Source organism: Aythya fuligula, chromosome 16 (assembly GCF_009819795.1).
Source record: "Aythya fuligula isolate bAytFul2 chromosome 16, bAytFul2.pri, whole genome shotgun sequence".
Classification (NCBI taxonomy): domain Eukaryota; kingdom Metazoa; phylum Chordata; class Aves; order Anseriformes; family Anatidae; genus Aythya; species Aythya fuligula.
Window position 1 is genome coordinate 5,366,248 of NC_045574.1, and position 144,179 is coordinate 5,510,426.

Genomic DNA, 144,179 nt, shown 5'->3' on the forward strand with positions numbered 1-144,179 from the left:
TATCAGTTAAGGCCACAAAACTGCTTTTCAAGTCTGAGAGTATTACTGTCATTGAATTCAAGGCTGTATGTTCACATCAAGTTCAGCTCTGAGAAACAGCTGGTTATAATGCTCTCTTAAAAGTGCAACAGTGATTTTTTTTTTTTTGCCTCCTTCCCCCTCCTCCCACTCTCAGCTCTTAATGACGATATTGTCTGCTGTAAATGGATAGGTTTGCGCAAATTAGAGAATCCTATGCCTAGTTTCAGCTGAGGGTAATATCTCCCACAGCAAAGGGTCTGCGTAGACTTTGATGCCTTTCACTCAAAAGACCGTCTATTAAATTGAATACTTGTGTACTCTCCCGCAACCTCGAGGGCTGTGTGCTTCAGTGGGAGCTGCTTTGCAGCCAGTAGCAACTAGTCGCAATTTGTTATTAAAACTGCAGCTCCCCACTGCTTGCTGCTGCTGACTACCATGAGGCTGGAGTCTGCTCAAGAAATGCAGAGAAAGCAGAAACTGAGAATATTCCCAAGCTCACCTTTTAATGAAGGCATATGGCATTCAGGATATTGTTATTCATGTAGTAATTGGCAACGGCATACACATATTTATGGTACCGCTCATCATGCTAGAAAATTTTGGCATTGTTCCATTTTTATGGGCCATAAACACTTACCTAAAGTAAAAGTATATAGCAAATATAAAGAAACATGAATAAGTCTTTATAATTACACACCTATATTTATGTACACACACATAGCCATCAGGCAAAAATATTTTTTTTTCATAGCTATTACTGAACGAGAGAGCAAACTGCATCTAAATTGTTCTAAATCCAGATTAGTAAATTTGATTTTTAACTGTCACAAGAAAAATCAAATGCATAGTCCTGAGACTTTTCCTAGGTATTTAGGGCTGCATATGAACCTGAAAGAAATAAGATGAACCAGAATGCTTGTAATCAGCTGCTGAACTCAATTCAAACATTTGTATTAAAACTGGGGGTTAACAAAATGTATCAACTTAGGAAGACAGAACATCATTTTATAGGCTTATTTCTGTGGTGATCATAGAAAGGCTTTTTTTCTTTCTTCTTTTTTTTTTTTTTTTTTGTCTGATGTCTTTCTTTTTCTTTTTCTTCTTCTTCTTCTTCTTTTCTTTTTCTTTTTCTTTTTCTTTTTCTTTTTCTTTTTCTTTTTCTTTTTCTTTTTCTTTTTCTTTTTCTTTTTCTTCTTTCTTTTATTGGCTAGAGAACCTGTAGTTTTCTCTGTTTAATGATCCTTCCAGAGAGATGTGAGTGTAAGGTTTATATCCTTACTGAGGAAAACTTCTGTTCTAATCTGTAATTGTAGAATTAAACTTCTGATTCTACAGCTATAGAGTTATCCATATAGATATTCTAATTCAAATTTTTTAATTAATAAAAATTACTTTTAATTCAGTTGATTTATTTAAGCTACAAATAAGAGCTCTTATACCAGAGTAAGAGTTTCATATGGAAAGATTAGAAACAACTGTGGTTTAAACCCTCAGATTTAAATTTCTACTACTGAGAAATTTAATCAGTTTGAGACTTGCTGAAAACAGAGGACTTGTGTAGAGAAGAATATAAAAATAAATGTTATGTGCCAACATTGAAGTCTGTCTATGAGGATTGAAAAATTAATATTTTGAAGAACAGGGACAAAAAAGTACATTTCTGTTTTTTCCAAATTCACCCAAACTCACCTAATTATTCACACAGATGTTTTGGATGCTTCTCATTTGTACGGAGGGGATATAAGTTGGATGCACAGTAGTTCTCACATTCTGTATATAGGAGTTAAAGACCTAAATACCAATTTCGATAATGATCTGCAGATGCAGACCTTGTAATTCTCATACTTAGTGTTTAAGATGAGTGTCACAGATTCTTCTCCCTCTTTCTCCAACAAGAGATTGAAGCACTTCTGTCCTGTCTTAGTATTTGAGTCATAATGCTTGCAAAGACCACCCCAGTGAGGCAGGATTTTGTACTTCTCTATTAAAACCTTTATGTTTCTACTTTGACAGCTGGTGTTGCAGGTAGGATACTCAGGCTCACAGCATCTGGGCTGAGAAATGTTTTCTCTCCTTGGAGTCCCAGGTACTTCAGAAAAATCCTTTGGAAACCATTTATCAGACTGAATGCTGAAATCTTCAGTAAAATTCACAGTGAACCGCCCTCTTTCCCTACCCACACAGTTGCCCCAACCTCACAGCAGAGCAGTTGTTTGCAAAATGGTTAATTGCCAGTGCTTTGCTGATGTTTGCTGTTCTGGGTAAGGGATAGTCAACTCCATTCGTACTGAGTTGGAAATTACCTTAAACCATTGTTCAAAACTGAAATGGGTTTTGTTCTGAAGTTTAAATTTATTTCAGGCAATTATTTCTTCTGGTAACTGACCCTTAGTATCTGTACTGGTGCTTCTTTGCTCACAGAAAGAGAAAATGGAGAGTTTTATCAATAATATACTAGCTGGCAGCTCAGAAGATCTGCTTCAGTCCCTGATTCTGACACAAATATCAGTGACAGTGCTGGGCAAGTTCTGTCATCTCCCCATGAGACTAGAGCGATGTTACTTCATTTCCTGATTTTGAAGATGGATTTGTTTAGATTTGAAGGTCTTTTCGAGAAGGAATGTGTTTGTAGGATTGGATAGAACCTGCCACGATGTAAACTCATTAGCATCAAGAAAGTCTAAGATGACATGATAATATTCATAAAGGTAAGTAATGGATGTAATGAAGAGATATCAAGCAAAAGGTTGCTCTTGCAACATTTCTGTCCTCAGACTGAAGCCAGAAACTTCAGAAATCTTGTGAAACCACTTGTTCTCCAGAGTTTACCACTTTAACTTTTTGGACCAGTGGTATTTCAATTGTTTGGATAAAGCTGGAGAAATATCATAACTCTTGGGTGCTGATTGGAAACCTCCAAACTTTCTGAGGTTTTTCTACCATCGACATAACCATGGTCTGTGGTTTTCAACAATAACATTTGTGCTGATTTTAGCAATTCAAATCCAGATGCAGCAACTGTGCTTGGCAAAACAGATGAGCCACAGACCACTTCTATCTATCTGAATGTGCAATCATTTTTTTGGTAACTATTTTTCTACCAGCGTGTACAACCAAATTCTCATATGCTTTCTCTGGCGTGCAGGAGCAAAGTCAGTACTGTGAATGTCTGTGTGGATATAAATAAGCTGGAAGTTTTGCTTTCAAGGACCTTACTTGCATATCTAGCTGGACTGACTTCATCATGTAGCTGAGGGTGCTTTTGCAGGTTTTATGGCATTAATTTTCTACTAGGAAAGATCTCACGTAAAAATTAAACCTGCCACAGAGAAAATGAATATCTTCCAAAACATGTGTAGGAAAGCAATTCATAAAGTAATGTTAAATGCAATGTTTTAAAGGTGTGCAAATATTTAGGCTCACCTAGATGTAACAGACTACTCCAGGGTGAGATACTTACTACACCAGCAGGGACTGTGTATAGACCACTGTCAGCCTCTACTGGCAGGTGCCAGAGTTGCCCAGTGAAGAGGAAAAGGCCTCATCCTCCTGTTTTCCAAGGGTGAGGAATGAGCAGCAGGCGTGTTTGGAAGGGCACAGCAGAAAGTACATCTCATCGGCACATCTGCGATTGCCTACAGTCTTTGGACATGAGATGATATTGAGGGCTGCAAGGGAAAGTATAATAATAATAGACTTAACTGAAGCTTTCATTCAACTTTATGAACAGGAGAGAGGCAATTTACACTGCTTACCCAGAAGCAATGCTCATGATGGAGAGTTGAAGGGGGATATTCAATTAGAAGTATCACTTCACAAGGGAAAATTCTACCCAGAGTGAGATATGAAATGTGAAATTTCAGTGGGAGCTGGATTTTCTTTGGGGGAATTCAATGGAGAGTTTGTTTTGGTAGCCAAGCTCCTAATGGAAAGATAACTTCATCCTTAAATCTCAAGTGATTTTTGCCAATTCATAACAATTTACACCTACAGGGCATCAGCAAATTAAGTCCAACTACATCACTGTCATGTGGCAAAGTATTGAGTACACTAGAGCATGGAAAACCAGCTTATGGAATGACATATGTTAAGAAAAAGAAATAAAATTCAGGAGTCCCAACTCCCTGTTGCCTGCTGTAATCACGGTACCTTATTTTTTAATACTCTTCCACTACTGGAAATAAATGAATTATTTAGGTTCTGCCTGACCATTTTTCTCTTTCCTTTTTTAGTATTTTATGCCTCGGCTTTAATTCATTCCCAGTATTTTTTCCATTTTAGTTTCTAGCAATAACATTATTAAATTTCATGTCTGCTTCCATTTTTATTTCCATCTTTCACCAAAAAGATATAAAGTGAAATGAATCCAAATGAGAGAGCTTTTCTCTTCAAACTGCTCTCGGTATCATCGTTTCCTTAATTAAGTAATTGAAGCTCTCCCAACACACACAACGTCATTCAATCTACTGCGGTCGCTCGTATATGCTGGCACTTAAGATTTGTTCATATAGGGGACTTTTTTTCCAGTCCATCGGTCTCTTCTGCATCTTTCTTCTAATAACCTCTTAGGCCTGGTCCTCCTGGTACCCCATGGCATACACGAAACACACTTTTAAAACAAGGAAACAAATAAATACAAGATTACTTTAGTATTATTTATAAAGCTGTCTGTCCTGGAACTCATATGGGACCAATCTTCATAGACCTGACTTCCTTCCTTGCATTTCTGGCTGAGCAGTTATATTCCTTGCTTTAGTTTTGTGTTTGTGCCCTTGGTTTCTTCCTTTGCTGGGAAGGATTTTACATTATTAATTGCCAATTTCCTCCTCTGACATCTTACATGTCCAAACCTCTTTTGTCACCTCTTTGCTGAGCAATAGCTTTCTTCCCTGGATTCTGGAATGACATATTTCTGTGCTGAAAATCTTGCCCAGAAGAGTTTCCAGACCAGAAATACATTTTCAAAGGATGAACGACACATAGCCAATGAGAATATTTGGCAAATTCCAGTCCCTCTGACAAAATCTCCAGGAAAACCTCATAACAGCTGTAGGTCCCACTACATTAGATTCCCAACACGTCCAATATTATGTAGCAATGCTTGTAGTTGCCGGGTTTCAGAACAATATTTTTTATATTGAAATTTTCTTGATGGAAGGTTGTTTTACTGTATTTTTCAGGAAAAGGATTCCCTCTGGAGTCTAGACAATATTTTGACTGGGGTTGGAGAGGAGGGAAAAGCAGCTAATGCTGTACATTCCTTTTCCTCCTCTATGGACATTGGATCAATCTCTTCCCTTCTCCCTCTACTCCCATCCTTGCAATGACAAATCTGGTGAGTTAATCTCAGTAAATGTCCTTTTCTCTGCAAATTTAGGATGTTAAAGAAGGAGATCATATTGCAACCATGTCTCAAGTTTGAGAAAAGATGTAAAGGAGTCCCGGAGAAGGAAGAGAATGGTACTCTACTTTGGATAAGGCATTGGTGGAACTAAGCAATAGATTCAACTGATTTGGGACTTGGACCACATACAGAATTAGAGTTAAGGGCAAATGCGGAAGAGTAGGAAATAAAATGAATGAACTGAAACTTGAACTTTGGGATGAAACAGCTGGTAAGAGTTGGATTTATAAAGAAGAGATGTTACTTGCAGAAACACTGAACAGGCTAGAGGCTTAAAACCTTATTCCACATCAAATAGAACAAATGGTCATTTTTCAGACCCCCTAAACTCAGGTCTCTAGTATGGGGATTATGAGGTGTAACATCCGCACTGATTTTTTTGTGAGCTTCCTTACGGTTTCACACTGAAGTCTCCACTGTCCTGAATAGATACAGCTCTAGCTCTATGTCTGAATTATTCCTTTCCCACAATTTAAATCAGATTACAGTTGTGACAATGTGATGGTAAGGAGAGGATCCAGATTCACATGGAAGAACTAATTCCAAATGTAATTAATGTGAGTGTTAGGGGGATGACATTAGCAGGAATTCACTCCAGTCTTCCCTCACCATGACTTTTGCAGCATGGACCTGTGCAATGTCTTTTGCAGGCTGAACATCTGTAAACCCAACCTGTGACAGTTCAGCTCATTGTGCATCTGGCGAATGAGTGACCTCCCAGCTTACAGCCACTAAAGCAGAGGAATTTCACCATCGATCTGGAGAAGCACTTGAGAGAATGGGAGTAACAGGGCAATAAAGATTGCAATATATCATCGGACTCAGCTGCTGGCCTGTATAGATCAGAACTGCATTAAGATCATTACAGCTTACCTGTACTGGTATAAAAAGAGCAAGCCAGCTCTGGGAAGGGGAAGAGATGCTGATAAAGAAACAAAACTGAACTAGCTAAAGAGAAAAGACAATTAAAAAAAAAAAAAAAAAAAAAAAACACGACACAATTCCTTTTTGCCAGCCTAGACAAATGCCTTGAATTTCCACTCTGCTGGAAGCTGCTGTCAGTGAAACACATACACTAGTTAAAGCAAATCATTACACCCCACCACCTCCTAAGAAACATCCATTTCCTGGAATGAATGAGTTACACAAAAAGAAAGTGAAAAAAAGCTAGAATATAGGGAAGAAACAAAAACAGGAATCCATTTCCGATGTAGATCCATACATCAGCAAGATGCTTCAGCTGGCCTCTTCTTGGAGCCCAAGGACAGTGTTGTCCTCACCAGTCTGAGAGCTGGGGAGGTGTTTTCCTGTCCTGTTTGTCCTTGTTTGGTGACAAGTGTACCAGGTTGGTGTGACCCCTCAGCAAGGTGTCCACCGCTCTGCTGCCCTTGCCACATGGGCCTGCCCAGCCGCATCTGAAGTGCTCTCCTGGATCACAGCCCAGTGATTGGGGATCTAGGGATGCAGCCCGTGATGTGCTAACAGAGAAAGGAAAACTGCTGCACTCTGAGCTGAGAAAAGCAAGCGGAGGAGTAAATCTCACCAGACTACACACTTACTACAGGGTAAATACAAACAGCACTACCAGCTGAGGATTGGCATGGCAGGTATTCAGCTTTTCAGGGCACACATTTGTCCCCTGGGCATTTCCTTCTTCCCATGGTACAGATCACCGGAATTGTCTGAAGCTTTTGCTATGTAGCAGATCCAATAGCCTGTAAAGGAACCAAACTTGGAGCAAGACTGCAAAAAACGAATTGCACACAGGGACTCCTTGCCACTGCAGACAAAGTGAAAAATTCCCTTTTCTGGCTCCTGTTCTTTCAACACCTGCAAGGAAATTTTCTATATTTGTCACCTTCTTATGGAAGAGATAGGTGGAATTTGACACTTTGTGGAGAGTCAAAGAAATTCTCCATTTGCAGAGGAGGAAAAAGAAGAGGGACTTTCATTCCTGTGTCCCCATGGTCAACCCAAACACTTCCATTTGCTATGGGTTTTTGCCAGCACCCATAGGCCTACACTGGATACTTTTAACAAACTGCCCACTTAAGAAGCTACTTACAGTGCATTGAGCTGGGTGTGCTAAGCTATTGAAATGCATTTTTATCAACAGGCGAGGGCTTCTAGTCAAGCTGGAGAAGCCTTAATCCTCCTAAATAGAGCGAAACCTCCCTGCAGATAAAAGACTTGTCTGGCTTGTTCCAGAGGGAGTTGGTGACATAGCTGCACCCTCGCCCCCTTCTCCCTTAGGAAAATATGGCCCTGCGGGAAGAGTGGAGAGGGAAGATCAAAGGGAGCTGCAGTTTAGCTGCCTGCTTCCAGCAACAGAAAGGCTAACCCGTCATTACAGGGAGCAGCCTATTAGAGGTGGATTGTGAATGGAAGGGATGCACGCTTAGGATCGCTGGCAGACAGAGGAATTGGTGCTATGCCACTGCGTAGGAGAGATTTGGGCTTGGGAGTGGACCTTGTTTCTTCCCACTCCTTTGGCAAGGTAAAGCCCAGGTGTGTCCCTGGGAATCCCTAGCATTTTAACTCATTTAGGAGCATTAATGAGTGGATGGTGGTTTTCACCTGCTCAACTCGTAGGTAATTCTGGACTGGATTTCCCACTGTACGGTGCCTCTACGAAACCTCTCACTCTCTCTTTTTCCCCATCTCCCTTTCCCAGAGAACAAAGAGCAAGCGTCCTCTTCGAAAGTAGCTGCCTTATTTTACCCTCTGGCTTTGTGATGTGGAGGGAGGAGGGCAAAAGGGCAAACTTCCTCGAAGGTTTTAAGCAAGGCTAGGAAAGTGAAATGATTCTCCAGAAAGTGACTGCAGCAGTGCTGCAGTGGGAGCAGGCTGGGTAAGTTCTGCACTTCTTTCAGCAAGTGGTGGGTGCCCTGGAACAGGGTCCAGCTAATTATCAACTCGTATTAGTTTTGGAGGCTGGGTAAATAGTCTCAGGGAGACATTGTAGGGTGTTCGTAAAAGTATGTTTTTCATCTGGCTTTTTGAAACAAGATAAATGGAAATTATCTGTTCAACAGCTCATCCACATGAACTTGCAGCTTTACCTTCACCGTGTCCACCTTACCTGTTCTCTCACTGCAGTCATCAGTTTGCACAGATTTGTGTCCTCAGCCTCAAGGATCAGGCACAAGGATCCAAAGACAGCCGCGGAGCAATCAAGGCCTAATTAATAAGTGATCCTGTAGCCTGCTGGGAGGGGGAAGTCTGGATGGATATGGACAGGTTGTAGGGTGGGGAGTTACATTCAGCATGGAGATGGATCTGTTCTGGCAGCTACATGGGGCAGACAAGTCCCTGCCACCCCCATAACAGGCTGGGGCATGCATTTCCCAAAGGGGAAGCCAGTTCTTTTGGGTGTGATGGAGCAGGACTTGGGACCATGGTTTCTCTGACTCCTTTGGCTAGCCCTGCATTCCCATTGTGTCCAACCTGGAGCCAGTCTTGCATATGAATATAAAGAATGGGACTAAGTAATGACCTTTTGGGACACCTTCTGGTATCTCTTGCCCTCCAAACCATAACCAGAAATACCCAGGTTCTTTTGTTGCAAAATTTCCTCATCTGCCCATTAACGTTTTGTGCATCCCATGGTTTGACTGTCTTTTGTCTGCCTTGCTACACAGGAAACTGTCTTATTTTTTACTTTTAGTCCCTTAGACTGGAAGCTCCAAACAGGGAATTTCCATCTAGCAGGTGAGTGGTTATTAATAATAAATAAAAACAGCCTCTTACATGGATGGAACACCTTGCATTGAAAGAAATAGATCCCAAGGTGTTATCCTGACATGTTTCTACTTTTAGGAATCATCTTTTTATGGTTTTACAGCACAGAGACATTTTGTCTTGTACTAAAGCAAAGTCACTTACCCATCACTGAAAGCAGCTGTCTCAGGGATTGAATGAAAGCTGTATTTGTTGGAATTAACAGTTAATAGTGATGATGACTTGTTTTGTATATTTTTTATGAATATCCTTTAATCTCATCTGATACTTAGAAACTCTGACTTTCTGTTTGTCATGATGAGCTCTGTGCCCTAAACTTGGTTTGAGCCCAGAGCCCACTTTTGTTGAAACACTCTGGCACAGACAACCTTTTAGCCTTCCCTGGTGAGAATAATATTTGCTTTCTGATAGGCTGAATTTACATACTTTTCCTTTTTATGTGTGCGTATGTATTATGACGAGAAGTTTTAAAACAAATGGCGTTATCCCCAGCTGCTAAGTTCTGACATGCACTTTAAATAAGTAAACCCAGGGATGTGGTGGGCTACGAAGGAGGAGAGAACAAAATTGGCTTATGCACTGCACTGATCACAGAATTATCATCTGCTATCACACAGTATACCATTAGACCCAGCTGCTGCCAACCTGACCGGTGCATTTCTTCAAGCTAAGCTAACAAAGCACTTATTTGTTATCCAGGGAACTACCTCTAATAGACTTCCAGTGAAATAATATTTGCTTTCCAACCCTACTTTGAATCCCACTCACTTTGTTAAAAAGATTGCCTCTGGCTGTCTCTGCTGGTCTAATCTAATAGTTTCTAGTTTGTACAAGCAAAGCGCTTTCAGCCAACTATATAAATAACTTAAAGAGAAGAAGACACTTTTACAGCGCTCTGTGCCGGGTGCTATAGAACATGACAGATTAGTAAATGACGCCTCAGTGGAGCTCATCTGGGAACCTCTGTCAGTTGAATATGAGCAATTACAATATTGTATTTGGGCTGAAAGGGTTGTCTGTCTTCTTACAAAAAGGCTAACAAGAAAAATAATTCCTGTCTTATTTCTCCTGTGCATGAAACTGATCTAAGTGGCTCTAGCCCCTTTTCTCTTCCCCTCCCATTTCTTTTGCAGCAGCAGGAGGGGAGAGGGGGGAAAAAAAGCAAGCAAGGAGAGAAAAGAGGGTTATTTTCTTTCTGTTTTCACTTTTGGTTTGAATTGAAAATGAAGAAAGAATAATATTAGGAAACGGGGCTCCCTGAGGTTTCAGAGGGGATGCTATATCAATATATCAAAGAGTGTTTTCTGCCACCCGCTTCTTCTCCTCCAGCAGTCCAGTGTGCTGCTAAAGGCATGAGTGCCCCACGCCTGTTGGAGCAGCTCGATTTATCTCAGCTCACCTGCTAAGATCACCAAGGGCCTAGAGGTTCAAAGAGTTATCCCAGGTTACCCATGCTATTCCCATATTCCCACTGTGTTTTTTTGTTTGTTTGTTTGTTTTGTTTTGTTTTATAGAAATGCTGATGCTGAATATCATGCAACAGAAAATATACCATGCAAGCTGAGATTTCCAAAGGAAAAATTTTCTCATCCCATTGAAACTGCTGGTAGGACCAGAGGCTTGATACCACTTTTGCTGCTCTAGCACCAGTCTGAAAAATCTGTCCTTGTGGTAGTTTGACATTGGATTTTACACAAGCCTACAGCAAAAGCCTTTTATTTATTTATTTATTTCTGAAGAACCATCCCAGTACCAGGAATTTCTTTTGTTTTCATCTTTTTCTCACCACAGCCAGTTATTGTGGCTCTTTCCAGGCCTGTGAGTAACTGCATGCAATTGCAAGCACATGAATGTACACCAGCAGAAAATTATGCTTCTATTAAGTATGGTCCTCCTGCTGCGGAGAGGAAAACCATGTCATTCCCCATCTGTCCTGCTATTAAACGGTGTGTGCTGTATTCTGTGGCACCCTAGGGCTGACCAGGGGCTCAGATGCCCAGGCCATACCTACACCCCTGTATAGGGGAGGCATGGAACAAGATGAATTCTGACCATGAACTTGTTCTCTGCTGTGCCACACACACCTTGGCATTTCTGGGGCTACCAATTAGTTTCTGTTTCAGAAGAAGGACACAGAGCTGTGATGGGAGGTGACCAACCAGCTGCCATTCACTGAAAGTGAGCCATGATCCCCGGGGGAAAATAGGGCCAAACCATCATATTTCAGTGAAGTAATGCCATCTAAAGACTGGACAAAAAGCTCCATCTGGAACAAAAGCATCACAAGTCTAAATACTGTCATGTGGATCTAAACTCTGCTTTAGGTTATGTTTGTGATGCTACAGCTTATGGCTCTGCATGCTTTGTGCTGGCAGCACTGGCCAGAATCTGGCCCATAGATTTACCCCACACCAGACAGCCACACTGCGCTAAGGCTCAAAATATATCTGGAAACAGACACATGAAACTGAGATTATTTCAAGTAAATCAGCCAGTTTTTATCCTGAAGCATATATGATGCCACAGGCCCTGTTCATGGCAGATGGAGGTGATGGCAAGCCCTGTGAGATGAGAGGTGTGGTGATCAGTTACAGATTGTCAGTTCCTGGCGCTTGGGAGGTGTTTAACAGGATTTTGATATCTGATTTCCTCCTCATTTTGTTTTGCCTGCTCTCAGGTGATTTAATCAGAGATTATCTCTTGCAGGGTAGAAAGTACCCGTGCAATAAAACAGCAGTGCTGAATGTAACGTTACTCCTTGAAAAATAAGGCCTGGGTAGAAAATTAAGAAGATGTCAGGAGGGATGGCTTGAATGAATAGGCAGCAGTTCTGAATCAAGGGGCCTGGGCTCCATTCACCGATTTGGCTACTAAGATAGTGCTTGATCTTAAAATGTGTTAAATCACCTCTCTTTGGTGTGCCTGAACTCTGGGGTCCATGAGGCAGAGCTCTCTGCTCTGCAGCTGTGTAGCATGCAAAATGCGGAAAACAGTTATGTTTTAAACTGCATTTGGCTTAGCATTTTGCACTTAGAAAAGGAGTTTGACCTCTTCCTTTTATATAAAGTTAGACAATGTCTTCCCCAGGTTTTCAGAACATAGTCACATTTTGAGTTCTAAAAAATAGCTTGGAAGTCTGATTTCAGTCTTGACTACTTTTATTTCAGCCTTGGGTACTATATTCTCAAGAATAGGTGAATGCAGTTTTTAAAACTCTGCAAAATAGATTTTAGAAAGGAAAGCTTGTTGGAAGTCTGCCTGCTTCTGTGGGGGGCAGAAAAAGGCAGAATTTGGCAGTCTCAGCAGAATTAGGACTGTGCTGAAGGAGTCAATCTGTTTCAGACTGGATGTTTTAAGCACTTGGCAGATGCTACAGTGGGACACTGGTGGCAGGACAGGGACTGCCAGCATTTAGCAATAACCACACAAACATCCAATGAGTTCATGAGCATGTTGCCAGCAAGGGCAGGGGCAGCACCTGAGTACCCTGGACACATTTCCCATGAAACCTTCTTAAAATGGGTGGCTAGATCCACAGACTGTTACAGACTGAGCAGGTCTGTCTATAGTACGTGTTATGCAAAGATTATCTTTTAGCTTTGTCCTGTCTTAGATATCCACAGAGATACACTGATGCCCATGTCCACTCATTTTGGTTAGCATCATGCACTTAAATACATTTATAGATCTGGCTTTCTGACCACTGTCTTCTGTGCAATGACATAGTATCTGATCCCCATCTTCTCTTATCCTATCCCACAAAAACTAAGGAGAAGCATTTCTCCACCACACCACCCCCCCCCCAAGTTGTCCCAGGCCCCAGCAGTGAGCAACACCCCACTGAGCCTGGGTCTGGTGAACTCCTGCTGCGGTCCCTGCCAGCTGCATGCTGCCCAAACCTCAGCCCATGCACTGGCCTTGGAGGGGCAGGCATGGGACAAGGCAGCCTGTAAGACCTGTATTTCTCAGACTCTGGGTGGGAGGAGAATCAACATCTATATATCTTTCACATCCTTAATTGTAAAGTTGTTAACCTTGCATTCAGTACTTGAATACTGCTGTGATGGGCACTGGAGATAAACCTCTGAGAGCCAGACACTGAAGTAATATTGTGAACATTTATTTATTTTTTAACCCAGAGAGCTATTATTGACAGGGTGTCAGCTGCTGATGAAGGGCTCTGAAATATTTTATGGGATGTGACAGCTAATAAAACAGGTTGTTGTTTTTAATTGTTTGGCAGGTAGCAGGGAATTGTAAACAGATGTGAATTGGGTGCAGAGGAGGCTGCAGGTTTCCTTGAATTTCTTGTTTCACTGCCACCAACACCAAACATGAAGAACATTAGTCCCCTGATTTGCACCCTGGGCCTTGCTGTTTTGGTCATGTTCAAAAACTGCACCATACATCCAAAAAGGCTCTGCAAAGTGCCTGGAACCCAATCAGCAAAGGCAGGGGAAGCTGATTTCAGTATAGGGGGCTGTTTACGAAAGAGGTCATATTTTTCCACATCAAGTTCTGCAAATAATCCTTTCACAGTTGGACTGCCAGTCACACAGATGCCTCTGTTCAGTGCCTCTGCTGCACTGAAGACTGCTGCAAAATGTCCTGAGACCTGTGTCCTTATGAGACTGCCCAAGCTAAAAAGCGTTTGCATTGCACGGTGGGTGTGCATGCAGACGGCATGGCAAGAAGGGAAATCTGGGTCTTTACATCCCGCTGTGCAAAGCTCTGCTTTCCAGAGCTGCTGCGGGTACAAAACTTATTCTCGGTTTCAGCCCAGTGCCTTGGCTCCTTCAGCCTGCTGCATAATGAGCTCTTAACACTTTCCATAGCGCAATGTACTTTTGGGAGGCTCCAAAGAGCTTATTACATCTCTGTTTAAGAGACCCAGAGGGACTGTGCAGGGCTTGCATTGTCTGAAATGAAAGATGTCTCATCAGGTTACACCTTTTAACTCCTATCTGTATAAGCATGCTGATAAGTGGTGCTTTTTCTTCCTCCATCCCCCCACTCCCTTTCTCTCTAATGTAATCTTTGCCAGATCTAGTCAAAGCAGAATAGCTGCAGGGGATTCATTAATCCTAGTCTGGAGCTAACCACCACCACCACCACCAAATCATAAAAATAAAAATTTTAAGCACCTCAGTTTATTATTCATATACTGTCTGTCCAGCGTTTTCTTCCTGCCACCCTGGTGCATCCCCTCACACCATACTGGGACCACTCCCATTGCTCCATCCTCTCCCTCACCTTCTGCTAAACAGTTATCAATTCCCGAGGGAGACCTGGGATAAAATGACACTCCTCCCCTGTGCCGAAAGCTGCCAGGGCTGTGTACACTGGCACAAGTACAACAGAAACTAAGCCTTGGCCTGAAGCAATGTAACACCCAGATAAACAAGTCTGCCAGAAAGAGGCCTGGCTGAGGTCCTGAGCTCGCAGCACTCGGGGAGAGGCCGATACAAACATCGTGGATCGCTGCAAGCCGGGGTGGATCTGGGAAAGCCAGTCTGCTCAGGGTGGGGGGGTTGCACCCCACCTGGCAGCGTTGCAGGCACCCCACAGCTGCCCCCCTCCATGCCCCCACCACCAACCCAAGAGGTGTTCCCAAGTAACGCAGAGCAAAGATGCCGGCAGCCTCTCTGTGGAGGCCAGGCAGGGGAATCCTGCTTGAAAGAACGGCAAAAAGTCCCTTGCTCCTCTGCAACCTGAGCGTTTCTGCTGCAAGGCCTCTCCTGCCCTCACAATCTGAGGAGCTGGCCTGCCTGTGGGTGACTTGGGCGCTCCCCCCAAGCCTCTGCCTCCTGCTTTCTCTACACAAAACACATTGTTTTTGAGGAGGATTGTAATTGCTAGACACTTGAGTGCCAACCCTTTTCCTGGTCCTATCCATGGGAGCAGGCAGGGCCAGGAGGTGACATCCTCCATCTTCTCCCCACCCTTCACCGAGGTGTTCCAGCTGCTCTCTCTGGGCCTTTCCCCAGCCTTTGGACTGACTCACAAGGGTCCTGTGCCCAAAGAGCAAAGAGCACAAGCCCCCCAGCAGTCACAGGCTGTTCCCAAGCCCCTCCACCCCCCAGCCCACCCAGGGAGCCTGCAGTCACCCTCCCAGGGCAGTTTTGCCAGGGAGGGCAGGCTGGGCTGGCCAGGGCCGTGGTCCCGTCTTCCACCTGCACCTTTTTGCTGCTTTTTTTGCAACTCAGAGTTGCTTGCATGCTACATAGAGCCCACATCTGGCTGCTGTTGTCCACTGTCAGGTGCACTTTACTAGGGCTTGGGTGGATTAGAGATGTAATGAGGTCTGGGTGCCCACTCATGCCCTTGGTGTGTAGCACAGAGCTGCAGACAGTTGGGCAGGGCTACGAGATTCAGCAAGGCCATCACCCACAGCTCTCAGTGCCAGTGGTGTGACATGGTGAAGATGACGCCCTGGAGGGTGGCTCTGTTAGCATCAAAGCAATCTTTGAGATCAGGGTTGTCCTCTTCTGCCATCAGAAGTGACCTGCCTTATGAAAAACTGTGAACAGCGATGGGTTTACAAGGCTTGATCTGCAGATGACCTGTGCTGATGAAGAATGCTCACAACAGCGGGTGTTTGCTACCTAGACTGGGCTGCCTTCCACAAAGAGAGAAAGTGCATCCAATTCAAAATAATCAGTGTAAAAAGGCACATGCAAACAAGCAGCAAAGACCAATTTTATTTGCGATGAAGAGACCAGCCATCTCAACAAGACTGAGAAGCATGGGCCATGTAGTGTCTTGTACACTGTCTATGCTAAAGGGAATAATTTTGCAAAAGTGTGCAGGGTCTCCATTGAAGAAAACAGCACTTTCATTGTGAAGATTATCAGCAATACATGGTAACTAGAAACCACACAGCTGGGTGTCCTACTAACTGTGTATACCTTCCAACTGTAAAGGACAACTAAGAATTAATCTTGGAAAGGCACTTTAAATCAGAAAAATGGTATGCACCAGCTTGGCTTCATTTTGGGAGATTTAGGGCTAATGTATGACTCAGGAAAAAAAAGTTTCCATGAAATTAGACTCTGATTTCATCAGATGAGGGACACAACAGCGGTAGCAGGTCTGCCACAAACTCTGGCTGGAGCGATCAAATGCTGCAGATATGAGACAGAGGAGAGCTGCTGTGAAACTGAGGGATAATTGATACCTAATAAGTTTAAATGCTATCAGTGGTATTGTTAAATATAGTTAAATGCAGTTTATCCACCTCTAATTCAGTATTGATCCACTTCTCCTGTACACTAAGGAGGCTGAGTGTACTTGATTTTAGTGCATCGCTTCAGCATTGTTAACTGCCCTGGAACCAGTGGCACCGTTTGGAAACTGTGGTTGATCTCAGTGATATCCACTCTGATCAGCTTAATGGAAGCCCTGTGATAACTGCAGTTTCATTAGTGAAGCTCCAGCTCCTTGAGCCATGCAGCCCTGGGAAGAAGTCTCTTTCTCCTCCTTTCTTTGAACATTTGTAACCTCCAGCATGACAGAGAAAGAAAGTTCAAAAAATGAGCCCCAAAATCTCAAGACTTCTGATCAAAAAAAAAAAAAAAAAAAAAAAAAAAAAAAGCTTAAACAATTATTATTCAGTAAACCTACATGCTTCCAGTGAAACTTATTAACTTATTGCCTTTTTGCAGCCTGACTCACACACCATGACCGCCCGAGGCCAGAAGTACTGCTTCCTTCTCCCTCCCCTCTGCAGCTTTCGTGCAGGAGTGGAGGAGAAAGTGTTGAAGGTGCCATAGGTCGCTAGCCCTTGAGGACTGCCTGCAGCCTGGCACTGGTGATGGAGCAGTTTAAAGCTGGACCAGGTGTTTAGCCATTGCAAACAGTCTGAAATTTCCACTGCTGGGGCTTTATCTGCTATGGCAGCGGAGGAGAAGTGCTGCTCGCTTCACGTTGGCAATGGATCAAGCTGTCCCCGTTTTTCCCTTTTGTGCTTTGAAACATCGGTCCTGCTGAACCCGCTATGGCAGACCCTGCCAGGGGGACATGTGGGGCCACTTGCAGAGGACAGAACCATGGTCATCACTTTGCCATACATTCACGGCTTTGAAGCTTCCTTCATTTTGGAAGCTGTGCATCAAGCCAGAGCAGAGGCAGAGCAGCAAATGTGCAAGGGATCAATCCTGCAGCCTGCCAAGCACCCTCCTGTTCTTGCTGGCAGCCATTCTCAGCACCTTGCAGGATCAGGCCCTTTCTTATGAACTGTCAAGTCATTATCGTCTTTCCCTGTTTGGCATTTAACGTCTCTTGGCAAAAGATTAATGAATTGACTGGCTTTCAACAGGTTTTATGAAGCAAGACAAGAGCATGCCAGCACAGACAGAATATTAAATGCATTCAGCAGGGAAGCCTCTCCTGCTTGTTGTGTGTCTGTGCAGCGAGTGTGTGTGTAGGCACGAAGGGCTCTGAGGGAGCTGTTGGCTCAGAATGGCAAGCAAGGGGAAAAATTGCAATAAAAGCAACATGTGGCCTTTAGCTTACTGCCTTACCTCGAATGAACCTCCATTAAAGCTGCTCTCAGCCTGCTGATTTTACACTGCCCTCCCCCCCCTCACCTTAAAGATGGTCATCATCTATATTCACAGGATGGAAACGTATGATTTAGAGACCAGGGAATTTAAAGTATAGCACATACTTCTGGGGTTAGTTCACCCTGGTGGGAGCACCCTCACAGCCATGCCAGTGGCAATTGGGTGCATGGGCTCACTCACTCACCAGGGCTGTCTGCAAGGGCAAAGGGGCTGGGAACAAAGCAAGGTGCCCGTGTGCATTATAAAGGAGTAATTCTGCCACAGAGTTCTGGTGACATTAGAAACCACCGTAGCTGAGACCTCCCCAAACCAGATTTCATGCCGTGGTACACGTCTTTCGGTTGTTGTGTTTTTAAAATATATGGATTGAGTGTTGGTTTAGGTCTTTAAAACAAACGAACCATTTTATTCAAGTAATAGCTGCGTTAGCAGTGACTGAGACTATTACACTGCTTATTTGCACGCAAGGGTAAAGTAATGGAATTTCAAGCCTGATGAGATCAAGCCAAAATGCTCTGGAGTGTTAGAGAAATTTCAGTCCTGGACCTACTTTGAACTCCATGACTCACATCCCAGATCCAGGTCTTTAATCCTCTTTAGTCGTTGGAAATAACTGGGGGAACACTCTGATTTTGGAAAGCTTAAAGAGAGGAAGCTGTAGCCTGTTGTACTAGTGTTAGAAGATCCTGACACTGAAGTGCTGAGAGCTTCAGGGAACTTCAGGTTCCCATGGACAAGAATGGGAAATAAATTTGGTCAGCATCTCACAGGTTTAGACTTATTTAGACACAGTGATGTGATGGTTTACTAATTGTTGCCTCTCCCCAAATAATATTGCTTGGTTACATTTTGAATAAAAGTTAAGAGCCAGATCCTCAGCTGGAGTCAGTCAGACAAGATCCATGGGAAAATGAGGGTGAGACTTCATACCATGTCTCCAAGGCCACGTGTGTAAACCTCTCCACTCCTTGGTCTGTTCCTGTGTCTGCTCAAAGTAACCAAGAAATACAACTAGCAGTCAGGAGCAACTCTGGGAAATAGCTGGGGGACCACATGGATTAAATAAAGTGATAATCAGCACTCAAAGAGGGCTACCAAAGGGCACAGGAGCTGACTTGGCACAGCGATAACCTGTGTGAGCTAGCTGCTGCAATGCTGGGGTGCTGTGCTGTGGGTTTGTGGGGTGACACAGCCCTTCTCTTTGCACGCATCCTACTCTGGGGCTTATAGAGGCAAAGCTCTGCTTGCTTTCCCCCAGCTGCTGCACAAGGACAGCCTCAGCAGCTGGACGGGGGCACTGCAGACTTAAACAAGCTCCAGCCTCTCATCCAGCACAGGCAGACAAGAGAGATGAGGTAGAGATCCCATCCCATGTCCTTCTTTAACAGTCAGCATGGACGTGAATGACATGTGGCATGTTATGCAGGTTCTTGCTCACGTGTGCTGCCCAGAGGAGCAATCCCAAGCCACTGCTCCTGCCAACAACCCACAGCACAGGGAGGGTAGAGGAGGTCCTTTTGGGGTTTGAACACTGTTGAAAATTAGAGGCAACCTGTTTCTTTTGGTGTTAATAGTGAAGTGTGCCACTCTGAACTGGAGCTGGGCTTGGAGGGATTGCTCCCATCCAGCTGTGCTCCTGAGGCCAGCTATCCTGTGTTGAATATGGTTGTCTTAAATCCTCCAGCAAAAACATATTTAGCATGAGGGATCCTTCTTGACAGTCTCAGGATAGATGTAAGATGGAGCAGAGCCTGAAAGACACTTTTTTATTTACTTCACATGGGCTGTCCTGGAATGAGACTGCGTCATCAAGTGAGGGTCCCCTCCCTCCCTCACTCCCTCCCTCCCTCTTTGCAGACAGGTATGGGACTGCAGGCTGCCACACAGCTAGCCACATGCTCCATATACATACAAACCATTACGTTCCCTTGCCTAGGGTTCATCTGACAGTCATTTTGCAAGCGGTTTGCTTTGATACGACATCATGATCAGCATGTTCTAACTAGAACGGTGACATTGTTCCACACCTTGAACCACCCACATGTATATCACCACAGCCTCGCCAGATGCAATAGCCTTGTACAGGCAGGAGTTTCCCAGGAGAAAAAAAAAAAAAGAAAAAGATTGATCCTCCTTAAGGAGCTTGCAAATATCTCCTCTCTGAGATATTTGTTGGGGGGATTAAGGGACAAACCAACAGTTTCAACAGCCTTCAAAAATATTCCCTTCCTATGCCACCAGAAAGGCTGCACAAACGAGGTCCCAGCAGCAGTGCAGGTAAGCGCAGGGGCTATCACCCAGGTCTGGAAGGCTGTGCTCCCCAAGACCCCAGCTCCCTGCCTGGCAGAGTGTGCAGGAGGTGTCACCATGCGGCAGCCCAAATGGGTATTTAGTCAGCAAGCAGAAGAAGAGGGGAAGAGAGATAATTCCTTGGCTTACACATGCACATCTGCAGCATGTCAATGTTTCAAAAGCACAGTTTAAGGGCGCATGCGATCTCTGCAAAATGAATGGCTGTTCTCAGCCAGGGAGGCTAAGTGAACCTGCACAAGTGACAGATTTATATGCCACCACATTAACGGATAAACCAACAGTTTAAATGCAGCTTACGTACTTTGCGTGAAGCATTTCTAAAAGGCTGGTTCACACCCATCCATGCAGGGTTAAGTGACACAGTAAAGAGATGCCCGCACTGCATGAATGCACAGCCTCACACCAGCTTTGCTTTTTGCCATGCTGGACTGTGAGGCTCTTTCATTACCTGCAGCTTTGCATCCCCACTGAGTCCCCAGGTGACAGAATTGCCCAGGGCATGCCCCACACCCCTGTCTCCCATCAGACTTGGAAGCATTGATGCTTAGGGGATGCTCATGGCTATCACCAGAAATCACACCAGCGACCTGTTTTGTGTAAGAAAGAGTGGTGGTCCCCAGCCCCACTGCAGAAAAGAGGCAGGGATCCATCTCAGACAGGGAGGTTTCCTCCTCAGCCATGTCAGCTGAATGTAGCATCTTCAAGCAAAAGGCTTCTTGGCGTTCAGATATGCTGCTTAAAAAAGAGGACACTTGCAGTGGTAAAGTTTACACAGATCTGTATGAAGTGGACTCCCTCTATGCCCTCCTGAAACATAAAGGATCATTCTGAAAGGTGCTGTAAAACCTTTGTGTGAAGCAAGATCTGAAACAGTTTTTAGGTTTCTGAGAAACCAAACTAACTTCAGGGTGGGGAGAGAACTGTAGCCAAGGGACTTATTGGACTGATTTCAACAGTATTCCTTGAAAACACATGAAGAAGCAGGAGCGTGTAAGTGTGTGTACACATACATATACATCTCTTTCCATTCCTTCCAACAGCTTTTCCTGCTCATCCTCTCCCTTAATTGAGATTTTTAGCTCTGACAGTGGATCACAGCAGTAATTATTTTCTTGATCTCTTGCCACACACTCTCTTTCATCTAAACTATTTCACCCACTCACTTTTGTGCAACTAAATGAGACACAGCAAACATGTGAGCAGTGCATTCATGCCGCAGAAGGAACAGGAAAATTCAAATTGGGGCAGGCGCTGTCTCCAGGTTTGAAGAAGTCCATGGAAAGTGCCTTTTGGGCCTTAGACAGCTTCTTCTCCAACTGTAATTTATTTTTCCCTTATACAAAAGCCTGTGTTTCCAATCCTCATCATGCCAGAACATTTCATGGTATTTAGACTGAGCCCAGATATTCCCTTCAAATCACTGGGAGAGGCTCAGAAGAGGCTCCTGACCTCTAGAGTTTGATACAGGCATCTCATGGCATATTTCTTGCTCCTTTAACCTGGGTAATCTGTCCAAAATAACTGCCATTGATTCATTTCTGTTTTCAGTGAAACAGTGTTTTTGTTCTTTCTGGTGGGAAAAAATGTTTTGTCAGAAATATTTTGACTTTATTTCCAAATTGTGAAGCACTTGCTTGCTCCTTTCTGTAATTATTCTGCATTTTTCATGTGTCAGGGAGAACACTGAAATGAAAGGGATGCACTGCTCTTGGCAAACCTCATCTCCTTTCCCCATTGTTTCTTTTCCATAGCTGAGGGAGGAATATATCATTTTGTTCAAGAAGGGAAAATTCCAGCTATTCTCAGTGCTATGAACTTTGGGAGTTCAACGACATGCAATTGCTGTTCTTGCCAGTGCAACAGGACACCAGCTCAGCTGCATTTTTGGCTCAGTCCCATGCTTTCTAGGAACCACAGCACAGCACCACCACTGATCAGGAGCATGAGCAAAGGGACAGAATCTTCCTGTTCCATCACCCTGCCCCTTTCTTACACCTGCACTGAAGCAAAGTTTTAAAAAGCAATGAAACAGCACATACACAGATCAGGGACTGCAATACTGCCGATCTCCTGGGGTTGTTGCAGAAACCCTCCTCGTGCTGCACTTCAGCTCCCTGGCTTTGCTTGTGCACTCTGAAGTTGGCATCTTGGCTCCCCAGCTCCTGACACCTGTGCATGCTAACACTTGTGCTTGCTCTCTAAGCAGTTCAACACCTGCAGCATGCTCAGACTTTGCCGCTTGCCCTTTCAAAACCCCTCCAGGGGTCATCTGTAGTTGTTAAATGTTTTTCTTCCTCCATTCCACTTTGTGTCCCCAGTGAGTGGTAATGACAGAAACCAGAACTGAGTTCTAACCTTTGATATTCCTAGTGTGTGCTTTTCAGCTGTGACTTTCTCAAATGTGAACAACAGCAACTGAAACTTCCATTTCTGTAAACCTATTACTAGACCTCACAAGCAACAAGTCTATTAAAGCATGGGAAGTTTTCACCAGTGGTAATTCTTAAAATGCAGTCGCTAAATACTGGCTATAATGGGAAAGCAACAGGTCTGAGACTTGTTGTTAGACTGACATCTGTCACCATCTTCTTTATTTATTTTTTTTATTTACTTGCTATTGGGGAAAAAATGAATAAGTGCACATTTAAAGGAACAAAGAGAAAGGAAGGAAGGAAAGAAAAAGAAAAAGAAAAAGAAAAAGAAAAAGAAAAAGAAAAAGAAAAAGAAAAAGAAAAAGAAAAAGAAAAAGAAAAAGAAAAAGAAAAAGAAAAAGAAAAAGAAAAAGAAAAAGGCTGGCAGTTCAGAGAATGAAAATGCCTTCCATTTCATATGGGTATTGTTAAAAGTGTCGCTTGTAGACTCAGGAGTTGTCACTCTTGATGTTATTTGGGATTTTTGTTTTATTCAATTATAGGCTTGTTCATACGAACTCAGGAAAATTAAGCCTGGGAATTGAAGGATTCTAAGGGAATGCAGTGGGAGGGAAGTTCAGGTAGATTGCTGAAGCCACAGATGACTACTGAATTCAGAATTCAACTGTTTCAATTTTGTTTAATATCATAAACTGACTTTTATAGAGCCATAAAGTGCAGATCAGACAGCACTAGTAAGTGTGTCGTGGGCAGCACAGGCAGTCTGTGGGAAGTCATAAGGGCTTGTGGAAACTGCTTCCTGCAAAATGACTGAAATTAGCAGAGCGAAACCAGGTGAGGTTCCAGGCTCACGACCAGCATCACCTTGGTTCTGGTGGCCTGGCATGCCTTAAGGAACATAATTGCCTTCAATGGAGTTATAATGTTACTACACGGGTTATTAAGTGAAAAGGGAAATTAGCTGTATTATTATAAAGCTTCTTTGTGATGATACAACTATTTTGTATATTAGCATTACCTTGCTGGGAAAGTAAACAACTTCCTTAGCAATACAAGCCCACCAGTAGCACAACTGAGAAAAAATAGGATCTGAAAAGCCATGGTTATTTAACGTGTGGTTCTCCCACCTCCAGCTCCAGCTCCTTGACACCAAAGTGAGTGCAAAAATTCCCCACTACACAGGCGGGAAAGCAGCAAAATAAGAGGATGTTTCTCAAGCTGCTAAACAAGATGTTAGCAATGTTTCTTAAAACCAGATTTCTTTAGATGTGGACTTTCTTGGTATGAATTAAACTGATGGAGTGCCAAGGCAGCCCAGGTGATCCTTAGCAAAACTGTTAACGGGGGGGGGAGGGGAAAAAAAAAAAAAAAAAAAAAAAGCTACCTCCACTGTCTGCCCTACACATTGAACTGCAAAGAAAGACAGGAGGACTTAACCATCTGAAAAAGGACAGCTTTCCTGAGTGCATACACTTAGCCTGGACTGAAGCCACCTGCTCAGAAAAGTGTACCACCGTACAGTGTGCTGGTGGTGTGTGCAGGAGCTTGTGGTTTTTGCTCCCTGACCCAGAATCATGCTGTTATATAAAGCCTGGGATTATCAATAACCTCACATTACAAACCAGCTCCTGTTCAACTCATTAAAGGATTGTGTCTCTGCCTGTTCTGACTCATTTAGCCTCTTTGGCATTCTTTCTGTTAATGAAGATAGCAATTCATTACTCTGCGCTAGCTGAAACACCCAGAGGTTAACGCAGTTTTCCCTTCACAAACAATTCCCTTACAACAGTATTGCTGCAGCTCGATCTTCATTGGCAAAACAGGCTTCATGCCAGCAAATGGCCAGATATTCCAACCTCAAATGATTGCTCCTGAAATTATGGCTACATGCATCCGAAGTACCCAGACCTGGAGCAAACTAGCAGGCTTCCACCACACTTGGCACGAGCTCAGCTCCCTGGCGTTATCACGTATGACATTACATCACCGCCTTGCGATGAAACATATAATCAGGAACCCAGAAGATGACTCTCTCTAGGGGTTTTGGAAGAACCAGTTTTTAGGGATAAGAAGCTGAGATGCGACCTTGTTTCTTTAAGCTTTACACTGAACTGAAACAACTCTTCCCTAAGAAGATTTGTAATATTGCCCTTTTCTTCTTTAACGATCAATTTGACCAGTGGAATTAGCAAAAATTCTGCAGGAATTCTTCCTTGGAAATCCAGGAATTGCTTGAGCTGGTTCTTGTGTCTCGCAGCTCTTGTGCAACCTGCTGCCTTTTGTAGGCCCACGCTCTTTTCCCTCCCAGCAGCTCATCCTGCACAATCCACAGCAAAAGCTGCAAGTCCGCTGTGCAGACTGGAAGACTCCTCTCAGGTTTTATCTTTTTTTTCTTAATGACCTCAGTCAAGGTCAATTCAACTGAACTTGTAGGTGTAAAATTCCTCAGTGTTAGTCAGTGCTCCATGGGTTTAAATCCCATATTTCCAGACAGAAAATGATACCTCTTTATGGCCAGTTTCACCTGAAGACATGCTGGAGACAGTTTTGAGGGAAAGGCATTTTACTGGCTGAATAATTGTCACTCTAAACAGGTGAATTTCCAGGTCCAAAACCAGAGTAAATCAATGGGAACTAAACAAAATCCTCCAGAAGTCATCCAGAGTTAGAGGCTTTGGATGGAACCATGGCTGGAACTTAAGAAAAAAAAAGGGGGGGGAGGGGGGGGGAAGGGGGGGGGGGGGGGGGAGAAGAAAAATAGAAGGAACAAGAAGAAGAGAAAAATAAGGGGCAATAAAATTCTTATTTATTTAATTATTTTTTTATATAAAGCTATAGGACTGCAGGCAAAACCAAGGAAAATTATGTTGCTCTTCCTGTGGAAAAATTATGAAATTCAGATTGAGAGTGTGTTCTGATCTGTCTGAGGTTGGCATTTTAATAGGGTTGGCTTCTCCAAGGCAGCCTATTACAGCCCCATTCAATAGTTCTAACCATTGTGGAAAAATGCCATGCGCCAACAGCTATTTTCCACAATTTTCTTCAGAAAATCTGAAAGAAATGCAGAAAATTGATTTGCAGCCCTGGCAAAGAGATAGAGAAACAGTAGCACAAGGCTGCAGGCCAGTAATTTATGTTTCGAATGTCACTGACTGCTTTGCCTATAATTTCAAGGGAGAATGATAATAATTAAAAGCACAAACTCTCCAGTCATTTCTTGCAAGGGAAAAAGCTGGAAGTTGTAAGTGTAGGGATTTCTTTAAGTGCTTAACTTTTCCAGTGGAGTTTCAAAAATTAAATATAGTAATAATATCTGTCATCCAAAAATTATCCCAAAGTGCTTTCCAATGTAGACAGGGGAAGCACTTCAGGCCCCGCTGAGATGCAGCGGATGAGACGTGGCGGCTGTATGACAGCAGGCAGCCCCAGCAGGGGTCTCCAGGACACACCGCCACTGCTGCTGCTGGCATTGGGAGGGCCCAGGAGCCCCAGAGTGTCCCCATCTGGCACTGGGAAGGGCAAGGAGACACCTGAGACAGGCAAGAATGAAGATCCTGCATGGTGGACAGTCCCAGTGAACGTGACATCTCATATTGGGTCTGGCTCATCCGGGTTTTGGGTGCCTTGCCCACTGCTGTATTGCATCAAGAATGAACTCTCCATGAGGAAGCAGCCTGTAGGTAATGTGGATGTACAGAGCCATCAGGGAGGCAAGACTGCACAGCAGAGTGCTGAGCAGACAGCTCTGTTTCTCACTTGAAGTTCCTGAGTTGAAAGGATGGCCTTTGTGAACAACATTGGCTCCAATCTAATGCCAGTGGTACTTCCTTGGAGTGTATCTTCACTATGCACTGGATACTTATGGGGTAATGTGTCTAATCCAAGACCAGCCATCTCCTGGCCTGTTTCCGCAGCTAATAGTGATACTGAAAGGATATTCAGCTCCAATTCAGCTCAATTCAGTTGCATCCCACTTGTTTAGTGATGAATCATTAGGAATCACTGCAGCAGTATTGCTACATGTATATATACATTCACATTTCTGCTGCAGCGTATGGTCTGGTGGTTTGGGATAAGATGGGCTTTAAGGTCACTTCCAAGCCAAGCCATTCTGTGACTCTGTGCTGATCCACCAGACAGTGTTTCATTCTGATTACAAACAGGACTTGAATTAAGACAGAGTATGGTAAATTTGTATACCAATGCTGCCCCAAAATGCTTTTTCTTCCTCCAGAATTTAAATCTTTATTAAAAATAATAATAATCTTATACCTGACCTATGCTTGCCTGAGTTTGAAAAGAGCCTGAAGATGAATAAATAAATAATTAAATCACACATTCATCTCAGTCAGATATTAACTCACTTTGTTTCTCAGCAGCACGTGTAAGAAAGTAGAGGGTGATCTCACGAAGTGCTGTGCTGACTTGTTACTCAGAATTTCCCACCAGAAACATTCAGAAGGAAAATTATCCCTAGGGATCGTGCTTTGAAGTTCCCAGCAGCTTCCCTGGATACAGCTAGCCTCCTGGAGGGGTAACAACAGCAAAAAGCCCAGTGGAATGCAAAGAGCATGGAAAAGGATATCTGAGTCTCCATCCTACATGTTACCACGGTGTTGTTGTGCCTTGTTGGACACAGTAATCCATCTCAGACTCATAAATACTTAGTACAAAGTAGATGATCCTACCTGGGGCAAAGCATGTTGTGCATTCTTGGAGCTGGTACACTCCTGAGAAGCAGCCTTTAGTACTGGTTTTTGGTTGCACAAACACAATTACCCACACTACTGATTTAACCGAGGGCAGAATTTGACCCTGAAGCCTTGTTAGTTGCATGTAGTGTCAGAAAGGCCTTGACCACCGGGCCTATGCTTCAAACCCCATTATGGTATGTTATCATGTAATAAATATGTGATTAATGATTACTAAGCACCAATTAATGAAAGGTTTTCATGCTTTTTCTATTTTATATTGCTGCATAGAATCTGAACCATGGATAATTAAATGCTACATAAAATATTCCAATACTAGCGATCCTGGGAGCATCTTTCTGAACACTTGGCAACCTTGTAATGGCTTGTCATTAACAAGCATGCCCTAATGTGACATTCCACTTTAGCAGCCTCTCTGAGAAGGTCTTTTTTTTTTTTTTTTTTTTTTTTTTTTCCCTACTGCAGCAAGGAGATGAAGACTGGGTTATCCAGAAGAAGCAGGTGTTGCAGCGTTGCTCCCTGCGGAGGCTATTTCAATACCCAGACATCATTAGCACTGAGATACAGTACGTTGTAGTACAGTAAATGCGTCACGTTGCACTGGCTTCCATGGTACTCCGGTGCATCCTGCAATGTATCACTGCAGGCTTCTGTCAGCAAAGGTTGTTTGAAAGGGAGGGACTTGGCCCTGTAAGCAGGAGCTGCAGAGCAAAGGGGAAGATGGCAAACTTTTCCTTTTTTCTTTCTGCCCCCTTTTAGAGGCATTGTCTTCTTTTCACATGCATTATATTGAAATAAATGAAAACTATTCCAAACTCAGGTATCACTGCGTCCAACTTAGTAATTGTATAAGTAGCTATTTTAATTGAAACAAGAATTATAAGTACTACTGAGCTATGGCTACATCTCTGATGTCACACTGGTGCTCCAGTGGAGTCGCCAGGGCAGGATCTGTCCCAGTCATCACTCTGCACTGCAGCTGGCTGATGATACCTTGTCTGCATAGGTAACATTTTACTGGGGTGGAGGTGGTTGGGATGTGGAAGTCGGACAGACTGTGCTAATTCTGAGGACCTGCAAGGTTCTTCAGCTCCTTTTCCCCAGCAAACCTGCCCCAGTTTTACAGCACAGACACCCACCTGAGGATGACAGGATAATTCCAGTGGGAAAGGACCTCAGGAGGGTGTGCTAGGTCAGACCTGGTTATCGAGAACCTCAGAAGGGTCTACTAGGTCAGACTTGGTTATCGAGGACCACAGATGGAGGCACCACAACTTCCCTCAGCAATCTGCTCCACTGCCTGTCTCTGCTCCTGGAGAAAGGGATCCTGGTGGAGGCAGGTTGTCCTGCTGCCTGTGAGCATGCAGAGCAAGTAGAAATTACATCCTGAGAGGGTACAGAATGGTGGAGCACGGAAAGCAATTGCTGAGATTGTTTGAGATAAAACAGAAGTGAGCTAGAGGGGTTTGGCTACACCACTGTCTCCAGTTACACCTAGCAAGGCCAGCCTGGTCTAGCCTTACACCAGAAGCTGGTCCCCATGCTTGTTTTTGGTAACAGCCCCCTGTAGCTTAAGATTTGACTGGTTTGGTTAAAATAACTGCTTTATTATTTGACTCCCTCTCTCAAGCTGCCTCCTCTTTCATCACTGAACCTAATTCCTCTCATTTTTAGACCCCTGAATAATATCATTTCAAGTCTCAGCTGAAAAGAAACAGTCACGTCCCTGCCCTGAATTAAGCTGGGTTTGTGCAGCCTTGCTGCACCGTACTTTGGTTCGGTAAAATCTGATATCTGCAGGACAGGAGGTACCAGGTAATTGGACTGTGCTTGATGGGGTAGGACAGTGTTGCTAATACAGTAAGGAGAACACAAGCCTTTGTTACACAGAGTAGAAACAGGTAGAAACAGGTACCTGTAATGAAACAGTGGCAAACAAAATTCTGCTTCCAGCTCAGATTCTGCTTCCAGCTCCATGGCTGTAAATCTACAGTGAAAATCTAGAGTGAGAGCAGGGCCCTGCAGGCACCCAGCCAGCTAATGGAGAAATCTGAATTACTCTAACCAGCATCTGTTTCGGTGGGAGCATGAGCTGCCTTGGTGTTGTTAGCATGAGTTGCAGTTTACACAGCACAGTGCGTTTCAATTTTATAATCAGGTTTGGATTTGAGTGTGGGACTCCCGTAATATAAGAGGAGAATTTTATCTAAACCGATTTACTTATCCCTAACAATTTCACCTGTCTGGTCTCAAATGCTGCATGGAGATTCACTAGTGGTTCTGCCTGCGTATTTACAGGAGATGTCTTTTTAAACTCCGTAGCAATTTCTTTATTATTGGAGGATGGGAAAAAGGCTGGCTGAGCAAAGGCAGAGGCGTGGCCCCTGTGTCTTAATAAAAAAAAAAATCCTTTGGGGTTGGCCTAGAGCTTCTGCTTCTATTGCCATGGGAGAGCCCCAGATTAATTCCTGTTCCAGTTCTTGGTTCAGAGGGCCAGCAGCAGTGGGACATAGTGATGCAGTGGTTTCAGGCATTGTACCTAGGGGGTGCAAGGGGCTTAGGGTTCTTTGGGGAGTACCCGAGTTGTCCTCAGATTTATCAAGAAAAAGGCATCTAATGTGACACACCCCACTGCCACAGCGAGGCAAAATGTGGGAAACTCAACAACATATTATTTGCTGGAAAGAATTTTTTTTTTTTAAATGTGGCTCTTAGTGAAAACCACGTTTATAAAATTTCAAACAATGTATGTTTTGTGGTTGTTGGGCCCCAGCACAGCACTCCTCACGGAGCTTTAAATCATTTCGTATGAATGCAAAAGCCTTCTCCGCTTTGCTGAATCGAGAGATATCCAAAAAAGCCTGAATGTGAAAAGAAAAGTAACAGCTGAAAATTCCAGCCAGCGGGTTCGAGTTTTCCACGGCCTGTTTGCTTTGGCCTGCCCCTGCCATTCCTTTCTTTCTTTCTTTAGAAGTGTGAAACGGGTTGGTTGCTGGTATTTGCTCTGTGGTCTGTGCTAACTGTTCCATCTGTGTAAACTCTGACTTGCCAGCTTGGGAGTTTAACAACACTTTCCCTTCAGCTGGAAGGAAAATGAAAGTCCCGTTAAGTGGCACTTTGAAGCTTTGCAAAACACACAGCGAGGAGTTTGAACGAAGAGCGGGAAGGCCTGCGCCCGCCTGCATCCCCGCCTGGCCGTCAGCTCGGGTAGGCCTCGGTTTCGGGAGCTGCAGGCCCAAGGCACCTCCAGGCATGCTCAAAAGTGCTTCAGCAAGCTCAGGACCTGCAGCCTACAGAAGTGCGATGAGAGCCATGTAGCCAAGTCCCCTGCATTTCTAATAGGGATGTCTGTGTGACTTGTTACCAAGATTCTGATCTGTGAAAGTATTTGGGATCCAAAATGACCTATTCGGCTCCCAAGTGGGGGTTAAATGTCTAAATATCTCAATGGGCCCAGTTTCCAGCTGGTGTCACAGATCATAATTGCTGAATTACTCATCCTAGATGTCCTGATTAGTCCCCAGATGAGCCTGGTTACCCCCTGCTCATCCAGATCAGCTGTGCCCAATGTGGTCCAATTTGGTTGCTTTCGATTTTTAGGGTCAGGACTATGCCTGTATCTGGTCTGTCATTCAGGTCACTACAATAATTGATACTTTATGTCTGTGGATTGCCAAGCTGTGCTTTAAATATGAGTCTAGTGACCAGATAAATTCTGCATAGTTGTGTCCTGGGGAGTGTATGCTGAGGAGCAGCCAGCCCCGGAGCCCCGTTGGTGGGACAGAGGACAGGCTTACCCTGCCCCATCAGACAGGGCTCGAAGGAGGACTGATCCGTCCTGGCAGGGCTCCGAATCCATCTCCAGCTGGGCCAGTTCTAATCTGGAGTTAAACCTGGCTTAGTCCTTGTTTAAAAATAAATTTCAAAAAAATTAAACAAATCCCTGATTTATTCTGCCTTGAATGCTTTCACCCTTTTATTTACACAGAAGTGATGAGCGAAATGCTGTTTTACCTTCCCTTTTCACACTGCTGTTCTTCTGACCCATGCTGTATATTTGCCCTTCCTAGGGTTCATCGTCCCTGCCTTGAACACACTCGATAGCCCCGGGCATGTGGCCACCTTTTCCCCTTCCTCTTTTTTTTTTTTTTTTTCCAAATGTTGTTTTCTTTTGTTTCCTGACAGCGTGTGTAGCAAGGGTACATTTAAAAATGTTTATGTGCCTGAATCCTGTTATAGCTAACAGAGAAGCTGTAATGCTAACACACAAGTAATACTTCGAAAATGTGCAGTAAAATTTAGGATCAGTTAATACCAGCATAAGAGAGGGGCATATCTACTCAGAAAATCTCATTCTTGCTGAGAAAGCAGAATTCATCAGATCCTTCTAAAATAAAGTTTCAAAACATACATATGAAATCCAAGCAGCTGTTGCATTCAATTGTGTTTATTCCTAATCAAAAAAATACTGTTGTTTTTGCACAGAAAATTTATAGGAGAGGGGATTGAAAATGTATCAAAGAAAACTATAGATAACAGTGGAAGTAAATGTATTTTTGAAGACCACTCCCAATAAATAACCAGCTTATTGAAAAGTATTTTTCCCAAAATTCAAACTGATCAATCACTAAGCTTTTTTTTTTTTTTTTTTTTTTTTTTTTTTAAATATACCTTTCCCTCACTGCCTTTTCCTGTTTAAAAATCTGATTGTTTTCAAATACTTTTTACTTTGGCTGTAACATCTTATTTATGCAGAAAATACATTGCTATTGAAAATGTCCAACCAGCTTTTTTTGTGTGAGGATTCAAGAGATCTCTTCAAGAAATATTAGCATAGTGTCTTGTCACTCAGGCTCTGCCATATGTAACCAGAAATATTTATTCTCTGAAGAAATCTCCATTGCATAATGCAGACACCTTCCATTTTTCTGCACTCAAACGCATGTATCTGCCAACTTTGACCAAAGAAAGGTCACTTATTCATTTGCATAAAAGCAAATATATTTGCATAAATTAAGATCTGACTTCCTATACTACCTTGATCTTGAATGCATATTCTGTTTTTCTTGGTGACATGGGATAGGAGACAGCAACAACCACTTATAACAGTGCCTGGCTTATGTGAAATCACACACAGTGAAGTGAGTATAGATCCTTCAGTGACTCTACCTAAATGTTCACAGGTGTCAATGAGACAACAGCAGACAGCACTACTTCTGCTCACCTCTCTAGAAGATGAGAGACTATTTCTTCCCCACTTTGCTGTGCAAAACTCTACTGAAGTCATGGAAACAAATTTATAGGTGTGCAGAGGTCCACTTTGGATGAGAATCCAGATTAAAGTAGTCAAAAATGGGTTTTGACAAAATCTTCAGTAAATGAATGCTCCTGAGATTTTCTTACAGTACATTTCTGTTCATTGAAGTTTACCCATGGTGGAAAGGTTGTGATACATTTGGATCCTCTAACTCAATGAAGATGGCAGAGAAAATTCGAGACTCTCCTGACTTTTGGAACTTAAACATTCAAATGAATTTCATATTCCAGGAAATATCTAATAAAATCACTGCAGCTAGCATAGTTCAAATTGCTGATATATTCAGAAGCAATTTAGAGGTGCCAAAGTGAGGACATGCTAGGCCAGCCTCTGCTACTGCTCCAAAACAACAGTGGCACAAAGTCCTATGCTAGAAATTGGTTGGACTCGATGATCTTGAGGTCTCTTCCAACCTAGAAATTCTGTGATTCTGTGAAAGCCAAGGGGCTAGGTCATGCACTCAGGGCTGACCTCTGGCAAAACTGCTTAAGAAACCCTCTAAGCAGTTCCAGTCTAGCCCTTTAGATAAGCTGCGTGGTTACTTTCACCCTTAAATCCACTTAAACGTGAGATTTACAAAGGGATGGATCTTAAGAACAGATTCCTGCAAGGGGAAACCCACTTCCTTTTTTTTTTTTTTTTTTTCCCTTCCCTCTCTTTTTGCAAAGGATTTTTTTTTTTTTTTAATCAAAACAACACACAACCAAAGATTGACTTTCTGCATGTGCCACCATAGGGGGTGGGTAGCAGATGGCATGGCTAGCAGTGTGTAACCTTTCCATTTACCTGAACGCCGACCTGTTAGCTCTGAGAGAAACGATTGCTGTCAGCTCTGCTAGTCTGAGTAGGAATTGGATTGCTCACCCAGTGCCCATTGCTGTGATCTGCCCTTCTTAGGTACAGCTGCTGTCCGTGCTCACAAGCAAGACACAGGGCCAGGCCCACAGCACCAAATACCCCCTACAGCACAGGTCACTGAGATGGGTCTATGCACCAATGCAATGCCAAGAACAGGGTCTAGCTGAGCCTCATGTTAATTGCCAGCACACCAGGCGTTGATGCCCTGATTACATCTAATTAACCTGTGCAAGCTGGGCTCACCAGGCAGGTGATCAGAATAGGAGACACCAGTAAACTGTAAGACAACAAAGTTTTTCTGGGGAATGATGGGAGAGGATTTAACTTTATTTTATTTTTAACAATTTTAACAATTTAACAAATTAATTTTAACAATTATTTTATCTTCTCTCACTTCACTTGTGCCCCTGCCTAGTCATAACAACTAACTGCTAGTTAGTTGTCATAACAACTAACTGCTACTTGTTACGACATGCGTATTCCAAAGCACAGGAACTACCAGGGCAAAGCCAGTCACTGTGAGGCCATTCCTGAGCAACCACCCTGCAGCTTTTGAAGTCAGCAGCTGGGTGGCTTCATGGAGGTGGCCAGTGTGGGCCTCTCCACATGGCTGGCTGTGGTGGGCCGTGGGACAGCTGGGACAACCCTCCCTGCTGCCCCTTTCTGGGCCCGCGCTGCCTCATAGGCGGGCTGGTCTGCGGGCAGCTGTGTCAGGCACAGCTTGATGGAAGGTTTTGCAGAAGTACAGGGCCGTGATGGTGATGACGTGACAAATGAAAGCAAAGCAGCTCTTGGCTTAGGCACTGAAGCTGTTTATTACCTGCAGCTGTGACAGGCTTTGGGGGCGTTGTCTGGTGGCTAGCAGCACAGGTTGCAGAGCTGAGAAAAGGAGGGGAGCAGACTTTTTGTGCCAGGGTTTGACCTTCCTGAGAGGAAGGCCTGATTCTGATTTGACCTGGAGCAAGGTGGGAGAAGACTTAGCAGATCCATGGAGAACTTGGCTCCTTGTTTCTAGAAACACTGCTCCAGCAGGAGTGAGCTGCTGGTAGCCCTGTACCTGCATGAAAGAATTGTGGGATCCACCCCATCCACCACAGGCAGCATTAAGCAATGGGGCTGTAAGAAAGGGACAGCTCATAAGCTCAAACCTTTGATGCTATCAAGTAGACGCATTTCTGTTTCAGTATTCAACAGGTGCTTTTGGAAGGCTGAAATAGTGATTTGGGGTTTGCAGCTGGACTGGACGTAGCACAGTGAAATCCTTGTTGGTACTAAACTGAAAGCATGACATAATTAAACAAAATGAACAGTGTGTTTATTTTATTGTAATCTTGTAACAGCAGCGATGACTTCAGTATGGGGTCTTTTCTCAGCACGAAAGATGAGCTGAGGTTTGACAGTCCCTAAGGTGCCGATCACTCCAAGGCAGTCATGAAGACGTGGAGCCTTTTAAAAGGATTCCTTGCTGCCTGCCAAGGTTCAGATGGAACAGTCCCAGAAGTCCTAGGCATGGCCCTCTGTCACCCAATGCATTGCCTCCCAGGCAAAACTGCTTTCTTCTGGCATTTTTAGCAGCATGCCTGTTCTCATTGCAAGTTTGCTTCCGCTGTGGTTTTGTAGCATGTTGCCTTCCATGCTGGTAGGGCCAACAGAAGGGGAAGTAGGTGGGGAAATGCCACTCCTGTTCCTCTGCCAAAAGCAGAGGAGAACTCTGCCTTCTATCTTTAGCTGGGGGGAAGCAGCATTCCCTCCTGCTTCCCTTTCCTGTGCTGCTGCAGGGAGGGCTCCCAGTGCTTTGGGCCACTTCAGCTGGATGACAGGAGGAGCAGGTGGCTGTTGGGCAGCTTGGGGACACTCGGAACTTCTCCTTCTGTGTGCCTGCCCTTGCCCGAGTTTCAGGGGTTTTGCACCGCAGTGCATACAATAAGAATCAGGCCCGGGGAAATGCACAGACACTTAAAACTTAATTTAATAAAACTGCCATTGCACGACAGTAAAAAGAAAAAGACATTTAAAAAATTTTTTTCATGATTTTGAAGGCAGCAGAAACATTTTGGCACCTCTGTGGTCCATAGCATGTTGCCCTGGTATATTTATTGAGTCACTATGGTGATGTTTTAGCTCCTGGCTAAATACTTATCAGACAAATATCCCATAATGCAGAAACATCAAGTCATTATCAGAACTTGGAAGAAGAAACTAAAACCAAACTAAACACAAAATAAAGCAATATCCTACAAACAAGTGATCTGTCTGATGCTAGTCTTCTGCTGGAGGCATCTCCATTAAGTTCTGGTGACAGCAGATGGAAGACGGGACACAGAGAGGCCTCTAGGAAAGCTCCTTCTAGTCTGTGCTAAAGTTGCTTTTAACTACAATTACAAAGTCAATTAGAAAATCATTTCAGCACTAATGAAACAACGAATGATTGATACTTAATGGGTTTGGCAGGCAAGCCAGCCCAGTAAATACAGCTGAACAAAAAAAGGCAATTCAAAGTTAAAAGATGTCAAAAGTTTGGGATTTTATGTGTATGTGTGTGCATATATATGTATATATATATGTGCTTTCCAAGTTAAAAGCATTTCAGTTTGGGCTTGCAAATGAAAAAACCTTTAAAGACAGCTGAGTTCATACTTCCAGCTGCTGATGCTGTGGAACCCCAAATGGGAGCAGGCTGGCACATCCAGGTCCACATCCCTGCTGGATTTGGAGTACCTCATAGTCTAGATCAGATCAAAGGTGGTTTTTATCCTCTTCTCCAGGTAGAAGTGTGCTCAGTGCAGGACTAGTGGTGAAGAAAGCATAAAAACATATCTACATATGTACATATTTCTATCGCTCTTATGTCTTGGATGTCCTGTCCTGGATCTCCTTTCTACGTGTAATTGCAGATCTGGGAAGATACGATTTAACTGCAAAATCGCAGTAGATATTGCAAATGGACAGATTGAAACATTTATTTATTTAAGATTGCTTAAAGCATCCTTTCACTCACCAGAAGACCCTTTATTATTATTATTATTACTTTATTTATTTTAATCCAGGCATATGTGGGCTGTATTTTACAGATGTTACAGGCTTAAGCTGCCCTGAGAACACACCACCTTCCTTACTCCTGGGACCCACGAGCCGGGTTTTCTCATAATGTGTTTGGTCTGTCTCTGGAGAGGCTGCTGTAAAATGATTGCTGAGTCCATCTCCAGTTCACTCCTCCTAATTAAACACCTCTGGTTCAGTGCTCTCTCTCCCTCTCTCTCTTATTTTTTTTCTTTTCTTTTCTTTTTTTTTTTTTTTTTTTTTGGCTAGATCCAAGAGGATATTATTTTTAGCTCTGGAGGGTTAAAGGGGAAGGGAATTGTGCCAGAATCAGGTTGTTAGGAGATGGGGAGAGAGGAAAAAATGCTGGGGGTGGGGGAGATCTGCAATGATTAAAATTCCATCTAATAATAAGACAGAAAGCTCTGGTGCATGGGCCCGGCCTAAATTAAGCTCCTGAATTAGGAGTGCTTTCCAAAAATTCCTCTCTAGACAATTTAATTAGGCGACAGGTATTTCCGGAGTCACGCGGTGGTTCCATTTGGCAGTAAATAAAGACTCCAAGAATTTTTACCCTAGAATCCAATGAAGCGAACAAAACAAAACGTTCAGCAGGAGACAGAGCGGCGTGTTGGGAAACTGGCCCGGCTCAGCGCCATGGGCACACTGTCGGCAGCATCCCCTCCGCCCCCTGCCCAGCTCCGGTAATAAATGGCATACCGGCACAATCCCGATTAGGGGGCCAGGAGGTTAATCTCGAGGTCGCTGTCTGATAGAGTCCATATCCCCTCACCGCATGTCGCAACCTATTGATAATCTTGGGGCTTGCTATTATTTAGTGTCAGGGCTGGATTGAGGTGTACACTCTGCAGCCCTGGCACAAACGATGTGATCCATCTCAGTCAGATTTGCTCTTTCCATATGCTGCTTGCCCCCACTGTCTCCCTCCCTCTCTGGTGCAGGGATGAGGGATGCAGGATCCCCAGCCCTGCACTGACAAAGCCCAGGAGAGGTGAGGTCCTCATGTTGGACAGTCTGCAGGAGGGGAAGGAGAGGGGCTGGAACTGCGAGAAAACCCTCTTGCTAGCCCAAACGATCAAACCATTTATCTTTCATTTATAAATATCAATAATAAAAGAAATAATAAAGCCAATGATTTCATTTTTTTGGTGTAAGCGATCTTTTTAGCTCATAAAAGCAAGATGTATGCATCTCCATCCAAAAGATCTACCCAGACTTTGCTATGCTGAAGAACATGTAGTGACACAAGTTGTGACTTTTACCTGAAATGTATCACTGTTATTTCCTCAGGCACAAGGATGACTGTAACACAGTAGGACTACTGATAGGAAAATTGGGATTTTCCAAATATCCCAGAAAATATTCCTTCTAGCTACACTGATTTTTTGATTTTCCTTAATTCCACTTCAATTTCTTGGAAATATTACATGTGTGAAAATATTCTTTAGATTTCCTTGAAGTGGCAAATAGAGAAATTAAACACAGGACCTGTCAAAGGAGTGCCTGAGCCATAGGCACCCAGCTCCCATGGAATATTGGTCTGTGTGGCATCATGAAGTGGCATCATGAAGTGACATCAGGAGTCCTTGCTGGAGAGCAATGTCTTCATCGGTAGCATTCCAGGTATCAAGGGCTGGTTGGACAAATAGGCTGAACAACACTACTCCAAGACAAGCAAGCAGAATGAGAGGAAACTTGGAAAATTCTGGTATCACTAGCTAATTCCTAAATATTTTTAATGTGTGACAGTCAACTCAGTGCCCATGGGAGGAGCATTTGTTTCTCACGTGGGTGTTCTAACCTTTAGCAAACACATTCTCTAGTAACTACTAGCTATTGCCAGGAAGAATTGTCTAATGCTTCTGGAAATGGCATGGGTTTGCACTCCTCGAGCCAGGCATCTTGGCCTCCGAGCAGTCCTCTGCCTTGCTTCTTGAGCCGGTGTCCGAGTGTCCAGATTAGGAGGATGCTGGTGTTAAAGCATCAAGTCTTGCACCAGAATGGAAGAACAACAAGTATTTCATTTCATTCCTGTTTTTAGAGAATTTTGAAGTTATTTAAATGCATCTGTGTTCCCATTTAATATGTAATAATGATTTCATTCAAATCTGAAGGGATTCCTCTAGAGGCAAAAGTTATTATCCCACATTAATTAAATATCCATTGATTCCTAAAACAAAGGAAAACACTCATGCTTATTGAGATTGTACTGTGATATTCAATGCAACGTGGATCTATTGTATGGTTTAATCCTCTGCAAATTTGCCCTTAATAAGGGATAGTTAATATACAACAAAAGATTCATTAAACAAATGTAATCAGATGCCAAAAGAATCAGTGGAAATGGGGAAAAGGTGAATTGATGGTTAGTTTAAAATCAGACTAGACAGAGCTCTAGCCACTGAATTCAAAGACATTTTGTATTTGAAATCACGTGGAGCAGTTCCAGTTCCATACTTCTGCATGGAAAACCACTTTGTACTGCAGATGGGATGCTGTGGCGACCCTTACAGCCCATGCTACTGTGGAATGAAGCTTATTTCAATTGCTTTATACGATAAAACAGCTCCTTTGTTCTGCCTGCAACACCTAACTTTCCCAGTGCTTTGTATAAGGTCAGCTCATCTGACACATTAAGGGAGCCCTAACCCAAGTCAGCAAGCCCAGAACAAGTTGCTGCCTTTGTTTAACTTGATTTTCTTCTGTACATCCACCCCTTAGACCTGAACATATATGGTCATTACCTGAGGCCTTTTTTTGCACCCATGACTAATACCAAATTGGAAGTCAATTTAAAAATACCATTAAGAATATCAAGTCCTTTTTATGTGATAGACATCATTTTTCCCTTGGCCAGTACATAATCAGAATTACTTAAAAATATATATTAACTTTTTTTTTTTTTTTTTTTAATATAACTTGTTTTTGGTTTTGTCAACAAGGGTAACATTGAGGTCTCGTATTTATACAGCTAAGACATTTTAAAGTACTATTTGGAACAGTTACCAAGTTTGAGAGTCAAGGCTGGAAAGCATTAGTCCAGAAACTCTGCTTAATATGAACTTGATGATATGTACTATAAAACCATTGCCTGAAAAAGAAAAAAAAAAAAGGGGGGGGGGGGGGGGGGGAGAAGAGAGAGAAAGAAAAGGAAAAAAAAAAAAAAAAAAAAAAAAAAACAACCACCCTCTCAGCTCTCACTTACCTGAATTACAGCTTCAGAATTCTTCCCCCATATTCACCATATGCACTGCTGTTCATCCAAGTGTTGGGTTTCCCATGGTGCTGCCAATCTGGAAAGTAAAATATTAAGGCATGTAAAAAACAATGACTCCTGCCCATTAATTGTTTATTTTTTCATTTTGTTCCTGCCTAGCACGACATCTTCCATCTGAGAAAGCCATTAGCACTGGGAAGACAGGCATTGAATAAGCATTTTGCTGGAAATGGGACGTTTGCTTTCTTTGGAAGGTGAAAGTGGTGGAAGAAACAGAATTTGACAAAAGGGTGAAACTGCAGAAAAAAAAAGGGGGGGGGGGGGAGGGCATGGGGCAACAAGCATGTCTTTCTTACCATAAGGACCCTGCTCAGAGCTTCGTGCATATACACACCCCTACATCTCTTTAGGTGCTTTGAAATCCCTTTGTCCTGGAAATGATGCTATGGATTCAGAGCCTCTGAGCTTTTTTTCTGTATGATTCTATCATATTGTTTGTGTTGCTAAACTTGGCTTTAATGTAAATTTGAGAAGGATAGCCATGCACTGATCAGAAAGCCCCAGAGGTCCCTGTGTGCATGAAGGTGATGTGCCCTCTGTCACACACAGCTCTGCCGGAGCCCCTTTGCCTTGCTCCTCTGTGCCTTTCCTGATATTTCTATCTAATTCTGGTCAAATAACTAAAAAAAAAAAAAAAAAGACAAAAAAAAAAAAAGACACTGCAGACTTCATTCACATATAAATTTGATTTGTACGACCCTTCCCCACACTTTTCCCCTCTGATGTGTTATACAAATACTTGAGACATGTGAGTTTCACTTGTGTGGAACCTGGTGAAGGTTAAAGTTGGAGTGGCTGCATTCAGAAGGTTATCATTATTCAGAAAGTTATCGTCCTCTCTTGAAGAGAGTCACAGGAGATGGAAGCCAAGAATAAACTGTCTTTAGGTCAGGGTCAGGGAGAACTCATGGACCTTTTCTCTTATATCATAAAAAGAATCATACCCCCTCCCAAAAAAAAAAAAAAAAAAAAAAAAAAAAAAAAAATCCAAACAAAAAACAACAAATAACAAAACACAAGAAGACTGGAAAGAAGGTCATGGGATTGTCTGGACCATGGACTGTCCACAAAGCAGGACTACTTCAGTGGATGTCTCACCTGGCAGATGGTTATTTAACCTGTTCCTAAGTCTCCAGCAGTGAAGATCTGGTGCCCAAGTGTTTCCATGTGATGTAGATGCGAAGCACTTGTCCCCCCTCCTTGACCTCAGGCTGCTCACTTGTGTGCCCAAAATTTCTGAACCAGACACAGACCAGGCACAGCTGGGCCAGAGGGGTAATGGGTGGGGTGTAAAATTCCTCAGAGTAGGACTAGCACTGGGATGACACTTTGTCTCAGTCTCTCCTTTTAGTCACAACTCATTTTTTTTGTGTTCATTTGTGTTTTGCTTTTTTTCCACCAGGAGGTAAAAAGTTTAGTCTTGGCATGTAGCAAGAGCAATGCAGAATCCTTTCCACTGCAGCTCAGAACAGGCTTGTCAGACAGCACAAAGGTAAATCCAAGATTTTGTTGTACCCTCTTTGTTCCCTCTCTTATTATGCTCAGTTTCCACTTGGCATTTGTTACAGACTCAGGGCTAGTTAGGCCTTGCAAAAATAAAAGGGACTTTCTGGCTGTCTGCTGTAGGCCACCGTCTGAGATAGGCAAGGAAAGAAAGTCGAATATAACCTTTGCATCAGCCAGCAGGTCTCAGGAGGGCTGATGGCTCCTCTAGGATACTCCAAGTTTAAAACACCCTTAACCCATCTGTCACAGTCAGCTCCCTTAGCACCCACACACAGAGTGAATTTTGATTTTCTTCCTGACTTGCAAGATTCAGAGGTGTCCACTTGTAAGGAGAAATGCCTTTTGAGCCATGTAACAAGCTATTAGGTAAATCAGAACATATTTTGAATACTGAACAACATTTCCTCCCAGAGAACTGTTTGAATTCACTCAATATTACCTATTTTAAAAGGGCAAAAGATACCATTGAGTAAACCTGAAAAGAAATAAATTTGGAGAAATTGTAATCAGACTGTAAATATTTTGCAAGCAAAGAGGAAAAAGAAACAGAGCAAATTAATTGATTAAATTATTTTCTGCAAGTGATTCTCCTCTTCTTTATGATTCTTTTCCCAGTCTCCTTAGTATTTTGGTAGCCTCATACCTCAATCCTGACCAGAATCAAACTCCACTGTTCCAATCAGAGATCCTTCTTTCGTGGACATTGCCAATAATATTCAGTTAAGTGATGCTTTTTCACTGTTGGCAAATGGTCATTAAAGGAGCAGGCTGAAAACATAAATCCCATTTTCACTTGCAGACCAAGTCAAGTCTTTAGGTGCATTATGGACTGATGTGTTTGCCCTTTGCCTTGCTTTTTTTGGCTTTCCACCCCCCCAGGCAGCAATACAGTTCTCAGGAAAGCGCTTACCACACACAGTCATTAAGCCTCTAGTTTTCCACCTACTGAAGAAGTGCAAGTAACATCTGATCAGCTGTAGCTTAACATCCAGGGACCCTGCGACACAAAGAGATTCTTGAGGATGATAGCAGATGGGGGTTCCATCTGAACCGGAATAGCATTAAAGGTTGGAAGACTTGTTGATCTCAGCATGGTACCTCCCACACTGCAAAGCATTCACCAAGATGCTCACCAGACAGAAGTGTACGTGCTAGAGGCCCCATTCACTGAAATAGCTTCCTGATCAGTGCTTTTGAGCTCAACTGAACTGACAGGAATCCCCAGGAAGGAAGGAAGGAAAGAAAAATATCCTCTTGCTCCTCTGTTCCCCCTCATATTACAACTCAGCACTCTGCTTTGATGCTTTGCTTGAAGAAATCCCTGGTCCATGGCTAGAAGACACCAGGAGACAGTCATGGCCAGTCTCCCACCTTCATTCTGCTTTTCAGCTCTGTTGGATGAGGAGGTTCTGGAGCTTTTCTGGTTGCAATGGCCAGCTGAAATTTCCAGTAGGTGAGTGCCTGGACAGTACAGCAAGGAGCTGAAAAATGTAAAATCTAGAAGGGAATAATGATGTTGGGATTTCTGAGCTCAGTGTCTGCACACACAGGGCACAGCAACGCTGCTGTGCAAGTAAAGGAAGGAGAGCAACATCTGGCACTGCTCTTACCCAGCCAGGAGGGAAGTTGATGCGGAAAGCGAAGGGAAGAGGGCGAATCTGGAATTTCAAATATAAAATGAAGAATGGGTATGGTTCGTGCAGATAGGTTGCACTGTGAGTGGCTTTCTAATTACCTCCTCCTGGCCATGGTAAGCAGGGAAGAGAGCAGCAGTAAGCCTGCTGCAAGCTGCAGGGGTGGTTTGATTTGGTTCGTTGAGCTAGGAACCTCAGAAAGAGTGAATTATGGGCAGTTTTGTGTAAACCACTTCAGGTGAAGAAGGAGGCGGTTGTGATTGATGCCAAGAACTTACTGAGCTGAGGTGAAAAGTGTTTGTGTATTTCAATGTAGCGTGACATATAAGCCCTTCCAGTTACAAGGTGCTACCTAGCGTAACCCTAGCAAGCGGGTTGTCTTTTCGTAATGCTAACCTGTGATGATGAAGGTTTCAGCCTCATGTAATGTCCCTTACTTGAATTTTTCATTCTCTTTCCCAGCAGAGCTCAGTCCCTCAAGCTGGGAGTATGAAAACAGAGGTAAAAAGCCATTGTCTGTCTTCACTTTGGTGTAGGCTGAGCATTTACTGCAAAAGACTGCAGTGGCTTTTCCAGATCATGCTTCTTCCAAAACTTGTCTGCACCTACTTTTACGAATGTTAGCAGTCCCCTTGACCTTCACAGCTGTGCTGCCCAGAGCCTTCCCTAGCTGCTGAGGGACAAGGTCAGGACAACACTCAGGCACTGATGTCCGGCCCCAGTAGCACTCTTCTGCTGGGAAGGAAACTAACTGAGCATGGTGGAAAAATAACGTGCCCAGAAAAGGAACCTGCCCTTTCTCTTAGTCTGAAAACGAGAAAGCTGTGGATTTGTTTCATCAGCATAACACCAAAACAGCTGACATTGTGTCTTTGAATACGCAGACCAAGGGGTAGAGGATATTGGTGCAAAGAAGGAACGGCTCAGGGAGACACAGCTGTAAGACACATTAGCAGAGCATGCTACAACATGTATTTTCTTACTATCGGGTTGCTATTTCGCAAAGAGTAAGTTTTCTTTCTAGCATGTCATTTGAAAGCTAAAAACTGTAATATGAAAGGCTATCAAGCAGTAAAGAGAAAAGTTAAAGAAATACCTCTTAGAGATCCCTAGACACAACATTCTGGTTAACTCTGATTAGGTAAATGAACAATTAGTGCATTTTCTTTCCTCTACAAAGGTGTCTGTAGTATTCATGAGCAAAATTAAGCATGCCATAAATAAAGATGATTATTGGATATCAATGCCTCTCTTAAAAGTGTATCTGTCCCCAAAAGGAGAAAATCTACTTGTTTGATCTCCATGATATTACTATTGTACTCCTCTGAGTAGCAGTGGTGGAACTCATGCATATGATTAAAATCAGCTTTACCAACAAAGTATTTAATATAAATGCAGTGTTTTTAAAACCAGAATTGTCCTCAAGGAAATAAAGAAAAGCAAACAAACACACCAATAAAGAAGAAAACAACAACAACTACAATAATAAAAAGTCTAAACCATCTACCATAATAGCCAAAGTGGAAGAACTTTTTCTTCATATTTGATCTGGAGATTTTGAATACATGAATGTGTGAATGAAGGACAAATGCGCCTTGCAGACTAATCAGAGCTAGAGGTCATGCCATAAGTTATTGAAAAGGTAATTTTTTCTAGAGATGTAATATAGTTTTGAATTTGACCTATGACTTCTCAGTTGTTACCCGTGACCCCAAATAATCCAACTTCAGCTTCTTGAAGGCTATTAGGAGTTGAAGGTCATGCCATATGTTTCCACATTTCCAAGGTAAAGTGTTAGGCCAAATTACAGGCCACTCACAAAATCTGTAGAAAATAACCTGGTGAACAAAGCATTGCTTGATGGCTCCCATCTAATTGGATGTGATTTCAAATTAACCCGTAGTTGAGCAAGCATCTAGCAGATTTTGCTTCCTTATTTGTTTTACTGAAGAGAAGGAAGAGATGATAATTAGCTACAAAATGTTTTTATAATTTTTAAATTCAGATATCTTTTCACTAAAAAAATCTATATACCATGACCTGTGCTCATACAAATACCAAGATTTTGTATTTTTCTAGTTATTTAGGAAAAAAAATATGAGACTCACGTAGCTCAAGCTTTCACTGTAGTTTCTGACGTTGTAAATACCAAAATTTCTCCATGTGAGCAAGTTGTGTAGGTTCTCCTACAGACTATGGAGAATAGTCAACAGTTCTGAAGCACAATTCATCTCATTTTGATGTGCTTGACTAAAACTGGTCATTAATCATGATTTAGAAATCCCTGTTTCTCTCCATTGATTTGACCATAAATGAATCATGGATGACAGGATCAAGCACAGTTGTCTACCCTGTAGTTGTCTGAAGGCAGGTGAGATGAATCCCTCCCAGGTTTCTAAAGAGATCCATGCCAAAGACAGATGTCCTGTCCAGAGGAAGCTAATCCAAAAGCTTGAAGAAATTCACATTTCCTTTGACTTCCGAGGGAAGTCTGGGACAGCAAGATTGTTAAATACTTACTTTGTTTCTCTTCTCTCTTAATTGTATGTATCATGATTCTCTCCAGCAATTTATCCACAAAGACATGCTAGCTTCCTCTCAGCACCTGCTGATTTGGTGATCTAATGAATTACAGAATAATTTGCTTCCTAAAGAAGACTGAAGAATTTCTGACTTGAATGCTTACAGCAAATTACAGTAGTTGGCAATTGGACATTTAAGGTTGTCATTCGGAGCCAATCATTGCCCCCCTGCATACACTAAAGCTGAATTCAGGCCAACGCTTGGGTCAGATGAGAGAAGTACTGTGTTAGATTCCAGTCCTGTGTAAGTGTTGTGAACCTAGAGTGATTTCAGGAACAAAACATTTATATGCACATACACTGGTGTGTCTGAGGGCCAAATTTGGGATCTATGTAAACATATTTATTTGCTGTTTTTTTTTCAGGCAGGTTTCCATTAGTTGAGACTAAGATGTGTTATTGGGAGTGAATGAAGCACAAAATATAACTAGGAACTTCAAAACATACTTAAGAATTTAGAGTTTTGTAGTATGAAAACCTGGAAAACAAACATAAATCTTTTCTAAAAACAATCTTTTTTAAACAGAAATATAGGCATTTAAAAATCCTAAGCTTTCAAAATCTTAAACATTTTTACCTTTTAGCCCTATTCACTGTTCACTGGGATTGACACTCATCTAACTTCTCTTATCCTATTTCGCAAAAGCCTAAATACTGAGTTTAATAAAAGCAATAGTTATGTCCATCTAATTCTTCTCCGGGCAAGATTTTTCAAATGTACCACTTCTTGTGAAGCTGCTCTGCCTGGTAACTAAAAGTGCACGTGAGATGAAACTTGCCTGGCCCTCCATGTGACTTCTGATGAACAGAGATGAGCAAACAGAGATGTGAAACTTTGAGGAAAGGGGAAAAAGGGAGGCAGTTTTAATGCTGAATGAGTGGACCATATTGCCTCATTCTTGCTCATTTTTTATCATCTGATGACTCAGCATCACAATGGGAACAGTGACTCAGCAATTCTTGTAAATCCTGCCCAGTAACTCTTTCCACAAGTCAAAGGATGATGTGTGTGTGTGGTGTTCTTCTAAGTATAGGAAAGCAGCTGAAACATGTTTGACATCATACTTTGAGTCCTGGTGATGTCCTGGACTTGGTTTGAGCTTTTTGTCATCAGTGTGGGTTGGCAGAATAAAATAAAATGTGGACATCTATTTTCTGAGTGCTCTGAAAAAAAAAATATACAAAAATTAATTTATTTACCTCAAAGTGTTAGTGTGAAAAATGCAATGAGCCATACCATGCTGAGGAGCAGCTTTGTGCTATGTTGCTGAAAGTATATGCCCACTGAGAAAAAATGACCAGTCCTGGGGAAGTTCAGCCAGTTTTAAATACATGGTGCAGATCTAACATGATGATTGCAATGGTTTCTTGTAACTCTTGCTAGTGCAGAGAGCACAGTCAGCAGAAATGGTGCATGACCAGAATACCCTTACCCTCAGCTTCAAAGTTGAACAGCCTCTGAAGTGCATTACTCAATTGTGTCTTATGAAAAACATTTAGTTATATTATTAGTTTTCAGCATTGCCAGTAGTATGGTCTGTAGAATGTGTCTGAGACAGAGCTCAAAAATGTTGCAGGCTTCTGTTGGGCGATGGCTTGGAGAATGTATCTGCATATGAATTACTGTCAGTGCTGCTGGCTAACAAAATATCTCTGTGGAGATGTTTTCAGCCATTTGAAGTCAAAAGGTTCAATAGCAGGACATCCCCTAAAGCCGATCCAAGTAAAGTACTGTAAACTGTTCCATCTGCACCTGATGCTACTCTTTCATTTTCTTATAGGGAAGAACTCGCTATCTTTCTGTGCAAAACGCTTTTTTTTTAATTTTTTTTTTTTTTCCTTTTTTCATATCCACCAGATGAAGTTCCTGAGGGAGATACATCTGTTCTCTGGTAAGAAACATTCTTCTCCTGGGGGCTGCTGACCCACCAAACTGAGAAAATAAGGGCGGTCTTTTTGTAGAAGGAGAATACATCTGAGCTAATATGTCTTTGAGCAAAGAAGAGGAAAAGCAGGAATTTATTTCCAAGGAAAACAAAAAAAAAAAGGGGTCTCTAAAACAGCACTGCACTGAGATAAGAAGGAAAGGTTCCTGTACCCTAATCCCCTGGGTGTTTTTGAAGTTAATCTCAATTCACTACCAGATTTCCCTTCAGAAGTGGGTGTCCTATCTTGCCTTGATGGCAAGATAAAATAGGAGGTCAAGCGGTTGCTTCCTGTTTCTGCAGATGTGCCTTTGGTATACAAGGCCCCACTTTCAATTTGAGCCCACAGCCCTGAGTGATAAGAACAAGTCATTTTGCTTAACTGATCTTGTGCTTCTTTGTAACACCAACTTGTGTAAGTGCATGACGGTGCTCAGAGGGACAAGAGTTCCAGCTGCAATGTTTCTGACTGAAAGCACAGCTTCTCTTAGCTCAGGGACAATGAGATACCCAAGTAAGGATCCCGCAGGGTGTCCCTGGGTCTGATGGTGCCATTTTGGCCAACACTTGGCCATGCATAGACCCAAATGGTTTATCTGCTGTGCTGTGGGATCCAGCTGATAAAGACTTCAGCAAGCAGAGGAGGCTGAGGGCTCTGCTGGGGAATAAAGAGAATAGTGGGAAAATGCCAAGAGATTATTAGCTTAGCCAAAGATTACACATTTGTACTAGTAATTAAAGTATTTTACATTGGTTGCAGGCTTTGGCAAGTACAACTGACAAAAGATTTCACACATGCATGCATGCGTGCAAGTACACAGCTCTTTTTCTCTCTCACACACACACAGGCAAGCAGAGAGAATGAAATAAGCCATTAAGAAATATTTCCGCATAATGCAATTATTACAGCTGTATAATTGAATGGGGAAACCATTGATCTGTAGTAGAAAGGAAATTGCTCTTTTCATTGTGTTCCTATGAATATGTGAACATTAATCTCAATCTATAATCAACGTTCATTTCAAATCTGATTGCGTGCCACTAAACACCCGTAGCTATGCTAACATTATGTTAATACGGTTCAACATCATAGCTCCCAGCTTCACAGCACAAATATTTTTCTTTGGCAATCAATAGTAATTTCAGCTGAGTGGATGGAAGTCACGTTTTAATGGTAATCTTTCCTCCAAGCCTCCAAGTGGAAACTCGACTGGTACCTTAACACGGCCGCAGTGCATTGCATGTAATCAGATAAATTAACCTAAAAGAGAGAGAGAGGGAGAAAACACAGATCAGAAATAAAAAGCGGCGCCAAGGAGCTCTACATTTCCCTGATAGATTAAAGTGCTCATTACCATGAGAGAGAGGGAGAGGATTTCAAGAGGGAGAACCAAATTCCTTGGCTGGGAGCTGTGGCTGGAGAGGCAGGAGGTCACAGCGTGCGCAGTGCCCGCGTGGCCAAGGAGTGGGGGCAAGGCAGTGCACCTAAGGTTGGCTCAGCACCACCGCTTGGCCAGGCACCAGGGGCCGCATGCTTGGTGCTGGGGTGTGCTGCAGGCTTAGATAGCCCTTATTCTACTTAAACGCCCTTATTCTACTTGTGCATTGCTTTCCTACGTTTGTGAAAATAAAGTAATAGTTCTTGGCTGTCCCTTGGGGATGCTGTAAAGATTTTGGGGTGATCAGTTCCTGGGGACAGGAGCTACAGAGCTGTGTCACATTCATCAAATCTCTCTTGGCTTTGCTGTCTCATAGAGGTAAAGCTAAGCAACATTTATGCTGCTGCTATACTATATCAAACTCCTTTATTTCCTTAATGGCATCTATTTTTAGGTTCTTCCAGAGCCTTTTTTTTTTTTTTTTTTTTGTTGTTGTTTTAATTGGAGGAGCCAGACTACTGGACTGAATTCCTTAAAATCTTACTTCTTTCTGAAGTTGAAAGAACAGTGGTTTCTTTTTTAACAAAATCTAAATAAAAAGTGCTAGACATGTATCACTGTCATCTTCACTGTTACCAGGAGTTTCATAAATTGTTACCTCCACAAATGTATGGAGACATAAGGATGTAAGGCTAGGAGAACATCTGCACTGATTCAGACCAAGGCACAGCAGATATCTTCTCCTTTGACATGTCCAGATAGCAGGAGTCTAGGGGAATGCAGGAAAGCTCATCGTACATCTAGATATACTTACACCTGAGCTGTCTCCCAGGATTTGGTGCCCTGTGGCCCACGCATTTCTTGAGCTATAAATGTTATCTTTATTCACAGCAAAGGGTTTTCTTTTTTTTAAGGTGTATTTTGAACTATTATTATTTTTTCTTGGTGAATATATATTTCTAAGGTTTTTGTTGTTGTTGTTGTTATTTGTTTGTTTTCTCCAGAAAGTTTTCCAACCCCTTTTTGAACACTTTGAAGCCTTTTGCACCTTCAACTTCCCATAGCAAGAATTTCCTTTGCTTAAATACATGACGTGTACAGGAGCAAATTACTTTAAATTCCACTGATCTTAACAAGACTTTTCATGAGCAAATATAAACTGTGGTTTTCCTTGGTAGCAATTATTTTATTTCACATTTTTGATTCCCCACCTTGAGGCAGCTTTAAAAGAACCTGATCTGTAAATCTGTTGTCAGCAGATCTGCCTATTTCTTTGAAGTCTGGTTCCTCCTAGGTTCCTTCACAGATTTAGGTATCTTGACTTCTGAACCCCAAAAGGCTCTCCAAACAGACTTAAAAATCTAGCCTGTGTTCTTTCATTTAGTATTGAACAAAGTCCCAGTGTCCCATTACCTCCAAAGGTGTTCTCAGGAGGAGGCAATCTTCTCGGATGCCGTCCCGGGATCCTCACAAAGTTCTGGCAGAGGTCCCCAGGACATTGTTCCAGCTCAGAAAACCTCTCAGCTTTAGTGGACATGTTTTAGGGGGTACATGTTTTAGGAGTCCTCCTGAATCAACGCCATTTCTAATTTTGCAGATATTTATATGAGTTTTTTCCTCTTATTTAGTCCCCCAAAGGTATTGGCTTCCAGCAACCTGCTCAGATTTACCAGTGAGGAAAGCTGAAGCAGCTAGAAAGATGAATTCTGAGGGGACAGGTTCCACAAGATCAGGTTCCTTTTGTGAGAATACCAATTTTCCCTGCTTTGGGCCAGATCAGGAGTCCTTCAAACTATTTTGCCCTTGCAACTTAACTTTTGATTTTTCATTCTTTGTAGAACTAGAAATTCTGAGTAGTGTGAACTTTACTGTCACTATTGATTTTAAAATTTTCCTTAGTTCTGTTTCATCTTGGTTCCTAGGTCCCTCCTTTCACAACCATCTGTTCTCTACATAGGCAATGTTTAATCACTTGGTAGGCTTGTATTGTTAAAGGTGTCCTGTCAAACTGCATCCAATTCAATAATGCTTCTCCACTTCCTGGAAATATAGGAATTAAATTCAGTTTGATTGACTTTATTATATCTATAGTAGGTCCTTAAGAACAATGTCATTTCAAAATTAACAGGATATACTTGCATGTACATAAGGAGACTGCAGCGAAGACCAGACCCCTCCTTTCTCTAAGCTGAGCCAGAATTTCAACTGGCTGCTGACTTTCCCCAAGATGACAAAGTTGAAAATGTGCCCGAGAGCCAACCCTTTCCTTTCCTCTATTTGATTTCCATGCCCCAGCCACTGTAGACCTGACCCCAGGACCTCCTCGCTCTACAAATGGATGTTGTACTGCCCAAGCTGCTCGAGAATTGGAAATGCAGTATTTGTGGATGTGATGACTTGCAGAGCAGGTGAGTGTTCAGAAACAGTGGCTCAGCAGCCTCTCCATGTGTTCCTGAGAAAAGGAGAACCAGTATCTCCTGCTTGCTGCAGGTTATTCAAGCCCCATGGTTAATGGGCTGATCCCCACTGGTGTAAGCTGGGTTGGCTCTGCTGGTATCAATGGAGCTGAGCTGCTTCACACGCTGGCTGAGGAGTTCTTGTGCTATCTTGGAGCATGGGTAGGATAAAAGAGATGCTGTAGCATTACAATTAAAAGTCCTTCACATGCTGTGGATAATCTGTGCCATTCCCCGCCCTTTTGGAGCCAAGTAAAGTTGTCTCAAGATTACGAGCCTTAGATGTTTAGAGCAATTTTGACTGGATCAGAGGTTATAGCCTCTGCTTTTTAACATTCTGCTTTTATTTGCAGGCTATGAAGTGTAATAGTTCACCATTTTGGTTTAAGTATCACAATAAAAGTCAGTGAGATGGAACAGGCAATAAGCAGCCGTTTTACATCAGCGCTGCTGAGACAAAGTGCTTAAGTCTTCATTAACCTACAGAGGAAGGAGTTACAGAAAAGACACTAGAAATAAAATACCAGGGATGGGGCTCGAATCTCTTCTGGAATTGCACAGGCAGCACCTAGGAAGGCTGATCTCAGGTGCAAATACCTCCGGGTGTCCGTGCTGTCATGCGGAAAGCAGAGAGGTGATGCTGCACCGTGCTGCGTGGCTGGCACCATTGTGTCCGGCTGTGTCGCTGCTGATGGATGACAACCCACCAGGAGCTGAAGTGGGCGCACACCGGGCAGGCTCAGCTGCAGGGCTCTGAGAGCTCAGCAATGGCATTTCTGTGTGGTGCATTTGCAGCATCTCTTTGTTCTTCTTCAGGGCTTTTATTGGAATGAAGTCTGCTGGATCTTCTGATGCACGGCACTCTGCCAATGGTCTGGGTGTTCCTAGGTGTAGTCCAGAAGGTGGGATTACAGTGGTTGGCAGACACATTTCAGATTTCTAGGGACAGCACACAAGAATAGCAATGTCAGTTAGCTTAGGGCATGCTGCTAATATTTCTGAACTAACGTATTATTTCACTACTTTTCAATTATTTAGATCTTTCCTAAGATATATTCATTAAACTTACAAAATCCTACCAGAAGAATTCACAGAAAGTAATGCCTAGTAAGAAGAGGCAGACAGCTGGGGAACTGAATGCTAATCTCTAAGATTTGTTGGAGGTTCAGGTGAAATCCTCTCCAATATCCATTCAGCAAGAGCACAGCTCCTCACTCTTGGAAACACAGCCATGCTTTGACTGCATCTGATGGTGGAAGAGTTAGGCCAGCTGTGAAATATTAAAATAATAATAACCATAGCAATATAATAATAATAATAATAATAATAATAATAATAATAATAATAATAATAATAATAATAATAATCTCCCTCCCATCCCCTGGGCAAGCTCCACTGCCAAGAACACAGTGTAACGCTGCTGACACCCGCTTGCAATCTGGCCTGAAATCCATTTCTCTTCCTTCAGACTGAGGCAGAAGAAACCTGTGGCCTAGTTTTCTGGGCTAATGTGTGGATAATGGGTCCAGGCAGCTGCCCCAGGGCTGTGGTGGACACGGCATGGGACTGGGGAGGACATGCGCCCGGATGTTTGTCCAAGCACATGCCACCCATCCTAAGCTGTGCTAGAGAACTGATGTCACTTCTGTCCTACCCCAGGGAGCATCTTCAATGCAATAATGAGGCATATGGCCTCTCCTTTGCACCAGCATGGGGAAGCCAAAGGCAAAATGGAACTGCAAGGCTGGGGCTGGAGGAAGCCCCAGATCAGCTGAAAGGATTGCTACCTTATGCCCAGTCCTGTGTATTATATACAGAATATAATTCACTGCCCATTCTTCAAAAGGTCTTACTGAGATTGCCCCTACTTACTTTTCAGTATAACACATCTTGTTTCCCTTGCCTGGGGGAAACACAAAGTAGAAGCCCTGAAAATTTACTGTTCTGGCTTATTGCTTAAAAGAGATTCTGGCACTTACTGTGCCACGCTCGTGTCTCCTCCTTGTCCCGTGTTTTGCAATGTGTGAGTACTTGCAACATCTTCTGCAATCTGTGTGGGATCTCTTTGTCTGCTGGGCTTCTGTTTGAAATCCAGCAAAACTGTTACAAACTTTCCCAAACACAGCCCCTGCCTATGATGTGATTCACTTTCGCCCCATTCTCATTCTAAATTTGCTCATTTTTTCAGGCCAGTTAAACACCTCCTTCTGAATGCCGAAAAATAACAAGATGCATTTTTATTTCCTAACATAAAATTGGGAAAAAAAAAGAAAGAGTCTCTCTCTTAAAACAGACAGATATACCCATCTACATTTTTTTTTTTCTTTTGAGTGCAGGAAAACAAAAATATTAACCAGCTGTAATGTGAAGGACATTTACTCTGTTCAGATTTTAGGTTTCTTTTTTAAGCCACTTATGTCTAGAAATTCAAAGATATCAATGTATCAAGGAAAGGCTTCATTTTCTGTGGTGTTGAAGGCTGGTGACAAGTAATTTTGCATTTAATTGAAATTAGACACAGTACTTTTCTGTAGTATGTCTGCTTTGTTGATCAATGTGGCCACATGGAGATTCCCAGAGAGGTTTAGATGGAGAGGAAGCATTCGCATCAGTGTACAGGAACCTGGGCTGCTCATCCATGCAGGGTGGCCTTGCCATATGAAATTCAAACCATGACTTCAAGTCCTGCATCTTACACAAGGGCAGAGATATTTATTTTGCATGATGAAAGGAAAATACTAATGATAAAGAAGTTTCAATATAGGTATTTTAAAGACTGAAGACTTCAGCACTTTGATGCTACAGCATTGAATGCAAGTAACTATGGTAAATGGATTTTTAGGAATAAGTAATAAAATAAATCTAAGGGACTTCACAAAGTCCTGCTCTTTTTTCAGAGAATGGTGAGCTTCCCTGGCTTCCTACTATTAGTAGACTGTGCCTGGTTTTAGTGGCCAAGAAAGTTAATGTGAGAAACTGAACAAATCACAAAGGTCTCCTCTAGTTTTGCATTTGTGTACTTAGGTCTCTGAACTCCTGTGTGTGTCCCTTCCCTGAGACTGAATGTGGTAAAGCCATGCTGGAGTCTGCATGGCTTTGGGCACTTGCAGATATCCAGCTGGTGACTCAGTGTAAATCGTATATGCTACTTGGAGATAGTATTTAAAATAAATGTGCTTTTCTTTCCCTCTTTCTCTCACTCTCTCTCTTTTTCTCCTTGGCTGCTGTTGTCCTATGAGAAAGGGCTCTCTGTGCATTTAAACGTTGATGAACTCTTAAGTAAAGAATAAAAACAAAGGGAAAAAAATAGTCCCCAGGAGTGTGTGAACAGTGAGGGCTTCTCTGCCTTTGCCCTGATTTTTTTTTTTCTCCTTCAAACAGCTGTAAATCTTTGTGCTCTCTCTCCTTGTCCACTGACTCTGCTAGAGGCAAGTGAACAGGAACACGCACAAATATCCAGCCCTAGAGAGTGAAAAAAATGCTGAAATAATCCCTATCTCCCCTCCTCCCTCCCCATTTACTCTCTCCTCTCTCTGTGCTGCTGTGCCAGTTCCAAGACTTGTCAGCACATGCAGGGGATTTATCTGATGCCTTTTTAGTTCCCTGCTATTTGCTTGCAGGACTTAAGCAAGTGAGAATTTTATAACTGGCTGATCAAGGATGAATAGAGAACTGTTATTCAACTCTCTGAAAGCAGCATCCACTGGCCTTTGCAAAGGAGAGGCTGCCTCTTGCAGAATCCTTTCTCTTTCTTCCTCTTTTTTTTTTTTTTTTTTTTTTTTTTCCAGCTATACTGAAAAAAAAATCCTTAAGAAAATTGGCACCATCCAATTTGTCCCTGGGGATTCCCCTGTAGAAGTGGCAGCACATTGCATTCACTGCGAGTCCTGCATCGCTGGGATGCTGCATTCATCCCACCCAGGGACGTGGCTTAGATATCCACGTGCTTCTCTCTGCTCCCAGGGGCATTGGCTGTACAAACCTGAGGCAAGCACACTGCAGGAATGACGTTTTTGTTACAGTTCACGTCTATAAGTACAAGAACTACCATTTAAATAGGAACAAATGGCAACTGAATGAACTTTTTAAATCTTCAAGAACTGAGCCTCCAGAGGACTGGGTCTGTGCTTCTTTGTTCTTTGCTTTTGTGACAAGGCTATTCTCTCTGTGTCAAAGGGATTTTAAGCATTGCCTTTTAAAAAATGTAAGTTTAGACAATATAGGGTATTCTTCTATTTAGTCTTGTTTGTTTTTTCTATTTAAAGTGTAATGAGAGGAAGTTTGTCATACGGAGACTTAAAAAAGGATGAACAATTGATATTTGTCTGTCATATCAGACCTCTATAGGTCATCAAAGCCTCACCTAAATATGGATTTATCCCCAAATTCTAAAGCTGCTTCCATTTTTAGTACTTAGCAGCTGGGGACCAGGGTCTGAGTCCTTGTGGTGGGTTTGAACACACAGCAGGGCTGCTACAGGGGCGGCTCCATATGGTCTTGAATGTAGTGGTATAGAAATGAAAAATCTCTTACATGTTGTACATGTAAATCACCCATGAGGTGGTCGGTAGGACCTTTAGATGCTGTGGTGAGCCCAGCCAGAATATCTGCAGTATTCCCCTCTGATTGCTCCTGCGTCTTTAACTGTGGGTGACAGTTCCTTAGCCGCTGTGCCCCTCACCAGAGGTTCATTTCCTTCCCCCGGGACTTCACTCACAGTAATTGTCCCCAGTAATAATCAATAAATCCAAATTATCCTGAATAAAGCCAGATTTATTTAACACAGTGTAACAAATGGAAAACCCGAAAGAAAATCCATGTAAATACAATTTAAAGAGAACAGACTTGTCTGAGACTATAGACTACACAGTAAGTACTCCAGCTGGCCAAGATATTTTACAACACTGTGTAGACACCAGCTTGTTAACTCTTTATATTTTGGAAAGCAGATTTCTGGCTGGGGAAATCTGCAGGTTGCGTAGGAGCTTCTTTTAGGAGCTTCTTTTCTGTAATACCCTCTCTTAAAAACAGTGGCTTGACTCTCTGTTTATAAACCTGCCCAGTAAATAAGCAGCACTAAAAATGGATGCAATTCTTTAACTGGAAAGTCATTTTGGATAATGCCACTCTGGCACTTCTCATGGAAATGCCTTGAGGGTGTTTTTTATTCTTTTATTTTTTTTATTATTTTTTTTTTTCCCTCTGACTCTGGAGTCCATCAGAATATTCTCTGAAATCATCTATTGGCACTTCACCCTTTGGGCCTCAATGACCCTAGGATCAAATTCATACCCAATGATTTTTGACATCAGATTTCCTCCCCATAGCTTAGAAAACAGAGTGCCATTCTCATTTTTCCATCAGCTGTTTTTTATTTTTCTGTTCCTAGAAGACAGGTTCTCAGAGGCTGTGATTTCAAAATGCCATTTTCCTGGGACCGTTGGCTTCCAGGGCTGCTTCTTTCTTTTTGTAGTGACAGAAGTTTCTCCTTGAGCAATGCTGCTGAGGCTTTCTTTCTCCTGATGATTAATAGTTTGCATTTACAGTTTATCTGTCCTGTTTGGTCTTTAGGTCTGTCACTGAGAACACATGCATAGCTGAGCAGGTGGGACTGCTCTCCTTGGACCACTCCTTCAGTCTCTCTTCCCACTTGAATGTCCCTTTATTGACCTTTTTTTGATTCTTCTCTATAAAGTGCAGTGAGAGCCTGCATCAGTCAGAAAATTAAAAGAGATTTCAGCAGGAGGTTTTTTTTTTTGTTGCATTTATACTTTATTTAACTCTTTCTTGGATTAAATGCTTTGAGGCTAATTTGCAAAGCTTTCTGTGTAAGGTGACAGTGCTGTGATGCTGTCCTCCAAGAAACCACCTTTGGAGTCCCAGAAATCAATTGATGCATAGAGGGCTTTGACGTTTTGAAGGCTACTTGAATGAAAAGGAGGCTTTGGCGCTTTAAATGCAGTGTTTGTTATAGCCAGATGTAGTATTCAAGCAAGTCATTTCAGGAACTGCGCAGCTTTGGAAAACTGATTTTTTTTATGTGCTTGTGCCTCCAAGCTGAGGTCCACATGTGGCTTGTGCACTAAGGTATCAGTGAATACTGCAGACTTTCCCTTTTCTCCCAAAACTTTAAGGTCCTTAAAAATGTTGAGATTCATGCCTCAGCCAAATATGGTCAAAATTAGCCAACTCTTTCCAAAGTTTAGTGTGGTTATGTACATGCCCAGAGCGTGAACATGCAAACCTTATTTCCTTAGAGAACAGTGCTAAAAGGAAATTGGCCACTACAATGAAAATTGATAAAAGTATTCAACATTTTTAAACAAAGCAAATCAAGACTTCTTTTACCATGTTCTTGCTTTTTTTCAAAAAACTGTAGTGACCCATATCTTCATATTTGTTTATGTCACTGAAAACAAGATTGTCATAAGTGAAAAAGTATGCAGCAATGAAGTATACCCCAAAATAGCTGCCGATGCAGATAATTTTCCTTTTGAAAACCTTGTTTGACTAGATTATTGTGCAGATCTCAGTGTGTGTATTTAGAATTTGTGGGCAGCTTTTAGCATGCACACAATTCTCTACAGACACATTCCTTCTCACGCCTGACCTCCGTTTTACATGATTTTAAGCTGTTTTCCTCTTAACGTGAAGCTATTCCCAGTGCATTTCAACAACATATTTAGCATGCCATTAATTTTTTTTACTTCAGATCTCATTCCATCTGATAGCCTGGCAGCTCTGAATACAACCAGTTTCGTTCTCATTACCAGTCCTTTAAAAGAGGAAGACATCTTAAGAATTTCATTGCTTTTTTTCTTTATCATTGTAAATTTCCTATTTTGTCCAAAAAGCAGAGATTGTTGTGTTGTGTGGCAGTACACATGCCAGTGACAGAGAGAAAAATAATACGAGTATAAAGCTCAAATTGAATCAAATGCTGTCATTATACTGCAAATAACTGAGCTTATTTGTAGAGTCATCCTTTGTGATGTTTATCCCTGCCCATGGCAGGGGGTTGGAACTAGATGATCTTTAAGGTCCCTTCCAACACAAGCCATTATATGATTCTGTTATTTTGTTCTTTTATTTTTTAGAGTCATCCTCTGTGCAGGATTTATATTTTTTTTCTGGGGGGGGGGGGGGGGAGTTGTGGGAGGTAGGGGTGGAAGGGTTGATTGAAGGAGTTGTATGTCACATACATTCAGCAGAAGCACAGTTGATGGTATGGTTCAAAGACCATTTTCTGCTCAAACCTGGGGCTTCAGCAAGACCATATGGTTTTGCATTATGAATATGCACACAGCTCTGCCAAGCAGGACTGGACTTACAACTGGGCCCCAGATTTTGAGAATATTGCAGTATTTCATCGCTCACACGTCAGCTTTAAACAGCCAAGCTCCCTGATGGCCTGTAACATCTCAGTTTCTGAAGCATCAACGCAGCACTGGTAGCAGAACTACCACCACTGCTTTTATTAGGTTTTACTGAGATGTTGTGAAGAAGACCAGGTCTACCACTGCCCCCAAGTTCTGGTAGGTGTTAGTAACAGCAGGGGCTTCAACAATCACTTTTGGTGCTTGTTTTGCTCCCCTAAGAAGTGGTGCAGTTTGGCTCTTTGGCTCCCTGCCCATCTTTCAACAGAGTGGCCCTCAGAAGTGGAGTCAGACATGGTCTCACTACACTAGGCACAGACAAAAAGTTGTTCCATTATCTATCTCCCACAGATGATCTTGAATCATTGAAATAAAACTTTTCTAAATGATTTTTTTTTTTTCATTTTTAAATGTTTTGCAAGGGCTTGCTTTAATTGCCAAAAGCTCCCTTCTGTCTTATTTTTAAACAGAAGGGTTCTGCCTTTTGTTATGAAATGATTCTTTCTGTTTTTAAATTTGACTTTTATTTTTAGCAGAAGACTTTACATGTTCATTGGCCAGATCCTTCATTAGGGGAGACTTCCGTTTTAAAAGTACTTGAAGAGAGTTGTTTTTATATTGTCGTCCTAGTTTTGGATAGGAAAATATTTCAAAGCTTAAAATCTGATGGCATGGAAAACACTTTCCTTCCACTTCAGTTTTTTTTGAATAGCTTCCTCTGTTGAAATACTATTCTGTTTCTTTTTCTTTTTCCTAGTAGCCATCAATAATTCATTACATTATAAGGAAATGGATAAAGCTGGAACAAATCATTTAATGTAGTATTTTCCAAATTCATATCAATGTGAGCTTGAGTGTGCGGGATAGAGAAGGTGATTACCATTTTCATCAAGTAAAAGAAGTAGAAGAACTTTACAAAATATTCTGTAACTGATATATCCATAGAAATCTGTGCTCCCTGGATGTGGCACAAACCTAGATTACTAGAAATTATAAATATACAGGCTCAAAAATTATTTAGTAGCTGTGTATGGTTGGGCTGCATATTTCTAAAGGATTTAAAGACTGTCCAGGAATGATTGCTGCTTTTTTTTCCTGAAGCATTAAATGAAGCCTCCGATGGTGGACGTCGTCATCTGAAGCAAGACGGTTTCTGCCACGGAGACCTTTCAACTCACAAATATAGAGAAGTTCTTTTAATAGAGCCGCTGGCTGGTTCCTCTGCGTGGAGCAGCACCTCTTCAAGCCCCACGGTCAGCAATGTTAATCAGTTAAGCAAAAGCTGTGCACATGCTGAAATTCTTTGCTGACGGGGAAAAGCAGGCTGAAACGGTTTGCAACCTGCGGAGACCTAAAGTGAGCGCTGAACATGAAAACCACTGTAACACCCCCCTCTCCCAGTTAATTTCCCCACTTTCGAGCCTTTGTGAAGTAAGCCTGCAAAATCTCCCGAACATGCAGGCTTTGCCCAGCCAGCACTGCCAGCCTCCAGCAGGAGCAGTGAGCAGCATCGGGTGCCTCCGGGAGTGCTGAAGGGGGACCTCACCTAAGAGCGGCTGTTAACCTGAGGACAAGTGCAATTGCTGCAAAGTAGGGCTAAGGGGAGGCAGGTTTTATTTAGCTTCTCTATTGGCGACATCAGCAAAGTATCCGATGACTTCACTTATTTAATACTACCTTAAGAACACGTAGCTTGTAGGGTAAATATGCCCACTATGGTCTTTACAACACTTTAGCCATGGAAGTCCATTTCTGCTTGATTTATAGGATGTGGGACTGGTAGTTGTGTGAAAAACCAGTGGTATTCTTTCCATGCTCTTTCTCTAGCTCATACATTATGCTAATGGTATTAATAAGGATTAATATGAGCTTGAAAGAGTTAGGAATGCACCCAATATGTCAGCCCTTTGGCAAAGCCATGTCTTACAGTTATCAAATTTACAAATCTACCTCACTAGGAAAAAAACAAAAACAAAAACACTGAAAAAACAACCAACCAACCAATCAACACACAAACAAAAAGCAAGCAAACAAACAGCAAAAACAAAAAGAAAACCCTCTTGCAGGCCCAGAGCTGACGGCGGTGGAGGAGTCTGAAGAGAAGAGAGGAAGAGAGGAGAAGGGCAGCTCAGCCCCGCTGCAGCACGGTGCCCCGACGTGGCATCCAGCTGGCAACCACAACCGCACATACACTGCCTTCTCACTCAGCAGATCTGCTCTTAATTAACTGCCTGTAAATCAGGATTCATTTCATAACTCTTTGGAGCTGGGCTGCATGAAGACTACAGTACCTGCAAGCTGAGTTTCTCCTCTGTGTGTACGTGCATGTTTCAGCTGTAATTGCGATCATTTTTTCTCACTAATTGTACATTTTGCTTCACAATCCAGAACTCGAACAGTCTTGAGACAGTAAGTAGTGTTACAATACAATTCGTACTGCAAACAACAGGTTTTTAGCAGTAGCAGCAGGGCAATTACTCCATGTGAAGATACCAGCTCCCAGCGGCAGCACGGGGCCGGATGGTGCTCTGCAGTGCCTGGTGCTGAGCTATAGTTTCCAGCATCAAAATGAGCAGGAATGTAACACTACCTAGGCCGCATATACTGGAAATATGAATGAGGACTGCTTTTCTGAATGAAAATTAAAATTAACCCCAAACCTGAAAAAATGCGTGTTTGAAAAGGCCCTTGCCAGATTTGAGCTCTATGTGGGAAAAGCCACTGGCAGAAGTGGCTTAGAGGGGACGAGACAGAGATGCTGATCCTAGCTGAAAACTCAGGTGCTGACTGCTCTGGGTACCTTATGTTCTCTTCAGGATTTTTCAGGGTTGTAGGCTGGTGTGTTTTATTTCAGAAGAGCTGAATTTGGAGTTCCTGTGCTGATGCCCTTAGAAATGTGCTCAGATCAGAAATTTCTTTTACTCACTACTTTCTGAACCCTCCCAGAAGAAACCTGAGCAACTTTTCACTCCAGAGTTTATCTAACTTTACCCTGCTGTATCCCTCCAGTAACAGCCCTTTGGCTTTTCTATGGGATGAGTGACTGGCTGTCCATCAGCAAAAACCGAAGCAGGCCTCTTCCATCACTGTCCTTTCATTTCTAATTTACATCCACTGGCACCTCCATATATATTCCTTATTTTTGGCTTCTAGAGGGAAGCTTTTCATGCATTCATCATTAAGCAGAGTGAGCCAGTCCATCAAACACAGGAGAACTGGGGGCAGGCAGGAGCAAGGTCTAAGTCCACACCTTTGGGTTCTAATTTCAGTTAGATGGTGTTAAAAAGATCATCCTCTGTGAAACAAGGTCAATGCAACAGCAGCAGCCTGGCCTGCAGAGCACTCCCATATGCCCAGCTATTAATCATCCCATTTCTCAAGTTGTACCAACCAGCTTAACTCTGGAAATATCATTAACAAGTAGCTAAGTGTTAAATTGCCAGGCATTTCCAGAATAAGAAGGGAAGAAGAATGAAAAGAGCAACTTTTTTTTTTTTTTTTTCTTTCTAAAGTCTTTATTTTTTTGTACTCCAGCCAGATGGAATTAGGGCAATTGTTCACTTGCAAATACTATGGAGATTAATGAGGTCCAGAGGCAGAGCCATGAGAAAATAGAAATGTAAAAAAGCAGAGTTTCCAAAAATACAGCCGCCACGATACCATAGGGATGGATCAGTTTGAATGTTTCATCTCATAGCTGGCTGGGCAGGCTGCCTTGCGTTCTCAACTTATTAAAAACCCAAACCTTTTTTTTTTTTTTCATCCTCCCAGGCCCACCACCGTGCAAACAGAGCTCATGCTTACAGACTCGCACTTCTCTGCCCAAAGAGTCATGGGCCTAAACTCTGCCAAGTGTTTCAGAATGCACTTAAACTCATCTAAATGTTTTAGGCTACTTTGCATTTCTTTGGTGAGTTCTCTTTGAATTAATTTGTGCAGCACTGACAAAGTGTTTTCTCAGTTTTATGGGAGAGGGAGGGAGCACAGGGAGGCTGTTGTGATTAAACTGGAGACTCGGGCACAGATCTAGGCACTTCACTGAGGTGTGCTGTGAACCTAGCAGGATGTACAAGGACCCTTAGCCTATTCTGCTGCTGGTAGAGGCCCTTTGGTCAGAAGCTGAACATTGATTGGCATATCAGAAACTTTAAAGAGTGAATCCTTCCCGTCTTCTTCTCCAAGGTCAAAAGGTAATTTCCACTTGATTGCAAATTGCAAATGCTAAGATTGCACCCTCAAACGTAATTCCTGCCTGTGCTGGGAGGTGCAGAGGCTCCTCAGCTACACGTCACAGCTTCCCAGGGCACCACGAGGACAAAAAACTGTCTTGCACAGGCCTTGTGTTATGCTTCTGCTTGCAAAGTGCTTTCACAGCAGCAGAGATGATCCACAAAAGAAAACAGCAGGGATATACCTGCTCATCTTCAGCTCTCCTTACAAAGAAGCGAGAGTCCTCTAACCTGCATGCTTGTACAAAAGCACAGCTCTGCCGTGAGATGTTAGGAGGTAATTGCTGCCCACTTGAAGTTGCCACATTACGTAATAGGCTGGTATGTGAAGCCATTACTACAAAAATATCTGCAAAAGAGTTACCCAGCTTTTTTACATGCCCATGGTCATTACAGTTTCTTAGTGTCGAGTTTGTGTGCGGAGAAGGAATGGGGAAAGGAGCTTAGAAAATAATAAATTTATTTTTATGCTTTGTATATTTTAGGTGGTGTTTTAAATAGTTCTTATTTTGATAGTAAATTTGAGTCAGGCTTTCCTAGAGCAGGAAATACTGTTTAAAAACATTGCTTTAAACTCTTAGAAGTGGTCTGAAACTTGCTGTATTAAAGCATGGAAAGGAAAACTCATGAGGCAGGTACTGAAAATTTTCAGTACTTAGTGCATGGGGCAGTCAAATTTAAAGCAGCTTAAATGACTCTTGTGTTTTACCTGCTGTTGCAGCCACACACAGATCTTGTCACTTTAAATCTTCATTTGGCAATTTTCTGCTCCGTAACAGTAGGGTATATACTTGGATCCACAGAAGTATAATATTCCAACAGCTGTTTCCTTTGCTAGCAGTTTATTTAAGCACATTATTTGGTGCAATTTAGACCTCATTCAGAACTGCTTCAAAAACTTAAAAAGACTCATTTCTCCTCCTGCGTCTGTCTGTCTAATACCACTCCAGTCTTCAGAGCTCCCAGTTCACGGTATCATTTCAGCCGTAGTTAACCAAACTTCAGTAGGAAAGGCAAAAGATTTCAGGCTAGATTTAACCTTTATGTGGATGCCAGAAAATCTTTGGACATAGAAAGAAAGAAGAAGAAAATGCTTCTGTTGAGAGTAGCAAGAGGAGTGTATTGCTTTCATTTGCAAGGGCTGCTCCAGAACTTGGCTTGTATAGAGCAAATTAACTGTTTTGAATGAAATATGATTTGGGTTTAAAATTATATGGGAAGTTCTTTTTCTCTATGCTTTAGCCTCTGGAGCTCAGACACATGCTCTTAGAGCTGCTTGCGTACCCGGCTCCTTTGGAAACAGCAGGATTTAGGATCCTCAGCACAGAAAATATTTTTTTTAGAGTGGAAATTACTTTAGAGAAGCAGAGGGAAGAGAGGGGTTATCTGCAAGATCTAAGGTTTGTGAGATGGCAGAGATGGCAGTAGCATCCCCTGCCTCCCTGTATTTTCTGACAAGTACTGGCAGACAGCAGGGTGCCTAATGCTGGCTCTCAGAATGATACAGCACCCACAGATTGGAAAAGCAAAGCCAGATTTGGGTAGGTAACTTAGATGCACATGGCATTTGAGGCCTTGAAACCTGAGTTTCCGACCCGGTTTCCTACACCCTGCCACAAGCAGGATCCCTGCGTCCCGCCCTGCGCCCGCTGCCCCAGCTGGCTGCACCGGGCCTCCTGCCCGGGCCTGCGTGTGCCGCAGGAGGGGCTGGCATCGCCCGTTCTGGTGTGGCTCAGCCGCTAGATAGCCATCTCCCAGAGGTAATTACATTAACCAGATGCACACAGGCAGTCACCGCAGACTTTGGGTTTTCCAGCAGGCTGCCAAGATCTGGGGCTGAGCTGGGCGGGGAGAGAAGGGGGGACGGTGGTGGCGGAGTGCGGCCCTGTCTGCTGGCAGCGGCATGAGGCGTTACGGCAGGGACCCTGCCCCGCTGCAAATCCCTCGGCAATTTTGAACAGGTCTTTCTAGGTTAGCGCTGCTCCTACCCTGCTGCTGCTATCAGGCTGCATCTGATGTGGGAACTCTTCCTGCGTTATAAAGCAATTTGTAGTGGGCAGCGGAGTGCTTGGTGGTTAGAGGGAGGAGGGCAGGGAGGCATCACTACACCCACCGGCTGATCCAGGCGTTTTAGCCAGCCCTCACAGCTCAGCCTGGCAGATTAAACCAGCTGCTAACATCTGAACTAGCTCATTTTAAAGATAGCTTTTGTAGGTTAATCTACATACAGCTCAGGCAATCTCTGCCTGCACTTGGTCATCTATCCAGGCTGCATCCTTCTCTCTGCAGGAATTTCGTCAGGCCCACTTGCCACCAGGAGACTAATTGCTGGCATTTCACCAATGCTTCAAGTATCTGGGCAAGTCATTCTAAAAGCCCGATGACTCAGTTTATCCATCTGTGTAATGGGGCATTCCCTTTGTCTTGGTGCTGTTGAAAGGCATAATGAGATTGAGCAGAGACGTTGGGCTGCAGGTATTCAGCGTCTCCCAGGGCTTGGTCATTAGGTCTTGATGAAGCCAACCTTGCTCATGAAAGGAGAGGCAGAGACTTTCAAGAGTCCAGCGGGACTGCCCAGATGAGGAAGTGCTTTCAGCTGGAGAATTTGGTTTGTGAAGTGCTTTGATGCTCTTTGGAGAGAAGTGGCTATAACATGAAAATTCTTGCCCTTGCCTATTTTAATGAAATATAACAAAGTTTATTTTAGTGGGTTTCACTTCAAAATGTCCTTTTGTGTCTGAAGAAGACAAAGTGGCTTTGTCAGCTTTGCTTGTGAGTTAACAAAAGTATTACTTTTGAAATAGAGCTGCTAAAGAACTTTTAATTTAGTGGCACTTGGTCCCATTCAATAAATGTTTCACCAGACTGGCAACAGCTAGTGCTTGTCCCAGCGCTAATTTTTGATGCAGATTTCTCCAACCTTGGAGAAAAGAGACATTGAAGAATAAAGTTCATGAGAATCAAGGCCAAAAAAATCCCCTTACGTGGCTCTGCTGTCACAACTGTACAAACGCAAGCGGGCAGCAGATGCTTGCCCTAGAGATGTGAGTTACTGCTCCCTGTTCTACCATAAGCATGGGCAGCTCTGGTCTAACTCTCTGGGCATATGTTTTTTGGCCTGTTTTTATTTTGCTTGCTTATATGACAAGCACTTCAAAGAAGGTCTCTTTTGTGTTGCTCATTATGCATCTCTTTCTGTAATGCCTGACCCAGTTAGCCCTGGCGTTGTTTGGATGTGCTCATCCTGCTGCAACACTGATCTTCACTGTGGTGTTGGAAGAGCGGATGGTTTAAACGGCTGGAGGGTCCTGTGAAAGCAAGGGGGCACCAGCTTGGTCCCTCACCCAGAAGTTTTGGGATCACTGAATACCAGTGCTTTTTAGTGCCCTTACAGGACATTTCTACCCTTACAGTTGTCAGGTATGAGACCAGGATAGCTTTCACAGGGAAAGAATTTGCAGCCATAGCCTGGCACAGATACTGCACTACACAGCTGAATAAAGCACAAGGAAAATTCATCCTCCTGGCATCTTTGTCCCCCTGCCCAGTTCCACACCTGGCAGTAGATGTGATCAGTTCACAAGTGTCACTTCGTTACAGCACTTTGTCCTTTGCTGTCTACTAAGTTGTATGCAACAACAGTCATTGTGGGGGAAGGTTTCAAAGTCCAGAGAGATCATTCCAATCTCACACAAGATGCTAGCCAGTTTTTCCTGGCTTGTGTATATACATATGTATTTTAATCTAATGCCACATCTTGATGTTCCACTGTGGGCATGCTACCCTGTGAGGGCGAGGGGTGAAGGACTCCTTGACTGCCGAGGCATCTGTCCCTTGGAAATTCTCAAAAAAATAGTGTCTCTGAGGGAAATGGCTCTGGTTTGTCTCCTCTCTTCCCCATGAGGTACACAGACAAGGCTGTCTTGCAAATTATTCTTATCCTTGTGGAAGCTAATGAAGACTTATTTTTTGGAAAGAAATCTGCAGGCATCTCTTGCAGTCTTGCTCCCAGGGTTTTTCTTTAGAGCCAAATACAACTGAGGCTTGGAAATTCTTGTGACTTTTATGTCTCCCTAATTTTTCTTTGTGTGTAGATTGTTTTTAAAGACACTTTGTTTTTATAATGATCTCACAAACCACTTTCCTTCTGATGTTGTGCAGACCGAAAGGGATTCCTAAATCAGCAGTAAAGAAGCACAGCTCTGCATTTCCAGGACATGGGGCTTGTACTACGATTGGGAAGAAAAAAAGTAGCACTTTACATAGCTCACACTCGCCTACTAACTGTGATGAAAAAAATCATTATTTCAGAATCAGAAAGAGCCTGGTATTTCCAGACCACACCTATTGGACTGTCTCTTTCTGTATTGCGCATCCATGCACTGTGCAAGCAAGCAATCCCATGTGTCCAGCTTGATATGCCTGTCAGCTTCTTCATTCTTTACAATCTTCCAGTCTCTTTGGTTCGAGTGTACCAGTTCGCATTAGCATGCAGTGATATAATGACAAACGAGCCCCCTTCTTTACCCAAGTTGTACCCATGTCCCTCTGTGCTTCTGCTGTTGCTGGAACACAGTTCAGGATCTATTGCAAATTGTTTATTTTATATTGCTCTATCAGGCACCACCTTGTATGGCTGGGATTAATCTGCTGCACAGACAGAGCACTGGAGAAGAAAACAAATATTCAGCTTCTGAATAGAAAGGTGGTTGGGAGAGAGATCGTGAGAGCTCACTGAGCGTTACTGTTACGAAACATCTGTGCTGTTTTGTGGTATTGTGCAGATAACCAGAAAGAAATTACTCTCCCAGAATGATTGGAGAGAATATACAAGATATTTCTATATCTCTCAGACTCAAGACATCATATCTCAACCATTGATATATCTTTGGGGATTTCCCTTCCTGACCATAATATCAAAGTTAAAAATAGATCAGGAAAAAAAAAAAAAGCCTCTTTTAAAATGAAATCTATTTTGGGGGCTGAGAGAAAGCCACTGAAAAATCCCAGATCATTCTGCCAAGCCTATGAATTGCAAATAGCAGACATGCTGGCTCAAGAAAATCCTTATATGCCAAATGCTCACCGTTATCTTCTTTGTGATGTTATTTGAAGGTGTCAAGCTGTGGTGAGCTTAGCAGAAACCACTGATTTTCTTGGACAGGGTAATAACTTTCCTGAGAGACATCTTTACATAAGAGACAGCTGGAAACTAATTTGTATCCTATGTCTTCTCTGGCATAACTCATGTTTCAAGAAGGCTCCTGGAAAGGTACCATGCTATGACTATTTTCTTGTAGAAGGCAGGACTAAGCACCATCCAGTACCTAGGTCTTTCGTCTTCTAGACTGTGGCTTGTAACCTCTGGGATTCTTCTGAGGGAATTTATTTCTCTTTATCCAGAATGCAGGGAGTCTCTCCTCTCAGGCTGCCTATGGACTGTGTCCTGGTGCTGAGAGGGACTTGTCCCTTGTTTCAGAAGAGGCACAATTAGACCTCTGCCCTTGTTTCTGCAATATATGACTCCAGTCAGCATCAGACTTAGTTTATGTATGCTAGATTGAAAAGAAAGGTGAGTGGCAGGTGGGATGCTGCACATAAAGAGCAGCTTTCAGAAGGACTTAATTTTACATTTGTAAAAATTACGATCAGTCATATATATGGATAATTCTCCACTCTTTCAGGTGCACATCTTTCTACAAGTGACTTGACTGGCTTCTGGTTACCGTTTCTCTCTTTTCTCCTACTCTGGCCTTATTTTGCCCAAGCTTTCTGCTCTTGGAAGTGCTGATGGCCATAGTTACCTGGCTTAAACATCCTCTCTGCTCTGCTGCTGTATGTTCTCCTGCAGGGACTGCTGATGCCAGCAGTTTTAGAGCGGGACCCTCTACAAGAAGAACTCTTGCACTTAAAAATCTGCTGTTAACAACATTCAAAATATGATCCGTTAATCAAAAGCATATTGCTAAGAATACTCCCAGTGCTTCTTGTGTTAATTCCAATAAAGAATAAACTTTCATGGCAATCTGTAAGTCGAGTAAGTTTTCAGTAAAAATATACACAAAGAAAAGAATATCTATAACTTTTAAGTAATTTAATCGAAAGGATACATTTACAACCTGACAAGTATATTTTGGGAATGTTGTTAAACTAATGAATTCTGAGGAATGACACCATTTAGATTCAACCTGATAATAAGCACAGAGACATCCCTTGTTGATCTCAGTTTCTTCCCACTGGGAGCCTTATTAAACCTGGTAGTGAGTCTCAGAAAGTTTTTGCTAGGAATGGGCTGTTAAGACCAAAGAAATACTATGCCATTAGAGGTGGAAACAGGCAAAATATTGGTGATAAGCAAGAACATTTTGAGTGAGTTGGGAAATCTTGAAAAGACAATGTTCCTTTTGAAGGGCAAATCAGAGGAATTCTCAGCAGTAAAATAGTCTTTGTTTCATGTTTTGTTCAGCCAGTCTAACAGAGAAATCTTATAACTTCAGTGACCAGTCACACATTTCAGTGGAGAGCTCTTGAGCAGAGTCCTGCTGTGATCATGTCACAACCAATGGTGCATAACTTGTTTGCACATTTTCCTTACTGGAGATATACTCAAAAAGGGTGAAATAATTAAAAAAAAAAAAAAAAAAAAAAGATATCCTCATGTAAAATCCATGAATCTGTGAGTGCTACTGCTCTGACAGAGTGGGAGGAAGAGTATGATTTTAGTAGACTTGCAAATACCTATCTATATATATTTTAAACTTCATTAAATGCAATTGTTAAAATTGAAAAAGGAGCTCCTTAGTGTGCAGTATGTGAGGGCTCCTGTAACTCAATTGTTGTTCCTTACATGTAGACTAAAGCAAGTTTTTATAATTTGCTGAATCCAGTCTTTACTCCTTGGACTGGAAGTTACCTTTGCATATGTACTGCCCAAACAGTCAAAAAATGATAAAGGAAAAAAAAATGAAATTAGTAAGAGCTTGACCTGAGTGTCTGCATAGTACTCATAATAATAACCTTTTTGTCATCAAAGAGATTCTGGCTGAAGCCTGGGAGGGTGTAATTTTCTCGGGGGCCATTGTGCATGTGATCCACAATGCTGTCTCATCAAATAATCAAGCACTGTGCTTCTGCTGGGATGTGTCAAGTTACACAAAGAAAATTATGCTTTTTGTGTGTCCATAAAATAAGAGTTCAGGGGGGCTTTTAGCACGGGAAGCATTTTTTTTAATTAAAAAAAAAGGGGGGGGGAAGAAATATTTTCCCTCTCCAAATGTACAGCTAAAGAAGAAAAAATATCTTCCTTTCTCTTTAAGTAATAATAGGTAATAATGATTATAAGCAGAAGGAGAGTGCTGTGAAAAAAAAGCAGGAGAGGGAACATAGATGCGCAACTCTGAAACAGACAATGGGTAATTACTAGTTAGACATGACATAGGTGAAATGGCTTCTGCTTTTCAGGAAAACAAGACCGAGGAATGTAATATGATGATTTCTTTCACCCACCCTATCTCAGCACAGCTCCAGTAAGCAGTGTCACGGAGGTATCACGGTTTGGCACTGTCACCGCAGTTCAGTGAATTGCCAGAGCGTGTGTTTATGTCCCATTAGTGTGGTGTGCTGCATGTTCAATATGAGCTTTGAGTGCTTTGCTGAACTGGAGGGTTTTGACTATTTTAAGCAGCACTTGTTTAGAGCAGGATATTTACAGTTAAACAGAGGTTTGCCCCAGTAAATCATGGTCATAGCTGTATGCATGTTGATACGATCATTACTACTGCCACTCAGTTTATTCTGCTTTCCATTTTAACATGAACAATGCTGCATTTGCTGCTTTTATCCTCAGACTTCAAACTCTCAGGTTAGAAAACTTGTACTTCCTGTCTGCAGTTTCTTGCATGTTAGAAGCATTTAGACAGAAGTTGAGGAGTGCTGAGCTCCACCCTAGCTCTGCTCTCCTGGAACTGATGGGAGTTTTACCACTGGTGGAGTGGCTGGGAGAAGCAGAGCAGCTCTCGGTGCTTCAGAATATCTCCTCCACCAGTGCAAATAACTCAGCAGCTCACTTTGTCAATGGTCAAATAGGGTTTGCTTTTGCCCCTTTTGAAGTTAATGAGCTTTGCTATCGACTGAATCCAGGATTAAACGCTTGCATTTTTAAAGATCTTAGATTTCGTTCTTGTTCTCAGTGCACAGGCAGAGTTTTCTTACTGTAAAATCCGTACCTTCAGCGTGTGTCGGCTCATCTTAATCTGATGAGACGCAGAGTTTGCAGCAGCTTGTGGCTTGAGAACCTGTCTCTTAAGGTCAAGTCAGAGGTCACTTTTCCAACTGCTAGTTGAAAAATCACTACAGCTGGGCAAATATTGCAAAAAGCTTTTATCTAAGAGAGGCCACGTGTTTGCTTCAGTGATACTTGCTTTCTGCAAACATTCACATAAGCAACCTTTTGTTTGCACAGTAAAACAAAGTATCGCAAAGACCATACTCTCCCTATGTTCACTTGGCTGTTTGAAAGGTCCTTCAGAGGTCTGGGACATATGGACTAATAGAATAAAATTATTTGATTATCATGAAATTTCATTGACCAGCAGAAATGGAAAAGAAAATCTCAAAGTCTTACAGGATTTGTGATAGAATTATGACAGCTGTTAACTATATTTAATATCTTTATGCTGTTTGATCTTTGTAAAATGGAGATAATATTTCCTTAATGCAAAAGGGCTGAATACAAGGATGAAATCATTTAAACCTGCAAGGTTCTCAGCTATTGAACTGATGAAGGCTACACAGTAGGTAGACATTAAAATGTTGATCGGTTAATGGACACATCAGTCTATTTCTGGATAAATTGTTCATACAATAAAAGAGAAATTTTGAAAGAAATTGGGTTTGTCACTAATTGACTGTAGTGCCAGTGCCCAGAACAGAGAAGCCTGCTTTATAACACTCACAATCACAGCTTTTTCCTACTCCATGAAATTTCTATCCCCCTCTACCTGTGGGGGACTTTCTGCTGTCGCTTCACATCCTATTCTCAATCACCATTTCCCAGAAAAGAAACAATTCCACCTGTCCTTTCCCAACATCTTTCCTTTTTGAGCCATTCTAACATTTTCTGCAGTTTGCCTGACACAGAGATGACTGTCCTTTCCCTGCCTATTTTAACTCTTTCCCCACAAAATTGGCCTCCGTCTTCTCTGCCTGCAGTTTTGTGTCCTCTAATGAGGTGCACACTTCACTTCCCGGCCCCCTCCCACCCTGCCGGGTCACTGGTGCACGAACAAGCCCCCACCTCTGCTCCCTGCGGTACTCCACTTCTCACCTCTCGCCGGTACCCCATCTGTATCCATTTATCACCACTTTCCAACTTGTCTAACCTCACTTACCAAGTCATTCTTTTTTTTGTAGCCAATTGAGAATTTTGCTATCAATGCTGGACTTATTAACCTTCAGTCTTCTATGTAGTATTGGATGGAAAAAAAAAAGGGGGGGGGCAAAGAAAAAAATAGCCTTGTGGAAGTCCAAGTCAATTATGTCTGCTGCTTCAGCCCTGTCAGCTCTCATTGCCACCTCCGCTCCAAGGAGTTAATCATATTTGCTGAGGATGACCTACTCTTCATAAACGGATCTTGCTGACTGCCCCTGTAGCTTGCCATTGCAAGAGCCTGTGTGGTATCTACGATCTTTGCCAATGCTAGGGGATATAGGATAATATTTCCCTAATTTTGTCATTCCTCCAGCCAACTGCCCCCTTATACCATCTCTTGTCACCAATAGGAAGGTGAGAGCAAATTTTTCTCCTGAAGGCCTCTACACAAGTGACAGTTCCTAGAGTAGGCGCAAATGCATGCAGCAAGGTGACGGCTGATGAGCTGCATAACTCCAGAGGGAAGATGAGGAGAGTGTTTGCAAGCACCCAGTGTGAGTGAGAAGTGGCTCAGCTGGGGCCACGCCACAGGCCAGGAGCAGCGCTGAGAACAGAGACGGGTTTCTGATGTCCTTAGTCCTTGCTCTGGTTATTTGTATCTGGGAAATAGCCTCCGTAGTCTTTCTGCAATGGTGTCTGTCCTCCAATAGACAAGCAAAAGATAGGCAGCTACATGTATATTGTTCGTGTACTTCTGTTAACAAAGGCTAATCAAGCAGCAGATTGGAAAAGCAAAGCTGACACGAGTGACGAATGTCCGATGGGGCAGAGGGTGATCGTATGTAATGAAATATGTCAATTCAAGTCATAATAAAAACAAGGAGCTGAAGACCTGACAGGGAGTGTGGAATCCATCTCGGCTAATGCGAGCTGCCTGTGCTAGTGCCTGTAGGTTGGGCTGTGCCTGCCATCACTGGAAGGAGACACATGTCCCCATAGGATGTCCCACAGCATCACGCATAGGGTGACATGTATCAAAGGTTGTCTTTCTCTTTTGATGAAGAAGCAGCCTCAGTGGCTAATTTTTAGATACCTAATGTGAAGAGATGGTAGAGAGGATTTTCTAATGATGCATTTTGGTGCAGTTAAATGTTCCTTTGGCTTTCTAAGAAATAGCTGAAGCATCCCTTTTCATCTCCACTCCACAGCACCATGGCAAACAGGGTCTGATCCCCAAGGGTCCTGATGAGAAGAAGAAAACAGTGTTGCCTCTAGATTGTGATAATGGCACTGGGGATTCTGCTAGGCTGAGATTGTATTTTTTACTCTCAGGTTACCCATAGTCCCAGACTGTGAGCTGAGGACATGGCCTTGAGGAACAAGGAAGCCCTGTACCTGCTCATCTCAAGCATCCAGCAACCACCACAGCCAGCTTGCACCACAGCTCTCAGACACTATGTAGAGGTTTTTGTTTTTTTCCTTTTGGACTGCAGAACTGCCTTCAAACACAGCTTACAGTACAGTCTACAGTAGCAGCACTTCGAAAAGTTTTGCATATCAAGTGAAACTGAGCTCAGTCAAAAAAAAAAAAAAACAAGAGACCATCCTAAATGTAATCCCCATGGTGTAGGTTTGCACATCTTTGTCTTCAGCGGGAAGCAGTTTTATGTCAAAACAGTCATTTTGACAAAAAGGACTGTTAAGTGTCACTTCTCACTAGTTAGCCATGAAATTGTCCTTAATATGTGCAGATATTTCAAGTACCACATAAATGTCACTCCACTAGAACAACTCCTCTTGTATATCTGAACCTGAATCTAATTGTTGCATGATGTGAGGAGCTGCATAATAATTAGATTCTCATTGTAAAATGAAGAATATTTCACTATAATTCATGGGATCGGATCCAAACAAGGAGTACTCCAGTTTTATTGAAAGGGGCATGGATCCACCTGTTCCATGTTAACTAAGAGCCTGAGATCTCAACAAATCTTCATAGCGTATGTGAAATTTGGGCTTCATGGGCTTTGCTGTATCTATTTATACAAATTAGGAGGTTTTGTGTGAAAAAAAAGTTTGTGTTGGTTTTGGTATATATCCAAACACAACATCTCTTCTCCCTTGTCTCTGAAAACCAACTTGGAAGTCAAACTTTTTTTTCTTTTTCTTCTTCTTTTCTTCCTCATTTCTCCATCTGTATGTAGTTAAATGTAGAAGCCATATGAAGCCTGCGTTGCTTTCCTCATGTTTTCACAGCAGACTGTTATTGTAAGGGAAGCTTCCATGAAGTGGCAGAGACCATGCACTGCATTAGCATCTGAGCAGGCAGTGTAAAAAATCAGATCTGATTCTGCCTGTGGAAGATAAATGAGCCAGAGTCCCCAATGCCCAAGATTTGGTCATCTCTTTATGAGTTCTGAAGTACCTATTAGCAGCTTTGATGAGTGCTAGGGGAGATGAAGTCTACCTTGAACAATGTTAGAAAGCTGAATCAAATCACTTGAAATCTCCCAGAGGGAGAAACAGCCTGAACTGGTTATAGACACTGTATCCTTTTCCTCTATTGCCTATAAGGTTTATATGAACATTCTGATGGTGGGGGGAAAAGTAAGCATTTTTTTCAGCAAAATCTCCCAAGAATTTGCTCATATCTATAATAGCTACTTCGCCAGCAATTTTATGTATGTAGTTAGTCAGTTTTGCTGAAGCCTTTATCCACACTCCGTGTCTTTTCCTCCACAAAGAGATGCCATCTGCTAAGATGAAGCTGGTGAAAATGAACTTTCCACTGCACATGTTCCTTGGCTCTGCCAAGGCCAGTTCAAGGTGGCCCTGAGGAGAAATGCTGGGACAGCACTCTCTATTTTCAAAGCTCTGTGTGATCAAGGAATGTGTTTTCTTCTGCCTCTGCCCTCCTTGGCTAGTGTACGGATTGCCAGGCACTGCAGAGTATGGCCAGACAGTTAAGATTGAGTTACTGAGATTTAGGAAGTCAGCATGTGTCAGTGAAGCCACAGCAACTGCTTTTGGATTACTTTCTAGCAAAGTAGGATCCCTTAAATGCCTTCAGACTTTCAGCTGGATGCCTACCTACATGTATTCCTATTAGAAATGAGCTTGTCTTTATTGCTAACAGACCCTGGAGGGGTATATAACTGTGCCCCAAATTTGTCTGTGCTGGGCACTTTAGAATTGGACTCAAATTCTCCTGAGGTTTGGCAGAGTTTGGTGCCTGTGCTTGGGATCAACATTGGCAGTGGTGGAGACAGAGAGGTGATGCTGAGGCAGAGACAGTGGCTGCGCACCCTGCGTTATGCTGCATCTCCTCCTGGTACAGCTGACACCCAGGGGAGCCCTTTCTGGAATAGCTTCTGTCTTCACTGCAGGGCTGGGGGGGCTGCACAAAGTAACAGGTTCCTCTGCCTCAAGCCCACAGATCATATGGGAGAGAGGAAAAACCTGCCTCCTTTTGGGGGGGGCGGAGAGGAGGGGAATAGAGTCATGGTGGTCCTATGACCTGACCACTGAAACATTGTGGTGCAGACAGTATTTGACTATCTCAGAAATTAAAGTGAGTTTGGAGGAAAGGGATTGCTTCCTTCTGCAAGCAGTTGTGCTGCAAGGAAGGCTGTCCCCATGCTTAGCCTGACAGAAAGCCCAAAATGAGTGAGTTGGGAGCAGCTGAGTGTTTGCAATCACTGAAGATGTGAAGCATCCTGTTATCCATGCCGTAACCCTATGTTTGCATCAGAATGTTCCAACTCCAGCCAGTTTGCTAGCAGATAACAACCCTCTCATCCCACACTGTTGCACCTTGCATAGCCACTCAGGGCCTTTTTTAAAAAAAATCTTGCTCAGGGAGGAGGAACCGTGATCCAGTTGAACACAGTTCATTTTCTTTTAAATGCTTTCAGCGTAAGCTCTGAGGCAGATTTTGATGCCAGACATCTGGGCTGCTCTCACGCACCCAGGAAGGGCTCACTGTGCCGTAACAGAGCTCAGAGCAGGATTATTTGTGCCCGAGACTGATGGCTTGTAGCAACTCCTGAAGCCTTGAACATTGCATAGCATCAGAGGCTGTCACTGTCAGTGCTTTCTTCACTGCGGGGAGCTCTGTAAGTAATGTTCAGCCTAATTTAGAAGAAAAATGAGTTGGATTTGCAGCAAGAGTGACTTTTCTATAGTAGCCAATGAAGTGGTGCTCTAGGCAGCGGTGAGAAGATCTCATCCGGGGCTGTGTGTGATGACTGTGGGGACTGGAAGGAAAATTGTTGAACCTGATGGGCTGACACCGAGCTAGTGATGGCAACGCAGTGCAGTGGATCACTTGCCAGCAAATCAAGCACTGCGTTATCCCCCTGGAGTCAGGACTCTGCTTCTTCTTGGAGATACATTTACTTATTTATTTATTTCCAGGTGCAGGGTATTCCTTGTCTAAAACTAAACATGCTAAATTCCTTAGAGTGTCTTTGGGCTTCTCCACTGCTCGATGTCTTCATAACAGGTGCTCACTTGTGCCCTCCCTCTGGGCCAGTGTGGGACGTGTGACAAGAGCATGCTGATACTGTAATACTGCCAGTCTATTTTGATTTGAGCAAAAGAATCAGCCAACATAAAGAGATTTCAGCATTAGAAGACACCAGCTTTGCTCTCTGTCCTTTTTCCATAAGAGAGTAGAGCAAACAGCCAGCATTGAGTTGAACTTTAAGCCTTGACCACGAATTTCAGGGATATAAAATGATTTGATTTGAAGGCCTGGGATCCTTAGAGCCTTGCTCCCGCTGTGGGAACAAAAGAACCTCAGAAGCACAAGGGGAAGCCAGAAAAGCTTAGTTAAGCTCTAATGATTGCTGAAGGTAACCAATAAAACTAAAAGAGGAAACAAACCCCAGTATAAAGCAACGCACCCGCTCACATTTGACAAGGTTACTTTGTGAGCTGTGGTTTTGAATGCCCCATCCTGCCCCCAGCCCGAGGGGTGTGTGGTGGCAGAGGTTTTGCTGTCTTTTGCAGGGCAGAGGGACCGCTCGGCAGGAAATGAATTTTCCCACTTGGCATTAGCTGGGGAGAAAACTGATCAGAGTTTCCCACAACTGGGCCAAAGCAAAATAAATCATGCAAACATCTGAAAGCATTCAAAACCCCAGTCCTTTTGTGGCACCTGCTGACTGCACAGGATGTTCCTCTGAGCCGATGTCTCAGCTCTTCACTCCCATGAATGGAGTTTCGAGCTGTGTCAGACAGCTGCTGCTGAAATCCAAAACAGGGACAGAGCAATGGAGAGCAGGTGTAACTCCGCTGCAGGGAAAGGAAATGCAGAATGATGGGAATCTGCTACACAAGCAGAAGGCAGTAGGTCCTAACCAGTTGGAGAAGTGTGACCCCTCATCTGGAGTGTATTGTTAATTAGCAGCTATAGTAATCAAGGGCTGCTGTACTCACCCCAGGAGCAGATGGCCTTATCAAGATGCAAAGAAATCTGAAGGCGACAAATTGTGCACTGGTACCTGCCCCTGGTGTTGTCCTGTCCACCTGCCCCTGTCCTGTTGTCTCTGTGCTCACCACAGGCTGGATGCTCTCATCCTCGGGGGCTGCTGGGCAGCTTGCTATACAGTTCTCTTATGTTTCCTTCTCTCTTTGCATATGACTGAAGAGTGATGAAGGCAAGAAAGTCCCGTAGAGACTATTCAAAACGTGTACTACATAGGAGAGTGAGATAAGGAAAAGGTTTACGAGCTGCAGTGGCAGATAGCTAATCCTCTACAGAGTTTTTCTATACAAAGGCCACAGGGACTCTGAACTTTCAAGCAGCCTCAAACAGCTTTTAATAGACCTTCTTTCCCTGCTTGGCTCATGTGTATTCCATACGTTGGTGGCTTGAAGGACAAAGGGAGGTTCACAGTTCACAGGCCTGGTGTCGAGGAGTCCAACCACCCACTACTTTTGTGTATTTCATTGTTGCCTTGAGCAGCTGGGATTTTCATTAACCTGTGTCCTCTACCTATCCTTTGCCAGAGTATCCCTTCTTTTCAATAAGGAATTTGTTAGAAGACATCTTCTGCACCTTCTACAAGAAGGCATATAACATTGGCCTGTCTCACTGTGGTTGTCTCACTGTTCGGGGTCTATGCAGGACAGTACAGTGATAAGTAGCTCTTGCTCAGCATCCAGCAGCAAACCTTCCCAAGATCACAGAATAACAAGTTCAGGTAGATCTCATTCAGCGTGTGCTATTGTATCTCTTCAGGGTATTATCCAAGCTTTGTTATCAGGAAGATAATGCTGCTGATTTTGTGGTAGACAATGCCCTAGGCATGATGCCAGCAGCAAAAGGATTTTAGTAAAGTAAAGAAGTAAGGATCAAACATTGCTATCATCTGCTCTGAAAAAGAGTTCCAATCCTTGAGCTCCTCAGACACTGGCAACTGAATGCTCTGTTGGGATTTTATACCTGTGTCTCACTAGGAAAGGAGAATTGGTGGAATAAATGCAACTCATATAACATGCAGAAGCAGAAATTATTTCTCTGCTACATTATTAAGATACAAGTGTTTGCACTTATAGCTTACTAATATTAACGGAAGCCCTGAACAGCAGGGTTTTATTGTTTCATCAACAATCTTTCTTTATTTTTTTTTCTTCCTTCTCTCACTCTTTCTCCCCTTTCTCTTTCCTTCTTTGTCTTTTTTTTCCCCCTCCCTGTCTCATTTTAGTTGATAAACAGAAAAGGCAACAGCGCTAGAACAGTCAGTGCATTGTCAAGGGGCCTACCTTAATCCCCTGAAGTCCCTGAGGAATACTAGGGCTGTGTTAAGTGGGCTTCAAAGGCAGAAGGTGGAATGAGGTGTGATAGGAAACCAGCTCTTACTAACTGGTTCACTTCAGGCTAGCTTTAAATAAATTGCAGCTCTGAGCTGCTTGGACGTTGACAAGAGGGCTGTGATATTTGTGGCTGCACTACAGAGAATTTCAGCCTTTTAAAGCAGGATTGGGAGAACCTGAAAGGACTCAAAGCTGTGAAATTGTAAAACAAAAACAAGACAAGCTTCTCAGCATGGAGGCTCCCTGAGCTTGTCCCTGGATTGCTTCTCTCATAGGCAAATCTTACCTGGCTCTTAAGAAAACATATGTTGTATTCTGTATTATTTTGGCTTGGTTTTGGTATTGGGAGTGGCAGAGCTCCCTGGCAGCAGCTTTGAGAAGCATCTTAGGTAGATTTTTTGGAAGAATTCAGACAATGGGAACTGAGTTCCAGAAAATGCACTTTTTGACATCACTTTGAAAGTCACCAGCAGCTGAATCTAGGGGTGGAAGCAGGGATCTGATTCCCATGTTAGATGCTGTGAAGGAAAAACCCAAGTCCTGGGTGCTATTGCAAATTCGAGACTGCCAAAGCAGTACATGGGCCTTTTAAGGTTCACTTAGGTCTCCTCCTCACCTAACGTTACCAGTGTAGATGTGTTTGGGCGTAAAACTGCACCCAGTTCACCCGAGCCACTAATTGTGTGGAATACCAGGGTGGAGGCTTGATGACAGCTGTAGCCTCCCTCTTACTCCATTCAGATTAAATCAAATCATAAGTGCAGCTTACACCCAGCAGACTCCTAAGAGCATTGATCAAGTTTCTACTTTTCAGTTTCTTAGTCAGAGTTTGAGTATTATATTCTTTCTCCCTTTCTCAAGCTATTTTTCTACCCTTAATCACCACCAATAGAGATGCAGATTGCTATTGATGTTGGTATAATAGCTGGTCCACCGATATATATCAACACAGAAGGCAATAAGATAATGTAGATTTATATCAGATGAGGTTATAGTTCGCTTTTAAAGGCAAAGTCTTGAAAAGCTGAGGTGACTGTGAGTCTTAATACATCAACAGTTAGTACAAGTGAGGAGGCCTAGAATGGAGTCATCATTTTATTTGGTTAAATAGTGGTTAGGTTTACAGATCTGGCAAGGGGAACACCTTAATTTTAATCAAATGTGATTTAGAGAAATGTTGACAATGGTGAAGAGCTGTCTTCCACGTAAAGATGGATAGTTTGCCATTCAGCTGGGTGAGACGTGTCTTACGCAGCACTTTCCTGGCTCTGCTTGGAGGACTATGGATGATGGGGAATCCCCAGGAGGAGCTACACCCTCACCTGCTGCAACAAGACCAGCATAAGCATGTCTGTCTACGCTTGATTCGAAGGTAATCTGACCCTCAGTCACTATCAACAACCTAAATTGCTACCACTGCTAGCAAGGCAGGAATATGGTTTTAGCTACAAAACTGCTTTTCATTGCTCTGGTAACATAAAGTGGCTCTAAAGTGAATACAGCCATTATTTCTCCCTGCTCAAAGACTGTTTTGCATTCAAAGTGGTGTAAAGAAGCTGTTGGGTGATTGACAATCCCATTTCTACATACTGAAGGGCACTATGTCATTTGTGCACGCTCATTTTTCTGACCACAACCATTTTTCAGTCTAGCTGTCCCTTTAGAGAGGAGAGGACATTCTAAGCCAGCAATTTTTAGACTAAACCCCAGCAAACACAGCCTGGGCATGAGGGGAAGTCCAAGGAACGGTGCAGTAAACTAAATAAACACCATGGAAAAAATGCAGACCTCACAGTGGGCTTTCCCGCTGGCTTTTCACTAGTTGTGGTGGTGTGTGGAGTACATCCGCTGCACTTCCCATCATGGCTTGCCCCTCTCACATACAAGCCTTTGTTAACAAGGCCGTGACTCAAAGCAGCCATAAATGATGTGAAGCCACAAGAAAATCCAATCAGAAGCCAGAAGGAATTAGTGAAAACAGGGGAACTGGCAAAGCAACAGGCAAGGAAAGGTTGCTGTCTGTGTGGTGAGATGCCATGGGAAGCTCCAGAGCCATGAGCTAGGGCAGGCCTCCTTTCTCCTGCAAGGCTGGCCTTTCGCTGCTGCCACTCTCCACACAGCCCGGCTTCACCACCCGGCCGGGCCATGCGGAGTTTGCTGGGAGGTGTGAATACAGCTTGTTCAGCAGCACCCACTCGTACCACTCCCGAGCAAGATGGGGCAGGCAGACACCCAGCTGGCACAGCTGGCCGAGGGGACAAAGCCAAGTTTTAGTCATGTGCCACTTGCGGTTCCTCAGAGGCCTGTGAGCTTTAGGGAGCACACGCAGCAGCAGCCAGCTCCTGGCCATCATCCTTTCTGTGAGGCCCTCTCCTAAGGAAAGGGCAGGTCGCCAGTAAAGTCAGCATAATCCTTCTGGCATGCCCAGGAACCTGCTGCACGTACCACGCGTGAGCAGACAGACTCACGTCAGCAACGCACCCAACTGGGTCATAGGAGAGGTGCGCAGAAAAGCCAGGCCTGTGGGGCAGGAAGGTCTGTGTCTTCTAACGTGGGCTTTGCAACCCCAGCAAATGGCCACCACAGGGGGAAACAGGTGCTGTTGGCACCTGAAAGCTCTGTTGTGCTCATCTCTTTCAGGGTCTTAGTTGTACTGAGATAGAGTAACCAGGTAATAGCTAGCACTCCCCACCTGTAAATGGGGACACTTCACAACTTTACTAGTTCTCTTCAGTTTTTAATTTATAGGATATATTTTCAGCTTTGATTCTGCTCTTTTAGAGAGAAGTGGGGAATATATATATTTTGTGAATGTACTAAATATTCATTTAACTGACACTGAATCTGCAGCTTAAAGGGGAAGTTCAGGCTGCAGTAATGCTGCCCAGCATAGACCCACCACCTTGCTCTGCTGGGAGGAGTGAACCCAAGAAGAAAGTCAGAGCTATGAGCTGGCAGGGAGGGGACAGCTAAGGAATGGGCCATGACCCTGCAAGGCGTAGCCATGCCCTGCTCTGTTCCTGGGGAAATGCAGCTGCTTGTCACCCCATTCAGGTCAAACAGCGAGGTACAACCAATCCCAAAGGCTGTAAACTTCTCAAGGCTGCACCCTCCTCATTGTCTGGCTTTTAAATGCTGTGTAAGTCTTGCTGCTGTGAGAGTGTGAATGCTAATGACAAAGAAAAGCAAAGTCACCGAGCTGTTAGACCCCACTGTGTTATCAATGCGGACGTACCCTTCCTGCCTGCATGCTGCCAGGTGTCCTCCCTGCCAGCTGGCAGAGCTCCATCCACCAGGGATGATGGCCTTGCAATTGTGCACAAGATATATCTGTTTGCTGGCCCAGCTGAAAGCTCCGAAGAAAGCAGTTGACCAAGACAGAAACAGCAAAGCTGTGACTCTCAGGCAGAGCCTTTAGTGAGATTCCCATTGACTTTGTGCAAACAGTTCCAAATTTTCAGCATCTTATTGAAAAATGAAACAGGAAAAGACTCTTAGGGTGGGTGGATGGATACGCAATATGCCAAATGCCCATCAACATTTTAAATAGTACCTAATCTAATACAAGTATTCCTACTTAGGGGTGCAAAAAGTAACAAATGTACATACAATGACAGCTGCAATGCAGGGGGCAGTGTGCAACGGTGTCTCCATAGCACTGGTGACATAAAACATACCAATTCCGGTTCAGGGTAACAGCAAGTGGGTAATAGAATTTGTGCTTTTCAGCTCTAGGACTGCTTGTCTCCTGAAATCAAGTCATTGAAAGATACACTTCTAAAAGCCATGGAAGGCAACATAAAATTTGACCTTGAATACAAGCTGATTCAGTTCCCTGCTGTCACTGCCCAGCCTGCTGCCCTCAGGGAGCAGGTTGCTCAGCTGGCCTTCTACCTAAGATCCATGCTTTCGTCCTTCCAGCTTAATCTAGTAGTGCAGGATGACTTACATCAAGCCGTGGGTTAGTGATCAAGCCTTCCTGCCTGCAGATGAGTGCTTAATGCTGGATGTGAGGCAAGTGGTTGATGTCTCTCCACAGTTCAAAATGAACAGGATTCTTATTTCACTTGGTAGCATTAGTAGATGCCAAGCAGAGAACTTCTTGGAGGTTAACAGAGGGACATGCCGTGGTCAGAGAATGCCTTTCTGGCATTTGGTTGTGGAGCAATTCCTGTATTCTATTGTCCAAGTATTTAATGTTGTACTGAGATACAGATCCTACTGCTAGTAGGTGACTAGAACTAGCCAGTGACAGTTTTGTCCTGGTCTTGAATGAAGCCTGAGACCAGAGTTAAGTTTAAATTAAAAGTCCAAAAATGTTAGAAGACAGAGAACATGAAAGGGAAAGAGAAGGGTTGGTGTGTTTGCTGGATATTTGCTAAGCTGATTTGATTCACGTTGCTGAAATGGTGCAAATTTTATTTTGTGCAAACCTCCAGTGGTTTCCCAATTAGACATATAAAATTTATTAAACAGTCCTTAAAAGAGATTCAAAATTGACCACAGAGGTCTCTCTCCATTCATAGTAAAACAACCTTTATTAAAAGTGAAGTGGTGGGGAAGGCAAACTTCCGGTGTCCATTTTCAGTTATTTAGCTACTAACCTAATCAGTGACAACTGGTGAGTTTAAGATTTATGACATAACAAAAGCTAAACATATCCTTTTCTCAGAAGATTGTTCTAGAGAGGGTAATTACACAAGTACAGGCTAAGCTTATTATCTTTCTCTTTCTTTTTTCTTGTGCTATCTCCCCTACTACTCTTCCTTTCTACACTACTACATTTCCTACATGTGCGAAGCTGAAAATTATATTTTGATAATGGACACACAATGAATGTTTAAGAAGGCTGTTTGACAATGTGAGACTTTGTTAAGGAAAAGAGGATACAATGAATAGCTATAATGGGAGTCATTAATGAAGGGACTGTTTTTTTTGTTGGCTTTTTTTTTTTTTTTTCCTGAGGAAGGCTACATCTTAATGCTTCTCAGGTTTCCTCCTCTATTTATACGACACCGTGGAGGTCAAACCTACTGTTAGGTCTTTCCTGGCGATGCATAATGAAACTTAAGTCACTAAAGAATTTCTTAAGCTTTTTTTTAAATGCTAAATATCCCAATTAAATTTTGATTTGGCTGCGTCTATCATGTCTATGAGAGATTCCACCTTTGTTTTGGTGGATAAAGTTCCCCTTCATTCTGCCTCTTGCAATAATTTGAAAATAAAACATGGAACAAGATTGTTGAAAATATTTGCATATCTCTGGCTAGTGAGCTTTAGGGAGCACAGGCAACAACACAGATTTCCCAGTGGAAACAGGAGCAGCAAACCGAATTATGGATTGCTCTGTTCCCATCTCAGCCCCTCCGATGACAGGGACTCCCTAGCTCCAGCCTGGCTCGGGGGCCTCCAGCTGTTGGGGTAGCAAAATCCAGCTTCAGCCTCATTTCTGATTAACCTTGAAGCTTCTGGGTAGGTTTGCTTTACTCTCTCCCCTTCCACATTTACCAGCTGCATTAAACTAACTATTGCCCAAGTGGCTTGGTGGATACACCGCATGCTTCTGTGTCTATGGTGATGGAGCAAACTGTGAATGAAATAAGTATTAATTTTCCTGAGTGCTTGTGCATTGCAAGCCCCATAAGCAGGTGCATGGTGAGAGATGAGCAGATGAGTAGGGCAAGGAGAGGAAGAGAGGGAAAGTTTCTCCTTTAGCAGCAGCAATGTATTAGTAGTAGCATTTTGCCATATTGCTAAATTGCTTTTCACTAGAATAGCATGTGAAGGAAACCCACGCTTCAATACCTCAATTTCCTTAATGATGGAGAAATCCTTAGATGAGTTATTTGGTGTCCACATCCTTCCTGTTTTATGCATCCTGTCCGCAGAAAAGGAGGCTTCTCAGTGAAATAAGCCTTTTTTTTTCCCCTTCCTTGTTTTTTTTTTTTTTTTTTTTTTTTTTTTTTTTTTTTTTTTTTTCTCTGCACTGCAAGCTCACCTCTTCTATCTGCCCAGAGAGGAAGAGAAGCAGGCACACCTTCCTCCACAGCCCACCATAGCTCTGAAGTGCCATTCCTGAGGCCAGCACCCTGTGCCCTGGAGATTTAGTGTCAGGACTGTCAGTTGCAGGATATTACTGATGAGTTGAATACACTCTTCAAGTCAGGGTGACTGAAGGTGGCATTATTTCTTTCCTGCCATTGCTATTGGGCAGAAAGGGCCAAATTTCAGTCTCAGTTTCCCCTGGGTATGTCCAGACTGAGATCCACTGACTTCAGAGGAGAAGGTCTGTTGTGCTGGAGCAGTGTTATGCTACCTTTTCTCTTCTCACTTTTTCTTTTTTTTTTTTTTTTTTTCCAGTTTCTCTCTCCATATTTAGCTAACATCATCTGTATTGCAAAGTGGCCATTCTATGTGTTCAGTAAATAGCAGAAGTTGGCTGTTCTCGCTAAAACATTACAGACACCCTCATGAGTCCACACTGGAGGCAGCATTTGGTTCAGCCCCTTTTTTCATCTCCTTTTTCCCTTTTACCTTTTTCTGTCATGCTTTTTATGTCTTTAATTTGAGCACAGAATTAATGAGCACAGTCCTTAGTCCTGCCACAGCCAAAGCCCAGGAAAATCAATAATCTATGTGGTGTTATTTATACCAGCTTTATGATCCCAAAATATTTTCTGTATTCTCTATTAGACATTTTTGGGCAGAAACTGCCCTCATTGACACAATAAGAGTATGAGCAGCATACACACTACAGAGATGGAAAAATGAAATTTTACATTTCTTTTCAAGTTGCTAGTTCTGGGGTGATTTCCATGATTAGATCTTGCCTATCTGAAGACCAGAGCAGTCAAGAACATGTAATAAATCCAGCCATTGCATCTAATCGAAAAGTTTCAAAAGATGAGAACTGTTAAAAGAACCAATAACCACATAAGCAGAGAAAGGATACTGAAAAAAAATTTACAAAGCTGCTGATCTTCAACAAGCAGGCCTTTTTTATTTCTAATGTAATGCTATATTACCACATATGGTTACGCATGCAGTGTTGGGGAGCTAGCTCTGAAAACTGTTCTTTTACTGACTTTTAATAACACCAGATGCCTATGTGGTGAGGAGGAAAGGACTACAACTGAACTGGGAATTGGACCCTGTGGACTAGTTGAGCCCCAGAGCTGTAGCAAAGTCTCTTCCCTTCATACAGCACCACCTCTAGCATTAACTTGCAGCTAGAAGTGGAAGATGCTCTGGGTTTTCAGACATCGTAATTCCCTAGCCATCTGTTTGATGCAAGGCTATCATCGTGATACCGCTGCTTATACCACATTGAGTGTTAAGCCATTATACAAATAATGTAGCAAAACCACTCTGTTTTCTGTTGTAGTTTGTCTTTTTCTAGGAAAGATTCAAACACAAAGATTTTATTATTTCATCTCAGCAAAGGACATCAGCTGGGCTTGAGAGCCAGAGTGCAGACTTATTCTCATGATCTCATCAAACCAGGGGCAAAAAACATGGTAATTTTGTTGTGTACCTGCAGGGACATTGTCGTGCAAGTCAGTGATGGAATTCAAAAGATTTCTGTACTTCACCATAGTAGAAATTTATTCATGTCTTTATATTAAGACAGTATTATATACTATTACAAAGTGGGAATATACTGTGCATAACCTGGCTACACCTGCAGTGGAAGTTGATGTTAATGATTACCATGGTTAGAAATAGTGCAGTTTGTGAAGCCCTTTCAGGTACTTTGAGCCACCTATTATCTACAAAGAAAAATGTTCATACTGATCAATAAGTTGGTAAACTCAATCTGCATAAGGAGGACTGGTTACTATGCACCTAACATATTTTTCTTTCATTCTTTGGAGGAGGATGTAGCCTAGGAACCTCTGGTACCCACCATATGTGAAGGGCTGTGCACCAGTGCTGCATACTGCAGATGCTGCACTGCTGAGCCATGGTCCAGCAGAGGGTGAAAGGTGGACAAGTACCAAAAACCTGTATGTGCACTCACTCTTATTGAGATGATACGTGCCTTCCAGTGGGCTATCACTGGATTTATCCCACACTGTCTCACGCTGACACTGCCAGTATCCAGGATCACCCACCCAACCCATCAGAGGGTTTTGGTTTTCTTCTTCAAAAAGATTTTTTAGGCCCACAGAAAACAAACAGACACTGACAAATACTCAACTGGAAGCTGTTTTTTTTTAAATCTGGAAACCCACCCCTTGTAGTTCAGAAGAATAGCTTGTAGCTACTTGGGAAGCCAGCACTCACACCGTCAGGGACTTTTGTGTGAAGGACAAAGCACAGTGGCAGAGCTGCTCTAGGAGGTGGATGGAAATTGGCTGGTTCAAGCCATGTGTAAAGTATGTACATGAAGCTTTTGTACATGACAGGCAGGACTTAGAACAAAAATGGATGGAAATGTTGTTGGATATATGCTGTCCCTTCGGAAGACCCTCCCCATTCCCCATTCCAAATGCTTATTTCTCCTCCCTGAACTTAAACTGCAAAGAGAATAAATGAATGCAGAGAGCAATAAAAGCACGTAGAGGCAGAACAGGGAATATGCTCAAGCCCTTCATATCCCTGTCAAATGCCTTTTTGAGCCACGGGCTTTTTGGCCTAGGGGACAAGCCAAGCACGTCCACCAGAGCTTTCTATTTTTGCTCTTGTGTTCTGCTTTTCTGTAAAGGTCTAAAAAGCAAATACCTTTGGGAGCCACTATTGTTTTGTTTGGTTTTTGGGAAAAAATGGAAAAAGTAGGATGATGACGACTCTTCTGCACTTTTTCAGATCATGCACTTTTTATCCCCTGGCACAGTTCGTAAACAACAGACTATAAAATAGAGAAGAGCAGTCCTCAGACGTAATAAATAGAATATGGATTCGATCCAGCATTTTAAGAAAAGATAGTTCCACTTACTGCAATGGAGAACAACGATGCCAGGACGAGATACAAATAGCTGTAATAATTTTTGTGTTTTTAAGACTTTAGCAGAGAATAATCATAAATCAGGCTTTGGAGAACTCAGTATTTTTACCCACAGAAAACTATTGCCAGTCCACAGCAGCAAGTAGACCTGAAGGGACATCACACGGTCAGGAATGCATTTATAAAATGACTGTCAAATTTGAGTCTGCATCCTCTTACCCACACCATCTGCAATCACGTCTCCTCCAGTCTGTCTCTGTGCTCTGTGTTTAAGGGAGCAACTGTACAGAAATATTGTGACTTGTCCCTATTGTGTGGAGAGGCTACACCTGTCATTTTATCTCACTCACTTTGACACCATCCTTTTTGCTTTTTTATCACTGTCTTGGAAAGAAGGCTTGTCCTCAGCCATGTATTTCTTAGAGCTGATGCTCAGATCACATCTAAAGAAGGAGGTAGAGCTTTGATTCTCCATTGCTCTGCGGCTGGTTTAGTCATTTCCACCAGTGCAAAATGGATGCTAACAGGCAGAGCAGTGAATGGTTATACAAGGTGCATTGGCAAAGGACAGCAAGACACTGGGAGTATTGATTTAGCAGACCATGAGTGAGTTTTCATTGTTTCTATTAGAAATGTTCACAAAGCATGGTGCCAAAAGCAAAGATAAACAAATTTATCATCCAACGGTGGAAGGGAAAAAAATCACCGCTCTGGAAATTCAGTTCTACAAGCTTTTGTAATCCTAAACATAAAGGGATAAAGGAGGAAATATTCATTTTATTCCTTGCTGTGGTGGTGGGCATATATTAGCTACTGGAAGCCTCAAACCACTGCTTAAGGGATTACAAACTCTGTACATGCAGCTCAGCTGTCAATAAGCTATTGCCACCTCTAGACTGAGGTAAGGCAGTCATTAGTATGGTCTTGGACACTGGAGGGGTTTTCTTGGCAAATATTTTGATTTGAAAAATGCCAGTTGATTGAAAATACAGATAGCGATCTGAATGTCTTAGTTTGGGGGAGGGAAGTGAATAAAAACAGAATAATATTTTTGCTTTCAAATGTGCTCTGATTTACCTTAAACATTTTGAAATAATAATAATAATAATAATAAAACATCTATTCGCTGAAATGCTATAAAGTGAAGTTCATAAAAATGATTTGGATATGACTGGAATCCTTTTAAGTTTCAGCTTTCTACCTTTCACTCTATATGAGGATGGAAAATCTCTAGACTGAGAATTGTTTGTGGATTGGAAAAATTGTTTCCTGCCCACCTCTCTTGGCAAACCACTATGTTTCTGTTTTGCTGTTGAAACTTCAAAAAGCAACAGTCAATGGTTGGATGAGAGTTGATATTCTGAACGAGAATCCCTCCCAGGATGTACATTTGTTCAGAAACATGTCCGTAGCTATGGGAATGTTTTGAAAGGTGAGGTTTCTCTAATAACTTCTGCGGCTTCTTCACCGTGGGAAGGTAAGCGAGTGATAAATATGCCCTCCTAGACCCTTTCCGCATTTGTGTTTGCTCTTCTGCAGGACGAAAACATTTGTCTGACTGGGTTTCCAATGGGAAATGGCCTTGTCATTGCACCCGGCAGCCACATGACACGACTGCGGGGATGTGCGGCGCAATGTGGTTTCAGGTGCTCTCTGCCTTCCATGATGTCCTGGGTCTGCCTTTGCCTTCTTCCAGTACAAGGAAGGCTTGAGGTTCAAAATAGAGACTGTATCCATGTATATTCCCTTTGATCTCTTATTTCTGTCCTTGTTCCTTACTGAGTTCCATGAGGATAACAACAGTAATACCACAAAGCTGTTGGGGTGACTTCTTATTTCAGTTCCAGCCTCTGATCTTCTCTCTAACGCCTTTGAAAGCAAACAACAGTGAGGTTTATTTCAGACTGGCAGTGGCCTACTGGCCATTTCCAATTTTTACAGAACCGGAGAAATCATAAGAAAATTAAAACCCCAAAACAAACCAAAACACCTTTGCTGGTGAAGTCTGGGGAAGCCACGGAAAAGTGGGTTCAAACAAGGTAACCTCAAAACAGAACTTTGTCTCTGCTCTTTGTGGAGAAAGCTGAACTCAGGGCTCTGGATTGGTGGTGAGAAAGCCTCAGCAAGGTTGCTATTTCTAACACCGGAGCAACTTGAATACCAAACCCAAACATCTCTGTTCCTTGCTTGGGTGGACTGAATGAGGATCATTATACTTACCCACTCATCCTAGTATGATGGAGGTGGCCCTCATTAGTACCACAGCAATACGCTTCACAGCTCCTGTTAGCAACAGGTGAGCAAAGCCTTGGCACCTGCTGCATCTACCGCTGCAGTAAGCAAAAGCAAAGGCCATAGTCAACTTGGGAAAGGTATAAATACCTAAATATATTAATAAAAAATAAAGTAGTTCTTTTTGGAAGTAAGAAACTGTCTGAGGGACAGGGTAGGAAAGGAAAGCTCAACAAAGCTGACTCAGATTGAATAACCAAGACTGTCTGCAGGTTTCTAGAGTTGTCATTCTGGGCTTGATGCTCAGATTTTACATAATTTGCCCCAGATACAGTCCCAATCTGTTTATAGACCATGGCTGGAAGTGCACATTGGCTCTGGCAGAGGTGTTGTACGTTAGCTTGTGTTTGAGAGAGGGGGAACTGCAGAGAGCAGCAAAAGCCGGGTGAGGAAGTGCTCCCTGCTTTAAATGGAGCATGACAGCGGCACAGCGACCTGGCTGGCTCAGAAATCAGGGCCGTTTTGCCAGTCCACTTGTCTGGCTGCTGCTCATATCGGCAGTGAGCTGTGTGAGGAGATGAAAGCAAGCAGCACGTTATCAGGTGCTTTCATTTCTCATTACCCAGCACCGGTTCATGAGCGTCTTTGTTCTCCTTCTGCTCCTGCAAGTGGACGAAGGATCAATCCCAGGAATATTTTGAAGGAAGAAGGGATATTGCTCTCTCTGTCTTGCCATCCCAGACTTTCAGACTGGGAGGGAAAGGAGGGATGCAGGTTGTCAACAACAATAAGCGGGAGGGGAGAAGACGCCTGGCACTGGGAGAGTTCAGGCTGGGACAGTTTGATCTCTCCCAGAGCACTCTCAGTGCTTGAAGATCACTGCTTCTGACACGTTTCTCCAGCTGCTGAATGAGAGGATTTACTTGGGTGAAATTTAGGCCCGAGGGGGACATGAAAATCATATTCATAATTTGAAGTGACATGTGATTCAGGATTAAAAAGCTGGCTGGCAGAGAAAAGAGCTGAGGTTATCCTTTTGAGCTGTGCTAATGCAGAAAACTGTGTTTTTAATCCTGTTTTAAAAAGGCCTAGAAGGTTTCCAGCTGGGGCAGTTAGAATATAAAGGAGTGGTAAAGACGAGGAATCCCTTTTTCAAAAGGAGAAAAAAAAAAAAAAAAAAGCAAAAAAAAAGCAAAATACAACAACAACAAAAGATCAAGTTTTGCTTTTGTTTTTCTCTGATAGCAAGTGGTTGAAAGCCAAGGTAGGAGATTTTTTAACCACCTTTCCTTTGTATGACTGCTTAAAACGCCACAAGCAGTGAGACAGGTCAGTGGGACAAGGCAGAGATGAGTTTGAAAGTGCTAAGGAGAGTGCCCATGAAGCTGCGATTGTGAGTTTCCCCAGTTTCTCCCAAGGGACCCAGGTTCCAGCTGTGGCTTCTCTGTTCCCATCACTGCCCTGTAGCTGCTTGTCCTCCATGCCTTGAGCACAGGGCAGAGAGGTACCCCCAGCCCATTTAGTTTAGGTTTATGTAATTAATCTGAGCTCCTTTTCATGTCACTTTTCCTGAGACGCTCTTAATTATAGCAAGACAGTGCACTGGCATCACTGTTTTTGTGCTTATAATACTCAATATAGGGTTTTAGCTGATCTTCCTCTAGATCTTTATTTTTATTTTTTTTTAACCTGTCTTTTAACTCTCACAAGACTGCAGAGAATTGAAAGGCTTTGAAGAACATACTTTAAGTCAAAATGGACTGTCTTAAAAAATTTAATATTGCTCCAAGGAATAGGTCTTCTTTTCTTTTCAATGGCTGTCTTCTCTCTAAAAAAATAGAGGTGAGGAATGCAAAGCTTTTGGCTTTTGAAAGCAAAGGGCTATTCTTCCAGATTATTAATTTTCTTTATGCTTTCATAACAGAAAAAGAAAAGGAAAAAAGAAAGAAAAAGAGGGAATATAGGGGAGAGTGGAAGGAGGGGAAAATAGGAAGAGGGCAAAAATCTTCAAGAGTAATGAAAATAAAAAATAACCATTATTTTTTCCTTTCCAAAGTTTATAAGAAAATGTTCCTTCTTTTCTGGTAATATTATCTGACTTTTTTTCATTAGAGCAATTTTCAGCACTGTGAGGTAAGAACTCACCTTTCAGTGTCACTGCTTAAAACATGGTAAATGATGGTCCATATTCCAAGGAGTACCTTAAAACATGACATTTGAAGTTAGTAATGTGTCTCAAAATAATGTACAGACTGAACAGCAAATTGCACAATCACAAATTAACATGTTAAAAATGTGTTTTTCCATATTTGCCTCAATAGTTTCTGAAAGACTCAGGTTATTTCTTCTGTAATTTTGCAAAATTGCATTTCACAAAGGAAACATTAGAGTTAGTAGAAAAATTCTGTTTTGATATACTGGAGTTGGTTGGGTGACATTTCTTTTTCTACCTTTTACTATTTCACATAAAGTCCATGTCAAAAACTGAGACTGAATGAAATGAAAAAGCAAAATAGTTGTGCTCTGAAAAGTGTCACATTATTATTTTTTTTGAGCACTTTCATTAGATTAATACCTTTTCCTCCCTCCCCCCCAAAAAAAAAAAAAAAAACAACTCTTTTTAATTGAAACTATTTTCTAATAGCAATAATAACTGCAAAAATAAAACAAACTTCTCTTCAGCTCAGTTCAATGTCTGTCATCAGAACAAATCACATGAGATCAAGGTTTCAACCTCCCTGTCCCTCAAGATAGGGTTCCCTTCCTACCTCTGGAAAACTCCTCAGCTAGGACTAAAAGGACTGATCCAAAGGCAGAGGAAATCAATGAGAGCTCCTTCATGTATTATTGACTTTGAGTTTTGGGAATGCTCTTAATCAATTATGCTATTATTTATCTAATAGCCTATATACAGAATGTAAATGTACAATCATGTGAAGTTTTAAAATCATTCTGTGTAATTCAGTAGAAGTTTATTCAATTCTCCTGTCATGAATAAAAACGAATACTTTCTATTTTTATCTAGAAAGAGCAAGCTTTGCTCCATGCTTCCATCACAATTTCTAGCAGGGCAGAGAGAAACCACTCCAAAACCTAAACAACCTCTGACCCCAAAACTTTTTTCATATGTAGGCTGAGCACATCTGATGCTGGATCATTAAGAGACCATAAACATGAAACCCAATGATGCTGTTTTTTGTTGTTGTTTTTTTTTTTTCAGAGACACTTTTCAGGGTAAAATGGCACTTTCAGCATGACAGCCTTGGCTGCAGGCCAGCAAACGACACCATTCCCAAGGGAGTTCTGTTACAATTGCTGGGTACACTAAGAGTACATGGTGCATATTATATGTAATCAGGGAAGCAACTTCTCCCTTGGGTTCTTAATAGAGTTTCCTGCCTTAACTGCTTCATTGGTAATTTTTGTTTTTTTCGTGCTTCAAGTGTTGGCACATCACAAGCTAGACAACTTGCCAATCACTATCTGCACTGCTGTCTCCAAAAGGCACTATTTAGGGGGACTGATGGGAAATGACTGATTAGGTTGTGTAGACTAATTCTGCGCCAGAGGAAGATAGTGTGTACTGCACAATGCTGCATGTGCTAAGGAGATGGTGCTGTGGGTGCTCAGCCATCAAGGTACAGCTGAAAACGGTCTTTGGAGGACCGTGCAGGAAGTGCCATCTTCCACTTTGGATGTCTAATTGATTGTTTGCATGTACGATTACCACAATGTGGTCACAATTACGGTAATTATATGGGCAAATGAAACATGCAATTGCATGTGCCCAGTTCTAAAAATCTGGGCACAGGTAATTGCCAGAGACCACAGGGAAACTCTGCTCAGAAGAGGAGAAGCAGTGCCATCCCTGGGCTGGGCTGGAGGATGTGCTCACCTCCTGCCTCTCGCCTCATGTTTTCCATCTCCTCATTGTCTATCTTGGAGGAAAGTAGGCTGAATCCTGTCCTCAGCACCTCCTCTTGGGCTTGCATGCCTAACCTAAGTTTCTGAACTGCTTTTGAAATCCAAAACAAAGATGAGGCCAGCTTCTCTGAATATTATTTTATGGATCTGCACAGGGAAGACACTATAAATAGTATCATCACACATTATTAACTGCATTCTCTGAGAAACCCAAAACCAACTGAGATCATCTTTATTCATAGGAAAAAGTCCTAGGCATATTTACAGAGTGTTTCTCTAGGTTACTCTGGCCAGTATTACTTAACAGTTGTCGTTTCACTGTGTACATAAGTTGACTTTTTATCCAATAGCTTCAAAAATGAGATTGAAAAGTTACTTCTAAGACATAAGATGTATCCAGTATTATTTTAAAATAGAATAAAACTAGAAGTTTCACAAAAGTCAGATATTAGACTTTTTTTAGAATGATTTTTTGTGAAACATACACAATTCAATTTTTAAGAATAAATTTGACATTTTCATTTTACTTTATTATTAATGTTATGAGTTTATAAAAATTTCACTAAATGTGATTAAAAGAACACTTCCAATATCGTGTTGCCATTTCAAATCCAATTGTGCAATCATTGCAAAAAAAAAAATAAAAATCAGACACACAGACACTATTATAGACGTATTCAAAAACAACCATGAATCTGCTTGTCTGTAGATTATTCTAAGTGTCAATGGTGATCAGAGTGCAATAAAGCATAATAAAAGACCAGTGAAAAATGATGAAATAAAAAACACTCTGCTTTTATAAAGGGTGTTAAGAGAAAGACAGACCCTTTTTTTTCTGAATATGTAATTTTTTTTCTGTCTCTTTAATTTACATGAATAATTAAAATATACTCAAGCAATCCTATGCTCCTATGGTTTTTCAGGATTAGAGGAAAATGTGCTGTAAGAAAAGACTAATGAATAAAATGCTGCAAATCATAACAGGGGGCCTAATTTGGGAGAAATGAGTAGCCTGATTTTCAAACAAATATTGAAGCAAATACCTGAATGTCCTTTCATTTTTCATCTCCAATTTTGAGTTATACAAACATCTAACTTAACTGTTCAGTGAGGAGAAAAAATGTGAGATGTAAGTGTCTGAGAAATTCAGATTTAAATCCTAATAATTGTACTTAGCTTTCATAGCCAATAAAGGTTTCAGAGTGAATGTTTTTAAACAAGATTAGATACTTGCTGTGTGCTTCACGAAGAATCTTGCAGAGATATCTAAAAATGTAGCAATATGTATTATGTAGATACATATACAATTTAATTAAACTAATGAATTGATATTTCATGTGGCCATGGGCCATCAGGTACTGTACTCCAACGGAGACTTCCAGGAAAATGTTTTTCCTCCTATTGCTCATTTCTCCATCTACCCACATCTGTCTGGCCAGCAACATGAGAAAACATTTTGTATCCCCTTCTGGGCTTGAGGAATCACATGCAGAGAGCTTTTGCAAGGATTCATAATGAAAAGTAACTGGAAAGGGGCGCTTTGACATGAGATGTTGCTGGGGGACTTGAGCATGCCCAGCAGTCCCACCAGACCTCCCTCAGGCTGGGCAGGTTGGGCTCTCCAGGGCTTTGGGTGCCTCCATCTCACCTCAATTAAAGATCCTTCTCCAAGCTGTAGGAAGTCCAGACTTTCTCTAGAGAAGCTTCACCCAATGCAGATGCTTCCCATCTATTTCAGGGCAGGCTGAATCATGCTTTGGATGCGGCCACCCCTCTTGTTTGAGTTACTCTGCTGGAGAGCATTGACTAAGTTCAGATAACTTGTAGACAGTGAAGTTATGGGCAGTGAGTCCCCTCCTGGGGAGAGTCCCATCCCTCTCCATGTTACCAACAGCTGCAGCCAGGATCCTCAGCAGTAACCTGGGCAAGGGGCTACTCTCTCCCCTAGCTCCCCAGTGCTCTTTGCAAAGGAAAAGCGACATACAAAGCCTGAATTAAGTCCCTTTATTCAACATTAGGATCTGGCCTGACTTTCTGGCATATGGCTCCTTTGTCCAGCCGGAGTTATGAGTCACAAGCTAAGCCCCAAAGTTACTAATACAGCTCCACGTACAATCAAGTTGCATATTTTGCCGCATATTATCCTTTGGGGTTTGGCAATGTGAAGTGTCTCGGTCGCAAGCAAAGCAGGAATTATGACGAGCTCTTCCCAGCTGGACTTCTTGTAATCGTTGCAGGGATAAAGAGTTCCTCGAGACTCCAGATCTTTCCCCATCAGGCTTTAAGCCTGTCTCCAGCTCTGTTGAGCTTGTCAGGTTTTTTATATTTACAAGTTTCAGCTAAAAATCTGTCCTGCTAGACTAAGCTAGGCTGATGCTGCTTATTCCCTAATCTCCAGGCTGCCTCCCTCCACATGTTAAGGGACACTTAGTTTGTTTAAGGCCTGAGGCAGGCGTAATTACAAAATTTAGGCAGAATCCTGAACTGACCCCAAAGGTCTTCCTACTCAGACAGAAATCATTTGTCATAATGAGCCTACTCGTAACCTCCTGACCCCAGGAGCTCAATTAATTTCACGCAGAAAAAGTGTTCACAGCCTCTGGACCTTGCTGCAGGAGGGATTTGCACAGAGACATCTCCCACTCACACAAGCCCATATGGGGAAATGGGCTTAGAAATTTCTCCAGAGAGAACAATGAACAGTTAGTTGCCCGGGCAAAAGGATGCAGCACAAGGGCCAAACTACTTCCTATAGACAGAGCTGGGCTTTTCTGCGTGGCACAGCACTGAGTCAGGCAAAACCAGAAAGCATTTTGGGGCCAGACCTTCACTAGCTGCTGATTTGATGATTTGAAATGCCTGGATTTGAGCTCTTGTTCTTTCTCAGCTGCTTGTTGTTCTACTGTTTTGCCCAAGTGACAAACAAATTAGGGAAAGAATACGGCTTTAATCTGAATATTGTGTTTGTTTTCTGGTCTTTCTCATTTCAAATTCTTCAAAGAAATGGCTGTGCAGTTCAGCAAGTGAAATTAAATTATGTCTAAACTGCCTGAAATTCGCTGTCTTGTGCAAGCTGGATGTAGGGATGTCATGGAACGGGTAAAAAAGCGAGTCAGAGCACTTGAGTTGGTGAATGTGCACTCAGATCCCATAGCAGGCTGTCTTTTTGGTTATATAAGAGGGTTGTGCTGAACCCGCTTGTGTTGGAAGAGATGTTACTAACCAGAATAATAAAAATCTGGCCTGATCTATCTCATAGCATGGTCCAGCCAGCCTTTTTAATTAAGATGAAAATCAGAGTCAAGAAGATAATTCAAGAGACATCAATCATCATAGACAATATGGGGCACTGTTTTTTTTGTATCAAATCACTCAACCAGTTTATGCATTTACAGGAATGCATGTGGCTGGACTGGATAATCCAGGAGGATCTTTCCAACAACCATAGCCATTTGCACTTACATAACACCTTTTGGCCAACCATCCCAGTGTCTATAAATCTGTAGGCTCATAGGTGAGTGCTCAGTAATGAATTTGAGAGCCATGTGATAAATTGTGTGTGTTGTATACTTTCATTATACAATATGCATAATGGATTTTCACTAGAAAAGTGTCCTGGACTATGCAAGCTGTGTTGTGAGCTCAGCTGCTTTCATCTGAAGCAGACAGAAAGCTGTCACAGGGAAATCCCCAGGTAGCACAAGATTGGCATTCCCTTTTCTTTACCACCTGGCCTTTTGGCATAGGAGAAAGTAAGGGGGTGAAGCACAGTGCACAGTGCTTCACCAGGAGCTCAGCCACATCAGTCACTAGCTGCAATTACTTTATTTTAGAAATTCATACAAACTCCTCTAACTTGAGCAAGAACAGGCTTTGGATCCTATTGGGCTTGGTCCCTCTGAGAGCAGAAAGAAGGCAGATAATTGTCTCTTTCTCATCTTCTTCCCATTTTGCACAAAGAATAAACTCAGCATTTAGGACAAAGCCCTAGAATTATGCACAGCTTATTAAATAATGCATGTGTGTGACAATTTCACCACAGCCTGCTTCCCCTGGCTTGATGTATGCCCACTATTTGGACTGTTTAACTGATGATACAATTTGTCCCCTGCTTTGTGCACAGTCTGACAACATTCAGAAACTGCTTTTCCCCCAAACTGTTGTCTCAAGTGCTTTCACTCCTGAAGATCATAGAAGATAAAAATAATGCACATCGAGTGTGTAAGTGTGTATATATATGATACATGATTGCTGAACACTTATGACATTAATCTTCACTCACAAAGACAGAAGAGATAACTCATGAGTTATACCTCTGCTCAACCATGAATATAAATGTCAGGCTCCTAATGGAGATGTTGTCTAATGAAATATCATGAATTATTGTGCAAAAAGCCATGTGCAAATTTTGTTTCTTCTTTCCTGTTGGGTTCAGGCTGGGTATTTTTGAGGTGATGCCATCAGCACTGTGATAAAGAGCGGATGGAAGGATTCTCAATGTAGCATTAAAGATCTAATCTCCATAGTGTGGGATGCCTGGGGGGATGCTGGCTGCCCACTCCCATGGCATCCATAATTAAATGCATTAAAAATTTACATTAAGAACAAGTATTTTGGAGAGCTCTTCCCCTAAGAACCCAATTCAAAGGTGAAGTTAGGGGAGTCTAAGGCTGTAGGAGACAACAGCATGGTCTATAAATTGCAGTGGTGTAATTAAATCAATGTAAAGTGGATCAAGTTACTTTGGTGCCAACTCAACACACTTAATATGGTTTAAGCCCTGTTTAAATAGGTTTAGCTTCATTTAGTAAATTAGTATAGACAAGCCAAAAATTCTTTGTAATTTGCCATTGCTTCTGGCCTCGTCAGCTTGTATGTCACACTGGCTAATATCATCTTTTTGAGACATACATACCAATGTGTAGCTTCCATCTTATTCCTGCTTTCCACTTTGGCCCATGAGGTGGGGGATTCATGGGTAGTACCATCTTCCTACAGAGAGCAAGTTCATTCAGAAGAGTCCTTAGGGCTGTTGGTCATCACAAGCAGTAGAACCAGTCTGCACACTGACCTGCTCAAGTTTTACTCCCAGGCCTGTTTCAGTCTAAATTCCATTTGTTTATGCTACTAAGATCAGAGATTTTTGTTAACTTGGCCCATTTGAACTGAAAGAAGTCCAAATGCCTTCCCACAACCAGCTCTGCTGGCACATCTATGGTAGTGAAAACCTCACCAGAAGCATCTGGTGCTGGGACACAAAGCTTCTTTGCTCACATTAGCTTACCCCTATTCTTCATTTTCTTTCTTTGTCTGTGTGAGGACCACATCAGTTAACTCTGTTGAAACCCATCAGCTCCTGCAGGGCTGATCTCTAACTTTCAATGGAGAACTGTAGCATGCTGCAACCTGATCACTCTGCAGAATGTCTCGGTATGTGTAAAACCTGTGACAGATAATGCTGAAGTTTCAGCTTAGTCTTGTCAAAGTACAAACAAGCAGCAAGATGATCAAAACAATGTACAAACAAGCAGCAAGATGTGCAGCTCATGGGGAGTGCTTAGGGACAGTAATCCATCTAGCCCACCAACACATTATGCAATAGTAGTGCTGATACCATCATGCTTATACCCACGTTTGCCCTGTGATGTAAAGATGTGTTATTATCCCCACTTACAGCTGCAGCACAAAGGATGAGGGTAGAATAAATGATTTGCCAGAAGGCAGATGGGGAGTCTATGGCACAGAAGATTATAGGAGCCAGGTGACCTGTGTCTTGGTTTGGCTCTATGCCCAGAAAATCTTCTTTTCTTCCTATAGTTATTGTGCCTTCATTTTGCAAAATGGAAGCCTCTATTGAAATCTCTAGCCCTTTAAGGCTACAATAAATAAATAAATAAAATAAAATAAAAAATAATAATTCCTGGGTTTAAAAAAATACAAAGAAGCCCTTACTTACCCCATAGGCCTAGGCACATTGCATGATTGTACTATATTTAAGGAATGACCCAGCATGAGTAATGCCTGTATTGTGATGTGGTGCAGTTTGGCCAGAACATTACCACTGGCCTCTTTTTTTCCATTCACATGAGTCAGTTCAGTGTTGTGCATCCAGGACACTGACAGTGTTCATGGGACCCAATCCCGATTATCTGGAGGAACCCGACAGATCAGGCACACCATTTGTGCATTGGATCGCCTGCATGGCATGGCTGCCCTGCTGCTCTCTGTGGCAAAGATATTTAATGGCGGGGCTCTGGTACACTGAGCATGAGCTCCATCACATCATCATCACCCACTGACACAGGGTCTGCACTGGGTTGTTAAATTCCTTAAGTATTTATTGAAGCCAGTAGTGCCTCAGGCTTCCCCTGCTCCTCCGCATACCTAGCTGAAAATTACTGCCAGTCTTTGCCAGTGACCCTTGCAGGAAGCATTGAACCGATCCCCCCTGACAAACACAGAGCAATGGCTCAGCCTTGCCGAATGACCCCGGCGAGGTTGGCTTGACACTGTAGGCAAGGATTGATTGCAGGTAGCAGGTGAGACCCTTTCACTTGGCTGCCCCCGGGACGTGGCCAAGCGCTCTGTGCTCCAGGCGAGACATGCCATGCATGGGGACAGGAGCCTGAGCTGCCTTTGTGAGGGCCACCTGGCCACTGATTCTCTTTTTTAGCCTTGTAGTTGCTGGGTGTATGGGTGCTTTTCCTTGAACTGGGGAGCAGCAGAGGTGCTTCGTGCTTCCCTGGGCAGAAGTGGAAATGAATGTGATCTCTCCGCCTGACACCCCCTCCTTCCAGACGTCCTCTCTGGTAGCTCCATCGACCTGCAGTGAAGATACCTCCCATTCCCACCACTGTCCAGAAAGGGAGAATTTGATTTGAGGTAATTGCTATCCGATGCAGTCGATCGGGCCTCCATCCAGAGCTTTATGGGAGCAATATTACAGCGGGAGTGATTTTGCTGTTGCAGTGGATTGCATCAATATACTCTGGAACTGATGTGTTAAGATTGGGAAAGTGACATTTACTGCAGTGAAGGGAGTACGTATTTGGCCCCAAATTTAGCTGGGAGTTGAAAGACATAATTCTATCTTCAGCTGGAATCATTTATCCCAGCTCTGGATCTTGCCAAGACAAATAAGCGCTTCTTCATGCTCACATGCTAATGCTGTTGTGATGAGTAAAGGATTCATGTATTTTTTAATCGCCTTTCAAATTAAGCTGTTAAAATTAGGGAGAAACCCAAATTCTAGGGACCTGGATGTGCACGATATAGCTCTTTATCTGCTTTCTGTAGGCTAATATCTGGGGGAAGGGAGAGGTACATTTCTTCCTAATTTATATTAATATTAGACAGAGGACAAAGGAAAAGAGAAAGAAAATGCCTGGTCTAAATCTGGTTGAGGTTCTGAATCCCAAATCAAAGGAGCAAGGCATCCTCTACGATAAATGTTTTATGAGGAGCACACGCAGCATGGTAATGCCCACAGAAATCTGACAGTTTTCTCTGCTTTCCCTCTCTCTGCTCTAGTTTCCCATCTGTGCCTCAGGTCATACAATTGAGCCTTGTTGCTCCTGTCCTTGCCTGTGGTCCCTGATTCATCACTTTTCAGACATCACTTTGCTGTGTCTGGAAGAAGCAAGCAGGAGAGACACAACTTTCCCTGAATTTCCTCATCTCTATTTGTACTTCTGCTTTGGATTTATTGACTGCTCCTTTTCACTTCTCTTGCTCTTTCTCTGCAGTTATGCTTTTTTTTTTTTTTTTTTTTTCTCATTTCTATATGTTCTTTGGTGTTACTTGGGTGGAAAATGAATCCGGAGTTTTGGGGAGAAATTCTCTTGCTGCTGACCTGGTTGGCTGTGGCCTCGGCTTCCCCGTGCAACCTCTGTCTGTGGCTGCAAGCTCACCCTTTTGCTGAAGTCCCTGCATCTCCATATTGTCCAAAACATGCTCAAGAGCCTGAATGTCTATGGAAACAGGATCTAGAGCAATCCCCGATGTGGATCTTATTCCTGATGGTGAGAATTTCAAAAGGGAACATCTCAGTGCGTCTGCTGAGCTCCAGCATATTGGTATCCAGCAATTTCCTCACTTTGTTTAGGCATCTGGGGTAAGCCGTGGCTTACCCCAGAAGCATGTTGGTTTTCAACATGCTTCTCTAAGGCCTAAACTGCGGAGATGTTTTTTTGAAAAATTGCACAGTGCTTTTTTCTTGATTGTAGTGTAAAGGATAGCTAGGGATGAAGAATCTCCCTCTTCCCTGGTAGGTGGTTCCATGCATTGTCTTTCCTGTTGGAAATGTGCTCCTGGTTTCCTGCTGGAGTAGCTATAGTCATAGTCTTTGTTTTTAATTTTAGTTCAGCTTTATAGGAACCATTTCAACAAAACAAATTCAAAAATATGAGGACTCTCTTCCAAGTTTTGTTGTTGTTTTTGTTTTCCTTTGCTACTTGCCACAGGGTGCAGAGAGATGGTGAGTAGAGAGGTGTCTCCATTGCAGTTCTTCTGTTTCTTGTGCTTTGCTTTAACACTCCTCTATTTTTGAATCAGAGAAGGACAAAGCCTGCACAGACTATGTTGTATTTAGCCTCCTTTGCAATGGACATACTTCTTCTACCAGGCCAGGAAATGAATCTCAAGTTGCAAACATAGCTTTGGCATGGCAGTGTCCAGTATCACAGTCTAACCTCAGCTCCTTCCTAGAAGAGATGATATTTTCACCCAGCTCCCAGCCAGTGAGGGTTCAAGAAAAAGATTCATGTTGGTGCAGCAGCCTTCTGGACATATTTTTGCAAAGAAATAAAAATTGAAATTCAGTATATTTACTGCAAATGACAAATGAGAGTATAAAGCTGAGTAGAGAAATTACCCAGGAAAAAAAAAAAAGCATCCCCCCAGGAATCAGATCATGTTTGGGACTGTAACTGGATCAGACAAGCTGCAGCCAGTGAAACTACAGAAATTCATTGTGCACTGAAGAGCTGCAAATTATGGACCTGTGGCTGCTCTACCCAGGCTCTCCTGCATGCGCTCTCCTTGGCTGCTAAAATGTACATTGTGTATCCCTGGGCTTGGACTTAGACCAAATTTACTTTTAAAGAAGAGGCAGCATAAGCATGCTTGTCCTGAATGTTGCCATGCTAGAAATGGCATGTTATTATGAAAACTACTTTTCAACACATGGGCAAGGTCTGGGGCAGCCTGTCCAAACAATTTATTGACGGGTCAACATTTCCACAGCCAACACTGCAGAGTGAATGCTTCTCAGGCTACTGAATATTTTATGTTCACTTATGACCTAGCTTTTGCATGAATTAGACCAAAAAGATCAAGCAACAGCAGTTTGGGATAGGTTCTTGGTTCTGCCATGAGATCTGCTCTGTGAGACATTTCATCTCTCTGCTTCTCAGCTCTCCTTTCCCAAGGCGAAGCATTGATTTTTCCTTCCTTCTGTACTTTGTCTTACCTGTCCTGATTGGTCTAGGCTTTTATTTTACAGTGTTTCATGCGAGTACCAGCAAAGTACTGTCACATGTTCTGTTTCAACCTCCAAACAAAACCACAATCAAATACCAATGATAACAATGGGGCCATTTTTTAACTGTTTGCTTGTGCTGCTCATTATTCATCATAGGAAATCAGAGCCTTATCTAACAGAGAATCTACAAAGCCTTTTACTCTTAATTCTATTATTACTGGTAATAACAAAGTTATTTATCTGAGTGATCCGGTCCCACGATCACAGTATGGGCTCATAGGCTGAGGAAGCCCGTGGGCTGGGCTATAACAACAGAGGAATTTGAAATGTGGAGAAGTGGAAGAAAAGGGGTGGTTGCTGAGACGACAGAAGAAAAGTTTTGTCCATCCTTTGCACCAAGACCTGGGCCAATCCTGTCAATTTATTTCCAAAATTGGATGGTTTAACGGCTTGCATGCAAAAAGATTAGAAGGTCCTTATATGCACAATAGACAGTAAACCCCCAAACAGGGTTAGGATTGAATACTGAAAGCACATGAGGGAGCCATGAGGCAAAGCTCATAGAGGATGCCATGGAAGAGATGTTTTTTGAAGTCATAGTCTGTGAGAGAGAAAAGTGAGCATTAAGGCAGATGGGGCAAAGGAGAAAGAGCAGGAAAGGAGATAGGAAGAATGGGATTCAGGTTTCAGGAGGGAGGAGGAGAGGAGATATGGTTGCTCATGGAGTGCAGATATTAGGAACGAGCATTCATTTAATACAAAACATCAAAAGGAAACAAATGAGAAGAATCACAGAGAAGTTGGGCACAGAGTAACAAATAGCATAAAAAGGTTTGAGAGTATTTTTGACTGAAATGGAAAGGAATAAGGGAGAAGTCTGAAGAAAGGCATGAACCATCCTAATTCTTATCCTTGCTTTTGGGCTTGTACAATAGGCTGGCTGCAGATGGGTTCTTACATGTGGGTATTGGTTTTATCTGGAATTTATGAGATTTCGACTTACTGTCAGAGCACGATTTCCCTGTGCTTTTTTATTTATTTATTTATTTATTTTACTTTTTCTCAGAGCTGAATGGGTGCATGAAGGGCACATAAAGGTTTATTGAGTAAAAGCCCTAAATGCTTGCAAACTTTTACTGTTCTTCCAGGGCCTATAAATATTTTTCTCAATCCTTCTCTTCAAGGCAATAAAAATTAGTTTAGAGGTTAGCTGTGGGACACTTGACGTGAGTCTGGCTCTAATCTCAGTTTGAGGTTAAGGATATAAGTAGAACAGAACCAGCCCAAATTGCCAAAGTCTTGAAATAGATATTAGTGTGCTCCTGCCTATGGACCAACATACCTGTGACACAGTGAATTGCATGGGTGTTGAAGAGATCAAATACATGAGTATTAGAAAGACATTGCTGAGGTTTGCATTTTCAGTGGGGTGGCTTTCCGTTTAAAAGGCATAGTTTTTACCCCAGAACGGGGACATGCTTTGAACAAACATCACAGATGCTGTCTCAACAGTGCACATTGATGGGTGTCTGGGACGGAGCTGAAGAGCCTGGAGGTTCAGGCACACAGCTTTGATGGCAGGCATTATTTTCTGAGTGCAAAATTACACAAAACACACACAGAATCAAAGTTTTGTTGTACACAAAAACAAAATTTCCTGTGCTTGTTCCACTGGTAAGCCAAGCCTTGCTCCTCCAAAAACAGAGAGTTTAAGAGGCACCTTTCCACCATGACTGCTTTAGTTCCCCCACTCAGGCTGATGTCCAGGTTTCTTTCTCTGTCTAGCTAGATGCCTCTGTACTCTTTACGGTTTGCTGTGAGTCTTCAGCTAGGGCTTCATCCACTTAGCTGCACATCCTTGGGACAACTTGGGGGAGGTTTTAGGACTGCAACTAAGAAAAGCCAGTCTGTGACTAAAATATTCAGATGTATTGCACAAAGCCTTTACCTTCCGTATGAGGGATTTATGTGACGGATATCAATGTGGCATCCTGTAACTGCTCTGCATGTAGCTGCGCTAATTCCCTGTCAGAATAAAGCAAATGAATTAATGCATGTTGACTTATGATGATTTAAAAGATGTTCCTGGTCCAACAGCAGTCATGTTTGTCTTCCACTTCCCTTCCTTCCTGCTTCCATCTGTTCTTGGTCTGCAGCCCTAAGCTGGAAGAACAGGAATTGTCCTTTCTGGTTTGAAGGTGACCATTAGTATTGGAGATTCAGCAGGTGTAGTGGGCCTGGGAACTGTTCCTCAGGTGCCTTGGAGAGTGCAGGCTGTGCACAGGATGGGGTCAAAAGTGGGCTCAGTTTTCCCCTGTTGTGTAAGTCAGCAAGTACAACACCCACGCAGGAAGCAGAGCTCTTGAGCAGAGCAGCCGTGTGAAACTCAGCAGTTTTGGTTTGTGAGGGTACATAGGAAAATATTTTCGGTGTCAGTTTTCCTGGATGATTCCAGCTTGTGAAAATTTAAGGCAAGCACTAACTTTCCTGTTCCGGAGCAGTTGTTGCTAGAATGTCTGAAGCTTCTCATTTCATCAGCATTTCATAAAAATACTCTGAAAACAGGAGGATTTCATGGGAACGCTCCTGAGGCCCCTCAGCCTGGAGGTGGTAGGAGGCTTGCAATAACACATTCATTCATTTAAAAGATTGTTTTGGATGTAAACCCATTTCCTATGTGCATGTCTATGCTAGGACAAAAAAAGGGGAGAAAAGCGTCTACCTCATGAGATTTTTTCTTATTTGAGAAAGTCAATTTTTATTGAGAAAAGCTCCATTATCTTTGAGGACCAGGCACACCGCTAGGAAAACTGATCCTAGCTGATCCTTCTTCTGTATAAGACTTATACAGCCATTAAAGATTTAATGAGATCCCACCAGTATGTGCTGTGCATTTATCTAATGAGATCGCATAGGTTGTCCTCTCAGCACCTCCTCCTATGCTGAAATCAGGCACCTTCTCCACTCCACCTAGGCCCCCAGATTAATATTGCCTTGACGTAATTGCTCATTCAACACAGCTGCTAATTTGTCAGTGGAGCTATCCTAGGGTCTTGCTCTGAGAGATATGAAAACAATAACCTTGTGACCAAGAGACAGGCCTAATGTTTTCACTGCTAAACTGTTGAAAGGATGTTTTGTGTGAAGGAGAAGGGAATGAGTCATCAAGCAAAGGGGTACAGGGTTAGGTACAGGGTCTCCTTTTGAAAAGGAGAAAGAAAGAAAAAAAAGAAACCACTACAACTCAGAAAGTTATTCTTCCCCAGTACAAATCAGAAAATTGATAGGGGAGAAAAAAACAAACATATGCAAAGTGAACCAGAGCAATGCATCAATTTGAAAACCAAACTTATTCTGGACTTCATTACTTAACCTTCATTTGTTAACAAACATACACGTAAGCATGCTTTCTCTTGCATAAATGCAGGCATCACTAAAGCATTGATGTGAAGCTTCCAAATATTTGCCTTATAATAGCTGAAAAGTGCCCCGGTCCAGCACTGACAACTATGGCATAGTCAAAACCAAGTACCACTAAAAACGAAAATCATATTTCAAAGCAGTGCTGAAGATTAGCCTGTGGCTTTCACTAAACTGTGTCTCTCTGGCTCCTGCTGGGTAACACAATGGGCTGGCTTAACGCAGCCTGGCCTCTGAACCCACCATACAAGCCCTGCTCCTTGAAATAGGCACCCTCACTGTCTACCAGATTTTCAAAGCTACACGTATTCCCCACCATGTAAAATACTCTCTTCTTTCACTGCCCCCATTTGTCTGTGGCACATCTGTATGCCCCAGTCCCCTAGTTATTATAAAGGTCCTCAGAGCCTTTTGTGAATGTATTCCTTTCAACATCTGCAAAAGAAATCATTTCTCTTAGAAACAGTGTAAGGGTCGAGGAGTACACACAATAGCTGGAAATACTGTTTAAGGCCCAGAGGGGAGACCTTTTTTTTTTTTTTCTGCTATGAAAATATGCTATTGCAATGTAATATTCAAACTAAAACCCTTTCCCTCATACCTTCCCACCCCCCCAAACCAAGAGAAAAAAAAAAAAAAAAATACAAGGTGGAGCAGGCTCATCTAAAGCAAAATCTACTTGAGAGAGCAGATGTGGCAGAACAAAACCCATAGCTTTCCATGAAGAGCTGCCAAAAATAACATTGGCTCGGCAGGCATGTGATCTTCAGAGAAGCTTGCTTCTTGAATGAGTCAGAACGGTGATTCCGTTTTTACCTCTTCAGTGAACAGGAAACACATTCTCCCTGAGCACCAAATTCTTCTACAGTGGCCCACTTACACTGGATTATATCAGCAGGCTTTGCAGGTGCTACGATAAAATGGAAAGTGTGTAATGGTTTCCTCTAGTTTGAGAATTGGTGCTTAAATAAGACAAAGCCCAAAAGGTCATCCAGAAATGTATGTAAAAGCAGACACCTATGTATACACATCTGAAATGAGGAGATAAAAGAGGGAGTAGGAGGTCATGTAAAAAATATCCTTCCATAAAGAAAAAATTAGGCTCTGACCAGAAAGTGTGTTTTATTCTGGGATGCAGAGCTTGCCAACTTCATGGCTGACCTCACTGAGCCAGCACATGTCCTCCTGCTCATTGTTTGTTCTTCAATGAAAATGTTGCTGGGTTGGTTTGTTGTCGTTACTGTTGTTGTTTTCTAGAGAAATATTTTTTTAGAAAATTTCAGTTTTCAGTATCACATTGTTGGGATTTCAGGTACAGAGAATTTCCGTTCTTCCCAATTTTAAGATATTACCCACAGAAATTTGGCATTTAATTGAGATGTTTTTTCATAAGGAAATAAGCCAGGTTAAGGTTGGGTCTCTGAATGCATCTATCCACACCAAAGCTGTTCGTGTTTACACCAGGTAGCTGTGGGCTACCTGGATTTGTCTTTCACGTTTGCTCTTTTCCTCAGGGGAGAAAAATATTCTTTCTCTGGCTGCCTGGTAAAAAACAAGCTGTAGTCATCTTCCATTTCCTCCATCTTACACATTAACCAACTCCTATTTCAGCCAAAGGAAGTCTTTTCTTATTGCCTAGACTCTTTTTGAAAGGGATACTACCTATTTCTTCCTGTACTCTGAGTCTTGTAAGAATGTATTAATTAACAAGAGCAACAGGATTTGAAAAGGTAATGTAAACTACTATGGTCTGTTTTGCATGTTAGAAGTGGAATCAACATCTGTGTTGCAGAAGCTTTATTGTGAAAAAGTAAAATAGATATTTTGATTTCAATGTCTCAGAAGGAATTTGCAGGACTTTTGTCTCTGTATATCATTCTTTGGCCTGAAAAATCAGAAAATGTGGAGCTAAAATTGATAAGAAAAATAAGTAAGAGTCACAATATGGAATCTTTGCAGTCTCTTTTTATTTAAAACTGCATTTAAATGGAGGAAGAAAAAAAAAAAAAAAAAGAGAGATAGGGTTCCTTGAAAACCTGTTACTTTCAAATGCATTCCATATCTGCAGGAAGAATCATTTCAATTTTGCAATAACTGAGCATATGATATCCCAGCTCCCCTGAGGGAATTCTACAGGAACCACAACAATCTTATTTGCATCTTTCTGTTCAAGTATTTCAAGGTTTCCTGTGACATACCTGGGAGATAGCTCCTCATGTTCCTAAAGAGTGTTGTCAGTGTTGCCCAGTGCAATATCAGAAAGAGTGGAAGGAAGTCCAGTTATAAGCTGGTTGACTGTAAGCCTCGTAGATATTTCACCAAGACCAAAGATATACCTGGGTGTTGGGAGGTATGGGTCAGCCAAGTCCTGAGAAAAATTGCCCCTCATTAATCAAAAAAGCCTCACTATCATTAAAGTATGTTGGATGCAAGTACTGAAAGTAGTAAAAGTAAAGGACCATATGCCAGCTCCAGAAAACAGTCACTCATCAGAAATCTGAAGTCATGTGGTTGCTGTTGGAGATTTCAATAACTTGAGTTGAAGTCCATTGCCAAGACTTTCAAAAGCAACTGGTGGGGAGAGATCAGTGGCTTTATTTGAGCCCAGTTTTCCCAGAGTTTGGGTATTCAGCAGTTTCTAAAAATCAGGCCAAGAGCTTTTCAAATTGAGAAAACACATTTGACAATTCATGACTGGAAAATGTGGTCAACATAAGTCTGTAGGTACTCACGTCTTCAGAAAATCAGTCCAAGGTTTCCTCATGTTAGAAACCTGAATTTTCCAGAATGAGAAGTCTCTCCGGAAAATGTTAGCCTCAAACTCCATTTTAGCTTTTCTTGCTATTAACATGGGAAGAAAAACATTGTATAATGACTAAATATGATTATTTTGTAGTGGCTCATTTAGCTGAGAAAGTAGAATGATGTGGGAAATAATAGTTTTGCTCTATAGGTGAGGCATAGCTCCTTTGTGAAAAGTCAGTGACAAAGCTGTCTAACATTGGATTTCTAATTTAAGGCAGCCTCTTGATACAAGAAATAGTAGTTTTTCCATGACACTATGACTTTGTATCTCATTATTGTAAAATTTGTGCATTTGTGTTACTCTTTTGTTATTTAAATACAAAGTTAACCTTTCTGCACTCACAAGATATATAAGAAATTAGAATGCAATGACTTCCAAACAGGTTTTTATCCACAAAATTATGTTTGAATGTTTGAACTTCATTTCTTCTTGTCTTCTTTGTTTTTTTTTTAAATGTATATACTGAATTCAGAGCTTAAAAAAAAAAAAAAAAAAAAAAGACCATTTCTTCCAAATTCTAAATTATAGATATATTCGATACAGATTTCATATCTAAACAACAAAACTGAAACTTCCCTTGAAACTTCCCTTCACGTTGGTAAAGCAGATGAAAATTATGTCTGTTCTAATTGAGCAACTCCAGTATCACAAAACACCAATTCTTTCATAGTTTCCACTGTCTTGCTTTTAAGTATTGGTTCACATTTCCCTTTCCATCCAGCACTGCCCAGACTAAACGGTCTGCTCCATCACTACTTTCAAAGCGAGTAATGTATCTTGGATCTTTTGATTGACATTAATTTCCAAGAAAACATAGGAAGGACTAAGATCAGAAACCAGTCTGCTCTGGGGACAGTACCCCATGGTTTGTGGGCTTCTTAGAAAATTCCTGGCTCAGCATCTTCCTCCTGACCATGATCAGTGGGAGCTGTTTACAGGAGAAAATAAAATCAGAACACCTATATATGCAAAATTTGATGACAGGATAATTCATTATATCTCTGATTTCCTCCCTTCTGGTTTAAATTTAAAACCAAATAGAAAGTTGCTTCATCTCTGAGTTTTTCAGACATGAATTGGTGTTGTAATTAATTCCTTTACATTACACGGCTGCAGAGATATTTTTAAGCCACATTACAATTATTACGTAATGTTCTGACACGTAATGATTGAGACTTCACTGATGCTAAGTACATCACTGAACACTTGGGTGGCATCAGCTGATTGCTGATACACTCAAACTCATAATTACATTTTTGTTTTATTTTAAGATGTATCCTTTTATTTTATGCCAGGGCTTTGGTTCTCCTCCCATCTTTAGAGGCAATACAAGTTTTTTATAGGTTGATTCTTCTTTGTTCTACCCTGTAAAAGAGAAATCTTCTAGCAAATCATTTTCTATTAAATTTTATAGCACAGAATCTTAGGAACTTCAAGGCCATATTACTCCAAAGAAATGAAGCAAAAGATGACTGAGAGATGTCCTGGAAAAACAGACTCCTGAAGGGTGGCTATCATGACAGAGTTCATAAGACCTATTTTCCCAGGTCTGGTGTTAGGCTTTGCCTCTAGTCACAAGTTTGGTTGACTTTTATTATTGTTGGTTTCTGCAGATTTGAAAGGTCTGGATTTTAATGAGCCATGCAAGCCAGAGATGTCCTCAAACTCCAGAATATAAGGAATACACTGATACCGAACATCTGTCCTTTGTGTACTTTCCTGCCCTGGTTGAACACAGCACTAGAACCCAAAGATTTTTGTCTATATCCTAGACACCTTTTTTTTTTTTTTTTTTTTTTTTTAGAGAACCCTACCAGTATTCTTTTTTTTTTTTTTTTTGTAGAGTATCACATTTTGGTCAGCATATCTGAAGATACCTATATCGTATATCCAAATACACCATTTTTACATTACGAAGGTGTTGAAGAACCACTTATCTCCCTTCTCCTAATCGCATGCTCAGTCACAGCCCACACAGCAGCTGGATGGTAGATGAACTCCTGGGTAGCCAGAAGGAACTGCATTCCTGGAAAATGATGAAAATAAGGATTCATTTTTCATTCCCACCACTCTCATTAGCAGATGGTAGTCACTTTTATCACTCCAAATATATTAGTCAGGAGTCTCTCACCACATCAGGGCTTCGCTGTGCTGGATGCTGTACAAACGCTCAAAGTGTGCATTCCTTCTGTGGAAAGGACAAGAAAATCATTACATCCTTGCCCCGGGCACCTCCCCTTTCCTAAGCCACCCTCTCCACTCCCTGCGTGCATCTCTTGTTAATCATGCCATAGATCTCAGCGACTGGTGGAGATTCAATAAACACAGGTCTGATGCACAGTGATAAGAGGGACTCACAAACCAAAACATGCAGAGAGCAAAAATACCCTCTTCCTCTTCAAGCCCTCCCCCCAGAAATTCTCAAAGGAAGTCTCCTCTGCTTGATGGTGCAATTGCTCTTCAAACACCAACAAGTAATTTTTCAGTCCCACTGTGAAAGGAAAGGACCCCAACACTGTTAGCCCCATAAATTCAACTAGCATGAGTCACGTTTCAGAAAATCAGGAGATGTATTGCTACTAATAAAACCAATAAGAACTTGAGATATTTCATTCTTTTCTTTCAAAGTTTTGAGGCCTAAGTGACATTAGGAACACCACAGCAGGTCTGGAAAGTTGAGGGGGGAGGATTGTCTTCTTACAGGAAAGCTGAAGTTCCTTTGTAATTAATTAATTATGTCTCTGGGAGCCAGGGTTAAAACCAACATGGTGGTTAATGCATGGCATATCCTCAAGCTGAGAGGGCTGCATTAGGGAGCTTCTCAGGCAAGGGAGACCCATCTTCTGCTGGTAGCAACTTTGCCTTTTTTAACCCAAGGAGGTCTGATTTGCACAACGTTGCCTGCTAAAAGTCAGCCGCCTACTGCAGCTGCCCTTTTATATCCCTTCTCTGGGAGGAGGCAGACTCAGACATGTTCTGGGAGGAGCAGGCTGTTAGTCTGGCTCTGACACCTCCCTGAGAGACAGTGCTGCAAGAAGCACCTCCGCCGGGGGGCACGGCTGCTTTTCCCAATTGAGCCAGCACGTTCTAGGAACACCACACCCCACCCACGGGCTCAGCCTCTTCCAGCACCCATTGGTGCCACCCAGGTAACTGCCAACCCAGAGATAAGCTGGACCATATCTGCCACACATCCAGGCTTCTCATGCAGTCACAGGTTTATGGGGCAGGGTGATGTCTATTTAATGGCTTGTCCATACTGGAAAAGGAGCTTCATGGGTGTTTGGTCAGTGTTTCATTTTTCAAAGTGGATGTTTACACCTATTTCCAGAGGGGAAGCACAATGGAGTGGGTGCTGAGAAAGCCAGGGTTCGTCACTCCAAGAGGAACCTCCTAGGTGACTGTGAGGTGACATGGCTCCTCTGTACCCTGAATTCCTACCTCTGAAATGAGACTAGTAGCTTCCTTGGCTGAGAGGTGTGCTGGAAGGACACACACAGTAGCATTTATGAAGTGTTTGAATACCACTGTTGGGAAGGAAGGGGAGCACCGAAGCACATTCAATGACAGATTTACGTTTCCTTTACAGTTATATGTAAGATATGTGCATAGTGCCATGGTTCATCTATTGACCCTGAGATTAAAAATTCAATGGATGCATCAAAGGAATCAGAGTCTTTCTTAAAATGAATGAGATGGCATGCAAATCTCTTAATAGCCTGGCTCAGGGTGATATTGTGCTTCCTGATGGACAGGGCAAAAAAGCAAGTGGAACAAGTTTGGATGACACCAAGCTATGATATGAGTGATACTGGCATGCATGGCGGTGTCATTAAACAAAATTGTACCTTCAGAAGCTCCACCTGGGGTAGTTACAGTATGGGAAGAAAAAAGAAGGAATGAATAAAAGGTGCCTAAACCCACAACTTCATCCCTTGAGAACATTCAAGGTGCTGGGTTATAGCTTGGTCAGAGTATATGACTTTTTTTCAGGAAAGTGTTGAAAAGGTCTCAATATCATGCCAGCAAGAAAGAAACGCAAAAATGTTAATGAAATGAAAATCCTGGAGCTTTGCCAACCCAGATTTTAGGGGGTTTAGGAAGAATTTAAATTCTCATAGGGAGGCCAGCAGGCAGAGATCAGTGGTAAGCAATAGAATCAGATGTTACAGATATAAAATAACTCCTTTGAAAAACAGAAACGTCCCATTCCTCATATCAGCTTTGCTGTGACACATCCTGACAGAGGCCCAGAAGCATCCTCAGCACAAGGCAAGGCAGTGCTCAACAAAAGTGCATTTGGCCAGGAGGACAGAATAATTTTTCCTTGATTTCAGTGGGAGCTGCATCCACTTGAAGACAAAGAACTCTGGTCCTGAGTAATTTGGCGTGTATGCCTGGGTATGCCTCTTGTTCTCTTGCACACACCTACATACACAAACACAGACATTCGCTGCTGACTCACCAGCTTCCCAGCAATCGGTGCTCCCCTTTGCTAGTTAAAACATGCGGTTGATACTCTCTCAACCCTGTGGATTAACCCCTGTCTCCTCTATACACCATCACCTATCGCTTGGCAACAGAAAATAGACTCTGATTTGGGCCTGATGGGCATGCTTAGTGGTGATGCATGGAGACAGACGGATTTTTTTTTTATGAGCTCACTTGACCCTGCTGGAAGTGGAAATACTTGTTGTGTAGTAAATTGAGCAAACATGACACAGACAGTAAGGGAGAGAGACAAGGAGAGAAGGCACAGATAACTGTGAGGGCTTTGTTGATTCCCATGTATCATGAAGCTGGGGTGGCACCACAAAGGAATAGTCTCCCAGAGCTGAGTTTATACCTGCAAAGCTGACCCAGAGATCTGCACAAAGACAGATGGTAATCTAAAATAAGACAACTTCCAATCCAACTGGTTTCTGAACACTCAGGTGTTCAAAAGAGCAGGCTGTTACCTCTCTGAAAGGTACTTGGGAATATTTTCATGATTATGATTATTATTATTATTTTGTTGTTGTTGTTGTTCTATTTGAGGTAGAGAGGAGAGGAAACATATTTTTACTGTTGTTTTCCAAGTGCATTACAATATCCCCCCAAACCCATTTTCCTAGAGCAAGGAAACTTGCAAAGTTCGTAGCAGCACTTGCTGGTACATAGAAACAACACCTAAGTCTTCTATTATTGAGCCAAATCAAAAGTATATCACTAAAATAAATGACAGATATAGGAATGGAACTTTTAAAATCCTTTGAGTTGCAACTAAATGACACTCAATATCCTATTCTACAGATATGATATATTATGCTACCTTATTCTACACTGAACCCTGCTTCTACATATAAGACACGGGTCTCAGCTCATGAATTCAGGTTATAAAGAAGTGTGCAGAGCCCTTTGGTCTGCAGAAATGGGATCTTGACATGCTCTGGGTATGAACTCCTCTGCTCTTTCTTCCCTTGGGGCTACAGAGCATGGAGAACTTTGTCCCAGCGAATGAGTTTAACAAAAATAGGTGTTATTTCTTCCTGATGCCTCTCCAAGTAGGTGGGACTGGTTTGAAGCTAGTATATTCAAATCTCCCATTACCACACAGTTGCTCCATCTTGAACTTCTCCTGTTTAATAACTGGTTTAACACATAGGGAAGCTGGTGCCATCTAGATCTATCAGCCTGTCGCAAGTCTTTGGGACTTCAGCCATCAGGATGCAAACAGCACAAAGTTTTATTGGCAACCTTGGTGGTTTGACAGGGGAGAAAAGCTGCTGCCTTGGAAATGTCTCGGTGAAAAGTTGGTTGCAGAGTTTAATGTTTCTGTGACTGTCTTGCTTTAACACAGAGGGGAGACTGCAATTTCCCTGGACATTAAGAGTGAGGATGGGTGAGGCTCCATTTTGGAGACTGACAGAGCCGAGTCCTCTCTCCCCATCTTTCATTTGTGCTGACATTCTTCACTTAGAAGCAGAGTTTCTTGCTCTTTCTTAGCAGTGGGTGTTTACACCTCTGGGAGATGCATTCAGCAGATAGAAGTTGCAATCCCACATTGTGCAAGGAGGAACAGCTTGGCCCCAGAAATGAGGGGCAGGTTTGCTGCTGCTGACGGCTTGATCAAAGCACTTCTGTCCTCACCTGAAACCTCTCTCCGTCACTGTCACTACAACCACAAATGCATCCTTGCCCTATTGCTCTAACAAAGTATGTGGAGACTGCCAGTTAATCTAAACTGGTGGCTATTACAAAATAATCTAATCGTCCTGGAAGATTAAGCATGCATTAAAGGGAATTGTTTGTCCAAGCATGTAGGTGTAGCTTCTACTATGATTTTTGCTATTCTAGTTTATGGCAGTTTCATGGAAAAAATAGATATCATTTGGAAAGGCACTTTTTGAGAGGTTTCTGCTGCTATGCTTCCATTTATCTGGGACTGTTGTAGTATGGAAAAAATAAGAACACAAAACACTGAAGAATCACAACCCTAACCACCCTGACTGTATTATCAATAGATTGTAGACAAGACCTGGCCCAAAGGGAAATTACAAAACTTGTCAAGGCTTGGCACTTAAACACGTTTTTGAACCCAAGTCTGCAAAAGGTGAGAGGTTAGTGATTTAATCCACCAGCATCGCTTCAGTCAGGAAGATGAAAAGCCTGGAAAGAACAGCACAAAGTAATCTGGCTATTTCGTTCCCATTGAATACTGACTTCCAACATCCAGAAACAAAAGACATCGAAAAATAACCTAATGTAAACTGGCACAGGGGCCAGAGCACAAGCAGTTAACATTAATTATGTATTACCCAAGCACTGCAGATAGCACCAAACAGGAAGGGGAAAAACTCATAGCACTATTAATAATGAACATGAAATTTGTAAACTCTCTATGAGGAATAATTTGCATAGCAATATAAACCTAGTGTCTAATGCTGAAAAGCTGGAAACAATATTCAGGTTTTAAAAATAATCATTATTTTTATATGTTTTAAACTGTAGTTCTATTTATTTATTTATAAGCACGTACTATGGTCTCTAATTCACAGGTTCCTGACTGTGGAACATAAGCACTTTGCTGCTGCAGATAAGCACATTTGCTGGGCACACGCAATAACAAATCTGGAGCATTTGCTTTGCAACAGTCTTGGATGAACAGTGATTACTAGTGATAGCTGCACTTGTTTGAAGACATAGATGGGATAAGAATGCCATAATCTAAAAAAAAAAAAAAAAAAAAAAAAAAGAGCTTTGTTTATTTTTGTTCTTGTTTTTCAGTTTGTCTTGTGAGAAGGCATTGCATTGTGTTGTAGGAGGTCTGGGTACATTTTTTATCGTAGCAAAGGAACCAGATTTCTGTTAGAGCTAACTCTTGGTCTCAGTGAACAGGAGAAATGCTAACAGTGATTGTCATCCTTGGAGAGCTCACGTGGCATGGTATCACGTGGCATGGAATTAAAAACATATTACCGGTTACCAGGCAGGCATTGTCCTGACCTAGGTGTGCAGAACACCCTTACCATGGGTAAGACACTGGTTTTCTCATCACCCTTATGCCCAACCTCAGGCTGTTAAGTTTTAGCATGGAAAAAAGCAGCCAAGTTACATTTCTTCTAACTAGAACAGTGCCAAAATATTCAGAATTGCTTAAAACATATAGAAGTAAAAGCAATTTATTATGCAGTCTTAAAGGGTTCATCAAGCTTCTCTGGAGCTGCTGAGGCTCATTCAGGAGGCTGCAGGAGCTGCACAAAGCATGGCAACATTTGTCAGACCCAGAAAACCACAAGGCCAGTTTATGTCCAGTGACTTCAGTAGAAAAACCTCTTCCCTGCTTTTCCCTGAGCCCGAGAAGCTGAGCACTGCTAACCCTCACCTCCAGCAAGCCCCCAGCAAGGCTGTTTTGGCAGGGCTGGAGGAAGAGCATGAGCCCATGCTGCTCGTCTGGCTTTGTGCTCGCAGCGGAGGATGGCTCTGCAGGAGCAACAGCAATTTCCCTGTAGCACAGCAGCCTGAAAGAGCGAGCGGGTGAGCCCCAAGCACACAGCAGCCTGGCTCTGCTTCCCCAGCTCATGGCAGAGCACACTGCCGTGCCTCGCTTCTGCCCCTCGCCTTCACCGGGGAAGCTTCCCGCTGGCAGGGCTGAGTTCCCCCCAGCTGGAGGTTGCATCTATCACAGACACCTCTCAGTGGGTTGTGATTTGATTTGCCAGAGAGGCCTCCCGGGAGTGTATCTCGGGAGTGAGGTCCGGAGGAGGATGGGGAAGGATGTGGTCGTACGCTTGATCAGAAAAGCAATAATGAAAAGTGGATGGAGAAGGGGAGAGAGCAGTGGGAGTTTTCTCATCAATCCTGGGTCCTGTTGGGCCAGCAGCCCCTCTGGTATGTTTAGGGATGCTGGGTGCCTTAACAGCCTCCATTTACTAATGCAGTAATGACCTGCTGGAGGAGGTTTTGGCCGCTGCACTAATTGCATTCCTCCGCTGCACAATAACTTAACACGTTATTAAGATTCCAGAGAAGAGGGTCAGGGAATTCATCTCTCTCCAGTGCTCTCCTGACCCCAGCACCATCTCACAGACACAGGCACACACACACACAAACCTTTCCTGCTTTCCCCAAATCCAATGGAATGCTTTCAAAGGCTGGAAAGCAAATAATCCATCAGTTGCAACACTGGTACAGTCACTTATTTTTCTTTCTATTCTGTGTTTTACACCTAATTTTGAATAAGTGCAAGCTCCAGCTCTCCTGCTTTACGGTGCTCTGGCAAAGCAGAAAGGCTCAGATATGGACATGAAATACATTACATTGTATAGAAACAACCTGTGATGCTGCTCCCAGGGTGTAAAGTACCTTACTGGAGAGGAGAGTCAGTCCCTCCCCTCCCTTTCAGTTCACACAACAATATTAGGGTGAGCAGGAACTGATATGAAGAACCAGATCCTCTTCATATAGCAAAGAGCAAGTCAGCCCCAAGGAACAGACTTTGGGGATGGGAAACTCCATCTATCTGTAATTTGGAGGTCTGCTTCAGAAGAGATCTGAGATCTGGCTGGAAGGGAGTGAGGAATGTGATTTGTCAAGAGAGAGGGGCAAGAGGTTTAGCCAAGGCCATTCTTCTTCCACTGCAGAACCAGTAAAGAAATGGCACTGCTCTTAAAACTCCATTACCTTCCCCAGTCCATTTCTACCTCTGGAAAGTAGGATTTAGGCCCTTCTGTTTGCTGCTGCTCTTCCAGACAAAGTAATGTCTTTCTTTTTCCAGTTTGGGTGGTGGCTTCCTTGGGCTCTCAGACATGACCAGCTTGGTTTGGTGCCTGACATGGAGCAAGCTGCCCACAGATTCATTTGTGCAAATCATATGTCTCAAAGGTAACACCTCCTTTACCACTACTCAGGTTTTAACAAGCTCTTCCAGCTGGGATGGATGTACCAGAACACAATAGAGGGATGTTTTTTTTACTTGAGATTTTTGTTTTGGTTTGTTTCCCAGTTGGATATTGCACAATCTGACCCAATATTGTTTACCCCTTGGATAAATAACTGTTAGAAAGGTATACAAGGAGGCAATAATCATCCCTGTGTGTACATTCATAACTGCTACTTGGCCAAGACAACACAGGCCTTGACTAAAAGCAAAGTGGAGGGTTAAAAGGCCTTGAGAAGTGCCAAAAACAACAAGCAGGGGGAGAAAAAATAAACAGCAGGATGGCTGAATCATCTTGGATTGTATGGCAAATAAGAGAGCACAGTGTAGGTGAGTGCTGTCCGCAGAGCCTGAAGGACGTGGGATACAAGGGGGGACCTGAGCAACCTCACTGCAATCCTCGGATGCCACCACGCTGATGGCAAGCAAGTGGCTCACCTTGCAAGCCTGCAATAGGGATGCTGTGGATTTCCCATCACTGATTTCCTCCTCTTCGTCCTCATTTTTTAGTCCTCTCTCCTTTGCTCCGTGCCAGAAGATGAGAGATCCGATTGCACCTTCTTCAGAGGTGAAGTCTCCCCTGCACGGCAGTTGTAGTGGGTGGGCTGGATCCACCAGGCTGCATTGCCAGCCCTGCCCACCCCAGCTTTCCTACTAATGTATGTCAGCACCCCTCAAGTTCTCCCACCAGAAACCTTCTTCAAAGTCTCCCCTGTACTATACAGTGCTCAGGCTGTAATGGCTGTATCAGTCTGTGCTAGATCTGGTTAGTATCCTGCCACTTTTAGGCTATTGGATTTGGAGGGTTAAGAGATTGTTTATTTGGCTCTTGTCAGCATAACCTATTATCTCAGATTATTAAATGAATTAATAGTAGTAATAGTCATAAATAATTATTATGAATGAAAGTATGTGTAAGGTTAAAACTCAACTGATAGAAACTTTCCTCTGGATGGTTGGAACCCCAGTTTGTTTTATAACTAGCCTTGTTTGCTTTGTCTTTGTATCCTCACATATCCATGTAGGAGAGCAAAGAGAATGGAACTGTACAGAACAGTTCAGTTGGAAGGGACCTGCAAAGGTCAAGTCCAGCTGCCTACCCACTTCAGGGCTGACCAAAAGGTAGGGCATGTTATTAAGGGCATTATCCATATGCTTCTTGAACACTGGTGGACATGGAGCATCAACCACTGGTGGAGATGGCAGGTTAGGGTTATTTCTACTGCAGAAATACCACGAAGCTTCATAGGACACAGCAAGCATGCTGAGCTGACCTGAACACCACAGACCCCTCCATGACTATCCTCTTGGGGCACTGCAAGGAGGCTCATCCTGAGCCCCTGCAGGTACACAAGGCATCATGTCCTGCTGCCAGCCACCAGTCCCAGTTCACTGCCACCCTCTTGTCCCCTCCCAGCAAGGTCACAGCAGAAATGGCACTCCAGTCATCCTGGGATCTGGAGCCAGCCCGAAGCTGGGCAGCTTTTGGAAAGGGTTACTGCTGTTGTAAAAGAGGTTGTTGGGTCATCAAAAGGATGTAAAACTTCTTTTTTTAATTATTATTATTTATTTATCGTAAAAATATTTATATTTATTTATCGTTATTATTTATTTATCGTAAAAAGTGATTTTTTTTCTCTGTTGCTAGGATCAGGCTGGTTTGAATGCTGTGATTCTTCACTCCAGTATGATCATGCTCAGGTGCAGAACAAGTTGGGTTTGGATTTTCCCCAGCTAAGCTCATTAATGTATTAGTCACAAACAGACTTCAAGGACACTTGACCTCAGTGTCTCTGTTTTCCTCTCTGATCATCTTCCAGCTTCTGCTTCAGCAACAGAAAACTACAAAGAAAAGAAATGGCAACGTCAACGAAACGAAGGAAAGCCAAAGATTGGAGCTGTGGTTGGCTGTCAGCTCAGCTAAGCACTGCCTGTGTGCCATGCTCCTTGTAACTATTTCCAGGTTACTCCCAGGTTGTAAAGCCAGGTACTTACATTAAGAAGGATTTTGACCTTTCAGCTGGATCATTTTTTACATCATCTCTCTTCTTGCAGGGCTGTAAAAAGTTTTGTTTAAAAGTAAAATACAGATATTTTAAATGATTAGTATTCTAGTGACTGATAATTAACACAACTGGGAAAAGTCTGAGAAACAGATATGGTAAACAGCAAAGAAGGACATGAAAAAAAAAAAAGAGAGAGAGAACAGACAATATGGGAGAAAATAGAGTGACTTCTGAGCTGTATTTTTTTTAACAAAGAGCTTTTCTTCTGACTTCCCAGCTCTGCCATTCCCCAATTGCATTAAAGTGGTTGGCAAGATGAATAATATTTTTAGATGAAATATACTGGCAGAACAACAGGAACTGCAGCCCCTTTACTGTTCTGCTGGAAATTTCTGCTGCTGTTTCTGGTAAATATGGCTGGTGGCAGGACCTGGCTTGTAGCTTTAACCACATGTGGGAAGTTCATGGGGCAAAGATGCCAAGTCTAAAATTAACCCCCTTGAAAAAAAAAAAAGAAAAAAAAAAAAAAAAAAGATTGAAAAAAAAAAGTGCCTGGGGCAGGGTGAGAGTGTTTAGGTCGTTATTTTTAGTCTTTCATTCTACTAAGACATGTAGAGATTTGGATTAATTAAGGATAAATACATATATATAAATCTTAATATTTTCTGGACTGAAATGAATAAAGCATTTGAATTAAATACTGTATCTTTACACTTTTAGGCAATACCAAGAGACAAAGCACCTAGGGCAGAGACTTTCCACAGCTCCCAATACTGGTGAGAAGAATGGATCTAAGGTGTCCTACAAGTAGTGCATTTCTCTCATATCCATTACTGGGACCCTACCAATTTTTGCAAATACCCCAAATCCATTCACGAAATAGAGGGTGTGCCATCCATGGGCTTGTGGAAAAGAATTCAAGGATGTAACACAGAAAGGATCAAACTCTGTAAGGCAGATAAAAGGTGGAGCACAAAAACAGTGCTTCTTCAGCTTATACACAAAAACAGTACTTAGGTGTTTATTTTTGTTTATTTCTGTTTTTTGTTTGTTTGTTTGTTTTGTTGTTGTTTTTTTTGTTTTTTTGAACAGGTGTCCTGATTTCAGGGGGAATTTAACCCCTGAAGTTTGAAACTATTGGCAAGTTGTCACAGCTGATCCTGGGCATGCTGCTAAATATTTTTAAATACCTTTATTTTAAAATACCAATAAGCCCCCACTAATTCTTTTCTCTGCTAGCGGATACAAACAGTACTGTACAAAGTAGTATATATAAATCTTACTAGAAACAGTCCCTGCTTGAAGAAATTTATGGCCTATATTAATAACACAAAAGAATGTCATATTTTTTGCCAATTTACAAAGATGTCAGTTCAGGCACAAATATTTCCCAAAAGCTCCATAAAAAGCCCTTAGAGCTCAGGGATTGAATACAGGTCTCTAAAATCCTTGCTCAGCCCTTGGACCCCATTGCCAAGTAATGGACACAGGTGAGGAAGTTGGAATTAAAAAAAAAAAAAAGTCTTCTAGGACAGGCAATATGGGAATCCTGTATATAGCATGTGTTGATTGAAAGATCCTTCTGGCAATGGAAATATTAGAGAAATAATCCCCTTCCTGGGCTGGGGGTTCCTGCTGCCATTCAATAAGTAAAATCATCTCAGTGGAGAATTCCTGGAGTAAGACAACAGTGATCAATAATGAATTCCCAGCTGTTACTGGAGCAGGTTTCAGAGCTGTTGCAGATAGGACAAAAGTGTTCTCAGGACCATTACCTGAAGTGAAGTTTTAGATCTGAAAGCTAAAATTAAATGAAGTGAGCTTTCGATTAACTTCTCCAAGTGCTTGCAGTTGCCAGGTCAGGGCAGATGAAAAGATAAATATTGAACAAAGAGTGTTGTTCTGTATCTGAAGCATCTTAATGAACATAAAAAGTTATACAACATACTCAAGGAGTGCTTTGCCTTGTATCAACTGTTCCTTTCTCCAAGCCAATGATGAGATCATGGCCCCTTACGGGTGATCAATTCTTAAGAGTGATATTGGATGATTTATTGCATGGCCAGAGGCAAGTTGGAGTTTCCCCCTGAACTCTGGAAAATCAACATTGTCACTGATATGAGAGGTAAAAATTCTCATTAGAAAAGCTGTAGTTGTCTGAGAAAAGAGAAAAAAAATTCCATTACTAGAGGTTTTTATGACTTTTGCTACTGACTTTTGTAACATGGGCAAATCATGCGAGTCCTTCCTGATTCTTTCCTCGTGCTGTATGTCAAAGGGTGGCAAACCTCTTCTTAGCAAGGGTGAGGAATGTGGAGTTACTGCAAGTGGTAACTCGGGCATTGCACTGGTCGCAATAATATTTAGCAATGTTGCTGCTCATTAATTGGATTCATTTTTCTTACCTATGGTCCCATCTCAACTACTCAGGAAAAAAAAAAAAAAAGATTGCTGAGAAAGTTGCTGTTGCTAAACAGAATGACCAAATATTTCAGAGTCCAAATGGGAAATTTGCAACTTACCCAAAGGTTATTTGCTTTCTGTCTGTATCTGGAGGTGTAACAACCTCAGGAAGAATGTATGGGGGTTGGGGAAAAGTGTGGAATTAGATGTTCATAAATAATATTTGAGACTTTTACTCTCTCTGGAGTCCAACGAGAATTACTGAAAGCAGAACCATTTTTTGCAGGTCCCAAGAGTTTGAGGAATCCCTTAGCTTTAGTAAATTATTTGGGGAAAAATAGACTAATCCTCTTCTATTACATGGATTAAATAAGCATGTTTGCAATGTATCTATGATGTATTCTGATCTAGTGTTACAAGCACTTAAATATTGCATAATGGAGTCATACCAGTTCAAATGGGAGAATCAGATTTTTGTGGATCTGAGCCAAAAGCTCATAGACATCAACAGGGAAGCTCTTTACTAATTTCTGTGAACTGCAGCTAAAACACCATAAATATAAGAATGTTTTTTATGGCTAGTCCTGCAAACCAGGGAAACTTAGGAGAACTCTAGGTTGTGTCTCATTTATCATTAGCACACTCATGAGCTAAATTATGACTACAGCTAGTCAGAAAGAACACAGCTCAGTTCCTAAAACCCTGACTGCAGAACAGTCACAAAAACTTAGAAAAACTGTATTGGGCTAGAGATCTGCAGGGATTAAACAAATGCAAAACCCTGTGAGTACCCATATAACTTTTTAAACTTGCAGTCATTGTTTATTCCCTCCTAATGTCCAAACACACAAGCCCAATATTTTCCCTTAATGTATTCAAAGCTTCAGAAGACAGCCAGATTACAAATAAATCATGGCACAAAGATGCCACAGTCTAAAATGTTGAGTTTTTCTACTGATTTAATTGGGATAGAATTTCACCCTATTAATTACCACAACTTTCAGTCTCCATAAATGCTGTTCTGTAATGTTGAATTGTCTATGCCAGCTCCTACAAATGAATAAAAATGGAATAAAAATTAGAGGAACTGGAAACAGAAGTAGTTGGAGAAGAGAAGACAACAGTAGCACTTTCACAGCTATGTTTTTAGAGGCAGCCTTCTAAGACCTGATATCTGCGTGAGTCTTGCATGCAGTGACAGTACAGTTTTACCAATAGTGCTCAAACCAATCAGATTTTCTTTATCTTCCTTCTGCAGCAGTGTCCCAAGCACAGCCATAACCAAGGTATGACACATTGACCACAAAAAGAGAAAGAATGACTCTGCACTTTCCTCTCATGTCCAACCCATTTCTTTTCTCTCTTATTGCACCCATTACATTTTTAAGAATTGAAAATGAAATCTCACATTGCGGTCATAGTCAGGTCCCCTCAAGATGTGTGTGGGACTGCATAGAGAAGTAAATCAGGAAATATGCACTGCTCTTCCTTTTACTTGCTTTCTTTTGCTCTTTTTTTTTTTTTTACTTTTTTTTTTTTTTTCTCACATAATCTGTATGTGAATTTTCCATCGATTTCTCCAATGAGTGAGAATGAAAAAAAGAAAAGGAAAGAACCAGATCACTTTAAAAATACCTCAGTATGAACAACAAACAGAATCAGAAGGAAGGAAGGAAGGAAGGAAGGAAGGAAGGAAGGAAGGAAGGAAGGAAGGAAGGAAGGAAGGAAGGAAGGAAGGAAGAAAAAGAAAGAAAGAAAGAAAGAAAAAGAAAGAGGAAGAAAGAAAGAAAGAGAAAGAACACACAAACCAAATCACAGATTCATGCGCTGCATAGATTGCAAACTGGATCTTCAAAGTGTACTGCTGTCTACTCTCTACTCCTGGGAAGTGAGGCTCCACTGCAGCAGAGAAAGAATCTTATTTACAACTACCAAACCCAATGTCTGGACTCCTAAACCTAACCTGGTAATGTTAGACTTTCCAAACCTTGTTAAAGTCAACAGAAACCCTTTGTCTTAAGTAACTTTGTCTTAAGTAACTATCTTTCTAATCAGCCTTTGCTGCACTAAGCTCATTTTACTTGCCTCCAAGGAGTTGCCTGAATGGAGATCCCAGGTTTTCCTTTTTTCTCTGCAGCAGCAGCCTGTCAGTGCAGATCCCCTGCTCTTGAATCTTTCTATTTCATAAAAAAGAATTGACTCCTATTTCTACAAATTTCTTTGCCCATATAGTCCCATTCCATGTGTTCCAGATACCTTTCCTGCTGCCATTGGAGTAGCAAGGATTACAGATGTAAAATTCCTAATCATATCAGATACTAAAAGTTCATGGACTGTGCAAGCACAGAAGAAAAGACAATCTCTACCTTGAAGGGCAAATATAAAGCATCAATATCTGCATACATTTTAAAACAGCAATGTCCCCCCAACAGGCCACTCCAAAGAGTATCATATGAAATGAACAGTGAGGAACATGGTAAAAAAATGAGGACCATGGTTCTGTTTCAGAGACCACCCTTCAGGAGAGCACCCTGAAGCCTATCCCAGGGTCTCCTGGCAATTACTCTCTTTCAGACCTTGATACCAGTCAGTATGCAGAATATGGGGGAGGGGGATTGACAGCAGTATTTGATCAGAAATGAGACTATCAGTTGACTCCAGTGGCTACGTGATTAATTGTCAGGGCCCAAAAATGCCATTAAAAGCTGCAAATGATGTGAAAATTTGAAGTGAATTTTAAACAAGTATGCATTTCCTGACTTGAAGGCACTTTAGCCCTACAGCAGTGCAGCTTAGAGACATCTATCTGGCTTTCTTCCGTCAATCGATACCATTAAAGGCCTAAAAAAAGTCTTTTCTCCATATAGTTATAAAATATCAATTACATACATTTTCATTAGCTGAATGCAGTGATCAGGGCTGATTCATTGGTTGTTTGTTTCTCAGTCAGACATTGCTGGCACCCTCCCAGCCATACAACCTTACCCAGTGGGAGCATCCTCTAATCACACTGATGGGGACCTGGGCTTGGCACCATGCTTACACACCAACCATCTGCCTATGACCATATTAAAAGACATCACAGAGCACAAAATTGGGGTGCTGGGCTTCAGTTTCTCCTGCCTGTCACCCCTGCAGTGTGTTACCCACCAGTTCTTACAGAGCATATTCTGCTGCAGGATTTAAAGCCCCAAGCAGACATTAATGAGTTATGCTAAACTCACTGACACTTCTGTGGAAAGCACTTTTAACTCTGTTTCACTGATGTAGACGTTTAGATAGAGAAAAGATAAGTCACTTGCCTGAGGGCATGCGCTGATTGAGTATCAGAGACCAAATTAAACCCTGACATTACTTGGCCCTTAGCTCCATGTTGCAGAGGTTCTGTCTCCTGAAGAAACTGTTGAAAGAGGAGCTTAAGCACATTGTCCCTACATTAAATATGCCACCTATCCATCCCTCTGTGTTTAAATACAGCCATGTCAGCACCATAATTCAGATCTCTCCGTCCATGAAAACACACCTTCCTTCTCCTCCTTCTTTTCACCTTATCTCTCTCACATACCCACTAGCATGCATTGCCATCCATCTCATGATCCATCTCACATTTATGTGGGCCAAAACTCAACCTGAGGTCTTCTCTCAAGAAGGTAATAGCTGAACGTGTCTAGAAGCATGAGAATATTTTTAAACCAAGCAAAAACGTGCATGTCCATATTGAATATGGTTTCAGAAAACGTAACTTTCAGTTTTCATTCAGCACTTCTCAGAAATAACACAACAAAGGGAAGGCAGAGGAAGAAGAAGATTAGGTTTGTTCTTCAGAAGGAACATGTAAAATGACAGTATTAACTATTACTGGTTTTTAACCTCAGGAAAAAAAGAAAAATGAAAAAACAAACAATACACAAGCAAAAAGATAGAACACCTCTCACACAACCTGCTGGAATTTATGGCTCTGCTTCTGAGATGTCCTCTTCAACAGAAATTATCAGAGATGTCATAGTATTTTCTAACAAAAGAAAAGGAGAATATATCCCTAAAGGACTAGAAAACAAGAGTGTCTATATAAATTCAATAGACTCTAAGCCATCATGTCTCATTTAATTTCCCCTTTCCTATTGTTTCAGATAGGTAGGAGAGACTTCAGTCTCTCCATTTGATAATTTTTGGCTTTGGAGAACTACCAGGCTGTCTCAGGTTATCAGAACAAGCAGATGAAGCACTTCTTGCCTTCAGTTTCTTTCCCTCAGCTGCCACCTCCATTCTGTGGCAGAGGGCAGCGGATGCTGATGCCAGTGTCGCAAGGTTGGGGTTACCAAACAGCCTAACCTAGCAAACCTGCTGCTGGAGAGCTACATCTTATCCTGCTGGTAAAGGTGGATTATGCATACTTCTCATGTTTAAACACATGGTAGTACATGTAAGAGCATATTGAGACCTCATTTCCAATGATAACCGTCTCACTGGCATCCTTGCTGGTAACCTACTGTGGAATAAGATGGTCCCTCTACTGCCCAGGGCCATCTAGCTGGGTTTGGAATTGGGAGCTGCAGCTGAAATTGTAATGGGCAGGGTGAGGAGCATCAGCAAAACACCTCAGAGGGAAGTAGAAAGTGTGTGTTTTACTGTTGTCGTGCAGGACACAGGATGAGTCAAGAAAATATTCCCCCACTGCAAAACTTTTTGAGTGTGCTCAAATTAAAAAAATTCTTTGTTGCAGGAAGAAAAAAAATCCATTGATTTTTTTTTTTTTTTCCAGTTTTCAGCAAGTGAAGAAGCTGTCCAGCTGGACATTGCTGAAAATATCTGTCTGACAGGCTGCAAACTTTCACTTTTCGGTTGTTAAAAAAGTAGAAAAATGTTTCCCTTGTTGGCTACTGCAAATTGAACACTTTCAATTACCAGGGTTTGATTTCTTTGGAAGTAATTAAAAACTTGACATCTTTTTCCTTGAGGTTTCTGTCTACTTTAATGATGGAAAAATATTTCTAATGGTAAATTTCAACTAGCTCTTCTTCAGAGCTCCCTGTAGCTTCCTCTGATCACCTGACCTACAGGCAAAATACATCTCAAATAGACCCAAGAATTGTTTCTCTGTGCAGGGGTCATACGAGGTTGCATAGCCTGCATCATTCTGTGTGTGCTTGAGATCTAGAGATTCAACTATGGGAAAACCAAAGTCCCAAATAAGATGGATGGTCCCATCCCAGTTCCAGTGCTCTCCCAGTACGCCGCCACCCAGCACTGCTGGGAAGTGCTGCATGGACGGCGTGCGTGGCTCTTCCACATTGCACCCATGGTCAGCTGAGGTCTTTCCCCAGTAAATCCATCACTTCCAGTACCTAGGTCACAGGACAGCATATGGCTCTGTGCTTGCCACAGCCAGACCTGTCTTCACCACAGCTCAAACACCATCGAAATCTTCACTTCAATCCTGCTTAGCTATTCTAGAAGAAGAGAGTGTGGTTTAAGGTTGCTCTGTCTCTTGGCTTCTGCTCTGCATCTGCCAGGAACTGCACATGCTGGGGTTACATCCACACAGGGATCTGAGTTTATAGGCAAGTCCACTGCCTAGAGCCATAAAGGAACTGAGTCAGCCTGGTCCGCTGGATCTAGCCCTCTGAGGCTTGCAAGTTCTTCCAAGCCCATGTCTCACCGGAGTGTTTTTGGCCAGATGGGAAGAAGTGAGATGTTTAGTGGTAAAAATGACACCATTTTTGATTAAGGGAAATGGTGAAGTTTCTCTTGAGGGCAAAAAATTGTAAATTCCCATGAAAATATATCTTCCCTGTGAGAAACTCCTAACTAAGAGAAAGCAGAGTTTTACAGGGCTCTTGTTTGCCAAGGAACTGTGCAGATGTGACTCATTTGCTCTCCCCAGGCCAGAAGTTTGTTGGTGCCTAGAAAGAGGCTTAAGCCTCCCTACAGACACATGGAGGCTCTCCACCAGGAACAGCACCATAGTCCAGGTTCCAGCTGAGAGAAACCCTCTTCATCCCTTCCATGTGCTGTGTGGTTAACAGCAGGGATAGCATGGGCAGAGGACCATCTGCAAAGCTCGTTGCATGTCCAACAGAGGTATAATCACTCTGAACACCTACCTCCCTCTTGGTCTGTGTCTTGTGGAAAAACAGTTTATGTATTTCTGGAAATGAATCTTCTGTTATGGGGGTTGTAAGAGACTAAGTGCTTGTGGCCAACCATTGTGCTTTACTCTCTGCTTTTGAGCCAGCTGTTTATGTTCAGTCAAATCAGGTAGAAGAGAAGAGGCCTTGAAGACATCACATTCCTTCAAGGTTTGTGAAAAGCCTCCACCACGCTCTGGCCTGTTCTGCTTTTGCACAGGGGAAAGAGGGTAAGTGTTCATTGCGGGGGTTTGTCTTCTGCCACCATCACCCCAGGGTGGGAGACAGCAGGTACCTTGGGCTCCCTGCCCACATGCTGCCTCTGGTTGAGGGCTGTAAGAGCTAGGGAGCAGAGATTTCCCAAAAGACACACAGGCACACATGTTGAAATCAGAGCCTCATAGCCATTTTTATGGTCAGGCTGACTCTGGACCAGATCTAATTATTTTTAACACCTAACTTTCTAATGGTGGTGATTATTTCATGATCAGGAACACAAGTTTCATCAACATGCAGTCTTCTTTAGGAAAAATAAAACCAATCTCTCACAGCATGAATTTTAGAGCTGACTCTTTGTCTGTATAGTCCCAATAAACATTATTGTTATTATTAAGATTATTTGTATCAAGCCCTGGTATTGTTTCATTTTTGTTTGTTTGTTTGTTTGTTTTTTCCCCTTTAGGTGTCTCCTGTGCTTTGCCATGTGTTTTCTTAAAAGTACTTATATGCAACTTTGGACAACAAATCTTCTCTAGTAGAACTGTACATTTTTTAAAAACAGAACACCTTTTCCCATACAAAGAAAACTTTCATTCTGGTTACCTTGGTCATTGACATATATATTTAATTTCTATTATAGGTGACAGCAACAAAACTGTTGTTGAAAATGTATTACACAATCCAATACAACTGAGGTTTGCTTGCTCCACTTGTAAGAAAATGGGTTTTTACTTATTTTCTTGAAACAGTGATGAGGGCCATAATACAAAAGCATTCTAATCACACATGACAAGAAGTCTGACATCCTTCTTGTTGCTGTTGATGATGATTTAATTTCTGTAGAGCTTTATTACTGTTGAATGCATTGAATGATCTGGTTCTGAAAGCAGGTTTGATCAGACATCTGAGGGCTTCAGCTTGTTCGCAGCTTTGCAGGTAGTTTAGATGTCTGACAGTGTTCCTCTTCCAATATGAGGGGGCTAAGGTGTCTTGGTGCTCATGTCCCCACTCTGGCTGGCCACTATGGGTTAAGCAAAGATCTTAGATCTATAGTTCACTGTGAACTTTGTAGTCAATAGGATGGGAGAGACAGACAATGTCTTTTGTATTTGACTCAAGCACTTAGGTGTGTTAAGCAGGCTCTAGGAGCACAAAGCGCCGTTGGAGCAATCTTCTGAATAGTGTAAAACTGTGTTGGGTCTCCCCTTTGCTTCCAAGGAGGGTTTTACAGCCTGGATTTCTTGAGATGAGGATTTCTGCCAACTGTGACTCAGGAAAAGAATTTAAATGTGATGGCCTTAGCCTATTCCTTGGTGGAATATTTGTCCACATCATAAAACCACCGGACACAATATGGAAATGCAATTGACATTAAACCAAATGATATAATCCCATCTAATGGTATTATAATGATTCCCAAGTGAACTAAACATGATTGGGCAAGTATTTCAAAGTGTTACTGAAAGAGTTTTTATAGAGTAAAGGACTGTGGTTGCCAACCAGTGGCCAGACACACAGAGCAGACTCTAATAAGTTAGCCAATTCCCACCCTGTAAACCTGTGGCTGTTTCTTAGAGAAACATATTTTTTTAATTAGTGCTTTTACTTTTTTGAAGGATTCAAAGGGCTTTTCTGAAGTGTGTTTTATTTATTTATTAAATTCATTGCTCCTATTTGTAATTAGCTATTTCTGGTTGGTAGTGAAATCCCCTGATGAGTAGAAGGGGATTAAATTTCTGTAAATCTACCATTTACGAACTTGTGAGTTGCTAAATTATATTGGCCTTTCACCTAATGGCTGGTTGTTCCTGACTTGTCTGTACGGATTGCTGCATTATTCCTCTGCTGCAGTGCTATTCTTCTTACTCATTTTGCATAAGGTACATTTTGGCATGGTTCTAAAAATCAGATCCAAATGGTTCATGAGAATGGCTGACCGTCTGCTCAATTGAATGTCTTCCAAGTGCAATTTTCAGCTCTTCCTTTCCTTTGGAGAAATGGGGAGGGAAGGGAGAGAGCTTTCCTTCCAATCCAGGATAGTATCTTTGTTTTTGACCAGCTTGAAAAAAATCATCCCTACAGAAAGAAAGATCATTTCCTAGCTTGATGGTACTCACAGTGTCTTGATGTTCTTGAAAGGGTGAGCTGCCCCTGAAGTGCCTCTAAATTACATGAGATAACGAATAGCATTCACAAAAAATTGTGTCTGGTATCATGTAATGTGTTTTACACATAGGCCTGAAAGAAATGTAGAAGGTTTTATTTGCATTCAGCACATTTGTAAAAAGCACTTGTTTTATGTTTTGTCTTTGTTGATCTAAGTAGCTGCACAGTGTTTGACTTGATTGAAAATGGAGCTCTGTATGGTTTGCCTTAGTGCAACATACATTCTACTTACTGGTAATTATTAAATGTCTTTCATTAAATTTTGTCTGGAGACACTGATCGTCCAGAATAACAGGCTGACTGACAGCATCATAGTTCCTCTGGTTGTATGATACACAAGTACTTCCTTCCATTAATGGCCATCTCAGCTTCAGGAGAACTAAGAAACAAAATGCCATTTTCTTTCAAGCAGAGTCAGGAGTGTTTCCTCCCCTCAGACTCTAGGGCAGACAAATGTTCATCAATTTTTCTCGATTCACATTCAAAGCTCTCCTCTGCTCATGCTGGCATTGTGTAAGGGCAGGGCAGATGAAGGCTATTGTAGTAAGAGTGTAGTCTGTATGACCTGACCTGATTTGGGTAGAGCTGTCCAATGGTCAACATGTTCTTGAAAGTTGCTTTTATGAGCTAAGTGTAGTACAGCCAACTGTGTTCATTTCAAACATCCTGTCACAGGCAATATTTGCTGCCTTTTTCCCCTTACTGAGGGTGGCTTTTTCAGAAGGAGCACTTCAGACACCCACAGTTCACACTTCAAACAGAAACACAGCCTGAATTTTACTCTGCAAATGTAAACCTAGATACAACTTCAGAGTACAACCTCTGCAGCTCCCAGAGGCTTTCCCCCTTACCTCTGCCTGACTTGAAGGGATGTGTCCCTCCTGTTCAGTCTTTCTGCTCGGAGGCTTACTCACCCTATTAGACCTTTAAACAGCTCGCTTAATGTTCACCTGATGCTCTTCCACCCAGCTCTAACCTTGATTGAGTTGCCTCAGGAAGAGCTCACGGCTACTTGCAGCTTCAGAATGGAACCAAGGCAGGTCTGCTGCTGCCTCTGCTCATACTTGGCTCTGGAACAAAGAAAAGGAAAAACAACAACAACAAAACACCCCCAAAGCAAGGGACTGCCCTCTGTGAACTGTACAGAGCTGCCATATACTGCAGCAGACATACTGGCAGAGCAGTTGTTAAGCATTATCTTACTCGATTAGAAGGGCAAGTTCAAGATTTGCTCTGAAGATACATGGAAGACTCTCAGTTTATCTAGCTGAGGTTAGCTGATGCTTGGTAATCATTCCTTCACACACTCAAGACTCCCTAGTGCCCTGCTTTCAGCAGGCTAACCTACTTGGCCCCAGGGTTTAAGAAGATTAAAACGCAAAAGCTCAGAGTTGGTGATCAAAATGGCCCTGTTGGTCCCAAACTACAATAAATCTTCAGTGGGTTCAAATGTCTTTGTAGCTCACGATGGATGAAAGCTGCCTCCAGCATGCACAACAGCAGGTGGCTTGAAATGGCCAACAAACCTTGCATAACCAGTTGGTTCCTACACAAGAGTAATTTCTTCACTTGAGAGTGCTGGAGTCATTTGAGTGCTGTAGCTATTTATATCCAATGAGGATTTCCCCAGAAAAGAGAACTGGAAAGATGATCATGTCCCAAATGCCCGAGTTCAATGGAAAATGAGAAATGAAGCATTTTCTCTGGAAAACAAAGGATTTGCAATCATTGCAAGCCATTGGGGTCCTTTTGAAGTTGTTCTTTTCTTTTTTCTTTCTTCTTTTTTTTTTTTTTTCATGATATATTCAACAGAACACTTCTGGTCATGTATTTTATGATGCTTTTGACTACTGTGGTGATGTAAGTGGTGAAAGACAAAAACAGATTGATAAATATATTAGCCTTGAAAGCAAAATTCATCCCCACTCCCCCTGCTGCAAATTTCAGGAACAAATTTAGCTACACCTGATGACATTTAAATTAATGTAACAGAGAACACAGCATAATACAGTACCAAGCAAAATTTTAGGATTTGAGTCCTGGATCTCTTCTTGTTCGAGGACAAATTTAAAGAGCCTTACTCATTTTTTTCCTGATTTCAGTGATTGATTGGACTTCTGCTTTGTCCCTTAGAGTACAAATCCTGCATACTTTATCGGGAGAGCAAGCAATTCTCAAGAGAACTTTTCCACCCTAACTGAGGAGGAAAGTGTGTGATTACTCACAGATATATATCATGATACTAAAATGTCTGCCATTGCCATGGTATCGACAATCCCATGATTCGATGATTTTCACCTGTGCCCTACAGATTAGTTGTGAGCCTGTATATGGAAAGGAATGAGGGCAGCTAACCATTACACAGCAGCAGTCAAAAAAAATAAAAATGTCATTCTGCCTGAGAGGAGAATAGTAAACCAGGATTGGACAGCAGTCAGATGGTTTTAGCTTTTTCCTGGGTAAAGTGCTGTGGATACAGATTAACTATGTTTGTTCAATATTTACTATATTTTCCTTTTACCTGTTCTGAAGTGAGGACTGGGAGCACTTTGCTAAATGGATTGAAATTATCCTGGCTTCACAGCGTGCCTTGTAAGTACCCTGGCACTGTCTTTGGCTATGCTGTTTTGAATTGACATAGAGCAATATCCTTTCAGGGGTTTCCATAGATTCCCCTGCCCCTGCTATGGCAACAGCACACTCTCAGCTCTGTTCCTCCCCAGCACTGGCAGTTTTTTTGCATGAGAAAGATGCTGCTCCTTGGGGAATCAGGCCATCCAATGGGTCTGAAAGCTCAGAACTTCCAGGACCAGATTCCCCTGGCAGTTCATGTGACCCCAAATCCACTGCTAGCTTCTGCCAGAGGTGTGTGGCACCCGAACTTAGGCACCTCATTTGTGATGCCAAGTTTGCCACGGGAGTAGGGAACAAGCTGCCACGAGTGTCTTCATGCGACTTTGACTGTCTGTGCCACTTTCCTTCTATTCAGGGAAAGTTCTCAGATAAGGATTTTCTTGTCCTTAAAATGGCAGCACTAGCAGCATGAAAGCTGGAACAGACATGATAGACTTACCATGGCACAAACTCTGCTGTTTCCAGTGAAACAAGCAGAAGGACTCAATGATCTCATGTAAATAAGATACGCAAACTAGTTGTCTTGTCTCATTGATTTTAGGATTGGCCAAAAATTGTGGATTTTTTAGGATTTTTTAGGATTAGCCATTTAGGATTGGCAATTTAGGATTTTAGGATTTGGGATTTTTTAGGATTGGCAAAAAAAATATATATATATATATATTTTGTGCCTGGAGTTTACCAGGCACAAACACTTTTTCCACAGTCCCACATTTCCAACTTATCACATTTTCTGCTGGATTTAAGGCTTTTAATTATGAGCTAATTGCACAGCACATGTGGGCTATTACCTCCTCCACCCACCTATGTTGGCAAATAATCACCGTGACAGCCTCGCTGTGGGAATCATTGGCAAGGCACTACTGATGTTTTCTTAAAACTATGGATCCTGGTAGATATCTAAGGAAACAGCCTGCACACCTGCATGCTGCTCTCCATCCCAAACAAACTGAGAAAGTTCCTATGTAATTCAGTGGGCCAAGAATAGGCATGGGAGGCCTCATGGCCTTTATGCCCATCCTTGTCCTCTTAGTAACTTCTGAGCGGTTTTGTGCCCAGAGATGGAATGATTTTTATGTTCACTGAGTCCTAACTCGATGTGTATAAGTGTCTGTTGATTGAATATTTCTCTTTAGCATTATGTGGAGGAAAACTGCCGGAGGCAAATACAGTACTTAGAGGTGCAGCCTTACAGGAAACCTGTGGCCAGGCAGCCAGGCACAGACCTGAGACAGTGTCCTCCGTAACAACCTTCTCTACCTTCTCTTTCCCCAAGCTGCCTCGAGTTTGCTGCAAGTTGTCCTTGTTTGTGGAATCGGAATCACTGATGAAGATAAATATTGGAAAGACAAGCTGTGAGAGATGCAAAGGTAGAATTTGGCTGATCCTCAGAGAATCTCCACCTTCCCTCTGACCTTCGGGAGATATTGATGGTTTCATAATGGACATGCAGGAATATGGGATCAAAGGGAATATCTGAGTGATATTGGTTCTAACTACTGAAGCTTAGCCATGCTTTTTACTGTAAAAGCCTTAGAGAAACAGCTTCTGTTTTGTTTCTCATTTCACCTGTTACAGCTTGCCCCAGTAACCAATTAGCATTTTGGTATTGCTGGCGATAATCCTGTGCACTCCAGCCATGTGCCCTGCACATCCTGGTGACAAATGTCAGGCTGAGTCCTAGGGGTGTCGTGCTGGCAGTAGTCTTCCTGGCCTGATGATCTTCAAAGCAAAATATAGGATCTTTATTCTGTAGGGGAGATATCCTAGTAAAGGAGATGCTCTGGGGTATGGTGATTTCACACCAGAGGCTAAGATGCTTTTGTAGTCATGGATGGAAGGGAAAAGGAAAGAGGAAAAAAAGTTAAGTCGTGGATTTATTTTTCTACTGCTTTTAAGACTTCATTTTGTGTGCCTATAGCAATAACATTCGAGGACATGCTTTATATTTCTCTCTCTCAATTCTCAGTTTTGTAGATACTGATCGCAAAACTTTCCAGAAATGAATGCAGTTTGCTAACCACCTCCAAAGTAATTGCCGAAATGTGCAAGCAACAAATCAGAAAAAAAAAAAAAAAAAAAAAAAAAAAAAAAAAAAAAAACATGCACCAAAGAGACAAACAACATTTATTTCTGCTCCTTTACTTAATTCCTTCTGCTGTTCCTTCTGTTACAGAAAAGGGATGTGGTGATGGGTACCATTGGCATGCCAGGAGACAGGAACAAGTCCACAAATCCCTGGCTGTGAAGTTTACATGCAGAATGCCTCTCCTTCCCCTCTTGCTCAGCGGAGCTTACTTGTAGCTGTCAGCCAGCCCGCAGGATACCTTGTAGCCCCCGAGCTGGGAGCCTGCTTGCTTTCCAGCCACTGCCTGCCCTCCAGCACGCCTGCCGCGGTGCCCCAGCAGCCTTTACTCCCACCTGTCCCACCAGGAGCACGGCTCCGTGCCGCTGCCGCATGGCTGCAGGCAGGTAAGTGGTGCAAAATAGCGGGGCTCCCAGGCTCTCCAGGTAAAAACAGGAGATTTAGTCAAGGAGGGGAGGATAGATGCAGGCTGCATTATAAATGCTGGCCCCAGCGAGGAGGAATCAAAGGGAAGCAGCTGTTTTGAATGGGGATTAAAAGAGCAGTGCTGAAGTGGTTGTGAAGTGGCTTGCACCAACTGGAGCAGGCAGTGGCAACTTTGCAGGCTCCGCAAAGTGCCATATTCCCATGGTTTTGGTCTCCTTTGGGATGCAGAATAGCTCTGTGTACACTGTCTTCTTTTTGTTTATTGGTTTTAATCCCCGGGTTCGAACCCCTTTGGGTTCAGGCTGCAGTACCTGCCATGCCTGGAGGGGTGGCTCTGAAGGAGGACATGTGAGTTTCCAAGTCAGTGAGACAGTTCGCTCCCTCCAGACATGAGCAGGGGTGTAAATATTCAAAGCAGCAAGGTAAACAACTTAAGGGTTTGGGAAGCGGGTTTGGAGCATGAGCCTGACCCCTGAGCTAACACAGCAGCAGCAATGTCCCCAAGGACCCTTCTAGGACCAGATGTCCATCTGTGGAAATCAGCTTTATACTGATTTTCAAACATCTGCAGCCTGCCTGGTTAATCACAAGTGGATGTATTTTATGCTTTTCAGGCTACCTGTTGTTACAGTTTCTTTATTTGGCTGTATCAATACACAGATTAATATAGAACAAACACATCTCTTTGTGGACAGTCTACCAAAAGGTAGAAAGGTTACATTATCTGAACCCCTGCAATGAATAATTCATCCATCTATAACTATATCCACATTTAAATACAGTTACCACTCTTACCACTGCCTTCTGTCAGCATTATGCTATTAAAAATAGCAACAACATAGAGTAGCTTGAGCCAACTTTATATTTATCTGTTCATGGTTATTAAGAGATATTTATTGAACAGTTTCTGATGGTCAACAGCCTCTGTAAATACCTGTCTCCTTCATTAACAATCCTAAAGATCACTGGTTGACTTGGCCTGAATGATGAATGAAGCTTACGTTCTGCTGGGTGCCGGTGTGTGATATAGCACATTGCTGCCACTGTTAAGACAACGTGTGTACAGCTGTGACAGCTCTGTGCAGCAAATGGGCAACCTTCACACGTGTATCGATGCACAGAGCTGTCTCCATGTTAAAATGCAATGTACACCATGTTAAAATATAATGTACGCCAACACCACTGGTCACTGTGAAGCCAAAGCCTGCTGTGAAAGCTGGTGCTGGGTAGAACAAGGACTGTTTATTAGCAGCACTGTGCTTTTATAGAAAGACCATTCAGGAAAAGTACTTTTTGTTGGCATTTACAGAAAACCTGTGAAACAGCAGGACTGCCAGTTTATTGTGCACGAATCTAACAGCTCCTTTACCTGAGCTGTCTGAGTGTTGGCAAGTCTTACCAGGTGCTGTTAGGAAAAAAAGTAGTGGGTATTGCAAAGTGAGATTCCTTGAAAACCACTGGATATGCAGGATAAGATCTCCTAGGATCTTCTCAGGACTCCTCTTAGGATATGAGGGGCTGTACAGACAGAGCAGCGTGTCCTTCTTCTTAAGTACATCCCACAGTGTTCCCCAAGAGCAAGGAGCTCAGGTGAGGTCTGTAACTTACTTACACTTTCAGCTTACTGTGCTCCATGATTACATCATTTAACTTCCTCACATTTCTGTTATGCTACTTAAAAGAAATACACACTTACCAGAAACATGCCAGAGCTTAGCTACTGTGCACATTCAATTACATGGTGATGAGTACAATACATAATTTTACAGCTGATACACATATGGATTTAAGTTAACTGCAAACCTATTTTTGGAACAGTACCTGGTAAACCCTGTTCTAGAGGTTGCTTCAGGTCTCTCCCAGGTAGCTAACTTCCTCATACCTTGCTAGAAAGCAGCGTCATGGAATTGAATAGGACTGCTCTGCAAAGTGTGATGTTAGTCATTGTAGCAGAGGTTGGCGGAAATGAGTTTCAAATGCCTTCTGCTAGTACAGTTATTATTAGTAGAAAAGTTATTAGTATTTCTACATGTATAGAAATAAAACTAACACTTGACAAGATGATAGTTTCAGAATATGCATAGAAACAGTGGATTTTCCCTTGTAAAAAGTCCCATTTCCTATAAAAATATTAAAGTGATTTTTGTGTCTGCACCTTATTCTGCATTACAGTTCTGCTCTTAAGGACACACCTCATTCTCCAAGCAGAGGATAGCTGAGTTTCTATGCCTCCAACAAAAACAAGAGGAGTGAATCCTTTGCCATCCTCCTAGGGTATTTTACAATGGCTAAAACATGCATTCAGCAATTTATTCAGATTAATGAAAGTTTGTCCATTAATACTTTCCTCTGACACTGAGTGAAGTGAAAGAATTTTGAAGACTGTTGAGGTGTACATCAGGAACAAATGCAAAACTGCAGAAGGTACCTTGCTCCTTGCAATATCGATCGTATAGCCTTTCAGAGGGAACATTTCCAATTTATTTTTTTTCAAATAATTAAAGTATAATATTTTACAGCCTGATAAAATTTACAGGGACCCTTGGCAAGTAATTATAGTGCTTCTTTAAAAGAGACCCCATAAAAGATGCATGATTAGAAAGTTAAGGATCTGGATAGAATTACAACGATGTGACAAATAATTTACAAGCGATAAACCATCCCAAGGAGAGGGGGAGGGTGATTAAAAGAAAAAGGGGGAAAAACACATTAAACTAACCAGTGATGAAGTCTCACAATTAAAATAATAAATTTCCCCCCTGTGTTTAGCATTAAGTTTTTGTAACTACAAGTTGCTGTGCTTTGGCTAGAGAAAAGATTCTTTCTGGCTAGAAAAGCTCTAACTTAATGGTGATGTGAGGCATTTCTTTTCATCAGAGGTTGTTCTGAATCTGGAACAGTAGATTTCATTTTATTACATGCTTAAGATAAATATTCTGTATAGACGTTCTGCAGCACTAATGATCCCTAAGATTGTGGAACAGTAGTTTGGAGGATTTTTATCTGCCTCCAGATGTTGGCTGAACTCATTCTTTATAGAGCACATTTATTATGTTTCAGCTGGGGAAAAAAAAAAAAAAAAAAAAAAAAGGTAAAGGATTTCAGTTAAAACACCCCCAAATTTGGGGAAAATGCATGTTTGGATGTGGATTTGAAATTTGTTTGTAGGGACTGTATTTACAGGATATAAAGGGCGTCTGTGGCAGAATGATTAAGAAAAACAAAAATGTCTTCCTTATTTTTTTTTCCTCACCTTATTCACTCTTCTGTATAAATATATCAAGGACAAAGAATGTGTTTATCCCAGTGCTAGCAATTGGTACCAGCACTGGACCTACAATGAGTAACTGCTGCACATGTGTCAGGTTAACATCAGCTGGGCTGGACTTGTGCTCAGGGGGCTTCCAGCTCCCACCCAGGTGTTGGTGAGGAGATGGGCTTTGTACAAAATGGACTTTCCTCATGGGAGAAAAGAGATGAACACAACATCTGTCCATGTACATGTCTTTTCAAAACACAGAGCAATGCAAATAGCACCTTAGTACAGGCTCGAGTGAGCAGCAGAGGAGCCATGTGGATTTTCCCCCTCACCTTGCCCCTCACATGGATGGCAAAATAAGTCACATCCTGATCTGCTAAGAAAACTCTTTTCATTTTAATTCCTATACTGCCTCCATCTCCTGGAGCAGCGGGACCTTCAAAGAAAATAGCAACATGCAGTTATGGGATTTCTAGCTGATTTGCAGAGCACGAGGACTGATTCTCTGCCAGAAAATCAATTGTATCCCTCTTTTCTTTAACAAAGGTGTACCTCCTTGGAGTCAGACTGTATTTTGCTATGACAACTGCAATTAATATCTAAGAAGCATGAGTAACTTTATGAGAAAGGGATTTTTCTGCCCTGTTAACAGATGAGATAGCCTCCAGCCTTTTTAAAGATATAGCATTTTTTGTTCTTTGGTAGTTGTCTGAAGTTGCAGCCCCAAATGGATGCATTTAGTTAGTGGTAAGTCCACATTGGATCATCTGTAATGTTCCCGGCAAGGGGGATTATATTCTGGCCCATTTGTACCTAAAGAAGTTTTGCAAAGCAAAAATATAATTCAAGTCAGGTTGAACACTGAAGGTGTAGGAGCATAAATTTGACATCAGCTTGATTTTAGTGCATTGCTGATTTATCCTGCAGTAATTGCAAAATCCAACACATTAATCAGATTGATTTGTGCACATCTGTTTTTCAAAAACCAGATGTTGATAGGATGAAAAAGAAAGGCAACACGCCTTACACCAACTGGTGTAAATCAGGAGTCAGGAGTCAGATAACTGAAGGTGCCGGGATTAAATGCCCATGGCAATGAGAGAATAATGGTAGCAGAGGCCTCCCATTCCTCAAAAAGTCCATTGTGCATCTCCCTTTGCTTTAGAAACTCATTCTTCTGAAACTCCCCAACTACGGTACCTTACTGTTACCAGAAAGGGCATTAAACAGTTTTAATGGCAGAAGTGGAAAGTGTTATAAACTCCTTCCCTTCTGAGTACATCTGATAATTCCTTTTTAAGCCTCTTTATTGGGGCAGACTCTAATTTATTCACAAGTAACAGTGGATTAACAGAAATTGGAATAAAGTGGGTTTTTGCAAATACAAGTCAAAATAACTCGACTTCTGTAGAACCAGCAAAACGCTGTGGGCTTAACGCCTCCCGAAGATGAACTGAGGAAATGGTTTCAAGGCCCCAGTTGTCACTTGCAATATCAATCAGGCTTTACCTTCCCCATGGCCTGAGTGTAGCACAGTCAGTGAATAAAACAGGAAAGAAAGAAACTACAGAAGAAAATACACAGATTTCCCAAGAAACACCTTTTCAGCTTCTCTCATTCTCGCCCTAGGAGTCAGACGTTGTAACCCTGTTGCCATATTCTTGTGGTTTGTTGAGTGGAAAATGCACATGTGTTCAAACAGCTGTATTGTTAGAGGCTCAATCCGAAATGCAGTGGAACATCTGTAGGACAAGGCAGAGGTGTCAACTCAAGTGTGTAAACTTGGAGCTAACGATATGGCGCTGTGTTGACAGAGCCTTCTGTTAGAGCTGGGGTTTTCCTCAGTGCAGCAGCAGGCAGTTCAGCTTTTTCCAGACAGGGACACTTTCTGTGGCATTCCTCCCGTATTCCTGCCCATATCCTTTCCATGGAAGGATCCACACCAGGGTGGCCTCAGGGGCAGCTCTCACTGCAGCCGTGGGGCTGCAGTTGTAACTTTCTGTGCTGAGAGAACCGGTGGCTGGGGCAAGGGATGTGTCCAGAAGTTTTGGAATGACACACAGAAGCTGTGCTCCAAAGCCAAAAAGCCTCTTGTGCATCCAATATGCAAATTTATAAGAAGCTGCTTTTCCAGTTGAAAAGACAGACACACACACATTTTTTTTCTTATAAGAACTGGGAAGGTGCAGTTGCAGAGCTAAGAATGCACTTGCTAGACACCAGTTTTAGGAGAAAACAAAGAACAAGCTAACATATGGATAGCATTTCATCTCTGGAAACCTGTGCTTGAGATGATCCCAGCACCAAAGATGAGCTCTGAGCCTCCCCATATTCTGGAAATGTCCTGATCCAGGGTTTGGCTCCAGTCTTTGTTTAAGAGCCATGTGCTAAGCTTGGATCCAGACTGGAGTCTTCCCAAAATCTGAGGAAGTTCAGATCCAGGGTTTGGGCTTTAGCCCACGTCTAATTCAAACCAAATTGTCATCGAGATTCCAAGTGGAAATGAGTCAGGCGGCCTCATCTTAGCAGCTGACGAGATGTCCACACTGCATTATCACCACGTACAGTTTGGCAGCCAGTGAGCACCCGCCTCTGGAGTGGAGGACACGGCTGCACCTGCGGCTTGCAGAGCCTTTGTGGTCCTCAGTACCCCCTGCCTGCTCAGCACCCACCCCGGGAAGGGGCACATCTTGCAGAAGGGAACAGTTTGGCCTTCTGCAACACCTGGACCTCATCCAGATTATGAACAATAAGCCGTACCATGTATAAATGAGGACTCTTTGTGAAACATGATGACCTCCATTATTTGGCAGGGACACTTGGAGCCCTTCACAGCCACCGGTTACTGTGCGTTTCCATCCTCTGCTGGCTCTGTTGCTGGGAGTTCCCTGTCTGGAACTGTTGTCCCTCAGGAGACATCTATATTCCGGTGTGCTGGGAGGAGGTAATTAAATGAGAAGGAACAAGATCCCCCTGCATGGCAGCAGGGAGTTTCATTATGCTGTTCTCCCTCTCGGATTGGGAGGGGAGTGCCTGCCCTGCTCTGTGGGCTGTGTGCACCACATCATTCCCAGCTGGCAGCTCCAGTAGGCTTATAGTGGGAGTCCCTTAATGTGAAGGAGGTTTTGTATCAAACCTGGAACAAGCACTTAAAGGATTGTTTCCATACATCCTTGTTTAGATTTCCAGCAATCTTTTCTCAACACAACCCTGAGCATGCAAATACTTTCTCATCCCCATCTCCATATGCTTGGAAATGGCAATGGACAATTTTGCCATTCTCACGCAGCACCCAGTAGCAATCCCCTACCTTCATTATTAGCAATATTTATTATCAGCGCTGTAGTAATACAATCGGACCCTTGCTGTGCTAAGTGCTTTGCAAACATGCAGAAAGACATTTTTACAAGCCATTCACCCAGAGCATGCAGTGGTGACAAAGTTTAGCTGGGTTGCTTTCTTCTAGGAGCAGAGAGGGCTCAGGGAGGACAAAGGCAGCTTCTCCTCTAACTGCCTCTGCCCCCTGCCTCTTTATTCAGTGCTGTGAGAAGCACACATGCACTCAGTGGAGAAGTTTAAGGAGGGAAGGACCTCTCTGTTTGACACATCTCACTGCCAGTATCTCAATTTTATTTTTTTTTTTGGAGAGAGAAAGTCTGTTGCATCTCTAACCTTGTTGTTCTCTTCACGCTTTTCTAGCACATAC